At 43.0% G+C, this 135,424-nt stretch overlaps 15 protein-coding genes and 2 non-coding genes across 20 annotated transcripts; 8 read left to right on the top strand and 9 right to left on the bottom strand.

The window, feature by feature from the left end:
* Positions 1–16,773: 16,773 nt before the first annotated feature.
* LOC102706823 (surfeit locus protein 1) lies at positions 16,774–20,804 on the top strand. The gene is made up of 6 exons (XM_006649513.3): positions 16,774–16,940; positions 17,018–17,121; positions 17,235–17,485; positions 18,721–18,904; positions 19,293–19,576; positions 20,368–20,804. Exons 1-6 carry the CDS (start codon positions 16,802–16,804, stop codon positions 20,435–20,437), a joined length of 1,032 nt encoding a protein of 343 aa, XP_006649576.1. The 5' UTR covers positions 16,774–16,801; the 3' UTR covers positions 20,438–20,804.
* A 2,638-nt stretch (positions 20,805–23,442) lies between these two features.
* LOC102706543 (protein NPGR1) lies at positions 23,443–28,090 on the top strand. Of its 2 annotated transcripts, none has more exons than XM_015834814.1 (6): positions 23,443–23,611; positions 24,625–24,945; positions 25,031–25,307; positions 25,617–26,830; positions 26,921–27,061; positions 27,388–28,090. In XM_015834814.1, exons 2-6 carry the CDS (start codon positions 24,742–24,744, stop codon positions 27,427–27,429), a joined length of 1,878 nt encoding a protein of 625 aa, XP_015690300.1. In that variant the 5' UTR covers positions 23,443–23,611; positions 24,625–24,741; the 3' UTR covers positions 27,430–28,090. The 2 variants fall into 2 exon arrangements, with proteins under 2 accessions (XP_015690300.1, XP_015690299.1); XM_015834813.1 differs by having other exon boundaries at positions 26,921–27,068.
* A 1,537-nt stretch (positions 28,091–29,627) lies between these two features.
* On the bottom strand, positions 29,628–31,696 carry LOC102706264 (40S ribosomal protein S3a-like). Its single transcript, XM_006649511.3, has 6 exons — positions 31,528–31,696; positions 31,314–31,419; positions 30,534–30,671; positions 30,276–30,461; positions 29,985–30,185; positions 29,628–29,897 (listed from the first exon to the last, which is right to left on the bottom strand). Exons 1-6 carry the CDS (start codon positions 31,584–31,586, stop codon positions 29,805–29,807), a joined length of 783 nt encoding a protein of 260 aa, XP_006649574.1. The 5' UTR covers positions 31,587–31,696; the 3' UTR covers positions 29,628–29,804.
* A 1,438-nt stretch (positions 31,697–33,134) lies between these two features.
* On the bottom strand, positions 33,135–34,282 carry LOC102718164 (cysteine-rich and transmembrane domain-containing protein WIH2-like). The gene is made up of 3 exons (XM_015835168.2): positions 34,077–34,282; positions 33,652–33,904; positions 33,135–33,501 (listed from the first exon to the last, which is right to left on the bottom strand). Exons 1-3 carry the CDS (start codon positions 34,123–34,125, stop codon positions 33,456–33,458), a joined length of 348 nt encoding a protein of 115 aa, XP_015690654.2. The 5' UTR covers positions 34,126–34,282; the 3' UTR covers positions 33,135–33,455.
* Positions 34,283–36,018: 1,736 nt separating this feature from the next.
* On the bottom strand, positions 36,019–37,729 carry LOC102705987. Its single transcript, XM_006649510.3, has 3 exons — positions 37,357–37,729; positions 36,808–36,974; positions 36,019–36,572 (listed from the first exon to the last, which is right to left on the bottom strand). The coding sequence occupies exons 1-3, from the start codon at positions 37,622–37,624 to the stop codon at positions 36,369–36,371; spliced, it is 639 nt and encodes a 212-aa protein (XP_006649573.1). The 5' UTR covers positions 37,625–37,729; the 3' UTR covers positions 36,019–36,368.
* A 6,393-nt stretch (positions 37,730–44,122) lies between these two features.
* Positions 44,123–45,565, bottom strand: LOC102705702 (heptahelical transmembrane protein ADIPOR3-like). The gene is made up of 2 exons (XM_006649509.3): positions 45,249–45,565; positions 44,123–45,155 (listed from the first exon to the last, which is right to left on the bottom strand). Exons 1-2 carry the CDS (start codon positions 45,563–45,565, stop codon positions 44,309–44,311), a joined length of 1,164 nt encoding a protein of 387 aa, XP_006649572.2. The 3' UTR covers positions 44,123–44,308.
* An 11,063-nt stretch (positions 45,566–56,628) lies between these two features.
* Positions 56,629–58,076, top strand: LOC102705416. Its single transcript, XM_006649508.2, has 4 exons — positions 56,629–57,154; positions 57,249–57,359; positions 57,468–57,557; positions 57,644–58,076. The coding sequence occupies exons 1-4, from the start codon at positions 56,747–56,749 to the stop codon at positions 57,677–57,679; spliced, it is 645 nt and encodes a 214-aa protein (XP_006649571.1). The 5' UTR covers positions 56,629–56,746; the 3' UTR covers positions 57,680–58,076.
* A 5,882-nt stretch (positions 58,077–63,958) lies between these two features.
* Positions 63,959–68,288, bottom strand: LOC102705143 (UPF0496 protein 1). The gene is made up of 2 exons (XM_006649507.3): positions 66,344–68,288; positions 63,959–64,216 (listed from the first exon to the last, which is right to left on the bottom strand). The coding sequence occupies exon 1, from the start codon at positions 67,538–67,540 to the stop codon at positions 66,377–66,379; it is 1,164 nt and encodes a 387-aa protein (XP_006649570.1). The 5' UTR covers positions 67,541–68,288; the 3' UTR covers positions 63,959–64,216; positions 66,344–66,376.
* A 4,502-nt stretch (positions 68,289–72,790) lies between these two features.
* On the bottom strand, positions 72,791–77,207 carry LOC102717885 (protein CLT2, chloroplastic-like). Of its 2 annotated transcripts, XM_006651075.3 has the most exons (10): positions 76,793–77,207; positions 75,965–76,110; positions 75,807–75,844; positions 75,369–75,484; positions 75,039–75,138; positions 74,929–74,964; positions 74,686–74,736; positions 74,382–74,505; positions 73,697–73,822; positions 72,791–73,423 (listed from the first exon to the last, which is right to left on the bottom strand). In XM_006651075.3, exons 1-10 carry the CDS (start codon positions 77,173–77,175, stop codon positions 73,266–73,268), a joined length of 1,278 nt encoding a protein of 425 aa, XP_006651138.1. In that variant the 5' UTR covers positions 77,176–77,207; the 3' UTR covers positions 72,791–73,265. The 2 variants fall into 2 exon arrangements, with proteins under 2 accessions (XP_006651138.1, XP_015690773.1); XM_015835287.2 differs by lacking the exons at positions 72,791–73,423; positions 73,697–73,822 and having other exon boundaries at positions 74,388–74,505; positions 74,906–74,964.
* Positions 77,208–77,309: 102 nt separating this feature from the next.
* LOC102717605 lies at positions 77,310–85,066 on the top strand. Its single transcript, XM_040522832.1, is given in 15 exon segments — positions 77,310–77,679; positions 78,011–78,224; positions 78,321–78,445; positions 78,548–78,581; positions 78,704–78,779; positions 80,369–80,546; positions 80,674–80,760; positions 80,846–80,945; positions 81,088–81,247; positions 82,435–82,628; positions 82,631–82,686; positions 82,689–83,082; positions 83,657–83,798; positions 83,882–84,026; positions 84,311–85,066. Coding segments are annotated over 15 exon segments (2,559 nt in total). The 5' UTR covers positions 77,310–77,373; the 3' UTR covers positions 84,659–85,066.
* Positions 85,067–101,413: 16,347 nt separating this feature from the next.
* LOC102704873 (homeobox-leucine zipper protein HOX12) lies at positions 101,414–102,955 on the top strand. Its single transcript, XM_006649506.2, has 3 exons — positions 101,414–101,703; positions 101,823–102,166; positions 102,274–102,955. Exons 1-3 carry the CDS (start codon positions 101,625–101,627, stop codon positions 102,559–102,561), a joined length of 711 nt encoding a protein of 236 aa, XP_006649569.1. The 5' UTR covers positions 101,414–101,624; the 3' UTR covers positions 102,562–102,955.
* A 1,395-nt stretch (positions 102,956–104,350) lies between these two features.
* Positions 104,351–108,667, bottom strand: LOC102704596 (deSI-like protein At4g17486). The gene is made up of 4 exons (XM_006649505.3): positions 108,494–108,667; positions 106,962–107,179; positions 105,578–105,865; positions 104,351–104,927 (listed from the first exon to the last, which is right to left on the bottom strand). The coding sequence occupies exons 2-4, from the start codon at positions 107,173–107,175 to the stop codon at positions 104,686–104,688; spliced, it is 744 nt and encodes a 247-aa protein (XP_006649568.1). The 5' UTR covers positions 107,176–107,179; positions 108,494–108,667; the 3' UTR covers positions 104,351–104,685.
* A 4,114-nt stretch (positions 108,668–112,781) lies between these two features.
* LOC102704317 (serine--tRNA ligase) lies at positions 112,782–116,021 on the bottom strand. The gene is made up of 10 exons (XM_006649504.3): positions 115,750–116,021; positions 115,594–115,664; positions 115,350–115,511; positions 114,915–115,020; positions 114,260–114,453; positions 113,951–114,054; positions 113,694–113,877; positions 113,421–113,600; positions 113,117–113,339; positions 112,782–113,010 (listed from the first exon to the last, which is right to left on the bottom strand). The coding sequence occupies exons 1-9, from the start codon at positions 115,898–115,900 to the stop codon at positions 113,130–113,132; spliced, it is 1,362 nt and encodes a 453-aa protein (XP_006649567.1). The 5' UTR covers positions 115,901–116,021; the 3' UTR covers positions 112,782–113,010; positions 113,117–113,129.
* A 1,279-nt stretch (positions 116,022–117,300) lies between these two features.
* On the bottom strand, positions 117,301–123,395 carry LOC102704039 (J domain-containing protein required for chloroplast accumulation response 1). Of its 2 annotated transcripts, none has more exons than XM_015835427.2 (9): positions 122,922–123,395; positions 121,948–122,582; positions 120,708–121,024; positions 120,423–120,546; positions 119,618–119,709; positions 119,331–119,390; positions 119,157–119,234; positions 118,525–118,701; positions 117,301–117,838 (listed from the first exon to the last, which is right to left on the bottom strand). In XM_015835427.2, exons 1-9 carry the CDS (start codon positions 123,266–123,268, stop codon positions 117,800–117,802), a joined length of 1,869 nt encoding a protein of 622 aa, XP_015690913.1. In that variant the 5' UTR covers positions 123,269–123,395; the 3' UTR covers positions 117,301–117,799. The 2 variants fall into 2 exon arrangements, with proteins under 2 accessions (XP_015690913.1, XP_006649566.1); XM_006649503.3 differs by having other exon boundaries at positions 117,302–117,838; positions 120,423–120,537.
* A 926-nt stretch (positions 123,396–124,321) lies between these two features.
* On the top strand, positions 124,322–124,413 carry LOC121054042. Its single transcript, XR_005811509.1, has one exon. It is a non-coding gene; the product is annotated as a small nucleolar RNA R16 (small nucleolar RNA).
* Positions 124,414–124,495: 82 nt separating this feature from the next.
* On the top strand, positions 124,496–124,583 carry LOC121054039. The gene has a single exon (XR_005811506.1). It is a non-coding gene; the product is annotated as a small nucleolar RNA R16 (small nucleolar RNA).
* A 6,686-nt stretch (positions 124,584–131,269) lies between these two features.
* Positions 131,270–132,472, top strand: LOC102717051 (transcription repressor OFP7-like). Its single transcript, XM_006651073.3, has one exon. It carries the CDS (start codon positions 131,295–131,297, stop codon positions 132,114–132,116), a length of 822 nt encoding a protein of 273 aa, XP_006651136.2. The 5' UTR covers positions 131,270–131,294; the 3' UTR covers positions 132,117–132,472.
* The last annotated feature ends 2,952 nt before the right edge of the window (positions 132,473–135,424 follow it).

Genomic DNA, 135,424 nt, shown 5'->3' with positions numbered 1-135,424 from the left:
TAAATATAATTAGTATATAATTAATTATTACTTATTAAAAAAATTATAAAATAGAGTTATTTGATCTTTTAAAACAATTTTTATATGAAAAATTTTCATACGAAATACATTATTTAGCAGTTTGAAAAATATGCTAACGAAAAACAAGGATTAGTTTAGCCCGACGGCCGAAAGGAACGCAGCCTCTATTCGTTGCATACTATGAGTAGTTTGACTTTTTTTCTAGTCAAATTTTGTTAAGTTTTACCAAGTTCATAGGAAGATTTAGCCAGATTTAAAAAATTAAATTAGTTTTATTAAACTAACATTAAATATATTTTTATAATATGATTGTCTGGGTTGAAAATACTAATATATATTGCTATATATTTGGTTAAACTTGAAGAAGTTTGACTTAGAAAAAAGTCAAACAACTTATATAATATTAGTATATAATATGAAATGGATAGAGTATTATTTTATGAAACGGAGGTATTAGTTAGGAACTATACGTAGTATATGATGTGTGTAGGTAAATACATGAGTTATTCCTACAATGCAAGTCCTTGCCGTGCAATTATGAAATAAGTAGTGTAAATGGAAATTGCATGATACAAAATAAGTAAAGGAAATTTCATGCTTTTGGGGAATATCAAGCTCTCCTTTTCTTTTTGAAGGGGATTTACTATCATGTTTGGCCGAGGTAAGAGCTAAACTTGCGTGTCTTTCTCCCTCTTTTCTGTTTGCCAGTGATGTAAAACTTTGTTTTCAACCTTTTTAGATTCGAAGTAGTAATCGGTGACATATGAATATTCATATCACATGTAAATCGGTTACTACCTCCGTCCCATAATAACTCTATTTTTCGTTTTTCCATGCCCAACGTTTGATCATTCGTCTTATTTGAAAATTTTATATAGAAACTTAAAAAAAAATTAGTCACGCATAAAGTACTACTCATATTTTATCATCTAGTAAGAAAAAAAATATTAATCGCAAAAAAATTTCAAATAAGACGAAGAGTTAAAACATTGTATCAAAAAATTGAAAAATAATCTTATTTCGAGACGAAGGTAGTAGAAATGAGCTTCTAACAAAGGAGAAAAAAATTTAAAATTCGTTATAAAAATTTCAAACTCCAATTTAGGTGGTGTTTTGTCACGCCCAGAAATCCCTCACACGAATTTCTGAACTTAATTGTGTATTAAAATCTCTGTTCAGGACTAGCTATGGTACACAAATAGACAATGTTGATTACATAACCATCGTTCTTAGAAACAACTGAGAATAACATTTATTCTAACGAAAATGCAGCGGAAAGAAAGGTAGACTAGCTCCAGCGGGTACGGCTCTAGTCTACAGGCAAAGCTTCAACGGTAGGCCAGCTCACTCCTGAGAGTCTCCTCCATCGGACTCAACTTCTAACTCTGGAGGAGGAAATTGAGCAAGGCTGAGTACAAACCACCGTACTTAACAAGTAGCACGGAAAAGAGGGTAGTAAATGATGCATAAGGATCATCAAGGACAGACTTATAGTTAGATGCAATAAAGCAACACTTAAATAAATAACAGAGATTAAATCGAATAAAGATAATTAAATACATCAAAGGATAAGTAAATAACAGTCGTAAAATACCACAACAATGTCCAACGTTACACCACGTTGCAACAGGCCCAACCATTACTCAACGTTACACCACGTTGCAGTAGTCCCAAGCGAAAGCCAATTCACCCAGGTCATTAAACATTCAACTAATCACAGTGAAGCTGGCAGCTCGCCCTTAACCGTGGGCACGACTATTCGAATAGATTTACTCTGATCAGAGGTGTACTACTGTACCCACAAGACATAGTCCCACTACACATGAACGTGCGCCGACATACCACCATGGCATATCGGAAAGGGAACTATGATAGGACCCGTCGCATAACCCTCCCTATTCAATCACACCACACTTCAGGTTTCTCCCCCTCCTTTAAACCAAGTCGGGCAACCCCCTCTTGTGTCTAGGTGAATCCGGAAGCAGCATAGGCCATCGTTACATCACGACTCCCATCCATACTCCATCACGCTCACCCTTGCCTGGATACGTCGAATAGTTCGCAATTACACTCCAAATCCCACCGTTGCCCATTCTAGCTTGTGGTTAGCACGGAAATAATTTCCAGGGTTTCCTGTGAACCGATCCTTAATTGTCATGGGTGCTACTCTCAAAACCAAGCACCCACGACCCGCCATTAGCAATATTTTAGTTGGCATTAACCCGAACCGGGTAATGAATCAGTATTACCGATATTCAAAGCTAATCATGATTATTAAATGATCCCATGAGCTACTTGATCTAAGCACGGCTAAGCATTAACCTAGGCCTAACTCTAGTTAAGTTACCCCTGGTCTAGCATGAATAAAGTTAGGTAAACAACGACATAATAATAAGGATTACACGAAAAAAAATAAATACAGTAAATACTTTAATTAAAACAATACATATTTGAGTAAATAAAGCGGGAAATTTGCAATAATAGGTTCAATATGATCAAAGATGAGTGCCACTTGCCTTGCTCTAGCCCCTGGGGAACTTCAGCGACGATCTCGAAGTAAACCGGCTCTTCGGCGGAGTCCGAATCTAAGCGACAAAGCATAAAAATAAATAAAACAGGCACAAACTCTACTGAAACAGTAAAAGAAAGTATTTTTAATGTATTCTTGATAATTTTATGAATTTAATGAAATTTGAATGGGCCTAAACGGAGACTAGATGAATTAGATATGAATTTTAGAAGTTTTCTGGGTTTTTTTAACTAAACAGAAAAGTCCTAAATCAATTATTGCGCAATTAAATGGGCTGCTGACGTCAGCGGAGGGGTGAGGTGGCGCCGAAAGGTGGGGTCCACCCGTCTATGGGAGAGAGGGGTAAGGGGAGGATGATAGGTGGGACCTAGGGAGGAGAGAGGAGAGAGGGAGGGGGCTGCGGCTGACCCGTGGGCCCTACGGAATGGGAGAGGGGCGAGAGGGCGGCCGGTGGGCTGATTGGTGGGCCCGCCTGTCAGAGAGAGAGAGCAAGGGAAGGGGAGAGAGGGTGGCCGGCTCGGCCGGCGACGACGGCCGACGACAGCTGCGGCGCACGGCGACGACGCAAGACATGGCGGCGACGATCGGCGACTGGCAACGGCGACGGCGCACAGCCAGGACGGCAGCGAACGCGGCGCGTTGCGGGGGCATGACGGGGATGTCGGCGACAGCTGCGGCGCACGGCGACGACGCAAGACATGGCGGCGACGATCGGCGACTGGCAACGGCGACGGCGCACAGCCGGGACGGCAGCGAACGCGGCGCGTTGCGGCAGCATGACGGGGATGCCGGCGACGGCGCACGGGAACGGGAGGCGACGACGGGCGGAGGCAGTGGCGGCACGGCGACCGCGAGGCGAGGGGGACGGCGCGTCGACGAAGGCCAACGGCACACGCGCACGACGGTGGGACACCGGCCAGCGGTGGCAGCCAAAGCGGAAAAAAAAGAGAGGGAGAGGGGAAGGGAGAGGCTCACCGGCGATGGGAACGACGGCGGCGGGTCGGCGAGGCGGCGGGACAGGTGGCGACGTCCGATGGCGCGGACGGCGATGACCGGGTGATGGGATCGGGTGTGGCGGTGGTTAGACCGGGTGCAGCGGCGAACGGGTGGCGAGAGGAAGCGAGGGCGCTGGGGATGCCCGTCGGCGACGATAGGGGCGGCAGCAAGTCGGCGACGTCGGGCGGAGATGGTGACGGTGCTCCGCGGTGGCGACCGGCGGCGAGGCGCGAGATTGGACGCAGCGGCGATGGAGGTTGGGCGCGGCGGCGAGACAGGAACGAGTGCGGCGGCGCGCGGCGACTTGGCTTCATAGGGGACGCGGCGCGGCTAGGGCGGAGGTGGCGGTTGGAGACCGAGTCGGCCCCGGCAACGGATTCGGCGGTGGCGGTTGCAACGGCGGAGCGCGGAGTCCGGCTCGACCACGGCGGTGGCGCGGGCTCAGTTTGGCCGGGAGAGAGGCGGAGCGGACTTCCGCGCGGCGCGCGGGAGCAAGCGCGAGCGCGGTTGGGCCGGCGGCCCAAGCGGAGGGGGATGGGGAGGCGCGCGCGGGAGAGGGGCGGGAGCGGGCCGGCTTGGCCGGACCGGGTCGGGAGAGAGAGGAGGGGAAAAAGGAAAAAGAAGAAGAAAAAAAAGAGAGGAGAAAAATTGGACTTCGGCCCAATTTGGGAAGGAAGGGAAAAAGAAAAGAAAAAGGAGGGAAAAAGGAAAGCCCCACTTTTGTCGAATTTTAAATTAATTTTTAGGCAAAATTTTATACTTCTACAATTCGAGTTTAAATCCTGTTAATCGATTTGGAACTTTGATTTAATTAAATTAATTTCTTTAGAGAGATTTTTCCTGAGTTAATTAAGCCAATTATTATTTACGAATTCCTTTTACGAATTAAGGCTTAGGATAAAACTCCGGGTGTGACAAACCTACCGCCCTTAAACGGAATCTCGACCCCGACATTCGAAGGTGCCGGCGAAGAGGTGCGGATGGGCGGCCTTGAGCTCATCTTCTCTTTCCCATGTCGCTTCTTCTTCTGAGTGGTGACTCCACTGAACTATGCAGAATCTGATCACACGGTTCCGAGTTTTCCTTTCACTGGTTTCCAGAACCCGTGCTGGTTTCTCCACATAAGTCAGATCTTCCTGTAAATCGATGTGCTCGGTGTTGGTCTGTTCTTCAGGCACAAAGCTTCAAACGGTGCCATCTGCAAACTGGCTTGGTAACTGTTGTTGTAAGAGAATTCCACATACGGCAAATTCTTATCCCATGCTCCATCAAAGTCGAGAGTGCAAGCTTTGAGCATGTCTTCAAGAATCTGGTTTACCCTTTCCGTCTGACTATCTGTCTGCGGATGATAAGCTGTGCTGAAATTCAGTCGGGTTCCCAATTCTTCCTGCAACTTCTGCCAAAACTTTGAGGTAAACTGACTTCCTCGGCCAGAAACGATCTTTTTAGGCACTCCATGTAGACACATGATCATGGCCAAGCAAATCTCGACTAGTCTCTTCCCTGAGTAGGTAGTATGAACTGGTGTGAAATTGGTGACCTTTGTCAATCGATCCATGATTACCCATATCGAGTCATGACCGGCAGCGGTCCTTGGTAAACCGGTGATGAAATCCATCCCGATTTCTTCCCATTTACATTCTGGAATCTGAAGAGGCTGCAACAGTCCTGCTGGCCTTTAGTGTTCTACTTTGACTCGTTGACAAACATCACACAAGGCGACATACTCTGCAATTTCTCTTTTTATACTGACCCACCAAAACTTTTCTTTGAGGTCTTGATACATTTTTGTACTTCCGGGGTGGATAGAGTACTGGGTTTGATGAGCCTCTTGAAGTATCAACTCCTTTAGTTCCTTGTTATCGGGTACACACAACCTGTTTCCTATCCAAATTGTTCCATGCTCATCTTTTGAAAAATCTCGAGCTTTACCAGCTCGCATATTTTTCTTTAGTTCGGCTATGTCCGGATCATTTGCTTGGAATTGGTGAACTTGATCCACCAATGTGGGCTGCGCTTCTAGGGCTGCCACAAAACCTTCTTCGACTATACCCAAATTTAGTCGTTCAAAATCCTGCTGTAACTGCTCACAAACTTCCGTTAACACCACAGCATTGCAGTAATTCTTCTGGCTTAAAGCATCTGCAACTACATTTGCTTTGCCCGGATAATAATGGATACTTAAATCATAATCCTTGATCAATTCCAACCATCTTCGCTGGCGGAGGTTCAAATCCGGGTGTATAAAGATATACTTTAAGCTCTTATGATCCGTATACACTTCACACTTGTTACCAATTAAGTAGTATCGCCATATCTTCAGGGCATGCACTACGGCTGCTAGTTCCAAATCATGAGTCGGGTAGTTACCCTCATGCGGTCCCAACTGACGAGAGGCATAAGCAATAACCTTTCCTTCTTGCATCAGCACATATCCAAGCCCTGATCTGGATGCATCATAGTAAATCTGGAAGTCTTTCGCCTGATCTGGCAAAATCAGCACTGGAGCTGACACCAATCTCTGCTTAAGTTCCTCAAAACTCTTGGTGCACTCGGCAGACCACTTGAACTTCTCTTCCTTTTTCAACAATTATGTCATTGGCTTGGCTATCTTCGAGAAATTCTCAATGAACCGGCGGTAATAACCCACAAGTCCTAAGTAACTTCTGATCTGGGAAACCGTCTTAGGCGGGGTCCACTTTGTTACTGACTCCACGTTACTGGGGTCCACTGCTACTCCTTGAGCATTGATCACATGACTTAGGAACTTCACTTCACGAAGCCAGAAATCACACTTACTGAACTTGGCATACAACTGATGCTCTCTTAGCTTCTCTAGCACTATCCTCAAATGTTGCTCATGCTCTTCTTCTGACTTGGAGTAGATAAAGATGTCATCAATGAAGACTACCACAAACTTGTCCAAGTATTCCATGAACACCTTATTCATGAGATTCATGAAGAATGCTGGGGCATTAGTAAGTCCAAACAACATTACCGTACATTCATACAAGCCATAGCGAGTAGTGAATGCCGTCTTGGGAATATCTTCTTCCCGAATTCTCAACTGGTGATACCCTGATCTCAAATCGATCTTGGAGAAAACTTTGGCCCCCTTCAACTAGTCAAACAGATCATCAATTCTTGGCAGAGGATACTTATTCTTGATGGTGACATCGTTCAAAGCATGATAGTCCATACACATTCTCTTGGTTTTGTCCTTTTTCTCAACAAAGATAACCGGGACACCCCAGGGCGAGGTACTCGGTCGGATGTAACCTTTCTGAAGCTGTTCATCCACTTGCTTCTTCACTTCTGCCATCTCATTAGCTGCCATTCTATAGGGTCTCTTATAGATTGGTGTAGTTCCAGGGACCAAATCGATACGGAACTAGGGACCAAATCGATACGGAACTCAATCTCTCTTTCTGGCGGCATCGTCATGAGATCATCTGGAAACACCTCCGGATACTCACAAACCACTGGTATGTCTTCCAACTTCTTTGGATCTTTGACTACTTCTGTTGGATGCTCCTCTACTTCCACCTGATTCAGGCTTGTTCCGATCCTCACAGACTCTGGTGACTGATAAGTCACGACTTCACCTTCCACACTAACCAAGGTGATGGTGCGCTTGGCACAATCAATCACTCCCTGGTGCTTGGTAAGCCAGTCCATTCCCAAAATGACATCTACGTCTTTAAGATGGATAAGATTGGCTAGAAACTGTGTTGTTTCAATTTCTATGGGCACGTTTGGACAATAGCTGACCGAGGTCATGCTATTTCCTGGGGTACTAACCTGCATTGGGTTTTTAAGTTCCTCCTTTCTTAACCCGTGCAATCCCACAAATTTCTTTGAAACAAAGGAATGCGTAGCACTAGAATCAAAAATTACTGTAGCAGGTACGGAGTTGATAGAGAACGTACCCAGTATTACTTCTGGAGCGGTCTGTGCTTCTTCTGCAGTGGCGTGGTTGACTCGAGCTTACACAAACCTCTGCCCGCTGCGCTTCGACTTTGGGCACTTATCGGCGAAGTGACCTGGGTCGCCACAGTTGTAGCACACCCCAGGGTTAGAACCTGTATCCTTCTTCACTGGAGGAGGCTGAGCTGTCGGTGGAGGTGCATTCTGTTGCCGAGGAGCTGGTGCCGGAAGAGCACGCTGAGGTGTAGCACGCTAGGACGAGCCACTGTTGTTGAAGTTGTTGGGGTTGTAGGGACGGTGCTGGCAGACAATGAAGGTAGATTGCCCGTACTGCTGATTCTGAGGATGAGGGCCGGTGTGGAACCGGGGCTTCTACGGGTGCGGCTGGTTGGACCTGAACTGGGAGGCCTTCCTTTTCTTATCCATCTGGATGTGCTGGTCCTCCTGATGGATGGCCTTGTCGACCAGCCTCTCGAAGTCAGCATAGTTGCCCGAAAGCAACTGCTTTTTCAACTCGTCGTCCAAGCCTCCAAGGAATTTCTCTTGCCTTTCGGCATCAGTGCGAACATCCTCGGGGGCATATCGCGCTAGGCGATTAAACTCATGGAGGTACTCTGTCACTGTCTTGGTACCTTGTTGCAAAGCGCGGAACTCACGCTTCTTCTGTGTGACTATCCCGTCAGGGATATGAGCTTTGTAGAAGTTAAGGCAGAACTCCGTCCATGTCACTTCTGTGGTAGCGGTGCGGGTAACCAGGAAGTTATCCCACCAAGCAGAGGCGGGACCCATCAGTTGATGTGTAGCAAATGAGACTTTCTCCTGGTCAGTGCACTGCAGTAAGTTGAGCTTCTTCTCAATGGCATGGAGCCAATCATTTGCCTTCATGGGGTTGGTGGTGCTTGAGAAGGTTGGGGGACGGACGCGGAGGAACTTTGGCAACTTTGACTACACAGGGGGTGGTCCATGCTGCTGTTGGTTGTTCTGGTGCTGGTTCAAGAGCTGTTGTAGCACTTGCTGGTGCTGCTGTTGCCGTTGTTGTTTCTGCTGCATCATGAGGGTGAGCATCTGTGTCTGGCTAGCGAGGATCTGAGCAAGTGACGGGTTCTCTGTTGGAGGAGGTGGGGAGGTCCTCCGGTGCTGGACTGGTCGGTGTTGCGGTTGCCGTTGCGAGTGTTCACCATCTGCAGGGGCGGAAGGGAACAGAAAGAGAAAGAAGAAAATGAAACGGCTAAGCAAATAGGGGCTTTATTTAATTAATGAACTGTAATTGTCTTGCTTAAGAAACACGCTTAAAAACCACACAACTCCTACCGGTACAACCATAACCCCACTACTGCTATGGTTCACCACTAGCCCCAAGCGAAGCAAACCTAACACACCAAAACTAGCACGCAATGACTAAAGAACGATGCTAAATGCGACGTCTAGTGCGCGGAAGGAGAGCGACGGTCGACGGCAGGGGATAGATCTTCTTCCTCGTCTTCGGAACGGCTCCTAGAGTTGTTGGGGAGACCGTCTTCATCTTTACCAGAGGCGGACTCACTGCTACTAGAGACTGTGACGGTGCCATTGCGGTTCTTCGCAGTGTTGAAGGGGGAGACACCTTCCTCGGGCACTGGGGTTAGGGACGTCACCAAGGTAAGACTGAACTCTTGGTGGCCCGCACCGCCGGGCTCCGGGAGTCCTTTGAGTCTAGCATTCTCCTTCTTCAGGCGGTCGATCTCATCCTGCAGACGGACAATCTGAGTGAACTTGGCGTCGTTCAAGGCCTTGGACGCTTCATGGAGGTCGTGATGCATCTGGTCGAGGCCTTGCTCATGGGTGGATTGTGGTGTACTCTGGCTCATACCTGGCCCTGAGCGTGGTGATACAGGTAATCGGGGATTCCATGTAGCTTTAACCTGACACGGTGGGGAAACTCGCCTTCGAGAGGGTGGATTGTGGTGTACTCCGGCTCATAGGGGTATCCTGCCGTGAAGGACACTTTTGCCAACTCTGCCACAAATACAGTCATTCCAAGTCCACGGTGAAACAAGGGGTGGTTGGCCATCTAAAGAACAATAAGGATTTGGAATCAATGGATGCAAAATTTTATTTCAAGATAAATAAATCATAAAAGAAACAAAGTAAACAAAGTTTTACCCATAAATCAATTTACTCACACTTTTCAACCAAAGGGGGATTTGTCTTTTTAAATGACTCACGCTTTTGAAAAGCACTAACCCATTTTTAAAGCACTCTAACTTTCGCAAACAATGCACAAACATGAAAAGCAGAGGGCTCTTAGGGTGTCTATTGGGCTGATCCTACGGTCAAAGGAGGCTCTAATACCAACTTGTCACGTCCAGAAATTACTCACACGAATTTCTGAACTTAATTGTGTATTAAAATCCCTGTCCAGGACCAGCCAGGGTACACAAATAGACAATGTTGATTACATAACCATCGTTCTTAGAAACAACTGAGAATAACACTTATTCTAACGAAAATGCAGCGAAAGGAAGGTAGACTAGCTCCAGCGGGTACGGCTCTAGTCCACAGGCAAAGCTTCAACGGTAGGCCAGCTCACTCCTGAGAGTCTCCTCCATCGGACTCAACTTCTAACTCTGGAGGGGGAAATTGAGCAAGGCTGAGTAGAAACCACCATACTCAACAAGTAGCATGGAAAAGAGGGTAGTAAATGATGCATAAGGATCATCAAGGACATGCTTAGGGTTAGTTGCAATAAAGCAGCCTTTAAATAAATAACAGAGAATAAATCGAATAAAGATAATTACATACATCAAAGGATAAGTAAATAATAGTTGTAAAATACCACAACACTGTCCAATGTTACACCACGTTGCAACAGGCCTAACCACTACTCAACGTTACACCACGTTGCAGTAGTCCCAAGCGAAAGCCAGTTCACCCAGGTCATTAAAGGTTCAACTAATCACAGTGAAGCTGGCAGCTCGCCCTTAACCGTGGGCACGGCTATTCGAATAGATTTACTCTGATCAGAGGTGTACTACTGTACCCACAAGACATAGTCCCACTACACATGAACGTGCGCCGACATACCACCATGGCATACCGGAAAGGGAACTATGATAGGACCCGTCGCATAACCATCCCTATTCAATCACACCACACTTCAGGTTTCGCCCCCTCCTTTGAACCAAGTCGGGCAGCCCCTTCTTGTGCCTAGGTGAATCCGGAAGCAGCATAGGCCATCGTTACACCACGACTCCCATCCATACTCCATCACGCTCACCCTTGCCTGGGTACGTTGAATAGTTCACAATTACACTTCAAATCCCACCGTTGCCCATTCTAGCTTGTGGTTAGCACGGAAATAACTTCTAGGGTTTCCTGCGAACCGGTCCTTAATAAGTCATGGGTGCAACTCTCAAAACCAAGCACACACGACCCGCCATTAGCAATATTTTAGTTGGCATTAACCCGAACCGGGTAATGAATCAGTATTACCGCTATTCAAAGCTAATCATGATTATTAAATGATCCCATGAGATACTTTATCTAAGCACGGCTAAGCATTAACCTAGGCCTAACTCTAGTCAATTTACCCCTTGTCTAGCATAAATAAAGTTGGGTAAACAACGGTATAATAATAAGGATTACCCGAAAAAAATAAATACAGTAAATACTTTAATTAAAACAATGCATATTTTAGTAAATAAAGCGGGGAATTTGCAATGATAGGTTCAATATGATCAAAGATGAGTGTCACTTGCCTTGCTCTGGCCCCTGGGGAACTTCGGCGACAATCTCGTAGTAAACCGGCTCTTCGGCGGAGTCCGAATCTAAGCGACAAAGCACAAAAATAAATAAAACAGGAACAAACTCTACTGAAACAGTAAAAAAAAGTATTTTTAATGAATTCTTGATAATTTTATGAATTTAATGAAATTTGAATGGGCCTAAACGGAGACTAGATGAATTAAATATGAATTTTAGAATTTTTCTGGGTTTTTATCTAAACAGAAAAATCCTAAATCAATTATTGCGCAATTAAATGGGCTGCTGACGTCAGCGAAGGGATGAGGTGGCGCCGACAGGTGGGGTCCACCCGTCGGTGGGAGAGAGGGGTAAGGGGAGGATGACAGGTGGGACCCAGGGATGAGAGAGGATGACAGGTGCGACGTGGCTTCGGACACTTGTCAGCGAAGTGCCCTGGCTCATGATAGTTGTAACACACCAATATTTTTCCCAAGCCATCCCTGCGTACAGATCCTACATGAGCAGCAATAGGCGCTTGACGTTAAGCACCATTGCCTCCTTGATTTTGGGCCTTGATGATATTGAAGTTGGGACGGGGCGCACGTGGAGCAGAGAAAGATGATCCTGCTGGTGGAGAAGCCACATAACGCATCCTTTGACTAGGGCCTTGGCTTGCCCTGACTTGAGCCAAGTGATGCTTCTTGCTTTCAATCTTGTTCTGCTTATCCTCTTGGCAGATTGTCTTGTCCACCAAGGTCTGGAAATCTTGATAACGGTCCCACCATTCTGATGCTGTGCCATGAAGCTGGTGTGCAACGAAGGCAACCCTTTCTGTGTTTGTACATTGTATGACATCAAGCTTCTTGTTGATAGCGTGCAACCAGTCATTTGCTTCTGAAGGGTTAGAGGTACTAGAGAAAGTCGGTGGTCGGACACGAAGGAATTTCGACAGCCTGGTCGGTGGAGCACCGTCCTGGTTGTTATTTTGGTTTTGATTCTGCATGTTGGCTTGCATCTGCTGCATCTGTTGCATCATCGCTGCCATCATCTGATTTTGGGTGGCCAAGATCTGAGCGAGAGTGGGGTTCTCTGGCGGCGGTGGTGGTGGCTGGTTATTCTCTCAATTTCCAGTGTCACTCCTTCTAGTGTTCACCATCTGTTGCATCCGAAAAGACAAGGCAGACAAAAAGAAACCCGAGGGAGGTCAAAACTAGGGCTAGAGCTTTTAACCAACTTATTTAAATTTTATTGATCTGTTGTTGGTTCTTCAAAGTTCAAGTTGCTTAGACAAGACAAAGGTATGGCTATATCACAACGGGCCTGATATAATCCATACCAGAAAGACACACCAAACAAGAAACTCTGGCAAAAGACAACGACAAAACACAAACGTGAACGCTCTGGCACTACGCGTCTACTCCTCGGGGGTTGCCTCAACTTCCTCCATTGGCTCGGTCTCGTCGGTGCCGCTGCTGCTACTGAGGGCGCGACGACCAGAAGATGGTCCCTCCTCGAGAATCTTCTGCACCAGGAGTCTTGCTTCAGCTTGGGTCTCACGAATCATCGGAGGAAGAGTGGTGCTCTTGTGTGGAGTGATCTTCAGGTTAGGGTGGGCACGGCAACGCTTGGGAGCATTTGATGACTCGGTGTCCCCTTGAGCAATCTTCAGTTGGCATAGCTCCTCCTCGACCTGGTCCAGCTCTTGCTTTAGCTTCAGATTCTCCTGCCTTAGCTTCAGGATCTTCCCATTGTTGTGCACCAGCCCACAGCGCACAAGCTTATGGAAGTCGATGCGGGCTTCATCATAAGCTGCCACCATGCGTGCTAGGTGCATGATAGTGGTGTCGTCTTCCTGACGGGTGGTCCTGAAGTCGGCATACTCCCCTGGTCCTCCGCGGATGGGGTGGTAACGGAAGGGGGAGCTCGATAAGTAGATCAAGTAGCGATGGTGAAGCATCCCGATAACCATGAGGACAGCATTCTGTGCTCCAGACTCAAAGGTGTCTCCGCTTGCTGTTGCCGTCAGTGAGACCCTGTCAGGGGTGTCAGTGAGAAGGATGGCGGTGACCTCCCAAACAGAACAGGGAGAGCCCTCCTCGTCGACTGGAGACCTAGGCACCCCGTTGTACTCCACCTCTTGCGAGTACCCCCAGAGTCACATGCAGGTAGTGCAATTCCATGACAAATCCATCCAGACGCAGACCTCAGCGGTTGATTGGCATGTCCATCTACACAATTTTTCACATAAAGAAAGTTAGTAATCAATTTGTAAAGAATGGGCAAGGGAAGAGAGAATAAAATTTTCACAAGTAGAATTTTTTTCTTTAAAATACAACCCTAAGGCTTAACCATCTGGCTCGTCCTACGGTCAAGGTGGCCCTGATACCAACTTGTCACGCCCGGAAATGAACCATTTTCCAGAACGCTTAGTGCATTAATCCTCGTCCCAGGAAAGGCGAGGTACACAAAGACATAGTTGATTATTACAAGCCAAACTTTGCAGAAGCGTAAATAGAGTACTTAAAATGGGTGACCTTAGGCCCTTATAACCAAAGATAAACAAATAAAACAGCGGAAGACTAAACAACGGCAGCCACAGGCACTTGACGGTGGAGCGAACTAGAAACCAAAGCCTTCACCTTCTTTTGGTCCAACTTATGGGGATTTTTGGAGCAAGGGTGAGTACACACCACCGTACTCAACAAGTCAATCGAAAAAAAGATATAAATGCATAGGGGAACAAAGAAAAGGCATAGTATGGTTGACATTTTTGCACAAAGCTAAGTTTGTAATATTTTAATATTTTAAAGCCATTTATAAAACCAGACTTATGTCGGTTGCGCTAAACCACGCATTGCCAGCCTTAAACCTCAGGTTAAACCACCCGTCTCAGGTTAAACCACCTGTTCACCACACCAAGAATTCCATCCATTCATTTTATTTAGAGAGAGAAATCCAACTTGGGTACATTGCTAGGCTTGCCCATGACCGCGGGCGCAGCTATTCAAATAGTTTTTAACTCTGGTTAGAGGTGTACAACTTTACCCACAAGACACAACATTCAACACGCGTTACCACACGCCAAACACCACCATGGTGCCTAGATAGAAGTTGTGACAAGACCTTTCAAGCATATCATCCCAAAACAAAGGACCCGCAGAGGTTTCACAGCCCGCCAGTTCCCAACAATTAAACCATCGCCGGATCTCCGGATCGAGATATGCCCCCTCTTGCGCCGAGTCAGAATCAGCTGACCCTGGCCCCAGACTCATCGTACCAGTGGCCTATGTTTTGAGATGATCTACCATTCCGATCAGGCCTTACCCATTAGACATGTGGTTGTACTGATATGCTTCGCAACAGAGGCCCGAAGACCAGTCCTTATATCGGCCGAGGTGCTTCTAACACAACCATGCACCTCGTGCCCCACCCTAAAAACAATTTTTAGAATTTTGAATAGGGATCCATCAAGTTCTGGCTATACCAGCCATAATCTTATTATCTAAACCACATTTTAGTTATTACCACATTTTAAATATAAAAGAGTGATTCTATGTTGTATCTAAGCATGGATAAGCCAACCTAAAGCAACTAGTGAGTCCATCGTATAGGGAGTCAAACTAGTTATTTTACAATTTTACTAAGTTTCACAAGGTATAGATAAACAATATCAAACTGGTCATAAAGCAAAGATTATAGGAATAATAACTAAATAAAACAGTGAACATTATATAATTTTATAAACCAATGCATAAGGATTAAAACAACGTAGATTTTCACAATATTGGGATCAATATGTTCAAGGGATGATTGAGTTGCCTTGGTCGCTCCAAAATTCTTATGCTTCCACAGCTACGAAGAGAGGGTCTTCCAGAACAGCGGAATCTACATGACCAACGACAAAAGGAAGCAAAAACGGCTAAGACAACAATAAAATTAAGAACCAAATAATACAAAAATGGGTTCTTTAATTCGTTGGAGGGGATTAGTGATTTTAACATATCCTATTTGAAGTTCAAATAGCCAAGAAAAACTATTTCGGGTGAACAATTTGCGAATTCGTTATCTTAGACTTTTTATTTTGGATAATAAGTAATGGATAAAAAGAGAAAGGGACGGTTGCTGCAACAGTAACTATGATGGGTGATAAATCGTCGGCTTACCACGAAAAAGACGACGATTGGTGGCTTGACGGGTTCCTGGGGAAAGTTGTTGTTCCAGCGAACAGAGGGTTGGCCGGTGTTCTCCTCGATCACACGAACTCAACGGTGCAGGCGACGTCCTCCGAAGCCGTCCAGAGCAGCGGCAAAAGCCCGCCGAAGTTCGTCGGGGAGAGGAGGGAGGAAGATGGTGGGAGGGCAGAGGGGAGCTCGAGAGCTCGGGCCAGGGCTAGCAAATGTTGGAGGAGGACGAGGGGGTTCCATTTTATTGGGTCCCGGGAGGTGGAAAGTCACGGGAGAGGTGAAACGCCAGCAGCTTCTTCACTGCGTCCATGAAAACGCCGGCGAGATAAAGAGTGAGGAAAACTGGCGATTTAAGTCACGATTGAGTGAGGAATTAAGGGGGAAATTAAGAGGGAGAGGTGGGGATTCCGTTTTTCTATTTATTTTGGAGGGAAACCGCTAGGGAGGAGGTGAACCGGGCGGCAACACTGGTTAGGGTTCACGGGAGAGAGACGTCGACGCCGGTCTGGAGGTAGAAGACGACCAAGTGCGTGCTGCGTTTCTCCCATGGGCTAGCTGGGCCGGGCGGCACCGGGAGGAGGCGGAGTGGGCCGGGAAAAGGCCCAAGAGGGAGAGAATAAGGGGAAGGGAGAGCTGGGCCGCCAGTTAGGAGAGAGGGCCCAGAGGGAGGGGTGGGAGGACTTGGGCCAACTTTCAGCCCAAGTTGAGGGAGAAGATTTAAATTGATTTTTCTTTTTAGTATACTATTTTAATGGTTTTTGTTGCATTAAAATTAGCTAGAATGCTCTGAAAATTCCAGTAAAAATTACTTACATACTTTGAGGCATGGGGAACTTATTAAAAATACCCACAAGCCCATTTGAGTTCAGTATTGGTCATTTTTAATTGTTGGAGGCTTCCTTCATCTTTTAAAATTTCTCGAAATTCGGATTAAACAATGTTTTAAACTTAGGGTGATTTTAGGGCACTACAAACCTAAAACTCCAGGTGCGACATGTTTAGATTGGGAAAATTTTTAGGAGAAGTCTCACATCAAATGTTTGATGGGGTTTTCGAACACAAATAAAAAAACGAATTTCACGGCTAGCCTAGAAACCGCGAGACGAATCTTTTGAGCCTAATTAATCCGTCATTAGCACATGTTGGTTACTGTAGTACTTATGGTTAATCATGGACTAATTTGGTTCAAAAGATTCGTTTCAAGATTTCTTTCATAACTGTGCAATTAGTTTTTTAGTTCATCTATATTTAATGTTTTATTTAGATGTCCAAAAATTCAATGTGATGTTTTTAGAAAAAAAATTGAGAACTAAACGGGCCTTACCTAGCCCAAGCAGCATTGACTCCTGAGTCTTTTGACCTCTACCTCTCGTTCCTCTGGAGGTAGGTCCGACCAAGCCTCTGATCCCCCACCTCAAAGATGGCGGCGGCGCTGTCCAAGCTCCTCCGCCCCCGGCTGCGCGGCGGCGGGCACCGCCTGCTCCCGTCCCGGCCCTCCACTTCCCACGCCTCCCAGCCACCTCCGCCGTCTCCTTCCGCCGCCACGCCGCCACCCCCAGGTCTCTACCCTCCGCCAGTCGCCGGTGCGATCCCCCCCTCCCCCCTCGCTCTAACCAGGTTCGGTTTCCCCTCGCAGGGGCAGGAAAGGAGGCCGGCGCGTGGTCCAAGCTCTTCCTCTTCGCCCCCGGCGCCATCACCTTCGGCCTCGGCACATGGCAGCTCTTCCGGCGGCAGGAGAAGGTCAGAGCACGCAACGCACGCGGGCCTAGTTGGCCCTTGCCTCTGCTCGTTCTCTCTGCCTAGGTGAAGGGGGGCGAGGCCTCACGCTATGTTGTTTTCTCGCCCTTTCTCAGATAGAGATGCTGGACTACAGGACGCGGAGGCTGGAGATGGAGCCCATTGCGTGGAACCAGATTGCTCCGTCTGATCTCAGTGTCGGGGGCGATTCGGCCGCGCTGGAGTTCCGGAAGATCGTGTCCGAGGGTGATTTCGACGAGGAGAAGTCGGTGTTCGTCGGGCCTCGCTCCCGGAGCATCTCTGGTGTGACGGAGAATGGATATTATGTGGTCACTCCCTTGGTACCCCGGCCTACTGAGAATGGCAGGTAAACTGTTGTTGGAAACATGGTAGCGCCGTTGCTGTGAAACTTTTAGTTCCGTTGAAAATGATGTCATTAGTTTGATTTGAGTTCTTGTCAAGGCTAGGATAGGGAAATGGTGAGCTTAAATGTGAACCTGACTAAAATGGAAGTAGCGGATTATAATTTGGTCCAATAGAACTGAAATTAAGATGTTTTCTTTAGCGGTACAAAGAATGATGGACTACCAACTATGGCAATCAAAAATCATCTGATGATAGTGCAGAGCCATTACAATTAAATTAAAAGAAAGAATCTTAACTTTGTGTCCTTGTACTTGTCAATGTTTCATTGTTTGTGATACTCTTCAATTTGAAAGCTGTCTGGTGTGTATGCCCCTCCCATGTTTTCTTTTGTGGATGAAACTATCAGCATGCAGGGAGTGAACTGAGGTTGTTTTCACTCATTTAAATGTCAAACTAAAAAATGCCAAATATTAACATTTAAAACACACCAAGGCCTGTATGGTGGTAGGCAAGTGATAAGGCAACAGCTCATTAGTACATGCTATAATGGATCATACATATTTGTAGTTTGGTTTAGAAATGAACCACCTGATCACCGTCTCGCAGTTGTTGTCCTTTTAAAGAAGCTTTTCGATAGTTAGCTTCATTACTGATTTATGAGGAAATCAATGCCATTTAAAGGCCCTAATGCTTCAAACTTTCACTTAAAACTGTTTTTACCATAGAGAAGCTCTGTGCAAGCCATACTCTTACAGTGGGGAAATAGCTTTTATTGGCAGTATGCCATCTATCTATGCTTGGAGTTTTTGGGACCAGTATTGGCAAATGTGAACAAGCTGCAATCCTATCATTAGTTCTGAATTAACTTTATCTCCTGATGTTAGCCCCCCATCTTTTCACTTGAGCTTATGCTTATAAGCCAAAATTTGAATTTTAAAACTTAAATTTGGAGTTAATTTTGGGGGTTTTCGTCATAATTTATTTTCCAACATTTGTTTTTAGATCACTAAAAGCATGTATGTAAAAGTTCTATCCATAAATTAATTTTTAATCACTAATAAGCTGTTTCACTTATGCTTGTTTTAAGCAAAAAGATGATGTTCTCTCATAGAAAGCACATAAAAAGAAATAGAGTTGCACTGATGCTGTATTGCTTGTTTCAACAATAGAAACAAAACCCCATTGTCTTTCTTCCATGTTTCTTAAAAAGTTTATATTTCTGCAAAATATTGTCAGTCTGTTGCCACCTATACTTGTGAATAGAGGGTGGGTTCCTCGTGGCTGGCGTGATAAGAATGTACAGGACCACCAGGGTGTTGGTGAAGTTGCAGAAATTAAAGAAGCTGAGAACAAGACAGATGGACAAGGTCCATGGTGGAAGTTTTGGTCTAACTCTAAGGAGCCTGAACCATCCTGTGAGGTGATTTTGCATCCCTTGTTTCCGTAGTTTCCGACTTATTGTTTAAAAATGTCAGTGCTCTCTGATTTGCTCATCAGGTCAAGTTGCCAATTTACCATGTATGTTGTATGCATTGATATCCTATCAGCAACATGGTACATGAATTCATTGTATATGACAACAACGTGGCAGCCTATTATCAATATTTTTATGAATCTCTAACTAGGCCTGCTTTTAGATTATTGGTCATAGTTGTTGATGGTTTGCATAATGTTGATTATGTAATAAATCTTAGTTATTGGGTTTTATTTCATTTGGGAGTCAATATAGTATTGTGATAATCACCTAGGTTTGGAAACCACTGTGTTCATGCATAAAATTGATGAATTTGCTTTTTCGCCTTTTGCAGATCAAAAAACCTGTAAAACCTCCTGTAAGAGTTATTGGAGTTATCCGAGGAAGTGAGAAGCCCAGCATATTTGTTCCAGCAAATGAACCCAGCGTTGGCCAATGGTTTTATGTGGATGTTCCCATGATTTCTCATGCATGTGGGCTCCCTGAAAATACAATTTATGTAGAAGATATAAATGAAGATGTTTCTCCAACAAATCCTTATCCTATTCCAAAAGATGTTAATACTTTGATTCATCATTCAGTGATGCCACATGACCATCTAAAATACACCGTTACATGGTAAGAGTCTCTGAACTTCAATAACTTGCTAATTCCTCTTTGTTGATTGGGTGTGTGAAATCTATAATAGTTGTTATGTCTTTATTTGACAAGATTCTCAAGTGTAATCTAGCTGATAATGACTATTCCATTCTGTTTATTTATATTTTTAGACTGTTATTACTAGAAATGTTGAATTTCCGATAGATGCTATTGCTTGCCTTAGTAAGTTTGGGCAATTTCTTACTCTATCTGGTGTTCACAACCGCATTTAAGTTTTTTGTCTTTACAGAACTTCCAGTTGTAGTCTGTTAATACCATTATCATAGTGCTGCCTTAGAGAATTATGTGCTGTTCTCTCACTATATAATGTTCCAACGAAGTGCTAGGATATCAGTTATGTGCATAAAATGTTATTACTGTGGTGAAAATTGAGTTGCAGAAACTGGAGAATGTACACACAGCCACACAGGAATCTAACTCTGGACTGGAGTTGGAACGCATTGTGTGGGGTTCGTCTTCCAAACTCTCTGAACTAGTTAGTGCTATTCTGTTTCAGCTGAGACTGGAAGACTGTTGTGTCTCCTTCATAGAAAAATGACTGTCCCAAACTCTCCTTAAGGTCTTTCCATGTTACATCAGATTAGCTTGCAAGTGACATATGAAGTCAAAATTTTCCACTAATCATGCATTAAAACTTTGCAGTTGTCTATTAGATACATTATCGTTTCTTTGATTGCATGGTTACAATTGGTTATTCTTGGTGGAATATTGTCTGTTTATGATCACCTGCTATCTTTCGCTGATATTAGGTACACTCTTTCTGCTGCTGTGACTTTCATGGCTGCAAAGCGGATAAAGGCAAAGAAGGTTAAATTATAGCGGAACCTAAACCTGTCCCCAGCATTTTGTACTTATTTATGAAGCTCAAGTTCCTGCTGCTTCAGAAAGAGGTGCCTCAACCTGAGTACTGCATCTTCTACTCAGGCAACGATCAAAATATTATTGCCGCATTTGATATGATGTACATCGATATGGATGTCTCGCAGTTCAACTCAAACAGTACAAAAGTTTTGTTAGCAGCTTGTGACTTCCTTGATTCTTTTGTTAGAGAGCTTACGTTGAGGGAACAGCGTATTCATTGTTAACTGTTTTTGTTCTTTGTAGCCCTTCTGTAGCAATGTAGTTGCTAGCTGCCCACGAGGTTTGAGGTGCTTTCAGAAGCTACAGTACCTGATAAATTTATCTGCTAAGGTGGTGTTTAGATTTGAGAAAATTTTTGGGAGAATTGTCACGTCAAATATTTGACCGGATGTCGGAAGGGGTTTTGGACACGAATGAAAAAATAAATTTCACAGCTAGCCTGGAAACCGCGAGACAAATCTTTTGAGCCTAATTAATTCATCATTAGCATATGTCGGTTACTGTAGCACTTATGGCTAATCATGGACTAATTAGGCTTAAAAGATTCGTCTCAAGATTTCTTCCGTAACTGTATAATTAATTTTTTGATTTATCTATGTTTAATGCTTTATTTAGATGTTAAAAATTCGATGTGATATTTTTAGACAAGGCCTCAACAGTTCTATCGATTGGAATGGAGACGGGCATACTCACTGTTGGGCAGAGGCAGCACACATTTGACTTTGACGTGACACTTTCAAAAAAAATTTCAATCTAGATGCTGCTTTTCTTCTTATACTGTAGACTTTGCTGTCAAGTGTTGTCCTTTTTACCCCCACCTGATAAATGGGCCATGTGTGAAAAAGTATAGGGTTGTTTCTTGTTTGTACCCTGCATTTGTGCTCTCTGGCAAAAGCAGGTCAACAATGCATGTGATGCTACCTCGAGTGCAGTTGATGCTAGCCTGCTAACCTTGCACAGTCAGTACTCTGTACAACGTTGTGCATAAATAGCATTTGGTATCTTTATAAATAAGCTCCTATGAGGCTAATGCTGATAATTCACTCAATCAAGAAAGCATCACACTTAACACCTTTCAAGGACATGCATGTGCTTTACACTAAAAACTCGTTGACACCGAAAGGTACCCTAGGCCACACTAAATTCTCCTAACTATCTCTCAACAGCCATAATAACTCAGGATTAGGACACATGTTTTGTACTCAACAATAGCCGGACATAGGATTCTTGATCCTCTTTTAGGGCCATACATGCTCCGCGAATTGCAATGTGGCATTCTGTATCCATGACAAGTAACTCTCAATGGCGGGGAACAAAGTGTCACATGAGTTGCAGAGTTCGCATGTAGCAGTAGTACTCTACTGTCTCCACTAGTGAGCGTTATCATCAGAACATGGCAGGGTTGCGATCTGAAGCATGATAATATTACCATGATGAGGTAAAGTCCCAGATACGGTAAATGGTACTACTTGCTCCATATAAAAATATAAACATGTCTATTGATTAAATTTTAGAAGAGAATTTTAGAAGAGAAGACTATATTGTTGCTCAATAAATAATGAATAAGTAATGAATGTATACTGTGGCCGGGTACGAGGATAGGTGAAAATAAAATAAGAAGAATTTTAAATATGAAATGCTCGATGAGATATATAATAATGTCAAGACATAAGTACTATTTTTGTTTCAAAATATAATCATTTCTTAAATTTAAATTTTATATTAAAATATAAGTATTTCTAGCATATTCACATTATTACTTCATTTACTTGTCTGATCAATCAATTTCACCCCATCTTTTCACTTTGGCTCCTGCTTATAATCAAAAATTTGAATTTTTAGCCTTAAATTTAGAGTTGATTTTGAGTTTTTTTTATCGTATGTTATTTTTTGGCTTTGGTTTTAGTAGATCGCTAAGAATATGTATATAAAATTTTATTCATAAATTATTTTTTATTTGTAAATATGACATTTGACTTTTCATAAAAAAGCAAAGTGATACATCACTGTATTTCTATTTAAAATTATTCTTATTTTATTTCCATCTATCCTCCTATCCCCACTTATTAAGAAGGCATATTGTTTTCTTCTTAATCTTAATTTCTATTAAATAACTTAAAAATATTTATATTTTAAAACAACATAATATATTATAGGATAATATTTAAATCAATTGGAATATTTATATTTTGAACGCAGAAGTAAAAATCACTAGCCCAGGCAGCCGAATTGATTTGGTTCTAGTGACTGATGGGTGGCAGCAGGAAGACAGGTCTGGAAGGAGTCGAAAATGTCAAAGACTAGCCGTCCTAGTGATTCGAGCTGGAATCTTGGCAGATGACTGGCTGGTTCGGCCAGCTTCTTTCTTTCCTGCCCTTTTCTCTTCTCAACTCTCATCAATTTCTCACCTGCTCTCTCTCTCTCACCATTTTTTGCCCCCCTTTATTTTCTCTCTCTCCCCTCATTTTTACCCTTTTTCTTTAAAGAGACCTGCTTCCTCACATGGCAGTGCACAAAGGAGGCGAATAAATACGCTGGTCCTTCATTAGTAAAGCAACCAATCTTTTACACCTCACGGAAGGGTAAAAGGCCAGGCTGGCCAAAAAGCACCAACGCGTAAAATGATACAAAAAGTCAGGGTCCCTTCTGTAAAATAATCATAACCAATACGCCACGAGAGGGGGGGTAAGTGTAAAAGGTGCGATTCTCTTTCCTTCCGCTACATCATACTTTCACCGTTCCAAAATAAATCAATTTTTTACTTTTTACCTATAATTTTTGACTCTTCATTTTATTTAATTTTTTTACGATTGACATTTTTATTTTTATTAGATGATAAATTACTTTACTGTGACTAATTTTTTTAATTTACTTAAAATTTTTTAAATAAGATAGATGGTTAAATATTACACATGAAAACTAAAGAATTAGGTTTCTTTGGGATGGAGGGAATACGACACGGGGAGAGGGGAGCTCTCCCCTCGAGATGCCCGTGCGGCAGCGAACACACAGAGATCTTCTTCTCTCTTCTCGCATCCCCATCATTCTCTCGTCTCTCCATGCTCCCTTCCCCCATCATTCCTGCCTGCGTCACCTCCTCCAAATTCGCCGCCGACGCCATCCATGCTCATGGTACTGGCATCTTCGTCTTGGTTCTCATTTCAATTGCTTTTGGTGCTGTGATGGCTGTGGCTGTCGTAGTTCTTAGATTAGTTGTTGCGATGGGGGGGGGGGGGGGGGGGGGGGGGGTTTGAAACGCAAGCAAAGCGGCGACACATGGCCGAGATGACCGGAGGTGGCTGTTGCCGCCCCCCTCTACCGTGTTAGCGACTGGGACTTGGGGTTCCGTGGTTTTGGGATTCGTTTGCTGGTTTCCTGAGGTTGGAAGGGGTTGGGTTTCTGAATTCTGTTTTGCGAGGCTTTTGGATTTCTGGGAGGGGTTGATTTCAGCTTGGGTGACCAAATGCTGCTGCTGCTGCTGCTGCGGCGGCGGCGGCGGCGGCGGCTTTGTCAATGTGGTGCCGCGTACGTGGAGCTGAGACGGGAGCGGGGCGCGACACGGCGGCCGGGACGTCCGCCGCAGGCCTCTTCGCTGGCGACGGGAGCGAAGAGAAGGCGGAGCCCTAGTTTCAAAGCCACCCGCCAAATCCCGAAATCCGCCGCCACCGGTGCATCTAGTCCGAAAATTGAATGTGCCAACGTCTTCGCGACGTCTCACCGGTCATCTCCCGCTTCGCCCCCACCCAATTGGCCGCTGGCGCTCGTCGCTGCCAGTACCGCCGCCCCAAACTCTGTTTTGGCACCTCGGAGGTGCCTCACTGCCACCATAGCCCAAACCAACTAGTCGAGGCGAAAAGTTTAACAAGTATTTTTTAAGAATAAAGGCCAAATGGCCCTGCTTTTCATTGAAAGCAAACGAGGGCGCTGGGTACCAGCGTGACAGTAACAGTGCTGGCCAGGACTTAAATATGCATTAGGGGCCATTTTAGCAAGTTTAGAGATCTAATTATGCATTTTCAGAGTTTACGGACTGAAATGGCATTATTCTAACGAATTTAAGGACCACTGGTCTATTTTACTCTTTGTTTAGTTAGGATAAGATTATTTTAAATGTGCACTAAGAACCTTCCGTTTTCACTTGCCAGGCTCTATAGTACATACTTGATGACTGGTTAGTCTTATTGGTCTGGTGGGGAGATCCTAAGAGACAGATATCGCGTCACATTTTATGTACAGTAAGTAAATTATCCACACAGCAGAAAATGCCAGCAATTATGTTATGCAGTTGTAGTGGGGACCAATCCAAGTTTGAAGAAATGCCTCGATCACCGGAATCTCTTGCAACACGGGATTTCTCAGCAACTGGTTCTTCTTCAAGGATAGCAAATCGAGAATCAACTCCTGATGATAACCAAGTAAATGAAGTGGAATCAGACCTGAGAGAGACCCTTTCACTAAATTATGAGGTTTGTCTGAATCCTTCCCTCTTCAGAGAATATGGGTTATATTTCTGGTTTACTCAGTGTTAGATTTATTGTGGATATGTAACAGGAAGCCCGGGCATTGCTGGGTAGACTGGAACATCAGAGAGGAAACTTTGATGCAGCATTGCAAGTTCTTCAGGGAATTGATATAAGAAGCCTAATACCGCGAATGACTGGTGCTATTGCTGACAGCGTCAAGCCTAGAGGTCCTCCGCGCTCTTCAAGAAAGAAAACCTCACAAGTGAATGGAATGTTAATGCAAATGTCTATGCATTCTGTAAGTTTGCTTCTTGAGGCTATATTGCTTAAAGCGAAGTCTTTGGAAGGTCTTGGTAGAATGACAGGTACTGACCAATTTTTTCTATGTTTTTTCCCTTTATAAAAAACGATTTCTTTGTTTTTTTTTCATTTTAAACTTTAATTTTTGCAATGTGAAATTTGGAAGGCAGACCCAGACCCTGGGAAAACAATTGGTACTATAATGTATTTACGATTAAACAGAAATGGAAAAAAAGATGTGTTAGAAAAAAGCCAAATTGTTGTGCTACTCTTTTGCGCATTATAAGAGACTATTTCTACTGATCATTAATCATCTGGAAGAGCTTTGTCGCATCCAATAGGAACTTTACTCTTATTTTATCTTGAAATGGCAGATGCTGCAGAAGAATGCAGAACCATCATAGACATTGTTGAGTCTGCATGGCCATATGGTGTCCCTGAAGGTATTTCTGAAGAGTGTAAGTTGATAGACATTTTCCACTCAGCACTAGAATTTCTTCCTAAGCTTTGGATGAAGAGTGGTTGTTTTGAGGAAGCCATCATCGCATATAGGAGAGCTCTTGCGAAGCCATGGAATTTGGATTCTCAAAGATCTGCGAATTTACAAAAGGATTTAGCAGTGACTCTGCTGTATTGTGGTACTGAAGTGAAGTTTACTCAAGATTTCGATCAACACAAGCCAGCAACCCCAAGGAACAATATGGAGGAAGCAATTTTGTTGTTGCTGATACTTACAAAAAGGCTAGCCCTTCAAGAAATAAGATGGGACCCTGACCTTGTGAACCATTTGATGTTTGCACTGTCATTATCAGGACATTATGAAGTCTTGGCCAGCCATCTTGAAATGTTGTTACCTGGAACCTATAACCGATCAGAAAGATGGTATATTCTTGCACTATGCTACAGTGCAGCTGGTATGGATGATAGTGCCTTAAACATTATAAGGAATGGTTTTCATGTATTAGAAAGGAAAGCAAGGCACCATATTCCATCTCTTCTTTTAGGAGCCAAACTATGTTGTAAGAACCCAAAGCATGCTTTGGAAGGAATAAAATTTGCAGATAAAGCCATGAAGTCCTTCAGAAGACATGATTTCCATTTTGTCAGTGTTGTAAACCATTTTCTTGGTGTTTGCTATGGACCATTTGCTAGGTCGTCCACTTCTCATGCAGAAAAATTGAGATTGCAAGATCAAGCACTGAGGTTGCTGCAGGATGCAGCTGCAATGGCAAAGTATAGCCCGGAAATAATGTATAGCCTTGCTTGGGAAAATGCAATGCAGCGTAAACTGAATGCAGCTGTTGAAAGTGCAACAGAATGTGTCGAGATGGTGATGGGAAGTTCAGTTAGTGCCTGGAAGTTATTGATTCTTGTGTTATCTGCACAGCAGAATTTAAAAGAAGCCGAAGCAGTAGCAAATATTGCAATAGACGAGGCTGAGAAAGAGGATCAGATGGGAATTTTGAGGCTAAAAGCACATATTCAGGCCACACGTGGACAGTTCAAGTCTGCAGTAGAATCTTTTCGGAGTTTGCTTGCCATCATTCAAGCAAAGAAGGAAATCTGGAAGTTGACCCCTTATGACAAGGTATGATCACATAGTCCGCTTTAACTCCTTTTGGAACTGAAAATGAAATATGTTGTATTTTCTTTTTTCTTATGCACTTGGCTTCTGCAGGTTAAATCCCTACAGAATTTAGAGATGGAAGCATGGTTAGATTTGGCATCAATATACACAAAGCTTGAAGCATGGCATGATTCAAATGTCTGTCTTGGCAAAGCCAAATCTATCAACTTTTTCTCTCCCAAGTGCTGGCATGTGAGAGGTTATTCTCAACCACTTAAAAATATATTCATGTGCAGCATAAATAACCCCAGTGTTAGATTGGGTTCATTTGCAAGCCTATACAGTATAAGTTTCTAGTAGGCCTTCTCCCTGAGATAGGATAGCATCATGCTACTAATTCAAATGTTCAACTATACTTGTGTTGTGGCTGACAAACTTTTATTCCATGTGTCAAGCAAAAAAAATGCTTGGGGAATGCTCCTTTTGAGTTAGTGTTATGGACTTATGGTCGGCTAGCACAGTTGTAGTTCATCCACGACTTATGATTTTGGAAAATGCTAACATAGTCTCCTTTGCAGGCCTTATTTTGGAGGCTAAATCCTTACACGAGGAAGCCCTGACTGCATTCTCGTTCGCCCTCTCCATCGACCCAGACTATGTCCCAAGCATGATTTGCATGGCGGGAATTCTAACCATTCTTGGTGGGAAATCATTGTCGATCGCAAGAACTTTCCTCCGTAATGCCCTCCGTTTGGAACCCACAAGCCATCGAGCCTGGCTGAGCCTTGGACTTGCCTTGAAATCTGAAGGATCACTGCTTGAAGCGGCTGACTGCTTCCAAGCAGCCTACGAACTACAGGAGTTATCACCGATTCAGGACTTCTCAGAGCACCTACCCATCATGCTGCAATAGGAGCGCATAGCTGGCTTTCTTGTGGATATTACCTCTCAGTTCAACAACCGGTACCGCATCTAAGTGCAAATCAGAATTATGTGGATAGTTGGAAATCAGCAATTATGTGGATGTAGATAGATCCCTTTGTCTATGTGGCAGCAGCGACGGTCGATATCTTTACCAATTTTGTTCTTCCCTAAATTTTAAATGTAGGAAAAATAGAATCGAATGAAGAATGGTGTCTTTATCAAAGAAAAAGCTGCTATAGATCCCTTTGTCTATGTTGCAACAGCGACGGTCGATATCCTTACCAATTTTGTTCTTCCCTAAATTTTGAATGAAGGAAAATAGAATCGAATGAAGAATGGTGCCTTTATCAAAGAAAAAGCTGGTATAGAGAACCTCTCATTGCAGAAATGTCTGCTTTTTGTAGATCAAGGCTTCCAAAGTCCAAACTATATATGAAGGGAATGATCTAAATATAACTATTTAAAACCCTTAGAAGACATACCCTCATGTCTTGCATTTCAACTATACTGGCACATTGTCCGTGCGTTGCAACGGAATTCAATTTTTAAAAAATATCATAACATGTTATTAATCCACTATCAATTTTTATAGATAAAAAAAACAAAGAGTTGATGGGGACTACCAATAAACAGTAGTATAGATATTTATAAAATAAAAAAGTAAAAAAAATGAAGATTAATGTGTAACATATTACTTCCTCCATATTTTTTTAATATGACGCCGTTGATTTTTATATTTGCAAAACTATAATTTATAGTTTTTTTACTATAAATTATAGTTTCCATTTAAAAATTTTATCCAAATATGCAAAACTATAATTTATACTTAAAGTTTTCATAATAATAAACCAAATTATAACAAAATAATTAATAATTATATTTTTTAATAAGACGAATAGCTAAAAGTAAACATAAAAGGTAACAACCCCATATAAAAAAAAGAGGGGGTACTATATAAACATGTAAGATAAAATTTAATTTAAACTCTGAATATGTGCATGCTAATTAAAGTTAAATTTGTTTTTTTTTTGCAAATCCACAGAGGTTGTGTTTATGAGGCTATGTATCACATACTAACCTATCTTGTTAATTTATATTAACTTCTTATAATTGTTTTGTACATCATGCAAAAAGGGAATACGAGAGGATTCCCCATGCAGCCAAGGGGTTCATTGTTTGGCATATCCAGAGAAAAGAAAAACCGGTATATTTATAAATAAAAAATAATTTATAAATAAAACTTTTATATATAGTTCTGTAACGACCTAAAAGTCATGAATAAAAATAAACTATAATAAAAAAAACTCCAAAATCCAATTTAAGATTGAAAATTTAAATTTTAGCTTATAAGCATAATCAGGAGGCGATCAGACGGGGAGTGTAGCGATTTTTTTTTTTTTGACGTTTTTGCCTTCCATGGATATCTTGCTTCATGAAACTATCATGCAGCGGCTTTTCTATGACATTTTTACCTTACATGGATACTTGCACTATGACAATTGAGAACTAAAAGAAATCAAATTCCTGTGCGCTTAACACAACTTGTGTGATTTTGACCAGGCATGGCTCAAAGGCCAATACACTGTACGAACAATATTAAAACAAGCATAAAAAACTTGACAGCTAACATGAAGCAAACTCCTGTCCAAACCCCAGAAAAGGTAAGAGCATTTTACCTCAATTTTTTGTTTTTCGTGTCCAACGTTTGACCATTCGTCTTATTTAAAAAATTTATAAAAAAACTTAAAAAAAGTCACATATAAAGTACTATTCATATTTTATCTAGTAACAATAAAAATATTAATCGCAAAAAAAATTCAAATAAAACGAATGGTAAAACGTTGGATACGAAAAAACGAAAAATAAGGTTATTATGGGACAGAGATAGTATTAATTTGGTAACATACTTCGTTTTTCTGATGAAAAATAACTAGCAAGTAGTGTCAACAAAATATTCAGAAAGCTGCCATCAAAACTGAAACTGACTATGATGTTCATGATCCAGAACTAGGTAGGTGATACATGATGTATGTCTAAATTACGCTAGCAGCAACATTAATGATAAGTCTCTCTACTCAGCAGCAACCTCCTGTCCTACCATGGCCTCATCTTCTGCAGGCCTTTCCACCTTTGTACCGATGTCATCCTTGTAGTCACCATGGACCTGTCACAAGCCACAACCCATGTTAGAATGTTGATTCATAACATACAGGCTCAAAATGAAAACAGTACAATGGATGGCAACAGTCACCTCCATCAGCTTTCCCAGGTCGAATTTTGGGGCCTTCAAAATCTTCACCTTGCGGACAAACACATTCTGGAGTGGGAAAATGCTGGATGTCGCCTTCTCGATATCCTTGCCAATGACTTCTGGAATAAACTTTGAAACTAGCTCCTTTAGGTCACAGGTTGAAGCTTGATTGGCCATAATTTCAACCATTTTACGGCGAATCTACACATTACAATCAAAGATTAAATATAGCAGCTCCACAATAGCATGATCAATATACCTAAATCAACTAGACATTGGCAATGAAATTACCTGTCTGATCTGGCTCGCCTGAGCATAGCATGTGCGCTTCACTTGGTTTGGACGCCTTTTGGTGAATCCAATGCAGAACAGGCGGAGCATGTAGTTGTCAGTAGTCTTAACATCCACATGGGCCTCAATCAGCGTCTGCCACTTCTTGACCAACGACCTCAGCTTATCGGTCGTGAAGTCCATGCCCTGCAATAGAACTGGTTAGGAAAAAAAAGATATAATCTAATAGAAAATTTTGCCCTAAGAAGGAACAATTACCCAGAAGTTCGTGAGCACGTTCTTCCCTTGCACATCCTCTGCACGGAGTCTTATCTTCCTGTATGCCTGATCCTCATCATTCTGGAGATCAGCTAAGGATACCTCAAAAACTCTATGCTTCAACCCTTCAGAAGCAATCTGCAACAAAGGAAATATTGAAAATCAGCAAACGATATCATCACTTGACACAACTAGGCTGATAGACTCACAAAATTAAGGATACCCACAATTTAAGCACTATAACATTGAAAGATAGGACCACAATTACTCATGTATCTTACATATTGCAACCCCCAAACTCTAGTAAAGAATATAACCATTGCAATACAGACGTGTTTACATAGCACATTCACCGCTAACACTAGTTTTTTTAATTATTAGTTGCAAAAACCTAATAGTGCATAAGCAGAAAAAAAAATGTGGGCAAACACATAAATTAGTTAAACTAGAAGACTAATTCAATAACACAGAATGTTATGCTTTCTATGGTTGGAACCATAGTTTGATGTTTGACAGAATAATCAATTGGGATGTACAGCATATAGATCCCCATGCTCTCTTAGATTGAACAGCATATAGATCAACCTTACCATATGCAGTGCACACACGCAACACTAACATACAATCATACAAAGTTGCCAAATACATGCATTTCATTGTCGACAAGGTCATGGTCGTCTACATCCTATGAACACAGGAAAGACTAGGCAACAAATACTTCGCTCAAACACAAGATCGCAGTATCAAATACCCAACAAAAAAATCAAGCATGGCTCGTACCTTTGTACCCTGAGTCCTGGACACAAGCGTCTTGCCGATGTTCCGCACATTGAACACCGACGGGGCCTTGATGTCGTACCAATCCTTCTTCGAGAAGGGATCAACGCTGCAAGAAGCCGCGAAGCCGCATCAGCACCACACATAGCGAGCAAAACGAAGAGGCATGGATCTCAAAGCGGGAGAGGAGAGAACGGTGGGCTGGCGGGGCACTCACGTCTTCTTCTTGGACCCCTTCTTCCCCTTGGAGATGCGCTTGTTCTTACCTACCGCCATGGCTGACGCTGCTCCGGGCACTCAGTGGAGGCGGCGGCGGCGGCGCTGCCTTGCTCGCGTGTTGAAGTGGACGCGGCGCGTAGGTCCGAGGGTTCCCTCGTCCAATCGTAAGGTTGGATGGGGCGCTCGAACCGATGGACGGCTGCGATGAGGAGAGGCCCATCCAGGTCTCCTTTTAGTGAGCGGCCGCTTTGTCAGCTAGGGTTCGCCAGCCTCGGCCTTGTGCACCTCGCTGCGGTACAGTGGGCCTTGGGCCTTGGGCCTCAGGCCTTGCAGTTGGGCTGAGACGAGGGTTGCATGATTTGGGCCTTTCAGCTTCTAAGCCAGGGCCAGAACTTCAAGGCTTAATTTTAGGGTTGTTTTAGCCTTTTTTTCTCTCTCTCCATCCTTGTTTAGTTTTCATCATTGGTTTAACATATATATATATATATATATATATATATATATATATATATATATATATATATATATATATATATATATATATATAATCGTATCTAAAAATTAATTTTTGGTTACTTGCATGTTGTTTTAAGGCGTATCAGTAATAGGTAAAAAGGTGTTTGGCTGCTATAAGTTCGGCCTGTACTGTGTTTTGAGTTTCGAGGAAAGAAAGTAATATTTCTGTTCCAGAATATAAATATCTTTAGTTTGTTTATCGAGGAACAAAAAAGTGTTAAAAGATTTTTTTAGTCACTTTATTGGGTAATTTTAAATTTTGCATTGATTAGATGCCCTTTCTATGCATCTCATTTGTTCTAGAATTATTCGAATGATTAAAATCATATGTATAAGTGCATAAATGTTTATATTATAATATAAAATTTGAACATGAAAATACTAATGTTGGGATGGACAAAGTAAAAACAACATACTTCAAATAGATCGAACACGAACAGCAAGTTTTCACGGGAGCAGTATTTGAGCATGACTCGAATACTCGATCCTAGTCAAATGGCGTGTGCATGAGTGCATCAGCACATCCGGACAAAATCAACATGAGCCGGTTTTGACATTTTATGTAGCCTACGGTCCGATTGGTCAGGTTTCAGCTTCTAAATTTAATTTTAGAAACTGACTAACTGAGTCCACAGTGGAACTATGGTGTTACTCGAACTTAATTTGTTTCTATCTCTATAGTTTATTTTCCTAATCACTCCAATATGCTCAACTCTAGTTTTGTATGGAGTTGAAATCTTTTATTTGGTCTCTAGACAGAGACAATATTAAACTCAGATGATAGTCGAGAGAGGTAAAATAGTTGAGAGAGTATCTTATATGCGGATGCCAATTTTTAGGTTTTAAACTTATAGTTGGTTTATTATTTTATCATTTTTATTTTTAAAAACATTAAATAACACATGTTTAGATAGCGTATAGATAAACTATTTTCTGGCTACTTTTATATGTTGTTTGATCGCTTATCAGCAGGAATTTTATTATCTTTTGCACCATTTTACATTAAAATTTTAAAACTTAACCCTGTCAAGACTTGTAATAATAAAAGGTCCAGGTTTGAAAAGATGTTTTAAGAGGATTCCGTTAAAAAAATCGAAAGGTTCAAAAAATAATAAAAGTTTTCAGGTGCAGGTTAAACGGTTAGGCTGCTATAAGTTTGGCCTATACGGTGTGCTCGGTTTCGAGGAAAAGAAATAAACCGCATTTCAAACGGGTCGAATACGGACAAGAAGTTTTCACCGTAGGAGCAGAATTTTTTTTAGGAAAGATTCGACTACCCGAGCAGCAAATCGTGTGCATCGTCGGTACATCAACTCACGCACAAGTTAGATGGCGACACGTCGCACCTCGGCATCTACAGTGAATTATCATCTACGCACGATCGCGTCTGGAAAATCCCTCTCGGCGTCGTCAGAGGCATGCGTCCATGAGACAGCAGCAACAAAGCGCCGCGAGGCTGCGCAATCAAACCAAGATACGAGAGACAGAAAAAAAACATGATCATGTATACAGTATACTATGATTCTTGATCACGGTGTTGGAGCTTTGACCATCCTAACACCGGAATTTGATGTTAATCCATTGAGGTGAGGAGAAAAGCGCGTACCATCCCTGGCAAAACGTCGGGCGGCGATCGTTCCGGTACGGTGGAGGAGGCGGCGGCTGCGCGTACGGCGGCGGGTACATCTGCGGCGGCGGCTGCGCGTATCCATATGGCTGCGGCGGCGGCGGGGCGTACGGGTGTGCCCCCGGGTACCCCATCGGCTGCGGCGGGTACTGATGGTGTTGGTGTTGGTGTTGGTGGTGGTGCTCGTCGACGCCGCCGCCCTTGCCGTACCCGTCCATCGGCGGCGGGTATCCTGCACGTCGGAGCAAACCCCATATCTGTAAGTCCGACGAGATTTCATCTCCACGGAAAAGTATTCATCGATCGGAGACGCAGTGCATGCCATCCACGAGACAGAGAAGAGAAGATGGATCAATTGAGCAGCAATCCGATGCGATATATCGAATGCAGATTCTGCGTCTGACCTTGTGGCGGGGGGACGCCGACATGGGCGTGAGGATTGTAGTAGCTCATCGATCGATCGCCTCCTGAGTCCTGACCTGACGCCTGTTGATGCAGTGCAGCAAACAAATGGAACTGATCAAGATTTGTGGCTGGAACTGGGAGAATGTGGTGGTCTCAGTCTGTGCCGATCTGATGCAGAGGTCAAGAAACGAGGAGGCTAGAGCGGTCGAGACCGGATCGACAAACGAGTTTATGCTAATTTTGTCACGGACTCACACGGTCATTGCAATGGCAAGGGAGCCATGGCTATTCTTGGCAACAACACTGCAACAGAATCCAAACGATCCGCCACTCCTTGGAATCCGCAAGCGAAGAGCACGCAGACACGGACGCACGGTTGTTCTGTCTACGCATCTTTCAACTCGCTGCATTCAAAAATTTTCTGCATCAAAATATCATAACTTTGCCTTTCGAGACTAGACTGGCAGCTAGTGTACCATACAGAGAGTACCGTACAATGCATGCATGCACGCACGCCACACGAATCGTATTTTTCGTTTTTTCGTGTCCAACGTTTGTCCATTCATCTTATTTAAAAAATGTGTATAAAACTTTAAAAAATTAGTCACGTATAAAGTATTATTCATATTTTATCATCTAGTAACAATTAAAAATATTAATCGTAAAAAAATTTCAAATAAAATAAATGGTCAAACGTTGGACATGGAAAAACAAAAATAAGTTTATTACGATACTAGCCCATAAAGGAAGAATTTGCTTCGTCCGGGGATGCTATATGCTGCAGGCAAGTTTCAAGTCACACATGCATCACCGGTCATACACTCCTCCTCCATGCAGTCATGTCACTTGCCAGTCCAAACCCATCTCCCACACGCTTCCATCCATTCCACCTTCCGAACGACACTGACGAAACCCTGAGCAACCCAGTGCCCTCTCTGTGACCATGGCTCATGTGTTCTCTGCGATCATGGCTCGTGTGTATGTTGCGCCGCTTGGACCGGACCCAACTCGACGAGCAGCTGCAGTCAAGTGACCGGGAGGATGCTCAGCTGGTTGTATAGGCTTTGCTTCCTGAATTGTCAAGATCACGGGCATCTTGCATGCACAAGCTCTAGCAGCCTGATGGCGGACGGGCCAACCGACGGTGACTGCCGGGCTCGCTCATGGACAAAAGCTAATCTCCGAGACGGAAATTTGGATTGGCCGTATGCAGAAACAACGAAACATCGTGCATCTCTGTCACATTCTAATCGCTGCAGGCAAGTATCTCTAATTTGGAGTAATAGCATTGTATATTTGGCACCTGAGATTGATCACGACTACACGTCGCCCGCCTGCCTGCCTACATCGTGTCATTTTCGAGAAATGCTATGCTCACCTTGGAAAGTATTTCCATTTCTACCGTTTGCAACTATCCGGTGGATTTTACTACTAGTAAAAAAATATTTTGTACTTTGTTGATTACTTAATTAGTAATATTTTATAATTATGTTTTTTAATAAAGACCATAATAAAAGGACGATATTACCCCTTCAAATTTTTAGTACACATAATAATGTTGATAGTATAATTTAATTATAGTCGTCCGATAAAAATATCAACGGTATGGATTGAATTATACTACTAGTAAAATACACCGGAGTCAGCCCCTTGTACGTCATATGCTTACTATTTTCAGCAATTTTACAGACTTGAGAGGTACCGAGAGTGCGCCTTCTACGTCAAATGTTGCCTTCTTCGTCAAATGCTTACTCTTTTCAATAATTTTACAGACTTGAGAGGTACCGAGAGTACCTAAAATTTTCAAGAACTATAAAATTACTCTTTCTCTTTACTTACATGTCATCGGTGACTATTTTTTAGAAAAATAATAGGATAAAATAACAAGATATATAACATTCCAAAAACATGCAAGTTTATAGCTAATTTCTACAACTTAAATTGTATAGTAGTATGAAAATAACAGATTTAATTTTTATTATCAAAGTTACTCCTCTTCCAAAATAAGCATATAAGCATTTCAGGAAGTAGTTTTTAGACACATGCAAGGTTTTAGCTAGGCGCACGCTATATATATGTACCCCATCATTCCATTAGTACGTACCAGCCATCAGCTGGATTAATTTCTGGAAGGATATATCCACAAGGCACTAGCTTATTGTACAAGGCAACACTACTGCTGCACTGCATCACAGGTTCACTTAACTACTGCACTGGAGTACTAACACTGAGTGCTCGGAACGACGAAGGCTCGCGCGCCGTCGGCCAACATAGTTGGGCCGCCCTCGCCCTCACCCTTCCGGGATGCTCTGCAGCGCTGGCCTCCATTGCCGGCAGACTCGCCGGCCTAACACCACCCCATGCGGCGGCAGCAGGGCTTCCAGGTCGCAGTCCGCCTCGTCCGGCTCCCCGGCGTGGTTACCGATATCGTTCTCCGGCCTTGGCGCTGCGGTCGGGCTCGCCGCGGACTCCGGCTCGTCAGATTGGCGCATGACCTGGACCGTGGAGACACGAGAATATGAGTGGATTCACAAGCACGGTTGTTGCCACGGCCATTGACAGGTTAAAGCTAGTTTGGAAATAGTAATGGTGATTTGCGGTTCGTAATGCCATCCAACGGATGGAGACTGGTCTGTTCATGGGAATTTTGGCGTGCACACGCGAGCAAATGAAATTCCGTAGTCCGTAAACACAGATAACGACATTGGGTCTGGAGAAGCTGCACGCTACCTTTGCGAGTGACCGGCTAGAGTACTCCTCCTCAGGCGCGATGCCGCCGCTACTGCCTCGCCGGCGGCGAGGTTTGTGGGTCTTCGACTCACCCATTTCCTCCTTGGCCTTGATCGTGACGCGGCTAAGCTTGACATGGCGCTTCGATGCGAACTCTCTCAGCACCTCTGGTCACACACACACGAACACAATCATTCAGTTCAGCTGGCAAACTAAAAGCGACAGGACCAAAATAAAGGGAAAAAAGGTGAAGGCTAATCAGAGACGGCTCCAACTTTCTATGGGAAGTCCAGGGGAGCAAGAGGGGTGATCACATACGCCTCAAGAAAGGTGATGGTTATCCTGCCGTTTTAGTCAAAAAACCGGCATTTTAGCGAGCACGACGCGCACGAATCTCATCTTTATCATCAGCGATGTGCTGCCGATTGCATGCTTGCGAGCACATCTGAATCTGATCAACTTTTAGGTGCAAGTGTGCGTGGGCGGCAACTAGACAACAAGAACAGAGCAGCTGCAGCATGCCGCCGCGCGGCGTGGCGCGGTGCGTACCTTCGAAGCTGACGAGGCGGTAGACGCGGCCGAGCAGTAGCGTGTCGTCGGGGCGGAGCAACTTGAGGTGCTTGACGGGCGCGACGGCGGCGGCGGCCGTGGAGGCGCCGGCGGCGGGAGGCGAGGTGATCACGGCGGCGACGTAGTGACCCGGGTTGGCCGCCATGACGGCCCCCGCCGACAGCGCCCAGTACGCGCGCTCCGTGCGGCCGCCGCCCGGGTGCTGGATGAGCACAGTCGCCACCTCCGCTGCCTGGCAGTTGCCCATATGCGCCGACGACGGTGTCGCGCGACGCCCGTTTTCTTGGTCGAGTTTCCCCTTCTGTTTCTGTCGGTAGAGCTGCGAGAGGCTCGGCGAGTGACCGCCACAGGTGGAAGTGGCGAGCGTTTTATACTACAGCTGCCTAGTAGTTGTACTTGTAGTCTTGTACCATGGCTGGTCTGGTCACACTCATAAGTTCATAACGAGACACAGGTGATACGTGGCGGACAGGAGGTATTTTCCATTTGAAACGTCCTACTCGCTCCTCTGTTCTAAATTCATCAAACCAGTGACATATTAGGGCCCATATTAGGCCCTTTATTCAAAGAAATTTCATACTAATTCGAGGATTTCATTTTTATAGGAGTTTTTCCTACCAATTCTTTTGAATCAAAAGAATGAAACTTATGAAATCCTATAAAATTTATATGAAATACATCTTCCTATACAAGTTTTAGAGTAAATTTAACATGAGGTTGAACCTCATGGAAAAAAATCCTTTGAGTCTATATCTCTCCTCAAATTTCTGTGTTTTTCCTGTGGTCCAATCAAACGGTTATTCCTACATTTTTCATGTGTCTTGCAATCTCTATTTTACACTTGTATTCCTGTCAGAATCCTATGTTTTTTATATTTCTCTGTTTTTTCATTCCTGTGATTCAAATGGACCCTTATATCCGTAGTACCATAGCATGTCATATCCTTTATTAGTTTGCTATATTTTCGAAATGTGAAGCAGTAAAAACCGATCAAGAACCACCGGAGATGATTTTTTGGTTTTTTTAAAGAACAAAGTCAAATTGTATATTTGTAAATAAAAATATTTTATGAATAAAAATTATATATATATATATATATTTAACAATTTAAAAGTTAAAACTGAAAAATAAATTTTGATAAAAAAACCAAAACCAACTCTAAAGATGAAAATCTAAATTTTGGTTGATAAGTATAAGCAATAGGGAAAGAGTATTTTTTTTCATCCTTAAAAAGGTACCATAAGGTATCAATCTAACATATCAAGAGATATCAAATTTTACATAGAAAACAATGGTATATTTTCTTAAGGAAGTAAAATTGCTCAAAGCAAAAAGACATATAGTAACCATCCTTTCAGTTCTCAACTTCTCGATTTTTTTTCCTTTTACGAGGGTGTTTGAATGGAGTTTGATTAGCTTCTGAAAACAACAAAACAATCTTTGCTGATTTCATTATTTCCCTCGATCACCCATTCCAAACCCACCTACCCGCGCACACTGCGTAGGCTATAAGCAAAAAAAAATGTTTTTTAATTTAAATTTACAGTTGATTTTAAGATATTTTTAAGATATTTTATTTGTAGTCTTATCTTTTATGTACTAAGAACACATATATTAAAATTTTATTTATAAATTAGTTTATGTTTACAAATATATTATTTGTTTTTTAAAAAAACGAAAAGATTGACCCTGGCCTTTGCAGCACTGTCCGCAATCCATTCTTTAGCAAAAGTTTCAGGCCACTGCCCTGAGCACGTGAGGTCGTGAGCAAGCATATGCACTACCAGAGACAATACAAGTCTACAAGAGCCTGCAATAAGCAAGACCCTCCTCGCTCCGGCGGACGCCACCGGTGGTGGTTACCTCATTGCTTTCACCCCACGGAGCCGGTTTGGTCGGGTCTCCATATAAAATTCACTACTACCACACCTGCAGCTTTGCACGCCCTGTGAAGCGTTAACACGCATCGCGACCGTCTGACGGGAGTCTGGAGAAGCCCCTGAACACGCATCCATACCGGCCAAGAAATCCGTAGGTAGGTTGAGACGGGCGCGTCACCGTGGATGTAGCGCTTGTCGCATTGCACACGAGAATAAGCGCACACGACACAAACCACCCAGCGGTTATCAAGCTGCGCATGCATTGGATTGGTGTTCAAGCAACGGTGCCCATCCCCTGCAGCCTGATCTAGCAAGCGGCCATGGAAATGGCGCGGATGCGACGGGAGCATGTGTCCGGCTCTACACTTTCTTCTCGCTGAAGGGTATAGTAACGGCGCGCGGACGCAGCAACAGGCGGAGGGACGAGGAGGCAAAGGCTGCGACGACGACGACGACGCACTTGCGGAGATAAGAAGCTGCGAGCCTAAGCAAAGCAGAGAGAGCTCTGCGCTGCTCCACTGCTTCGTTGTTGTCGCAACAACTCCCCACTGGCTGGACGCGATAGCGTGTGGTGTGCATGGTCCCGCACGGCGGGTGAGCAACGAACGACGCGATCCTGTGCGTTATGGCGGAGGTATCCGGTTGTTTTGTTGCCACGGTTAGCGTCGCTGATGGATTAATGATCAAGTTAAAACCTTCGCCTTTTCTGTTGGGGGATCGGCCACGTGCCCCTCGTGTCGCTTGCTGCTCGCTTCATTTGCTTCAACCTGGGGAGTCGACTGACAAGCGCCGATGAACTGAAAAATACATCGCCCGGGCCTCAAATCGACGAGTCGAGAACAGAGCCCGCCTTACGTACTTGACTTCTGCGGGAGAAAGCGGGTGTTATGACGACACCGTTTGGTATTGGTGGGCCTTAGCGGCGGAGGACGGATTAAAAACGAGGTATAGCTAAGCGCTTTCTCCACCATGCGTCCTCCCGCTGTCCGCCACCATTAAGGCCAATTTAGAGTAAAATGGAGATATGCACCGTATACACGTACGAATGTATGTTTAAATCAATTTATATAATAGTTTCTGTAGTTCTTAGTGCTATAAAAATAAAGTATGTTAAAAATGTTTACAGAAATGAATATAACAATTGATATTTGTTAGTATAGTGAAGATCTAATTAATAGTGAGACTGATTGTTAGTTTTTTTTGTTTGACGTGCAATGATTGTTAGTCTACATTAAGGTTCCTAATTGCTAAAGAGGGAGACTACGCCACGGTATGCCGGCGGACGGCCGGGATAATTAAAATAAAACATGGTATCATCCGCCGAGCCCGAGTGCGCCCGCATCCGCGTCCGCTGACGCTCGTGTCGTGTCTGCCCGCATCCGCGTCCGCCCGCGTCCGTGTCTGCTGACACGCGCCGTCCGTCCACGTCCGCTCGCCATCGTCCACCCGTCCACCGTCACCGCATGTCGCCGCCTCCGCCATTGTCTCCGGCCTCCACCGATGTTGCGTTCTTACCGCAGTGTGTCGCACGTCTCCACCGCCTTCGTACTTATATACGTCTCACATACCAGTGCGTGCTGTTACTAGATGATACCTTTGGTATCCTCTGGTATCATAGCGTCACGTGACAAGAAAAACTTAAAAAGATGCAGGTATCACATGGTACCAGATAGTACCAAGCGGTACCAAATGGTTCTAAGTGGTATCATATGATGTCAGCATATATCGATAAGTATCAAATAAGTGTTGATATGTATCGCTTGATTTCTATATAGAAACCTGGATGATACCGATTAATATCAACTTATGTCAGATGATACCAAAAGATCCTAAAAGATATCAAAAGGTATCAATCCACTATGTTCTAAGTAGTATCACATGGTATCAGAATGTATCAAATATGTCATATGATATCAAAAGGTATCAACATATATCAGATTTAGCAGTTTCGTCGTAGGTCTCCTCGCCCCACACACACACACAAAAAAAAAAACCACTGCTACAGCGGCCACTGCTATGGCCAAAAAAGAAGTGGTATCACTTCTTTCTTGCTTCTTTTCCATCTACATGCGCCACTGCTATGGCGGCCGCGTGGACTACTCAGCCACGCCGTTGCCTCAGACCGGCGTAGGGTGATCGCAGCGGCAGCGTGGGCTCGACCAGGATGTGATCGCGATGTTTCCGACCATGATGTACACCGACGTGAAGGGCGCGCTTGAGTGCATCGTATCAGCGAGTTCGACGATGACGAGATGCTGCACCTGTTGATATATGTTACGTGGAGGATACGCACAACATGCATGACTGTCCCGTTCGTACGACATACCGTACGCTAGACTTTCTGATAGGTAAAATATGAATAAAAACCAGCTAGTAGCATGGAGGAAGAAACAAGTTGCATAGCATGAATTACACTGTATATCACATGTGAGTGAAAAGAGTCTACTAAGAATGAAAAATTAAATATTTTATATTAGATAACTCATTTGTATGGATCAAAAGCTATATGATATTTATTACTATCTCTATTTCATAATGTAAGATTTTCTAGCGTATTCTAAATTCATATAGATATCAGTGAATCTAAGCATGTATAAACAATATACCTTGGTTAATAGATAAATTTAAGCATAGCTAAAACTTCTTATATTATAAAGCGGAGGAAGTAGTAATTAATTGTATGGAAGAGGGTAAGCAGTGTTCGATGGCCTCGGCAAGGTTTGGCTAGTGCCAGTCCTTGCCACCATTGTCCTCTGCCGCTGGTGGGCCCGTGAGAGGAACATTCAAGGGGTTGGGTGCATGTGTGGTTTACGTCCTTCAGCTAAACTCGTGATTTTCCTCAAAACATGTTACAATATATTCCTCACATCTAATGATACGATCTTAAGACAATATTGAGAGCAATTTTTGCTGACGTGATATATATGTGATTGGTCTGACTTGATCCTCATATCCCATGGCATTGTCGTGACACTAAAGAGAAAAATAAAAAGTTTTACTTACATAAAAAATATTTACAATTATTTTTTATTTGCACATATATTGTTTTACTTTTCTCTCAAAAGTTTAAACAATAACCACCTAATTTTTATCTTTTTTTACTAATGTATAGGCCCAGTATAATTTATTTTAACTATGCTTCTAGTGTCACTTCATGGCTACATGGGACGAGGACCAAATCAAACTAGCTAAGTATGTACTACGTCAGTAAAAATCAGTCTCAATACTACTTATGACATCATTTGCACCGGTTTTGAGACGAGCGGTACGTTATACCCAGTTTTATGTTGAGGGACGTAATATACACATTTTTCATATCTGTCCGAGTAATATCTAACATGGGCCACTAGGCTTCTGCTTCTCTAAGTTTCTTTGTTCGAATGGCCCGAGATAGAGTAACGGGCCAGATGGGCCTACGGCCTACCTGATGACTCTAATACACCCCTAATTTTAATTTAGCCGCCAGTTTGGACGGATTTTCCACCTCAAAGAGTGTCGTCACGAATCTTACGCGAACTACGAGTTGATTTGCACACGCTTCATCCACGTTTCCCACCGGGATCTATGCGCTACTTCGCTGAAGGCCAGCGCTACTATTTTCTGCATCCGCTATTAACCAGCGTACACACAGAAACATCACGGATCGAGCAGGCTACCATCTTTAAATTCCTGCACGATTTGAAAGGTTCCCGATTCATGTGGATCTCGCAGTTTTGTCCGATGCCTCGGAATTGACTCGACCACAAGGCCAGAACGACAATTCTGACGGCGCCACTACTGCCGTAGTCGAGCCAGTTCGTCGTGGTCGCCGGCCGGCGCAACCCGCGCCACACAGCTCGGTGCGCACCGCTTTGACTTGATCCCCTTAAGTCTGCGCGCGCTACTGACGCCATAGATTCGTCCGCACACCGTAGAGCCCAGGAAAATCTTGCCAGTGTCCCGTGCACACCCAATTTATGAAGTCTGCATGTGTCCCATGCACACCATAGAGTTGCATGTTCGATGGCGTATCGGTAGGTTCCATAACAGTTATGATATTTAACTTTTTTTTCTTACAATGTTTAATTATTTGTCTTATATAAAAAATTATGAAAATACTATTTATTTTGCTTGTGGCTTACTTTATTATCAAAAGAACTTTAAGTTAGACTTACCATTTTTTATATTTATACTAAATTTTTGAATAAGACGAATGGTCAAACGTTATCCCCAAAAAAGTTAAACATATTACCGCATAACAGTGACTAATGCTACTTTTTTTAAGATTATTTATCGTTTTTACACGCATATTTTCCGACTTACTAAATAATACATATTTTATAAAAAGTTGACAAATAGAATTGATCATCTTATATTTCTAAAGTAAAATTTTAATTTTATAGCAATTAATTACATCCTCTGTACCATAAAATAGTTATAAAAAAATCAGATAATCTTTTATCTTCGTCTAATAAAAGACGGAGCACCTCTATGCAGATGGAAACTTACGAGAATTGCTTATTGGCGAAGAGGTTATCAACTTATGTCAGACAAGATTTGTCTAAGCTCAACGCCCGGGATTTCTCTATATCTATACTACTTTAAAATAAAGCAATGGTGGTGGTATTGAGTCTGTCACTCCACCACCTATCTTATTTTTTATACCAACTACTCTATGTCTTTTAACATTAAAAAAATAGTCTTTCTACTTATTATTAGTTTCTTATTTTATCTTTAGAATATAAGTTTATCCCTCTCAAATGAATGTATGAAACCCTTGATGTACCATTGCAAAGCATATGTACTTTGCTATATGAATGAATTCAATCAGAGTAATCACCCAACAAAATGAACTAGAATAATGGTCGACCATCCTTCTTCTGTGTTAACCGGTTTTCAAATTACATTTTACGAGTCCACGATTGCTACATATATATGTTCACTTTGGAAGAGTACACCAGTAACAAAGGAAAAAAAAAAGAACCGTAGAATACAAAAATCGGTGCCGAGTCAACAAATGGTACACGTTGTCAAATTTTTTGTACGATACCGGCGCGGTACCCTCGAACGCCTCAGCACGCTTCCACGTCCCTCCAGCTCAGGTAGACCAGTCCGGCGAGGTAGTGCGCGTAGGCGCCGGCCATGACGAGCACGTGGAACAGCTGGTGGCTGTGTCCGGCGAGGTCGAACTTCCCTGGCATCCACCGCTCCGGCACCCTGGTTGCGTACACCACCACGCCGGCCAGGTAGAAGGCCCCCATGGCCATCTCGTAGCCCGTGGTGAGCACCGCCTCCGGGCGCGCCCCGAACACGAGCATCTTGTGCACGATGGGCACGAGGCCGGACGTGCCAATGCACGTGAACAGCGCGGCGCGCGCCCACCGCAGCTCGGGCGCCTCGAACACCGGCATCAGCGAGACGGCCACCGCCGCGGCGCCGAACAGCGTGATGAAGCCGAGGTAGAGCGTGCGGAAGAAGGGGTCGCAGAGGAAGGTGTAGTAGACGAGCGGGTAGAAGGAGGTGACGATGAGGCCGGTGATGCCGGCGTAGTCGAGGCGGAGCAGCACGTAGCTGGCGTGCTCCGAGTGGCAGGCCAGCAGGTGGCACGCGCTGCTCATCAGCAGGCAGAACATGGCGCCGCAGAGGTACGCGTAGAACGGCCAACGCGCGACCTGGCTGCCCGCCGACAACGACGCCACCGCGATCAGCTCCGATTCGACAGACACATTGCGCAGAGCCCGCACTGCCACGGCTGCTCCGTTGCTGCCGTAGCCCATCGTCATCACTACCATTCTGCTGCCGGTGTTGTTGGCCTGGGTCTTGGATGTCGCCATGCTAGCAGACACGCCGGATTCCATGGGAACCATCGTGGCTGCGCACACGGTGAACGCGAGGAACATGAAGAAACCGATCAAATGCCTGTCATCAAGACACGGAAAACACACTAGTAAATCGAAGCACACAATCTGCGGCTAGCTATATGATACAAGCTCTGATCGATGGCTAGCTTACGTCCAGACGTTGATGGTCTCGTTGTGGACGGCGAAGGCGCTGAGGAGCGCCTGCTTGATTGGCCACTCGCTTCGGTAGTAGTCGAGGATGAACTCGTTGTGCTTGAGGAAGGCCGGGAGCGCGTCGTAGCCGACGAGCTCGTACTGGCGCTCGCAGCACCGCTTCACACCGCCCCGGGCGCCATCGTCGCACTTCTTTTCCTCCAGGAGAGGAGACTTCAACGTGGCCGCTGTCTCGACGGCTGCATCGGCGGCGACAGCGCCGTCGCCGCTACAAATTGTGGTCGTCTTCTCCAATGTCACCGTGGATGAAGCCATATCCGGGCGATTAATTCCTTAGGACAAAACCAGCACGCTCTCCCGTATGTGGTGTGGTGTGGTGTGGTAGCTGGCTCGGTCAACTAATACCTTGAACTGGATTTGGGAGAGAAATGCACGTTCGAGTTTGGTTGCATGGCTTGCTTGAAACTTGCGTATATATAGACGTACGCGGTCTAGTTAGTAGCTGGTGTGTCAAGTGTTGACATGTGCGTGCACGACTGCACTAACGTGCATAGGTGTGGGAAATTCGGCCACCTTACAGAAACGGTCCGATTAGTGGAACGGCGGGCGCCAGGTTGCGAGAAAAAAAAAATACCGAGCCCTCTGCCTCATCAGTCAGCGTTTAGCGCTGGATTTAACAGACCACTAATAATTATGTATGTATGTCCCGTGTCCGGCCCGTCCCAGCTGACAGCTCCCATCAACTGCAGATTGCAATATGTGAGTATGAAACTCCAGACTTTCCTTTTTATTTCTGTACCAAACTCATCAAGTCATGCAATTTGCTGGTAGGAGACAGGATCAGTTGGGGGCATTGGGGAATAGCTTGTGCAAAACGGCAAAAACTGCTGCTAGAGGTCGTTCACTTTAGGTGGATTCTACTACTCTCTCGTAAAAGTATCAACAGGATAAACGCAAACCGATTATCACCAACAAATTGGACACCAAAGCAATGGGCTGGAAAATTGCACTCGAATTTGCGAACGACAAAGAAACGCCGTTGCCATTAAAGATCACAGTGGACTATAGCAGCCGCCAACTCGGCGTATGTCTTCTGTTTATCATCATTTTCTGAACGCACAGTTAGCAGGTTTCAAGTCAAGAATTCTAATCACATATCTAATGCTTGACATTTGAAAGCGGCCACGGCCAAAGTCTCCAACGAGGTGCTGCATGTCTGAATTTTGGTTGCCCTGGTCAATTTAGTGAAACGCTAAATACATATATGAAGAAAAAAATTAATATAACCATGGGGGTAATCTTGTGTGGTTTTTTTTAGGACTATCGATACCAACCATGGTGGAGCCTCGCGACTGTCAACGTCCATGTCCTTAGCAGGCCGACGAACCGACGATGCATCTCATGCATGTCTCCTGCGATAACCCGATTTATTTGTGGACTTGCGAAGGTGGCAAAACCAAGCGTGGTAGGCTATGCGCGACTTGTTGCCTATGGTAGTCCTATGCAGTTCTCTTGGATCTTTCCTTAAACAAAGCATGTGTATGCCGTAGGATACAATGATCCCCTTGTGTAGGAGGAGTTGAAGCAGGTGGTAAACCTCCAAGAATAGTATTGCCGATTGAATTTTTTGGATCTACGCCGAAACGTGTTGTACACCCCTCTCTCGTTCTTTGCGATACACCAACACGCCACGTCGCTATCCCTACGGCCTGCGTGCCGCATGGGGCCGAGCTTGGGCTATGTGGCCCTTGAGACGCTGCTCAGTTTTTCGTGGTTTTTGCAGGCCTGGTCCGTCGCCTGTTTGGTTCCGGCTCGCTACCTATGGTGGGCTATACTAGGCCACGGCCTGCGTACCTGACCGGGATTCTGCGTGTCGAGCGATATTCTCGTGGTTTTCGTGTTCGAAACGGTTCCGTTCACAACTTCACCTGCGCTGGCCGGTGGCAGCACGCCAGGGCCGCCAGCCTGCCACCCAGCAAGCCGGCAGATCGATACGCACCACCTCGAGAAGGCCAGCGCCAGGCCCATGCCATGCCGCCGTAGCATACACACGTACGATCTGTACTCCGTAGTACACGTCGCCAGCTAGCGTGTATCGGAGTATTCCCAGCTGTATTCGTGCTCCCCCCACCACCGTGTTGTTGGCGAGCGAGGGCGCTTGCTGCTCAGAATTAATCCACCCGTCCGTGGTCCGTCCGTTCCGTTCGACCAGGCGGTCCAGCATGCCTAAGCTAGCTAGCTAGCGACTAGCGAGTACCTAACTAAATAGTAGTCCGATCCATCGCGCGTCGTCTCGTTCTCGCATACGACGGGCCGACCAGTCCCGGCGCAAGGCGACACGCCGGAGCCCCGCCACCAATGGGCAACAGCGTGCTGGGCGAGGCAAGTACACTGTTTCAGCTGGGAGATAACACATGCGGGGCGGCCGGCGACCAGACCAGACCAGACTGGCCGGCCCGGCCTGCACGCATGCATGCAACGCAAATGCAATGGCATCTCCCGATCGATCGCATCACGAAATAAATCTCGGCACATGGAAGCCGTTATAGTGTCCATCGCACGGCACGGGAGGCCGAGCGATCGAGCGACCCCCATCATCCGTCGAAGAGGGCTGTCACGCATTGCGTGCATGTGTACACACACACATGTGTACGTGGATCGATCTATGGTCCCCGGGATCCGTTACGGCCAGGCCAGCTATACCCGCACGCAAAAGGGGCTTTGCGTTGCGTATCGCTCGCGACCCGTATGTTACGTAACGCTGCGCTTTTACGCGCGCTCGTGACTGCTCGCTTTGTGCGTGTATTAATTTGTACGTACTACTACCAGCTGTGGCCTAAATATAATATTCGAAAAGAACAAACAGGCCAATTGAAGCTGGACGGGAGAAAAATGCGTGAAAACGATGGTGTGGTGGTGGTCCGTTTGATCGATCGACTGGATTATGGATAACATTAATTGATTAATCGATATATTTCAACGGAACATTACACATGCAAGTCAGATCGACATGCATGAGCTTCGCTATTTGGTTCGATGTTGATATCAGTGCGTCACTAATTATCGATAGATCTACTACACCCAGTGTTGACCATGGGCACTAGACGTCCACCTTTTTTTTTTCTCTTTTGATTGTGCTTATAAATCAATATTTAAATATTTAACCTTAAATTTAAAATTAATTTTAGAGTTTTTTTCACCAAAGTTTGTTTAGCTTAGATTTTAAATCATTAAGAATATATATATATATAAAATAAAATTTTTATTTATAAATTATTTTTTATTTACAAATATGCCGTTTGGTTTTTTCCACGACAAAGCTAAACAATCACCCTCGTCTTTTCCAACATTCTGTCCAAGCCGTTCTCTTTTAGTGTAAACCTAAATTCTTATATAAATTGTAGATCACTAATTAGTTTATTTTTTAAACATTGACTTTTAAATTGCTAAAAATATATATAAAAGTTTTATGTGGTGATGACAACAGTGGAGGAAAACAACATGGTTGTTGTGCTTACGAATTTTAAATAGCCTAAATGGTTTTTGTTGTCACATGTTGTATAGATAATTTCTTAAAAAATGCATTTTGAATTGGTAATCAATTTATAATTTCAGCGATGTATATGGATAAATAATAGGGTATGGAGGATCATATAGATGGCATGTTGGTCTGGAGGCGGATTACGGGATTGGGAAGTGTGGTATCGACCGGCAGGAATAGGGGAATAATCATCTGGTGGGTGGTGCGTATCCGATGGTGCACGACAGCTTGCAACCCCACGAGATTGGAAACTTATCAGTGTAACCGTAAGACACCATACGTACGTACATATCTCGATATCTTCATGACACCATCAGGTGTTCGATGACATGTAATTCACCGGCCGGACACCCATCAGTTTCCTTGCATTCTACAGTAGTACAGTACAGCTGCTCGATCCCCTGATTTATCCCAATCCATTTAACCCATAAGGCTATCTTCAATAAATATCTATAAGCTATCTTATCTATAAGACGTACTATATAATTTTTTAATAAAAGAGAAATAAAAGTTACCTCTTAATCAAAAGATAGTCTCTTACACATATTTTAATGTCAAGTTAGAATGACTTATATGGTCATTTGTATTATAAGCAAGAGCTAGACCATTGAAGAAATTATTTTATAGAATGCTTAGAGATAGCACGCTATTTTTATTATTAGAGGTGGCATAAGATGCACACCGGCGGGCGGCACATGCGCCATGTGTGATGGATCATATTTGCCGTTTACGGACCATGATTAGGCAATGATTTTGGACCACTGCCTCGTATCCTACATGCATCAGCAGCCCGACAGCCGTCGTCTTCCCTTTCTGCTGCTTGCTCTCGCCGCTGTACATTTTCTCCAGCGAGTGCACATGCAGCGTTTGCATACGTTATTATCCAGCTTATTCTGATTCTGAGATGACCTAGTCAATCGATCATTACGTACGTACTCTCGCCAATCGCCGGAGATCGTTCGATCGATCAATCAAAATTTCCCTTTCCTTCGGCCCACAGTGCTCGTTGTTACGAGGGGCAAAAAAAAAAAAGAAAAAGAAAAAAAGATGCTAACTAATGACTAATCTGTGCATGAGGTTTCTCCAAGAATCGCCATCGCTACGGACCTCCTGCTTCTAAGGCATAGTACTTAGCTTGCATGACGGCTACATGGCCACCTGACTACGATGAGATTCGTAATCAAACGATCGGCAAACCAGCGGTTTCAATTCGGCCGGGACTGCAATTTGCATGGGTATGCGCAGGGGGACCTCCCGGACGTCTCGCTCGTGTAGCATGCTACAGCCCAACAAATATCTTGGAACGCATGGCTCATGCCATGGCTGGACTGAAAGATCACCGGTCAGAAATTCATAGGTAGGACCTATTTTTTCTCAATTTTGCTATTTATCAAGTATTTGATTTTTTGTTTTTTTTTCAAACACGCTTGGGGCTGGGAAGAGGAGGAAGGACGTGTATGAGATTTTTAACTTGCGTGTATACCTTCAGATTATCCTCTAATGACAGTGATTAGATTTAATTGATGGAATTAAAATTTTCGAACGTTTGATCATTAGGCGGATGCGATTTTTCTTCTTCACGGAATTACCTAGATATCGGATACAGTTTTGTAGTGTGAGTTACGGTTTACAAGACATAGTACACGTTTTGAATATATTTTTTAGAGGTTTTTCGCTGCTTGTGTCACTCGATCTTTACTTCGTGTATGTCACTACAATGTAACCAAAAAAATGTGTAAAGGTTATAGAAAAAGGAGCCACCACGTTCGTTCTCACGGGCTATAAAATCTCATGTTAATCGAGAGAAAATAAGAAAAAAGAGAAAAAAAACAATCGGACAAAAAACAGAAAAAAAAATCAATCGGACAAAAAAATTTTAAACGGACAAAAGAAAGAACATATTGCTTCTTAGTCTCCTGGGCCCAGTAGGATCCGCTATGGACGCACAGCATGGATCGAAAAAGAGTATTTTTAGGAGAAAAAACTGTCTTTTTGATAAAAAAGAACATGATTTTTTGGATTTTTTGGAATCGAATTTTTATCAAGCCGTCGAAGGAAAATAAGAGATAAAAAGTAGTTTTTTAGGAGGAAAAAAGAACGTGATTTTTTGGATAAAAAGTGATCTTTTGGAATTGAAAAAAGAAAAGATAATGATTTTTGATCGGACAAGGAAAACAAAGAAAAAATAATGATTTTTGGATCGGACGAAAAAGAAAAAAATCAGATTTTTTTTATTGAGCATAAGAGATAAAAAATAATATTTTTTGGAATCGGACCAGAGAAGGGAAAATCATGTTTCTTGTTTGAATAGACGCCGCTGCCGTCAAGGAAAGGAAAAAAAGTCAGTTTTTTAATCGAGCAATCGAAGGAAAATAATAGATAAAAAAAGAAAAGATAATATTTTTTGGAAATCGGACGAGGAAAGGAAAAAATCAGAGTGTTTTAATCGGCGCTGCTGCCATCTGATCCCTACGAGGATATCGTGCAAGATTAAACAAAAAAAATCCTCATATGCCTAAAAATATGTCTGAAACAGGTTATGGACAATCATAAATAAGTAATATATACGAAAGATACGTAATTAAAGAAGACGAACAAAATAAGAGATATTATGCCATAAATTTGTACAACTTTGATTTATTGTAACATTATTCTTAGATATATTATGTTATTAAGATAATATAAAAGAAGTCATTGTTTTAATTTGCGGTGCATCAAATGTAAAAGTTTGATCTAAGTTAGGTCCAAGTTTAAAACTATATTACCACTTTAATATTATATATTTTACAATATAATATAAAACTATATTTAATATTATATAAGAAATTTTATAACGAAGCTAGCCGCGCAATCTGCGCGGGCTATGATGCTAGTTTTTCACTATATCACTAACATGTCTTCAAGTAAATGCATATCTATGTGAAATTTAAGAGGAAAAAAACTCTGTACTCTATGTAAACGTCAATGTCCACTTTAAATACAAAAAGGAAGCATAAATTGCGTACTGACATATGAAATGCATGAGAATGACCGGATCGCTAGGAATTTACCCAATAAAGAGTGACAAAGACGCTGTACAGATGATGAATATACACTCTCGTTTCCAAATAATTATTACCCTCAATGAATATTACTCTGCTCTAGAATATTCTTTTTCTAGTATTTAAAATTGTACATATATAAGCATTCCGAAAGTACTACCTATCTCCGCCCAACATTTAAATTTCTCCATATGTTACCCTAAACACCCTCCCACACATGTCCTCTCCTTTAACGAGAGAAAGCAGTGTTTTCCTATAAGGCCCCTTTTGATTTGCAAGAGAAGCATAACATGAAATTTAGGAGGATTTTAATTCTAAAAGCGAATCCTAGAGGAACTGTTGTAACAAAGGGTTGAATCCTACCTTCAGATTGAAATTCCTTTAGAACATAGGATTTTGGAGAAAAATAACCAAGGGATCACAACTCATGCCTTCAATCATCTTATCTCTTGTAATTTTTTTTAATGTTCCAATCAAAAATCTCTTTTGAAGTATTGATGTGTTTTTATCTTATATATGTATTGTGACGAAAATATAGTAAAAATACCGGTGGCAAAGACCAAGGGGCCACACAACCTTCACATGCCACCCTTGTTTGATCCCTTGTAAAATTATTCTTAGTCTTGTATCGAGAAGCTTGGCATTTAAGGCAAGAATCCAAGTTGACGTACTTCTTATAGTACAATATGTAATCATTCGGACGTGCGTGAATTCTTCTGACCTACGAACCTAACAGAGACAACACCTTATTTGCATCATACTTCATCCTTGGCAAAGTGTTTAGCTTAGGGAGCATATCTTAGAGCAAATCAAGGAACTACGGGAATCTCTTGTCTGGCTAGGTATTACTTGCCTTAAGATTCTTAAGTTCAAGTACTATTGACAACATTGACCTCAAACCTAGGGAAAATAGTAGTCTCAGAATCCGTTACCAAGCTTGTGAACTTCTCATAGTTTGTTTTGTTATATGTTGAATGGATTTTTTTACCATCCTTAAAAAGTACATTAAGGTACCAAAAATTTTATTATAAAATTATGGTATCTCAAGGTATCAAGATTTTATACTGAAAAATATGATGCCTTGAGGTATCTTTTTAAGGATGTTAAAAAAGCTCTACGCTGAAACCTGGACATCCTGTAACAACTAATCAAGAGCATCGTTATTGACACCAAACATTTCCCTACCCAACGTAGAAGAAATGAACATGTTACCCTCATCTTGCAGCTCGTCCAACCCTTTCAATGATGTAGCCGTCACATGTTCTTGTAGTGTTTGGTCCAACAAGAGTAATATTTCATTAATCCTACATGTATTAAGTGAGATAGATTGTGGCTACTCTTTCAGCAAACATCTTCTCTCTTTTTTTTGTAGTTTATGCATAAACATACCATCAATTCCTTGTCTCTTATAGATTTGTCCTCCTTCGCGGTATTCAATATCTAAACAACTTCGGTTCTATACTCTTGGCACAAGCAATTATTATTGTACATATTTTTTCTATCCATCTGCAATATTAAAAATAAACATTGATTAGAATAATACAATTTGCTAAAAATACAACTTACTCTCCCCGTTCCAAAATGTAAGCATTTGTGAAATTTAAATCTTATATACCAAAATATAAGCATTTCTAGCACTATTCGTAGTACTACTTCTTCCATCAATCAATTCCCATTTAAAATTCTTCCCATTTTCTCCCCCACATACCTTATTTATTAAGGAGCACTATGGTATTTTCTTCTTAACCTTAATCTCTACTAAACAATCTACAAATACTTATATTTGTGGATGGATGTAGTATATCCTAGATAGGATCCCCACCCCCTCTTTACCCATGAAGCTACATAAAAATTCACCCCTAACTCTCCGATAGGAAATAGAAAACAATGTGCTTATGGGATAGCCCACATGGTGAGTGAGCTCGGTATACTTATGGTTTTGCATAGCTGTGACAGGTGAATTAAAACAACTGATCATCATAGCTAGGTGTTTATCGGCGACATGCCCAATACTCCGAACCAACACCGATAATCAGTGACAATTTGTAACACACGGACCATCATAGATGAGCTAAATGTGTGATGGGCATGCCTTTTTATCCCAACCTCTTATGGGCCAAATTGCTAACCCATTATAGGTGACGAGCTTCATAACGGATTCCCAGGTCCCATCAGATATGGACTATCAATGTTGGCATGATTTGTAGTAGTGCTCCTTAAAGACTAAGTTAGACCTCACTTCCCGTAACCCTAATATTTTTGCTACCATCAACCCGGTCTTTGATGCCTCCTCAGGAGCATACTCGTTACATGTTGTCACATTTAACTTGTGTCTATGTTGATTTGATTTTAGTGTGATATAATATTTGATAAGTCATATGCGAAACAAACTATATATATCAGTATACTAATTTTTGTGCAATGTTCACTTCCTTTTAAGTTCCATAGGCACGTGGTACCTTTTATCTTTTAAAAGGCAAACATGGGGCAAGAGTTCACATGAAATCGATCTTGACGACTGATCTGACGAATGATCGATCGAAAAGCACATGAGGCAGCTGGTGTGGCATTTAATTGATGTACGAGAGAACATATTTGTTGGCTCTAGTAAATATACAAGCCAGCTGGACTCACCCTGACCTATTTAGTTACACGGTTAAATGGTAATTTAGCTTGTATTTTCAAACAAAGCTGCACATGGAGTACAAACAATGTCTGGATTGATGAAAATGTAATTACGTTCAAGTGATTTTACGGCAAATTACCCTGGTTTATAATACAAAATATAGTACCTTAGTAAAGATAGATGTGTTAAAACTCAAAAGTAAAAAAAGTTTGGCGCCTTTCATTATCTCTCAAAGACTAGAATTTCTCTTCTACTCTTTCATAGATGTATATGGAATGGGGCTGACAGCTGGATCCAGGGTATTTTATTGGTAGTAGAATTTAATTCACACGGTTGATCTTGGAAGACTGTGAATAAATTATACTACCAACAATATTAGATGTAGTAAAAATTTGAAAGAGTAATATTGTCCTTTTTATTATGATCTTTATAGCAAAAAATACAAAATTCTAAAATATTGTTAATCAAGTATTAAAAAGTATAAAAATACCTTTTTATCAGTATAATACTACCAATAAAATGCACTAGAGAGCTGCCCATATGGAATACATATTAGTGTAAATATAGTTATATATTTAGTACAGTTTTAGTGTCGTTGTATGTACTCCTCCGGTCTTATTTTCTTGTACATGTTGACAAACATGTTTTATCTTTTGTCATTATTATATTTAAAAAAAATATTTATGATCAATGAAAGTTGTATAGTTGTATTTCCGATAAAAACGCTGTTCATATCTTGTGTGTAATTTTTATTTCGTGTTTAAAATTAAAAGGTGAACGTTATAAATGAGACAGGTATTTTAAATCGCAGTAAGTACCGATTGACTATGCTCCAAAATCACGTGCAACATAAAAGTAAGTCAGTCACTTGTGTGAACTAATGTAAAGTTAGGTCGATTTATTATGTAAAGCGGCGAAGTCAGTCACTTGTGTTAGTCGAGCTGTGCAGTTTGTCTCCAAGGCCCGTCGTAATCCTAAGCACTGCAGCGAAGAGGTCCATCAATTGCATTTTTTTTGTTTATTTCTCAAACTGTTCAAAAGTTTTTGCCTTCTTGGAACGTACGTGTGTTCTCCAACAGCGACTCAAATTGGCATCCTTCAGGCCAAAATACAATCAGCAATACATAGCCCATTGTACCTTTTTGCACGGTGAAACCCCGGCATGGAACTATTGAACTGTAGGATCACACCACTGATTCACTGGAACATGTACAGTATATGGTGACGGTGCGTGGCATCAAGCGGCCGGATCCGTCGATCGAGCGCGATCGCCTGATTGCTCTTGACGTCTTGTAATGATGGCGCACTAGCAGATGATCCGTCACCACGTACGCCAAAGTAGCGAACAGATTTATGGTCTCGACTTTTTCATTTAAATAAGGATGTACAAAACAACTTATTAGCGAATAAAAATTAATTATAAATAACATTTATATACTTAACTTATGATGAATAAAACTTAAAGTTAATTTTAAATGTAAGTCTTAATTTAGTTTATAAAAATAAATATAAACGAATAGATGAGACCTGCCCTGTGCGCACGAGGCGCATGCCCAGATGGTCAGAACACGAGTTGGCACAACACGGGCGGACGGACGCGCGTCCAAGCAGGACAAAACATCCGTCACCAACCACCGTGCGCCCCTTGCCTCCGGCCCGAGACGGCCTCCGGACCCCGACCTCGCCGCTCGCTGCCTGCATCGGCTGCCTGCTGGCAGCTGGCCAGCTGCTGCTGCTGCTTCGTCCGCATGCGGCCGTACCGTACGTGCCGGGCCTGGAGCGAGAGAAACCGGAGGAGGACGAGACAGACGAGGCGGCGAGGCCGGCCGGCACCACACGGAAGGGCCTCGCGCGTGTTTGGTTCGCTGCTTCCCGAACGCAACGGGATTCACCAGGATCGTGTCAGCGACCACGTAACAGCTAACGGGTACGGGTCCGTCCACGTACAGGTTACAACCCCCTTGCCTCGCTGTAGCACACGTGATTTCTCACCGCTCGTCCTCTCCCACTTCCCTGACCCCGGGCCCCGCGGAGCGTGGCCCCACCTGCCAGTGATAGAGTCCGTGTCCTCGATCCCGTCACGGCCCGCGCCGGGTGGGGCCTCCCCGTCTCCGCATCCACCTCCTCGGCCTCCGACTACTTAGCTGGGGCAGTACTGCACTGCTGGTAATCGTCTCGTCTACTGCCGCCGCCGCTTGCTCGCCACCAATTCATCGGCGGTGATATTGGTAGCACATTAGAGGGTGTGCTGCTGCTGAGAGGAGGGGGCAGACCCGGCCGGGAGATCGATGTTGGTGGGAATGGAGGGGGAGGCGATGGCGGCGGCGAGCTCGGGATGCAGCAGCGGCTGCCAGTCCGGCTGGACCACCTACCTGGACGATCACTCGTCCTACTCCTACGGGACCGCCCGGTTCCACGGCAAGGCGCAGCAGCCGTACTACCACTGCGACTACTCGGAGGACGCGGAGGAGGACGACCTGTCCATGATCTCCGACGCCTCCTCCGGCCCACGCCAGCAGTACTCCACCGGCAACGACGAGTCCGTCGCCGCCACCGCCGCCGCCGCACATGCCAATGCGGCCGGGAGGAGAGGCAGGCGGATGGAGCCCACCGCCAGGCGGCAGAGCAAGACGGCTGCCGGCGCATCTCTTCTCGAGGACACGGCCAGCTCGCCGGCGTTCTTCAAGTACACCAATGTAATGTGGCGTCTTCAGAGAACATCCATCCGCTCACTTGTTTTATTCCTTCTCCTTTCTTGGTTACTGATGCGCGCGCGTTTACCATCTGCAGGCCTCCGCTGAGGGCAATGGCTATGGCTATGGCGGAGCAGCCTCACCAGTGATGGAGATGGGCAATGCGGCCGACTTCTCCTGCGCCTTGTCCGCCACGACGGGCTTCGAGGTGAGTTGCCGTTCGTGCGTACCAACATAAAACCTGCATTTGGTAAACGTCCCATGTTGTTCTTTCATGTGATAAATGGCAGCTAATCGCTTCTGCAATTTTTTTTAGAGTCCGTTGAACGGGATTCCCCTGAGCGGTTACATGCAAATGCAGTACTCCTACTCCACTACACCTGTCAATGCGATCCCCGCAAGACAGGTGGGCATTCTCTAGCCTCCATACTTGAGCGAAGTGCAAAACCGTATCCTCGTAATCTTACCAAGAAACGTGTGGCGTTTCTGCAGGCGCGCAGAGGTGGGGCTGAGAAGAAGAGGCGGTGACTCGAGAGGAGCTGTTGCTGTTGATGATCTCGTATCGTATGGTGGTGTTCCTGGCCTGTGCAGTGTGTGCGCGCACTGCTCTGCTCTTCTCTGTTCCGTTCCGTTCCTGGGAGAAAGAGGCCGATATGGGCAGCTAGGTAGAATGAGTTTGCAAATCTTGAGATCCCCGAGAGATGATTACTGCATTGATCCACCATCTGTCTGTCTCCCTCTCTCCTCTGTTCTGTCTGTCACTCTCTCTTCGCTCTGTTTCACTATGACTGTCCGTCTGTCCCTGTTACTCCCCCAGCTGCAGTTAGTATTCTACTTTTTAGCTGTCAATGCAGTGGGAAACAACCACCTGAGGCAAAACAAGGCAACGTGAAATCCAATCCTTTTTGCACCGGATTTGCTGTTTTTGTCATTGTGATCCCCTGCATTCTGTGTGTGTTTGCAAACGTTGACGTCAACCGCTCTATCCTACACTACCCCAAGACCACGGTCGTGAGCCGATAGAACCATCCACTGATCGCTTCTAGATATTTGCAGCAGAAGATTCAGAAGAAAAAAAAAAGCAGCTATCATAGTTAATGCCTACCAACCAACCGGCGAGAGTATCATCATCTCCTACACAAAACTAAAAAAAGCACCTAATAATCTTAGGACCAGCCTGGCTCGCACGTAACGACGTTTGTACGTACTAGTACCAGTCAATCAGAGTAACCAACAAAGATCTCACGTTACATTCGTGCAAAATCTTCTTTTTCCTCTAGTATAATCATTCCAGATTTATTTATTTATTTGTTTTCGCTAATTCTCTGAGCAACTGGGCTGGCCATGTCTTTGTCGCGATTGATCCTATCAAAAGGAAGTGGCACGATACGCGTTGTATTCAAGTGCGGGCTAGGACCCACATGCCATTGGGAGGAACAGAGGGATCGATAGGGAGGAAAAAAATCAACGCATGTTCTAGTGGAGAGTAGCTAGCTGAGTCAGTCAGGGCGCGTACTGCTCCCGGCCCCCTTGAGCACAAGATCTCTCTGATGAATTCTTTAAGGCGGCAAAAAAAAGGGCATGTGCGCGGCGAGTACTTGTGTCTGCGCCCGGTCCCTCGGGTTAGTGCACGGTTCCAGCAAGAGAACAAAATGGCGCAAGGGACGCGTAGCTAGGGCTAAACGCCCGATCGCGCTCGCGCGGCGCCCATTGGCCGCCCACTGCGGCTGCGTGGGGGTGGCGCACTGGCGCTACGTACTACCGGCCATCGCGGTCAAGCTCAACCCGCCGCGTTGCCACTTGCCGCGCCCCCACCCCCCACGGCGCCGAGACAAACCTTACTGCTCCTGATCGATCGATCGCTGCATGGATGCATCGACGGACGGAGCAACACAGCGACCTAACAGCTGCTCGTAACTATCGGCAGCCATCATAGCGAGATCAGCGGCTATCGTGCGCGTCACTCGTTTCTACAGCAAGTGGCGCCCAAGGACTCCCTTTTGTTTGCTACTGGCTGTGGCTAGCCACAGGCGCATCGCTGCTACTGTTACTGTTACACCTGCCGGTGTAGATATATATATATATATATATATATATATATATATATATATATATATATATATATATATCGATCCTGCATGCAGCTGGTATCAGCTAGTGGTAATAGTGTAATTATCTTACCAGGGAATATGTTACAGGCTTACAGCATATGCGTGTGCATACCGGGATGTGATGACGTGAAAGCGCAGAGGGAAGTGCAGACACAAGACGGGAGAGGGACTATCAAAGGAGGAAATAAAGGACTCTCCTCCATGACGGTCATTTTCGGATCCAGGGTGGCACAATGCAGGGAGATGAGGTGAGATGCGGGCGCCGGCGGGGGCCGCGTCGCGTGTGTGTGCAGTGCGGTGTATGAGCGGCGTCACGGGGCAAAGGGAACTAATTAACCGGAGGCGAGGGGAGGGGAGGGATCCATCGATCACCGGTGGCGCCGTGGCTGTTTTCCAGAATTGGGGGTGCCAACACCGGCGGGTCCGAAAGGATGGGGCGGCATGGTTCGCATCGCCCGTATGATGATACACCCAACAGCTAAGCCGGCTGTACTACCGCTGCTGTTCACGCTGGCGATGATGATGTGCCAGCAGTCATGCCCTGCCGCGCCAGCCACCGGGATCTGTGCCTCTCAGATTCTTCTCCATCGTGCCTAGCTAAAAGCTACCTACCTGCCTCTACTTGTTACTGGTACCGCTAGTATTACTACACTACAGTATCTAGACTAAGGTACACGTTTGAAATTACCGTCGTTTGAAACCATTTCGCTCGATCGGAGGAAGTAAACAATGCATGTCACTAGCTAATGTATGGTTGGTTTGAACCCGTTTGATCCAAATGTTCTCGATGGTTAACTGCCACAAATTAAGCGAGCCGTGCAGTTCATTTGCATCGAGATAAGTATATGATGTTGCTTGCGTGGTGCGTACCACAAGTACAGCTAGCCAGACGGTGACTGGCTACATGCATGTATGCGGTCTTATCTCGCACAGTTCAGATGGCGCCGGAGGCAGCGCTGTCTGTGAATCCGGGGACACGGTTACTGGTGGCTCCATTTACGCCGGCGACTCGGGGTGCTAGCTTGGCTCGATCTTAGCTTAGCTGGTGCCCGCGCTGGAGAGGCAAGCGTAAAATCGAGCGACCTCCATAACTGCATGGCATGCTTTGCGTTGCGTACGTACGTTCGCTTGTACTGGTACGGCGAGCTCTTATTTACGTCTACCAGTACAGTGCTAGCTACTCGTACTAGCTAGCTAGCTCGTCCATGAGCCACATATATGCCACGTACTGCATGCACATATGGTGGCAGGAGTGGAGTATTTACTGTATGCTACATATCGAGCATACTGTTGGGCGTTGAATTGCCTCATTTATATGCGAGGCAGGGGGGCGGCGTACGTATACTGAAGCGACGCCGTGCCTTGGCACATGCTGCAGTTGATATGATGCCGCTGATCCCAGCAGGAACCAATATAGACTCATAGTTATGGAAGGTTAATGCTAGCTTTCAGCTAGCGGCGCGTTGTTGGTTAGCCGGAGAGTTACACGTACCCTCCGAAGAAGGGCGCTTGTGCATGGCCTGATTGATGCATGTGCGGACAAAAGTTGTTGCGGTTCCTAGTCCGACCTGTAGCTTTCATTCAGGCACTCGTGCAAAAGTTCATTTTTTTCCCTGGAAAACTCAGATTAGTTAGTTATAGTAGGCTGAACTGAAGGTGAGGGCTGATTTTACAGTTCAGTGTCTATGATTAACTGAACAGAAGCTGCCAGACTCAGAAGTCAGATATAAAGAAGCTGCACTGCATCCGCGGAAATGGAAATTATACGTTGATCCTTTGCATAATTTGGTGCATGGGGATGATGGATGGATCAAGACATCCCGTGCACAGTACACTAAGAATCCAGCTACATTCCCGCCAATGCTTCCAGTTTACAATGCATCATCGTTGTACATCCAACGGTGTCCCCCTTGGATCCATCCTAGGACAACATTGCATTCATAGCAGGGCACTAAAATATGACGCCCAAAGTCAATCCCTGTCCCCTAGAACAGCAAAATATGAACTGCAAACGATTTCTCTCACAGATATGGACACGCTCACAAACACTCTTTCCATCGATAATTGGGCAGCTGATCCTTCAGTTATATCACCAGAGCTCTGATGTACTATTACCAATTATCAACCATGGCCCATGGAAAATGCTCTGCCTGACTGATCAGTGATAAGAGAACAGTATAACAAGAGTAAATTTACTGTCCTTGAGAAGGTACCATAAGCTACTAAAATTTCAGTGTAAAATTTTGATACCTCTTGGTACTGTGAGGTACCAAAATTTACTTTAAAAACTTAATACCTCATAGTACCTCTCAAAGACCATAAAATTGCTCACGTAACAAACACTTCTTAAGTTCTGGGGGTGAGGCTCGGACGGACAATATGGTTCACAACATCTTGCGGGTTGCTACTACCTTTTGTGTAGTGTCAAATCGCGAGGCTATCCGAATCATGGACAGGATCCTGTCACGCGCACTCAAGGAGCCAGGGCACACACATGGGAGTGTGGAGATGACTACTACTGACTACTGAGCATCGAGAGAGTATGGGGGCGGATGCAATACCTGCCTAACTGCCTGCCCTTACTCTTCCAGCCCATCATGCCGGCCGGGTGGCAACTTTATCTGATCTGATCGAGGTGTGGATGGGGGGAATAAAAACCTCTCCTCCCCTGCTTCCAATCCCATTATCCGATTCTGAATTCTGATGCCCGCATGTGCGTATCACAGCAAGATCACTCACTATATTTGTTCAGAGCCATCAGCACTGTGCAATGCTGCCCTTTAATACCTGAAAAGGTTGGTCGGCTGGATTGGTTTTTTATCCACTGATGATTTGATGTTATCTTTTATAAAGGAAGTGTTTTTTTTAATGCACTGCGTTTTTTTTAACCTGTTTTCTGCAGACCACGTTGGTTTTGTAGCTCCCTTCGATGCTTCTGAAACGGCACGGCAGTATGGTAGTAAGTTCAGTGGATGCGCAGATAGAACGATCAATTCTTGATGGCAGCAGCAGCACTGTTCACCGTTCTCGTTTGAGCTCAGCCGATGATATATAACTACTCTTTTGATAGCTTTGGACTCCAAGAGTAAAGGTGCGGCAGTGTGTAATAATTCTCGATCTGACCATCATCACTCTTGCACGCAGCTAGCTTCCACAGTGCATCACCGATGCAATGCGTATTTTCTTACCCTCGTGCATATAGTATACTGAATGCACACGATAGTAACGATACTACGGAGTTATTGGTATGTATCAGGACGCGCCATGGCAGCGTTCGTTGGATCGCGATGCAGGTGCAGCGAATGGCTGCAGTGCTAATTCAATCCGGCATTCAGTATACTGAGACCCATTCATTCATTCATTCATGCATCCATGGGGTTCAGACTTCAGAGATGGTTACGCTTCATTAATTTTCCGTTCCTGTGCGAGGAATTAAAAGTGTCTAGGATTGGGACAAAGTTGACCTCAGTCTCTGCCGCGCCCGGGTCGCTGATGCTGATATGGCAAAATTTAACAGAGACACGGGATGTTGCGTGGACACAACACAAGCCCATTTGGCCACATGGCCGTATATCTCGCGAGGCAAGTGGATCGCCGCCTGTCGCGAATTCCCGCACCCACCCACATGCCGCACGGCACGCGGAGATAGCGCATGCTACTGTACCTTGGAACGGGCGACGCCCGCCGCGCGCTCCTGTGTTTGTGCTCTGTGCCTCGGAGGCCGTGGGGATCGCCGGACTCCGCGCACGCACGAACGCACGCAGCGGCCAGTTGTCCGAGCAAACACAAAGGGGGGGCTTGCATGAGCTGGTCTCTGACACAGGCCTCGTGCGTGCGATCCGGCTAGGGGGCTCGAGCCGCGTCACGTTGGGTTTTTGGGGGTAGGGTAGGATCGGAACGTGCTGCTTACTACCACATCACGCGCAAACTGCACGTACGTACACCACCACCTTTGCAATAGGGGGTACTACCGGTACAGCTCCAGCTGCGGCTGGAGAGGCCGGAGCTGTGGTGCTTTCAAGAGCAACGCGACGGAGAGGTACGGCTTGGCAGGGCGTACGCACGCCAGCGACTCGTAACGGCCCCCCACCCCACCCCACGCCACGCGCACGAGCGCACGGCCGCGTCAACAGCCATCCGGTCCGGCGCCGCTTGTCCCGCACATGAAACGATCGGGCCGAATACGTCCAGTTCTCGCAGTCTCCGCTCCCGGCCGTGGGAGATGTGGAATCCGCAAGCCCACACTTTTGCGGGGCCAACGCTGGGTGGGCCGTAGGGTGGGATTCGCTTTCTGGGCGTTCTGATCTGCGGTGGAGTTTGTAGCCGGGCCGGAATAACCTCCCACCAACAAATTCATGGGCCTTGCCACGACGAACTCTACGACACTGTATTTGCAGTCCATCAGAGAATCGTCCGATACCACATTCCCAAGTTCCCATCTTCAGAAAACAGATATACGATGAAGTATCTTCAGAAACGTATATGGGAGAGACACAGGTAACTCCTCCAAATTTCCAGTGTACTCAGCACAGAAATAACCAAGACAGTTACAGAATAGCTGAAGGAACTAATCACTAACAAATGCTGTTTTTGGAAGAATGTTGCACGCACCAACCTTTTTCGGGAGCGTACACTTGTGACGGTATCTCTCAGAGCTGTATACGGGCACAGAGCATTTCTAAATTGGATTATTGGTTGAAATTTTTGAAGATATGGCCCGGAGGAGATTAAAGTGAGGTAATAAATAAGATCAAACGAAGACAAGAACGCCAGCCACACTGATAATCTACAGAGATCAGGACATGTGATAAATAAAGAAAGTAATGGTGACGGCTCACAGAAATCTGATAGCATTATTTGTTGCTTTAGGCCACTGATCACATCGTTGCTTGCTTGTCTGGGTTACAGTCTTACAGACCCTTTCATGTGTATCACTATCGCCATCACCGAATTCCTGCAAATCAGTGGGAAACACGTAGAGAGTTCAGTGCTTTCTTTATCAAACTACACTTCGTCGCAAGCTAACTTTATGCTGTAGGATAAAGTGCCATAACTCCGTGGGGATTTTAAAAACAAAGAGGGTTTCCATGGGATTTATAAAACTTGTGCAGCTTCGGATCATCAATTTGGAATGTCGAGATCAAGGAGGGTATGAAAAAAAACTAAACAACATATTGCAAACGAAAAATAATTTATAAATAAGATTTTTATATACGTATACTTAGCGATCTAAAAGCCAAGGCTAGAAAATAAACTTTGGCGTAAAAAACTTAAAATTAACTCTAAATGTAAGGTTGAAAATTCAAATTTCGGCATATAAGTATAAGCAGAAACGAAAAGATGTGGTGCAAACTATAACCGATTCCCTGCTGTCACATGATGACAAGAGGTATTTAATACTCTGTTTGAGTATACAATATCAGTTTAAAACGTGCTTTCTGAACGATCTGATAAAACAGTTCTTCAAACAATTGTTCCAATTATAACTTGGCAGAAGCTCAACACCTAAACACCAGTCAAGAAATAATTAACATCTTAAAACCATGTTAACACACTAAATTGCTTACTCCATATTTCATTGCGATGTAGTATTCAAAATGGAAGAACGTGAAATGAAGATATTCTATATTTGAGGAAAACCTACATATAACCTTGGTCTCTGAGACTAAACAATATCTCTTGTTTTATGAAAAGAGTGATAACATGACGTTAGAAAAATAGACGCACAACAGAGACACAAATTTAACATAGAAACCCTTATGGAAAAAAAAAAACTACGGCCGTCAACTGGTAATAACCATTGTGAGGAGATGACTATGAATTCAACGGGCCGATGCACCCTTCCTGTGCAGACGTGCAGTTTACAAGAGATATATAAATGAAAAATCTAAAAGTCTTAATAGGGAAACTATAAGTCTTATTTGGAAACTCAAGAGTCTTAATAGAAAATGACTAGAAGCCATATTAGTAAACTAATACCATAATACTAATAAATTGCATATTAAAATTCAGATTATATATATAATTATATATCTAACACATAAGTACTATAAAAACAAGTGAACTCATAATTGTGCACAGGATGTAACTTCGGCACTAAATCATCCTAAAGATAAATTTAGCACTGATCAGAAAGAATACTATTTGGTAGAGAGTACCTATTGATATATTGCTGGCACTAACAAACAGGCTGACCTGAGCATTTTCATGGCTATATTTATCATTCCAATTTTTTACCAAACATGTGACTTACATAGGTTTTTAATATGATGATTTGAATGAAAAAACAAAATACATATATACAAATTATAGACCAAATGAAAATGATATAACATAAGTACTTAAGAATAAAGGAATTTATATTCGTGCACGAGCTGTAACTCAGCACTAAATCATCCAAAAGATAATTTTAGGCTGATCAGAAAGACAGAATATTATTTGGTTGTGAGTACCTATTTTTATAATTTTTAGTATTCTACCTATTGTTTTGCACAGAAGCAAAACTTGGTACATCATTGGGAGATGATATCTTACAGATCAGAGCTTCTAAATTATTTTTTTCTTCACTTAGAAGTTAGAATTATAGATGGCTCCTGGGAACAAGTTTAGAATTATATATGACTTCTGGAAACAAGCCAATACTTACACGTCTAGAATGCGATAAAAACCACGAAGACTAGACAATGACTTTGTATTTTTTATTTACTCTAGGAAGTAGGAATAAACTCCAACCTTTGAGCACTTGTAAGTGCTAACTAAGTATGGTCTGACTAAGGACTAAGTGTGACATGGTGATGATTATGACCATGACTGACAGATTGCGACTGGCACTAGCAAATATACTAGTTTGGGATCTATTTAGACACAGCTAGAATCGATCAAAGCAAAACATATAGGAAATTTTCAATAACACAACCAAGAATCTTGGACAAAATTAGCACAAACATGAATGAATAATACGAAGCAAATAATAATTCATATCAAATGACTCATTCACACTTTTCTACATGGGTTGTTGTTTATGTACATTGCATTACAATATCGGAACATGATTATAGCTAATACTGCAAGGCATCCATACCTTCCATCCTTCCTCTCTCCTTTCTTCTTTCAGCTAGGATGCTGGTTGCCTGATAATTCTCTGTAGCACGACGGTCCTTGCCCGACGAATATCTCGGCTACACCGGTCTGCCTGTTCTCCTAGATCCTCCACACTCTTCATGAAGACCTCCAATTTCTTCTTGATCTCCTCAACCCCAAACTTGACTGCCTCCTCATCTCGCTCAGCAAACTCAACACAATCGATCATTGAGCTGATCTCCAACTCCACCCGGTTGATGAGCACCCTGATACTGTCCAAATCTTTGATTGCAATGAACGTCCCGACCTGCATTGCGCTCACCACCTCCTTCTGTCCACGGAGAGCGTCCTGATACCCTTTCAGTAGCGAATCGATCCACTTCCCCATAGATCCCACCGGAATGGAAGCAGCAGCAGCCAATGCCGCTGCGACTGGTGGAGCGGCGATGGCCGCGGCAACCACCGAGCAGATGAGCACGGCCGCGAAGGTGGTCGCAAAGATGATGCTTGACACCCGGCGCCACGCCTTGATAGCTCTGACCTTCTTGTCGAGCCGGTGCTTGCGCTGCTGCAGCTTCTCCAGCATGGTCAGTTGCTGCCGGTACACGGCCTGGAAGGCGCTAAAGAACTCTTCGGTGAAGGGGTCCCCGGCCGCCTTGAACTGGCGCAGCTCGTGGAGCGTGCGCGCGTACCGGGCTGAAGGGGCGGCGTCGTCCTCCTGGCCGCCGGCGTCGTTGTCCTCCTCGTCGTCGAACCGCTGGAGCGCGACATGTAGGAGAAGCTGGGAGTCGCGGGCGCGCTTGAGGCACTTGTCGAGGGCGGTGCAGAAGTCGAGGGTGTGGAGGCTGCTCTCGAAGTAGTCCTCGACGAGGTCGAACAGCTCGGGGCTCTTCCAGATGTCCTTCTTGCAGTCGAGGATGACGCGCACCACCTCCTGGTTCATGTCGAGGAGGCAGCCGGTGACCTCGCGGAGGGATTCGAGGGACAGCGAGCGCACCTCCACGCCCACCGCCAGCGTCGAGATGGCGCGGCTCGTCCGCCGCTGCAGCGTCGTGTCGAACGTGCGCAGCTCAGGGTCGGATCGGCACGCCGCCTCGTACGAGCTCAGCTCCTCCGCCGCCGCCGCAGGCGGCAGAGCCGACTCCGAGCTCGGCGGCCGGGGAGGCCTGGTGCTGCCGCTGCTGCTGTTGTTCCCCATTGCCGGAACTGGAGTAGGCAGGCGGCGCTCACAAACCAGACGAACTCAAAAAAGAAAAACAATATTGGGATTTTTTTGGGGAAGTACACAACAGATCAGGAAACGAAGTGTCCTAAGACGAAATCCCGAAACGCCTCAGCAACTAGGATGGATCAAAACGAGCGAGCATTGATTGGCCCGAGACACTCACAATCTCTACCGGCTTTCCAAGAACCAAGAACAGAACCGGAAGAGAGAATGAAGAACTGGATTGCGCGGAAAGCCCCGAGCTTTATCCAAGGAAACGGAGGCCGCCACCACCCCCGTTGCGTCGCGGGCGAAGCGGCCAAGAAAGCGCGAGGTTACGGAGAAGCAAGGGGAAGACGAAGAATGCAGGAGACGGGGGTGGCGCGTGCTACGGGATGGAGGATTTGGTGGTGGTTTTGTGGAGCGTTGCTGCGCGCTGCGGCTGCTGCTGTTGTCAGGCGAGAGGCGAGGGTGATGATGTGGGGATGGCTTGTACGCATGACGAAAGGATGGCATGGGAGGGCGGCGCGCGGAGGGAGGCGGCAATGGCCGTCGCCGGAAGCAACCTGATGCGTCTCACTCCATCGATCGCTATGCGACGCGCGTGTATGTGGATGCGGTGCATGCGCTGCAGCGGCGCAAAAACCAGCGCGTCGCGAGGACGAGGCGCAGGGTTAGCACAGCGATCTGCGCGTGTTTTTGCCCGGATCGACGAGTTTGTCTGGGTGAAGCAAGCAACTCCAAAGCCTAGAGACTCTGGAGAAAAAAGAGGCAACTTCAAAGCCTAGAGACTCTGGAGAAAAAAGAGAGGGAGACTAGTGGGAAGGGTTTGCCACTTTGGCGTGGCGCGTGGTCGGGTCTCCACATCAAAAGGCAAGAAAAGGCGAAAAAATTGCAGGTGCAAAAGGCGATAATTTGCGAGCGAATTTCTGTTGCGAAATCGCTTGCTTTCTGCCGAGATGTTCGTTGGGCTCCGTGCATCACCTGACGGATCGAGTTTGTTGTTTCGGATTGAAATCTTTTATATATGTGTTACATTACATCTGACGTATGGTGTTCTTTGAACTCTGGAGTTTTTGTGAGACTGTTCATACTCGCCGCTTCCACGCTGCCTACGAGAAAATATCAGACAAATAGAGTACTACCAGTAGCAACCGCGCATCACTGCGTTTTGTCCACATACTGAGGAAATCCAAGAACCAAAGTTATCTAAGCATTAATCCCATCTAAATGGATACTCCTGCAGATTACAGAATCCCATGTTTTATGGGCGCATCGGCCAAATTTCGTCCTTTTTTATTTCTTTTCTTTGTGTGAGAGCCAAGCTTCAATACTACTAACTTTTATCCATTACTGTCTTTCCTGAATTTGTGCACCCCTTTATAAGCACGATGACGACGTCATCGAAGCAACAGAAAGGTGCGCCTGTAATGCACTGTAATCAAGCTCACGACGCCCTCCAGTTAATTAAGGAGAAAATGGCACACCAGTGTAAACAGGACAAAAGTGTTGAAGTGTGAACAGCTGATGGCGGAGCCAGCAGAGCAGCAGTAGTAGAAAGCCGGCACCGGCCGCCGGCCGGCCTGACCAAATTGGTCTTTCCAGGAATCTCCAGTGAAAAGAAAAGGACGTTTCCTGGAGACCGACTTGTGGGCCCGTCTCCCTCGTGGTCTTGCGTGCCAGTTGACCTCGGCTAAAAAAGTCGAGGACAATCCGGTCATGTGAGCTCTGACTACTCCCAGATCGATCTGCTGGTAAATTGCTCTGCCTCGCACACGTCGTGAGTACGTCGCGGCGCCGGCGAAGCAACCGGCGCGGCGAGGCGAGGCGTACGCGTGTCGGGCGGTGACACCGACGGCGCGCGGCGGCCGATCGATCATCTACCAATCGACGGCGATCGTGAGGTTGATTCCGGTGTGCTCGACGGCAAACACGCTCGCTTAACGGTTTCCCGTTGCTTGCCTTGCCACTCCTTCGCTATCGCGTCCTCCCTTGGATCATGGGGGAGGAGGTTGCTTTGCCTTGCATCCCGGTGCACTGCACTGGTCGATCCATAAGGCACACACATTTTCTAGCTTGTGGCACAAACGAGGATGATTTAATTGCGTGATCGGTTTCATGTCAAATCGCATGCCCTCCTCCTTAAATTAATACTACCTCCGTTTTATAATATAAGATATTTAACTTTTCTACTTACAATGTTTAACAATTTATCTTATTCAAACTTTTTTTGAAAATATCATTTATTTTTCTTGCGACTTACTTTATTAGCAAAACAACTTTAAGCACGAGTTATCATTTTTTATATTTATACTAAATTTTTAAATATGACGAATGGTCAAACGTTGCAACTAAAAAGGTCAAACATCTTATATTAAGAAACGGAGGTAGCAGCAATCATATGCATGTGTTTGTGCGTGTGGGGGTGCAAGGACATTTTTTGCTTTTGCGGAAACTTTAAAACGTGCGTGCATGTTTTGCTTCGTGTGTGTGATGAACCGATGATGGCCTGGTCTGTGGAGTACCAATCATGAGCCTAGTGGATTGTTTGTTGATTTGGTGTATACATCATCATCATCTTTTACAACAACGTCGTCAACTCTTCAAGCTTCCCCGGGTGGGTTGGTTGCAGTCTTGCAGAGACTTGGCAACGTGCTGTTCATGAGCTCAAGCCTCATCTCCCTCTTTTTATTTTTTTTTCCTTTTGGAATATACAACAATGCTGTATTATGGCTATAGATAATCACACGTCAGTTTACGTTTGCGATAGAGCTGCAGATAGACTTCAACCACTGAGCTGGTGGTGATCAGTGGCGTTCGCTGACAAGCAATTAACCAGATCGATATAACACATCATGTATCGGCATGGCACGTCTTTTGTCAGAAAAGCAAATGATGCAATGCGAGAAGTGTTCTATGCTCCGCATGGTGCTCACGACGGAGTATTTGGCAGCAATCAACATGGATGGTGCATTTTCCTCGTGGCAGAACTGTCCAGTGCAGTCCAAGACAATCAAGATATAATAAAAAAAAAGAGTGAAGTGTACCAGTGATCTCTAAACTTATGTGCATGTGTCATCTAGGTCCCTGAACTCTCAAAATGCATTTTTGGGTCCCCGAACTTGTCCAGGGGTGTCATATAGGTCCAAACGGACTTTGACCCGCTGATGTGACATGCCACGGCGGTGCCTACGTGTTTGTAGGGTCATATGAATCCCACATGTCAGTATCTCTCCTCCTTATTCTTTTCTCTCCCTTCTGGTATGCGCCACCGTGGCATGCCACATCAGCGGATGGAGCGGGTTAGAGCCCGTTTGGATTTATATAACACCCCTGGACACGTTCGGAGACCCAAAAATATATTTTAAGAGTTCAAAAACCTAGATGACATATGCACACAAGTTTAGAAACCGCTGTTGCACTTCGCCCTTAAAAAAAATATCCAATCAGCGGATCAGCGATACGAACAGTTCTGTTGTCGTGAAGAGGTTTCTTGCTGGAACTCTTGGGCTTTCCTGCCAAGGAAAAACCATGCGTTGTGTGCGCCTTCTGTGCGCCTGGTAATTTGGCATGTTGCAGTGTTTCTGCGTAGCTACTGTTCCTTTCAACGTAACTGCGACGGCTGCAGCTCCTCGCTGGATTGATTCGTTCGTCGCCTCGCTTGAAAATGTTCAGGTGATGATGGGGAGAGAACCAGAGTACGACACACTTGGGCGATGGGCGAAGCAACTAGCTCTCCGTCTTTTCAACGTTCTCTGAACTTGATTCAGGAAGTTGGCTTGGCTTTCGATTTTTGGTGCAAAAATATAAGCCAGAACTTTCCGTTTGCGTTTGCTGATGATGTGCTCGGAGAATCATTGGCGGCTAACTAGCTTGGCAATTGACGTGCAAAAGTAGAAGCAATCCAGTGAGGAAATATATAATAACCTGTGGCTTTCATGTTTGAAAACTTCATAATATGTGGCCTAGAATTGATCATAGCGTCGCTGATAAAGACAATTACTGGGAAATCAGCACAGACATCTTGTTAGATTAGGATAAAAGTTGATAACAGAAGCAGTTCCCAAACTACTAGTTTTATTAAAAAAAATAACTTTGTCTGTTCTAGAAAAAAACTCAAAAAGTATAAACAGGGTAAGAGCTAGTATATGTCATACCCAATATAATAGTTTCGCTAAATCCTATCCTAGCTAGAAAAAAAATACTCCATCTCTAAATGTTTGATACCGTTGACTTTTTTATGCACATTTGACTATTCGTCTTATTCATTTTTTTAAAAAAATATGTAAAGCTATATATGCATAAAGGTATATTTAACAATAAAGAAAATGATATAAAAATAATTAATAATTATGTAAAATTTTTAAATAAAAAATAGTCAAACGTGTATAAAAAATCAACAGCTCTAAACATTTAAGGAGAGAGGGAGTAATTGGTGACTTACTTGAAAGTATATGCGAACAAGAGCAAAATCTATGAAAGGCTGAACGTTTATTTGAGATCAAAGGTCATGCGACCCTGTTTTTCATTGAAAGCAAAACGAGATACTGCTGGGATTTCCATCTCAAAATATCAGATTTTCTGGACAAACTCGTCCATTTAACACAAGTTTTAACAAATCAGCCAAAGGATGCGGTCTCATTGTTTTGCGGAAATTAAGCATAAGCGAAACGGGTTATTAGCAATTAAAAAAATAATTTATAGATAAAACTTTTATATGTGTGCTCTTAGCGATCTAAAAGTAAAAGCAAAGGCTGAAAAATAAACTACAATAAAAAACCACAAAATTAACTCTAAATTTAAGTTTTTCAATTCAAATTTTGGCTTATAGCATAAGTATAAGAGCAAGTTCAATAGTATAGCAAACTACTAGCTCTAATTCATCTATAGTCAATTCATATAATAATTACCTACCAAACATCAATACATGGTCTCATATATCATACACATATTTTGTCTCGGCCCGTGTGCAGCTGGCTACAAACTAGTAGCCCACCTCTCTTCTCTCTCCCCTCTTATCTCTTTAAAATATGCTTACAGTTGGCTTAGAGCAAGTTCAATAGTATAGCCAACTGCTAACTCTAATTTTACTATAGCCAATTAAATAGCCAACTCATACAATAGTTACCTATAAAACATCAATACATAGTCTCACATGTCATACACACATTTTGTCTTGGAGTCCGTGTGCAGCTAACTACAAATTAGTAGCTCACCTCTCTTCTCTCTCCCCTCTTATCTTTTTAAAATATGCTTATAACTAGCTTATAGCCTGCTATTGTACCTGCTCTTATAGCCTGCTATTGTACCTGCCCCAAGCGAGAAGTCAGGGCACTCGTTAGATTAGGACTATGAAACTTCCCCTGGCTTGACCCAGTCATAGAAATAGCACAGACCTATCAGACACACTGTACAACTCCTGCCAAAGACAAAACAAGAAGCAACTACAAAAAACAGGGTACTCCGTATACACACTGTACCATGAAAGGTCAAACGTAGTTGTGTCACAAAACAAAAGACAAAAACGAAGGCAGAGTTCCTTAGTTCGTGAAACTAGGCCCTATCTGATTGAAAGTATCACAGGATAGCCTGCAGAATCGCAGTAGCGCGGCACTCTTTGAGAAGTTCTGCACAAAATTTTGCTGTTGGTAAATGAAACGGAATTACAGTATTTATATTCAGGAACATCAAATCCTGTCATCCTTATACTTGGTATAGATTAGTCTGTCTTCATTCGATCAGCTGATTTTTGAGGAAGATTGTATATAAGTAACCCAACCACTAAGATGGAGGCACCAGCCAAAAACGATGTGCTTAAATTTGTCCCACCAGGAATATATGGCAGAGGTAGGGACAAGACATATATGGAAAGAGGTACTGCAGGCAAGTAGAAATTTAAAAGTTAGAAATGAACAAGACCGATCAAACCGAATCGTATCTACTCGTAGGAAGCTCCCTAGTTGTGTGTTTGCACGCATGTGAATCATATCTGCATTAGCGCAACTGCAAAAACCTACAGAATGATTTGCACGGACCATAGATGTTTCAATTTTCCAAACACACCTAGTTGAAGCCAATAATACCCTAGACTTAAGCTGTTGATTTTAACCCAGCATTCTTTCCCTAAAAAAATGCAGACTGTTACTATACCTGCTAAAGTTGCTGTGAGCGAAGCAACCAGTGCAGTAGACATCTTCACCAGATTTAGAACAGAAATGTTGAAGGCCATGTTCACAGCTATGAAGAGCAGTGGCAGCAAAGGAGCTCCATGGCAATCTGAAAACTCAAACTATCAGTACATGATTGCAACATTTTTACAGAATAGGGGCTACAGCAAATGTGTCTCATCACGGATCCTGTTATTCTGCCTGTCCATAAGTATTAACTGTTTTCGACTTCTTACCATATCTAATAAAATATTTTAGATGGTCATTTACATTAATGTAATAGCAAAATGATAAAAACGATATATTGTGAAAGTAACTTTGCAAGACAAATCCAACAACGTTATTTTTATGCAGTTAACTATCTTTTCACATGCAGCAAAAGGTTTCCAAGGTGGCCAGTCTTTAAAGATGGACAGGGCACTAATCAACAGTCAAAGTGACAGATATTGGGACCATAAACAATTCCGAAATTTCAATAACTAGAAAGTGCTTTGCATAGCCTGGGACCAATGCATAACTGACTGGTTTCGCCAAGCAAAAAAAAAAAAAAGTGAACAGCACTTACAATGGAAGATTTCGGGAAAATACTTCTTCACAACATTACATATTTGAGGTGATAAAGCTCAACTTATCTACAATCTGAAGGTACTGCATGCAGAAACACTCACCCTTCAGATTACCTCCAATATTCAGAAAGCACGCTGCACCACGGTTTATGTATGCAGGAAGCTCAGTCAACGGGATGCCTTTTAAGTTAGACAGAAACGGAAGGAGTAGGAAAACAAACAGAGCCTGTGTAGTCCAAGATATCATATTTGAAGTAAACAAACGGGAGAAAATAAATTATGGATTGATAAGTGAAGAATAATACAATACAAAGCTTCATAGAATTGTAAGGTGAGTATTGCTCCTGGTCTCATTACTGATCATTAAACTCACAATGAGCAAAAAAAAGATAAGTATTTATCTTACCTGAAAACCTGACCCAAAGGAGTTGACCACAAATATGTCAGGTCGCTGTCCCTGTGTAAAAACCAAAGAACCAACAGCTTGAAGTAAGACAAACAAACTAGGATTTTATAATAAAATGTTATTTTCACGTGCATTTCCCCGCCCTTATTTTTATCACTTGGTATTGCTCCCTACATTTCATTAAAAAAAAAATCAAAGCAGCAACTACTGTGCTGACTACCTGCTAATAGAATTATTACGAACCTCAAGACGTTTTGCACCATCGATAAAAACAAATTCCTGCCATAGAATAAAATAAAAGAGTTAAGATAACTGAAAGTTTCTTTGCTAGTACACAGGTTAGTACATTCCACCTTGATTATAGATGCACCAGCATGGCATGCAGACGAAGCCATCAACACTGCTGGCCAGAGCAACTTGACATCAGATAGAAGTGGACCACTGTTTGCTCCACTGTTTTCATAAACAAAAAAACACAGCCAAGAAATACTCAAAAGACAATCAACATGCCAATACAAATGCCATGAGATCAACATACTCTCAATATATTACATTTTCATGTTACAAGAAAAATTTACCCCTTTCAATGTTTTTCCATTAATTGTTCAGCTATGAAGCTATGGAGTACAGATAATGAGATAGTTATAGAAAAAAACTGGCCTGATAACTGTTCCAGTACACACCTTGTCACTGCTAGAATTACCCCTATTGTGACAAGCAAGCACCCAAATATTTGATTTGCTCTGTATTTCCTTCCCAAAATGAGGACAGATAAGATAAGCTGCCAAACTAGAAAAGACTGCAAAAGGATGACAAGGATTTTAAAGTATTTGCAAAAAGATCACATAGGAAGTAGCAATGGACGTGGATATATCCATAGAGCTTATACAATATAACTGCAAGCTAAAAACAACCAATGCCAATCAAATCACCAAATATGAAGTTCTAAATGGCATGCGCATCGGCTAAATCCATGAATGCAGCTAGCATGATTATTTGAATGTTGTTTTAGGGAAAATCTAAAATCTGACACTAACAAAAGTACAGACTTAAGGGAAATGGTAGGGGTGCATGATAGCTTCGTAATTTTAGAACTGTAAAGCAATACCAAAACCTAGTACCTGAGACAACACTGGGATAGAAGGCCCTGGCAACATAGCTGTGAGAACAGGCAAAATAGACTGATATAAAACTCTGTTTAGTTATGATATGAGGAAACCATACTTCAAATATTGTGGCAGTTAAATAATCAACTTTAAATATAGCATTGCAAAATCACCTGCAGCAGCCATGCCTGAAGCAACGCCTAATGCTTCTAGTAAGCCAATTAACATGAAGCGTGATTTTGGAAGTGCTAGCATTTCTTTACTGACAATACCAGCATGATATCTTATAAAAAGAATAGAGAAATATACTATAACATACCTGAAAAAAATAAACAAGTACATGAGTACTTCATTTCTAGTAGAAATTGACCCACACAATTACTGTGAAGAAATCATATACCACTATAAGATCTTTATAGTATTATTATTATTATTATTATAACATAATATTACCTCTGTTCCATATTATAAGATTTTTTTTGGCTAATGAATTTGGACACATATATAAAACATATTCATTGATTGATGGATGAATCTATATAAGATTAAAACATCTTATCATATGAAATGGAGGCAGTAGTTAAGAAATAAGCATTCATGTTCTCTTAATGGTTCTGAAGTATAACGTTAGTCAAGGGGAAAATTTCTTACACCGGTAATCAAGGTGGTCTCTGACTGTAATGATCTACTACTAGATGTGATCAAATATATACTAGTGCGATAGTGCCATTAATAGAACTTACAATGACACAATTATGCCTTTTGAAATAAGAGTTGTAAAATAAACACAATTATATTTCCATATAAAAACATGATAAACATCCTGTAGTTGGACGAAAAGCAAAGAAATGGTGTACATAATCAAATTTCGATTTAGCTCAAAGAGCGTGGAAGACTATACCGTAGTACTAAAATAGTCCACCTCACAGACCACATAAGCGATCACAATCCTAAGAGCGAGCTGCGGTATAATGTGATTATGTGAAGCTTCAGAATTTTACCCAAAGGTGGTGACTTGGGCGAGGAAGAACGGGTAATTCCTCATGGGCACGAGCGCCAGCTTGTACAGCACCCGGTTCATCACCGCGAGCGCCACCGTAACCGCCGCCGCCGCGGCGATCCCCGTCCCATCCCCACCCTCACCATCGCCTCCTCCCCCCGAAATTCCAGCCCTGGCAGCCGCCCGCGCGCGCGTCGTGGCCTGCGGCGCCTCGACGCGCCACCACCTCCTGCCACCATCCCAACGGGCGGCGGCGAGGCTCACGCGGAGGGGAGACGGGGGAGAGGTTTGGAGCTGGAGGGACGCCGCGCTCCGTCGGGTGCCACGGCCGAGGAGGAGAGGCGGCGGCAGCGGCGGCGAGGAGAGGAGCAGCGAGATGGACATGGCGTTGGTGGGTTTGAAGATTTCGCGGGGGTCCGTTGGTTTCTGCTGCTTCGCTTCTGTGGACGGCGACGGCCAAGTCCACTAGTCTCTGACCGGTGGGGCCCACCGGATTACCCAACCCACCTGACCTTCGTGTAGCCCACAGCCCAAAAGCTCCGACTCCCAAACCCTCCGCCGCCCCCGCCGCCGCCGCGGGTGATGGGCATCTCCGAGTCCGACGAGCTCCGGTCATTCGAGGACAGCGGAATCTACCGCCTCGCCGGCTCCGGCGCTGCTTTCCTCGACCCTGTCCGCATCCTCAACGAGTCCTACCGGCGCTTCCGCCTCGTCCCTTCAGCGTACTACTCCCGATGCTTCGGCCCGTCGCATCAGGGAGGCGAAGCGGAAACTGAGCGAACGGAGGAGACATCTCCGAAACGGAAGAAGCGCAAGCGCAAGCGGGAGCGGGAGCCGAAGCCCAGGGAACTCAACGAGGTGGAGCGGATCGCAGAAGCTCGGCACCAGGTGAGGCAAATGCAATACACCGTTTGTCAACGAAAGGGGATTGCGATACACTGTTTGGATTAGTTTGTGTTTGGAGTAGTTTGGCGTTGAAGACCAGAAAATGATTTTTTTTTTAATTTGTGACAGGAAAGTGGTAAGAGCTTTATTGACAAAGAACCATAATATTTAAATTGAAGTCTATGTGGTCGGAGAAAGTTAATTTTGCCACCAGTAAGCTATAAATCAGTAGGAAGTCCGTTGCGTCTAAATGTAGTGAACAAATTTTGAAAGAAAACTGAACAGCGCTTTGCAGATATTAATGCTTGGATTTCATGTTTACTCCATTTGCTAGGAAGCAAGGCCTTTGCTATTGAGCGCACACAGATCACTTCTTAAGGCTGAATATCTATTGGAGTTCCTTCCAAGGATGACAAAGGAAGATGTGCGTGTGCTTGATGTGGAATGTAATTTGAAGAATTTTGTTGAACTTGGGAGCTCGTGGCGAGCGCCTTTCTGTGAGATGACTCTTTGCTTTCATAAGTCCTCTGATGAGGATAGTGAGGAAGGTACAGAAAGCATACTAAAGATGTCATTTCTTATGGTTGTATTTTTATCTTCATAATGTATAATGAATGCAGCACTACTCCTTCTCTTTGTTTAAGGTATCTGCCACAGGACATCCACTCCACTGTTTAATAGTATAATCAGTGTCGAAGAAAATGATGATGCAGAAGGAGAATTCCAGGATAGATGTTACATTTTACCAAGACAAAGTTGTTTCCTGATGGTTAGCAAATATTATTTTCTGCAGTACAGTTATTTTTTCACAGAAACATAATATTTGTCCTTACTCTCAAAATATTTTTGCATGGTCTTGATGATATGTTAGTCCGACCTCAAACATGTCGGTGGCCTAATTCATGGTATGCAGTAACATGGCACAAACAACAACTTAGTATGTGTTTACATATTCCTGTGCTTGTGGTCATTTTATCAGCCGATGCACTTGGCTCCTTAATCTTACGATGTTGCTCATTTTCTCCAGATAATTATGATCAAGGTTACAATCTTATAGTTGTTGACCCACCTTGGGAGAATGGATGTGTTCGTCAGAAAGTAGTGTAAGTTCACAACTACCTTTTGGGTTTGATTTGTTTGTGTAGTGAGGCATTTTCTCATAAATTTTCTCTTTTCTCCTCAAAGCAAGCAAAACATGTTTTTAGATGGGCCTTATCACTTAAGCTTTGGCTCACGTTATGATGGATGACATTACAATATTTACATGGTAGTCTCAGATACCACTTTCTTTAACCTTTGACATACTTGAAATTAAAAATATGTCTGGTTTATTCTTGTTATTGTGTTCACCCACTAAAACTGTAGGTGCACTTGTTCCCTTTAGTTGATCTTCAGCCATGCACAAATATTAGCATATGTGATATCTAGGACGTGTGGTCCTTTTTAGTACTGTTCCCAAAAGTTTAATTTGCAGACCCTAGGGTATATTATGCCTAAGTTCTTGAAGATTTTTCATAGGAATGCAATGCACATTATGATGTCTTACGGACTACATGGATAATTATAAATCTATGATTCACTGGCTGCAAGACATTATGCTCATTAGTCGCCAACCGGTACGTTGCATGGGTGATTATGATTGATACAATAAATATTGAAATTTCAATCTGTGCTAATTATAATGGCTTAGAGTAGAGAAGAACCCACTTTCTTGATTTTTTTGCTAACCATTAATTCTGATTTTGATAATTAAGTTACTAAGATAAATTAAGAGTCCAATATGGATACAGCTTCATCATCATTAATTCGAGATCTTACACTCCCATTCTATATTTTATTTAACTTGAATTCTCAATACAATCTATTGTTGTGACAATCTGATCCACTTAGTTAATGGCTAGATCAATTTTTACTGATATTATTATTATTATTATTAAATAATATTATTATTTTATTAAGTTCCGTTGGTTTGAAATTTCTTTTACACATTTTTTGTTTAGTTTAGTTTGAAAGAAAAAAAAATCAAAATTGGTGATTACAAAATTGTATCTACAATCCAATACCAATTGTATGTAGAATCACCGGCGGTGGCAAGGCGAGCTGGACACAGGTGGAGCGCTGAGTCCAGCTGTCTATTGTAGAGAAATCAGTACTTTGGGGAGAAAATGTAGATACTCTGTAACATTCTAGTCCATGCTAGAAAGTTAGCTGCCAAGTTAATGTAGATGGATCAACATCCTGCAGTCAATTAATGTCGATGGAATTAAAACCACTACCGATTGAGAATGTCTGCAGCGACCAAAGTGTACGCACTGGCGAAAAAACAACAAAAAAAAAATACGGTGAGAAACAGATTGAATGGGCTTTAAAATAGGCCCACAACATGAAAATTAGATTAGATTGTATAATGTACGGTTAATATAATATCATCTATGTAATCGATGATCAGATCTTTATGGTTAACGTGGCAGCTTCTAGGAAGTGCCGAATTAATATAGACATAGATATAGATATTACCCCGGCAGTAAACTCTGAATTGAGTATATATTTCTGTGAGTAATCCCATGGAAATTAAATATTTGTAGATTAAAAATTACTCTTTTGTGCGTTATTATTTTCCTCCCTTCAGTTTGAAGCCACTTTAAATATTTGTCACCTAGGCATTTCATTAACTCAACAATTTATTCACTAGGTACCCTACACTTCCCAACAGACATTTCTTGTACCTTCCAGTGCAAGAACTTGCCCATTCAGCTGGAGCTCTTGTAGTTTTGTGGATTACAAATCGAGAGAAGCTGTGGAAGTTTGTCGAGGAGGAACTATTTCCTTCTTGGGGAGTGAAAGAGCACACCGTGTTCTATTGGCTGAAGGTTTGCACCTAATACTCACCTGCCATATTCTACCATTGGACAGTACTTTTTACTGATGCACTTGGTAGATTTTAATGGCATCCTTAGTTTTGTTCGATGTGGTTCTGAAAGTCTCAGTAAACCATAGGTGAAACAGGATGGATCACTGATTGGTGATCTAGACTTGCTCCATCATAGGCCTTATGAGTGCCTCCTTGTTGGCTACATAAATCTTGTGAGTTTTTCTTCTAGATTATAGCCTTCAATCCACAAGCTGAGTTCTGAAACTGATAAATTGTTCTCTTGGTTCCTTCTTGCAGAACAAAGAAGATGCACGAGGTTCAAAATTCAAATTTTTGGAAGAAAGAAGAGTAATTATGAGTGTACCGGGTGCTCACTCAAGGAAACCTCCCCTCCAGAGTATCCTTGGCTCTAGTTTGTCTGTACCCAGGCTTTTTATAATTTACTACTTTTGCAATGAAGATTCTATTCTGTTACTACGCAATATGGCTTTCTTTATGTTTGGAAATATCATATATGATCATCCCTTAACCTGTAAAAGAATTACTTTCACAGTATATACCAGGTCCTAAACCTGCAAGGTGCATTGAGCTTTTTGCCAGAGAGTTGGTTTCTGGATGGACCTCTTGGGGAAATGAGCCACTCCGTTTTCAGGATGCAGTATACTTCTCTGAAAGGAAAGAACATAGTGTGCACAGCTGAGTAATTGCTGCAGGCCTACTAGGAGACGACTACAATCTATGCTTTGAATATCTGGAAGGCATGCTCTTTTTTGGAAGTACTTTTAGTGTATCCACCTTTTTTTTTTCTCGGAGTATTTTCCAGAATCACACCCAATACTCACATTGCTGGTTCTGAATTGTCTGGCATTAACTGATATCATCATGGCTTTTCTTTTCAGGTGATTTTTTTCCTCGAAGTTCACCCATGGTAGAGGCGGAGAGGGTGAATAGTTGAAGGGGTGAAGAGCGCTAAAATCATCTACCTTTTGCATGAAGGGGGCACACTTCGAGAGAGATACCACATGCGGGCCTCAATACATGACGGTGGAATCAGCGTTCTTCAGGTTATGATGAACAGTTGAACACCTCCAGCTATACTCGTGGAATACCATTGCTGCCTGCACTTTGACCTCCCAGATTTCTACCACTGGCAGTCAGAGTCTCAACTACTGTGTACCATACATGGATTGGTAATGGCCAAAATACCATCCACCATTGCGTTTCAGCTCAAGGTCTCACCACCAGTTCTTCCAAACTACCCGTATTAACTTGATTCCAATTCTGAACTTGGATCCATCCCCATACAGAACAGTCCTGTGTCAATTGGCGATCCTCTTGATAGAACATAATGATGTCGTGGAGTTTCTTCTGAAAAACCTCGATACTGGTGTACTGTTAACGCAGTGCCTACTTCCAAGGAAATGGCAGAAGTGAGATACTGTACATCCTCTTCAAAATATTAGCGGATGTTTAACATGGATTAAGGTTAAGGGAAAAAAAACTACGATACCCATTCATAATTCATAAATAAGGAATTAATGAGGGTGAAATGATATGTCATATGTGATAATAAAATAGAAAGAATTTTGAAATAAAGAGTGATGGATGGGACTATTACTATGAATAGTGTTAATAATGTTATAAATATTTATATTATGGTATAATATTTAAATCAATAGAAATGGTTACATTTACATCCTCTTGCACTTGCAGACTTGCTGTGTATATGGCCAGTGGTGGAACTAGGCCTAGGGCAGATATGGCTGGAGCGCCTAGTTCCATAATTCCTTTAACATCATATAAAATTACCATATATAATTTAAAAATAGTTAATACTACGTTAACTTAGCTTTACTTTAAACTTTTCTGGTTCCGCCCGGCCAAAGGTCTCTCTTCTTGGTGTTCAGCCTTGTCATTCGCCCTGCCGAAGTGCATGTGTGGCAATCGCTTGTGCGTAACGGCACGAGGCGTTGGAGCCAAGGCACCGAATAAATCCCTAATCCCGCCCCCTCGTCGTGCCGAGGCCGTTGCACCCGCCGCCGACCGCGACGTCCAGCCCGACGCGGCCGACGCCATCGCCGGAGCACCAAAATGACGCCTCTGCTCCTGCCAGAGCCTTCGGGACGTCAGAGCTCTCAGGTTCTTGCGGCTAGGGGCATTCCGTCCTTCCACAACCGTTTCAAAAGCCTTATTACTGGCCGCTCTCGAGTAGACGATCGCTGCGGTTGCAAAGCTCAAGCGCTTGCCTTCGAGAATGCCAGGCCTAAGGCCCGACTCCCCGGCGAGCCCATCGCCGGAGGTCCGCCGTGCCCGGACGTCCTTCTCCGGCGCTTCTTCCAAGGTAGCCACGACCTCCATGGGTAAGGTGGTACGAACCAAAGCGCCGGCCGAGCCGAAGGCGAGGCTTAAAGAGGTAGAGAAGCAGGGCAGGTGTGATCGGACCGTCTCGTCATTGAGGCGTTTGAGTCCACCGCCGTCTCTTGCCAGCCCGGAGCTGGGGCAGACGAGGTGTTCGTGGATCACTGCCAACTCCGGTGAGTTTTTTTTTTTCTTTTTGCTTACTCTGCACTCTCGTTTCTCTCTTCTGGTACGATTCAACGTTGTGTAAAAGTATTTTTCATGCTATATTCTATGGGCAAGAAAATGTGTTGGGACTTGGGAGTTTATGTCTTCTTCATTTTGATCGAATAAATGTACAGAGTTACTAGCTTCAAAAAAAAATGTACAGAGTTGCTGATAACTGAATTTCAGGCGATTTTGATTTATCCGTGGTCGATTTCACAACGAAACACTGGTATTGGAAACCTTTTTGAACTGAATCTGTGAAATACTACCAGATATCTTGTGATCTAGCTCTAGAGCTGTTATCCATGAACCACACAAATTCGATGCTTACACATCTCAAGATATTTAGATTTGAGTAATTTTACGGTCCTTGAGAAGGTACCATGAGGTAACAAAATTTCAGTGGTACCTAGATACTGTGAGGTACCAAATTTTACACTAAAAATTTGGTACCTTCTCAAGGACTGTAAAATTACTCTTTAGATTTTCATGCTAATATATATCTGCAATACTAATGCTCTTCGTGGTACTTCATTTCTTCAGAACCCCGCTACGTTGCTTTCCATGATGAAGAATGGGGGGTTCCAGTTTATGATGACCAGAAACTGTTCGAGCTGCTGACCTTATCACAAGCCTTAGCTGAACTCACCTGGCCTACTATTTTGAACAAGAGGGAGGAATTCAGGTTTGCCTTTCAGAACCGATGGCATGTCTAAAAGGGAGTGCTGAAATGTGAAATCTGTACTGAACTTCTGCGTTTTTCTTCAGGGAGATGTTTGATGGTTTCAACTATGCATCTGTGTCTGAATTCACGGACAAGAAGATAAACTTGCTGTCGAAATCAAATGGAAACATGCTGCTTTCAGAGCAAAAGATACGTGCTGTCGTAACAAATGCCAAGCATATGCATAAGGTAAGAGGATCGTACCTGCTATATTCAGCTGTTTGCATGCAATAAATCAAATACTCGTATAAAATAATGAACATCTCCAGCTTACTGTTCCCATTAATTCTGTTTCTCCAATTATTCATACTTGATAATGAATGAGTGATATTCTCAGTTGCTACTCATCAAGCAGCACAATTACAGCACCGAGACTATCTGGAGCACGTTATGTTTCCTTGTAACAAAACTGTCGTAAACTGATGCATAATTTAGCATATATGTAGCCTGATAGTAATATGTCATATCTGTAGGTGATCCAGGATTTCGGAACGTTCAGCAACTACTGTTGGAGCTTTGTGAACCACAGGCCCGTTAAAAGCAGCTTCCACTATGCTCGCCAAGTACCTATCAAGACGCCCAAATCTGAGGCCGTAAGCAAGGCTATGATGCGACGAGGGTTCCAGTGCGTTGGCCCTACGACAATCTACTCCTTCATGCAGGTTGCTGGTATCGTTAACGACCATCTATCCTGCTGCTTCAGGTCTCAGGATTGCAGGGATAGCAAAAGGAAAGTGGAAGCCGGGCCAGTACTGATCGAAAGAATTAGGCTGAGCTCACCGCCTTCCTCAGAGGACTCTGAAACCAGCAGGGAGGTGTGACTCGCTCTCTTTACTGAACTTATTAACCTGAATTGTACCGTAATTCAGGAAGCATGTGATTCTTTGCCCTCCATGTGTGATCATTTTGTGTTGCGTATTATAGTCATGACAGTTTGAACCATGCATTTTGTGGTGTCACTCCATGATGAATGTATAGTATTGTATAGGTTGTACAGATCATCTGACGAAACAGTGCGTTTCAGTTTGTTTCTGGACTTGTATCATATTCATACGGTCATACCTGTATATTGTACAAAACTAGCATTGTTTGGTTTTGAGCATTTGTTGTACCACTGAGTGGCTTTTATATGTATCATACTTGTGTGGTTTTCAGTTGTACCACTGAGTGGCTTTTATATGTATCATACTTGTGTGGTTTTCAAGAGTGTACAGTGTTGCGTCTTTGTTCAGGTGATGCTATGCAGTGCGCTGGCAGTTTTCCATTACAATGTACAAGGTTGTGTAATTTAGCTGTCCGACAAAAGAGATCCACATTCGTAACTGTATGCTATAGGCTGACACACTCAGGGTTCCTCTTACCACGCAAGCCGCTAAAACCGTGGTACCGCGCTTCCGCGGATCCCGCACAATAACCGTAAAAACCGTGATGAATTTGAATCCAAAAAATTTGAATTTAAACTCGTGCGGTTTTCGCAGCTTACCGCGCGGTTTGCCGCGGTTACCGCACGGTAAGCCGCGAAAACCGCGGTAACTACTTACTGCAACAACACATGAGAACAGCGGTTATCGCGGCTTACCGCGCGGCTTTTTAAGCCAAAACCGCGGTTACCGCGAGGAAACCGCGGATGGGATATCAAATGCAAAAAAAACTTTAAAATATCTAAAAAAATACATGAAAAATAGGAAAATATTTTGTGACTATATATATGACAATAGGACATGTTATAGGGAAAACAAGAAAATTTCACATGACATTTTCTAAATTCTTGATATTACAACATATAAACATACACCAGCATATCACCCTTCACCAAATAATTCACTCCAATAACAAGTAACGACAACTTCATTTTGATTGCTGCGTCACAACTATACCTACTACTCATTATTACAAATAAAACTATTATGTATGTACTAAGATGCACGTATAATTTTTCTCTATATATTTTTTCATATATCCATCGTTGTATATTCGTATTTCATCATTATGTAACCAAGTGTCTAGTGTAAATTAATAATGACACAACACAATATATTCTTGACCATCTTCCTATAAAATATTACTTGCAATAGGGTATATTTTTAATTTTCTTTCCCGAAATACTCGTTTATGATTTTTAATTACGCCGGGAATATATTTTTTCATTAATTTCTTTGACAAAACTGCACTATATATCAACATATACAACATATTTTTTTTATTAAATTTACTCAAATTTTTTAAATTCTTCTTAAATTTAAACTCGGTTACCGTGGCTTACCGAAGCCGTGCCTCGACGGAGGGCGCGGCGGTAACCACGGTAACGCGAACCCTGGACACACTCACTAACATCTGCATCTAATTTTTCCCATGGTCACAGAAGATAGGCCTGAGTTTATCTGCATTATATGATGGGGGTGGCATATCTGCAAACAAAAAATGGTTTGCGAATAAAACTCTATTCGCTGAAAAATAAATTTCTGTAAAAATTGCAGTACACACATAGGCCCTAATCCCATCCTAGCCCATAAATACAACCCCCGACCCCGTTCCGAACAGATTATACGGGCCTAACACTCGCCAAATCTTTCGGCCCAATTTTACATGGGTCGCATTTTGCTCGCTTTCCGGCCCACAGCACGCTCGTTTCCTCAGTCCGTCGCCTTCTTCCTCTTTCTCTTCCTCTTCCTCTTCCTCATCACGCCTGCGGCATCTGGGCGTCGCCTTCGTCCTCCGCCGCGCCGTTCGGTGCGCGTCCAAGGTAATTGCTGAAGCGTAATTTCTTTAGACATGTATGATGTATGCCGTATATCCGCATTGCTGGAGGGTGAGATTGATTGGGCTTGGTATCACATCTGTTTGGATGTGCATGAATTTTAGGCCAATATAGGCAAGTTTTGAACTCTGAAGTTTTTTTTTCTCCTTTGTTTGGCAATCAGACTATCTTTTCACTATATTGCCTGTCAGAACTCAGAACCTCCTTTATATCGAGAATAATTCTCAGACGTCAATTAAAGCCGCAATACCTGATATGATGTTGGTATGTAATACCCTTACACCCACCGAATATGTTACTAACCATCACGAGTACTTAAATTACTAGTATTAATTTCCTTTTGTAGAAATCTGACATGCTCAGCTGAAACATTCGCATCTTCTCGATTTCTAAATTTAATCTTGGATGCTAGCTAACCCCCGGTGCTTCACTGAATATATCTGCACAAGTATTAAAATTCCCCCAGAAAAGTGTAGCGTATTAGTTTAGCTCTCGTCTGTAGATTCATAGACAAATGAAAGTGTTTTGGAAGAACAAAAATGTGCAAGTGTTGCGTTGACATGGTTGTGGTGCGTCAGCCCATAGGTCACGCACTTGCCTTGTATAGCAAATCACAAGATAATGCTTTCTCCTCGAGAGGCGAGCCCCCCTAAAAACAAGCTAATCACAGGAAAGTTCTACCACCTTTCAGACTTTCAGCATTGTTAATGGGCAGCTAAATTAAAATGCCCCCATCATAAACTAATCTTATCACACGGCCACGTTTCGCCATGGACGTGATCTCTCCTTAAAGCCTTAAAACACTTCGCACACCCAAAACCCCCTAGTTTAATTAGCCCTCACCCAATAGGTCATATTTAAACTTGGAATCCCATCATTTCCCCACTAATAGACAATCGATCACCGTCGACGAGGGTGCCTCGACATCCGTGCACCGACCCCCCTTCGCTACGCCGACACCGCCGCGCGAACCCGACACGCACGTGTCGCGTTCCCGGAGCAGCCAGGTCAGCAAATGTGTGTCCAGGTCATGCTTGGGGAGCACCTGTGTGACTGTGTGAGCATCGTGGTGTGGACGAAGCTGATGGCTGCAAAGCTAAAGAAAGGTTAAGGAGTTGTTTAGTGCTGATTAACGTTAGCCCTTCGCCTTTGTCTGAATGTTCCAAGGTCCCCTACGTATCTCGGCCCCTAGCTTGGCTAGCTAGCTATAGCCAGCCTATTAAGGCCATCATATATATCCTTTGCTTAATTGAATTCTGTGGTTGGTGCTTAAGCTTTTTCTCATGCAACTGGGGGATTTGTTTAAAGTGATGCCGATCGATGTGTGGTGAAGGTGTTAACATGATGGACAAGAAAAAAATATCAGTGTATTAACAAACCATGCAGCAAGCATCATGGTCTGAAACATGCCAAGTGTGCTGCCTTGGAGTTGAAGCGTGCTGTGTGGCTAATTGCCATCCAGCCCCTTCACCTCGAAAGGTGGCACGAAACTTGGCGCCTTTTAGGGGAAAGCAAGGCCATGATTCCCAGTTTAAACCTGGCATCAGTGCCGCTGCTGCAGTTAAAAACAAAGCTCGGAGTTTACACCTGTTGCCACGACGGTGTACTCTCACGGCAGGATGATTGCACGCGTGTCGCCCTGCAACTGGAGGAACTCGTGTTAAAGAAATCTGCTCCTCTCTATGATCAGCTGCCATGTCTGAAGAACTGGATATGATCATGCAGGGTCACCCCTGTTGCGACAGGTTTTGGATTCAACCAACGTGGTTGTTTTATATATAACAAAGTTGGTTACAGAACATGCCCTCGATTGATCATGGACTGCTCTGCTTAATTAACCAACATGTTGCAAATATCAAACGGATCATGTATGTCAGTAATTTTAACAGCCTCGAAGAACTTGCCGGTACGGTCGTGCCTGACGACAAACTGAAGAAGAAGAAAATGCCTTGACTCGTCGATCAAGTCAGTCATGGCAGGCGCAAAATTAGCTTACGGGCGCAAGTAACGACGACGTAGTATCACTATAGCTTAGCTAGCTAGCTACGTCGTAGTACCATCTTATAAAAGTTAAGCTGCGATTAGTAGCCCGATCACGCAAAGGCGATGTAGGAGAAATCGACCAAATCTGCATATATACTATTCTAGGAGTTTGAAAATTTTGTTAAGCTGTGTGGTTAGTCGCTTAATTTGTTCATGTTTAGCGTGTGCTCGAAGAGTATGGTCCTATCTCCTGGTTAGCGCATGCACACGACAAGGGATATCAGCTTTGATCTCTCTCGCACAATACGCAAAATGGATTCGAATTTTCAAAGTAGAGGCCTAGCTGGTTTGGCTAGGGGGTAGAGCTTTACAACAACTTAATCAAAAGCACAGTAAGCTAGCTAGCCCGTGTCCCAAGGAGATTAGGTTTGGTGGCCACTATAGTTGATTAGTACTAGTGTCACTCGTAATCTATTTGATTAACTAATCTCATTGGGATTCCACAAGTTGGAGATGGGGAAACAGGAGAAGGAGGTGTCTGTGATAAGGATGGCAAATGCCATGCCACTCCCTAGTTTAAGGACAAAGCAAAAGCCGGCTACTTGCTATTATATATACTAAGAATGGATTTATTAACTGGCAAGTGATGTGCCTTTGTGTGGCGTATGTGATGCCAAGGGGGAGCATACAGGAGGGGTTTACTAGCTAGGCATGTGACAGGGAATCACCAAGGGTGGTAATCTGCCATAATTACATTGCATGGTGAGCATCTCATTCCATTCGCCAAAAATCTTCTGTTTATATATAACCCCTTACAATATTCAATTTTCACATTGGGCAACGATTTGGTTCGAGAGATATGTATTAACACATATAAAGCTGAATATATTACGGCGTGATATATAATGCAATGCAGATATATGTTTTCACATGTTAAGAAGAAACTGCATCTCCATTTACTACGCTAACTCTAATCTTTTACCTTAGAGCAAGTATAATAGCAGGCTATAAGCTAGCTATATGTTTATCTGGAGGAGAGAGTAGATGAGAGAGAGTGTAAGCAGGCTGTTAGCTTGTAGCTAGTTTGGGCATAGGAACCAAGAAACTCTGGGAGAGTGACATGTGGGTCCTGCATTAATGATGAAGAGCTAACTAGTATATGCGTGGGCTAAAAGAAAACTATAAAAAACCTTATAGCCAGCTTGTTAGCTATATTATTTAGCCTTGCTCTTAAAAACTTATGCAAATATAGTAGCGTTTTTATGTTTTTTTAATTCTCAACGTAATGAGTCATAAGGGCCAAAGGGATGACTAGCTACCGAAGCCAAGAGTCAAAAAGCTGGATGCATGCTTCCTCGAGTGGAAGTATAAAAAACTCTTTGAAGCATGGGAAAGTTAGCTGCTGAGGAACTAACCCATGAAATTTACCGTGCCCTCAACAAATATGCTAGTAATAAGTGTTGACCGATCCTTATCTGGTCTCTGAAGCATTGGTGGTTCCATTGGCCGGTTGATTGAGGGGAGTAGATTGGTTGGCATTTAGTAAGAACAGGGGTTGGTTTAAGCAAGGGGCACGTGAAAAGTCGGACGAGCCGTACCATGGTCAGGCCAGGCCGGCGCGCAGGCCAGATAGGTCCAAGGCTAGCCAGTACCACGTTGTAATTTGGTTTTCTCAAAAGGCAGAGGACCAAAGTGCACATGCATGTGCATGCCATGCCCTGGTGATTAATCTAATCTAATCTAATCGGATTTGAAAGTAACCGCACTCTAGATTTGGACTATGGCAATGCATCTCCCTCTATCTCTCTCGTGATCGAGTATATGATGATCTGATATATTGTAAAGTTCAATCTAGCTGGTCTGGTGATGTTTTACATATTAGATATTAGGAGTATTTTTTTTTCTCTACATGCCTCCTTTTGGTGATATTGCAAGCACTAACTGTTTTATTGAAAGCTAACTATACCACACCACGTTGAATATTATAAAGAGAAAGCGGCATGTAGGTTTACTTAGCTAGGTTATTTATTGTTCATGATACGTGAAGATCTCGACGGTCATCAAGGCCAGTGTTAATAGGGGTTTTATGAAAATGTCATGCAATTTAATTAGGTAACACATCAGTACAAAAGAAAATATAATTACATAAAACTATGAGGAGAGAGAAAAAATTAGTTTTATGGCAAATGAAACGTTTGAGCACTGTTACCAAGGTAGAACTCGCATTGAGGTGTTTGAGGCGTTTCATGCAATCAAACACTGTCTTCTGCATGTAATTAAACTTTTAGCAGTAATTAAATGTTTTATTTAGCTTTAGAAACGGTACATGAAACATTGCATTGTGAGTATTGTCTAATGTATCATTTTATCGAGTTAGCTGTTTTAAAAATTGTGCAGTGAAAATAAGTATCGAGACTGGCCTGATGGTAATTAATCACCTGTGCAGTCTCACTACAGTCGAGCTAGGTAGCAGCTACCAACTGCTCAATAGTACTACGTACGTACGCGCGTATGCATAAGCCGGTAGATCGATCGAAGCCGTTGTGCCTGACATGCATGTAATATACCTTACATATTATGCCCCACAACTGCAGCACGCATGAATTTCTCACCTGCACGCTACGTACGTATAATAGTGTACATACTCCTACAGGCCAGCAGTTTGAGCCACTCCTTGTTCTAATTGGACACGTACACTAGGTGGAGTTCACTAGCTGCAGTGCAGCTTCTTTTTTTGCCGCACAGAAAGTGAAGTCACATGTGACTTGCTAGCTGGAGTTTGTCCTAGTAGCACATGATCAAGAGTCAGTATTGGACACTTGGAAACTCGTAGTACGTGTACCTGTTTCTGCAGGCGATAAGCTGCTGTGCTTGTGCAACTCCGAACCACAGACCGCTGTACTCACGCACGTTTATAGCTTATCCTTTGACCAGACCGATCAAGCTGGAACAACGAGGAGTTCCAGTCGTGTACGTGCTTTCCATAATAAGCACCGAATTATCGACAGGACATGCATGGGAGAGTGATATAAACCGACCAGAAAAGAAATAACACCTGTTGAATAATGTGGGCGCAGTATACTAGCTCTACCACTGCAATGGTCTTTGCATGCATGCCTCAAAAGTCAAGGCAATCAAACTGCTCCTTTAGTACGACGACCATGAGCTGACGAGAGACAAGTCATCTAGTGCGCACGTATGATCAAGATATCGATCATACGATACGCGGCCGCCGATCAACCGGTCGGCGCCCCCGGCCTAACCTACGCGCGAACCACTCACGCGTGGCACCCGGTCCCTGGCTATAGCGGCGTGTGCAAAGCGCCCAGCTACACGGCGGCGGCGGCTTCGATGATCCCCTGGCTTGCCCGTTTGTTCTTTCCGAGAAATAGAAAGCCCGGGCAGCCACGGCAACGGCAAATTTGCATATGCGATCGAGGCTTGTGGCTTCCCATTGCAAGTGCGCGTACGTGGGACTAGCTAGTATACGTACGCGCGCGCGTGCCGTGCTTTACTCCTGTGTCCTGCTTCGGCCGGCCGGCCTTTTGGCCTGGTCTTTTGGATGGAGAGAGAACGACGACGAGCCGGTGGCGGCAGCAAGCAGAAGGAAGGCACAGGAGCAGGAGGCCGGCCCCGATCGAGATCGCGAGACGGGGTGGATCTCGCGGGCGGCGGGGGCCGGGGGCCCCCCGGTCTAGCTAGGGAGGCAGCTAGGACACGGCCATTTGGTACGAGCACTAGCTCGAGAGTTACTACTGTGGAGAGGAGGCTCGAATCCCATTGGGACGTACGCTGGGGCATCATATCGTCGTTGTCCTGGTAGCGTCGTTGCACCCCGCGCTTGGGTTGTGAGATGTGGCATGTAGCATGGCAGGTGCAGTGTATTGTGCGCGCGCGGCCCCCATCGGGTGCGTGGGTTTTGGCAGCTATCTGCTGCGCTGCATCATCGAGTGCCAGGCCCGGCTTGGCCTTGGCTAACCGTGCGCTCGCCACCGCCAGGCAGGTCGCTTTCGCTGTAAAGCAAGCTGCGCTGCTGCCTGCTGCTTAATTGGGTCTGCGCGCTAGCTGCTAGCTCTAGCTTCTTGGTGGGCGCGCGCACAGGCACTCACGCAGCCAGCCTTTCCGTCTACAGCCGTTTTTACTAGTAGTACGAGACATGCAGTGCAGGGCAGCAGATCAGATCTCTCGTCTCTACTTGCATACTGTATGAATAACATGCATGCAATCAGACTATTAGAGTGGGAATGTGGGATCTATACCGTATAATTAACCAGTTATAGAAGAAGCCTGATTGACTGATATATGGTGTGTAGCAGTGTAGGGTATATATATACAAGTTGATTGACACTGACAGTACACTCTCCTAACTCTCTCTCACCTCTCACATCCTTTTTTTTTTCCCTTTGGAGCTGGGACATACTGTGCTGTACGTGTACTCCACCATCCGTCCTCCACGAATCGGCCAGCCTTGAGATGAGGAGAGGAATTGCCGGATAGGCTCAGCTGGGACTGGGAGCACCGAGAGCACGATGCCTTTTTCCCCCACGCGCCAGCGCCCAACGCGTGGCGGCACGGCGAGCGCCAGGCCCCGGGCTCCGGGTCTCCGCGCCGTCGTGACACGTGTGCTCCGTACCGTGTGGGCTCCGTCCTCCGCCCATGTGCGCGCCCGCGAGCGACGAGAGAGAGAGGGAGAGAAACCGCTGCCCATAGGCCGTTTTCTGGTCGAGGCAAGGAGGGCGCCAAGACCAACCCCACTCCCTGGCTGCGCTCCCCTGCCATCTCTCCTGGCCTCTCTTGCTCCTACGGTCCTACCCCTCTCACTCTCTCTCTGCCCCCCACGCCACCACGACCTGGCGAGAAATTAGAGCATCAATGGTTCATCGGTAACAGTACGTGCGCTGTGTTGCTCGTGTGTGCGTGCGTGCGTATGACCGCCGCTACGCCATGCATTCCCTGGCCGGCTGTCTATCTGGTCACACAACACGCACGAACCAGTACTCCGGTAGGGCAATTCCCGTCTGCTTGGCCACAATGATTTTCGTGTCTTGATGGCGAGACCTTTCAAGACGTCAAATCTCGCTGTCGATGCAATGCTGATATGAATTCGTGTGGCTGCTTGACTTGTTCAGTTTATAATTTTTTTTAAAAAAAAACATGATACTAGAGTCTAATTATAAAATAAGTTTTAAAAAACGATGAGAAGAATTTTTGAGTCTAATTAGTTCATCATTAGCATATGTAGGTTACTGTAGTACTTATAACTAATCATGTACTAATTAGGCTCAAAAACATCTCACGATTTCTCCATAATGGTGTAATTAGTTTTATTGTTCATATATATATTTAATACTTTATTTAGATGTCAAAAATTCGATATGATATTTTTAAAAAAACTTTTTTTAAACTAAACATGCCTTAACACCATCAGTATACTACTACATCGTGGATCATATTCCGGTCTTATTTTAGTCGATGGCCAAGTTGCGACATGCATAATATTCCTTGATAGAACCCCTATCTTGTCCATACACCGGTGCACTACTCCTACTGTGCTAGTAGAGTGTGTTGATGAGTAACAAACCCACCATGTCGCCGCTACGGCTTTGAGAGGAGGAAAAAAACACACAGTACTCCTGTTCTATAGAGAACCGTGGCCATATCACACTTCTTTCAGCTGGTCGTCGTGTCGTTGTCGCCGGCCACTCACCCACCATCGATCCTTGCTCACGACGCGGATGCATGTCTCCGGCAGGCCAAGTCCAAATTAACCCATCGCTCGGCCAAAAGGTGGAGCTATACACCAGGCTCTGTTAAGTAAAAGTTGGCTCAGCTGAGCACTCAGAATTTATAAAGGGAACTTCAAATCACCTGTGCGGCGATAAGCTACTTTACCTTCATAGTTACTGCCTCTATCGCATAATAACCTCATTTTTCGATTTCTGTATTTAAAGTTTGAATATTCGTTTTATTTAAAAAACTTATATAAAAAATTTAAAAAATTAGTCACACATAAAGTACTATTTATGTTTTATCATCTAGTAACAATAAAAATAATAATCACAAAAAATTCAAATAAGACGAAAAATCAAAACATCATATCGAAAAATAAAAAATAAACTTATTTCAGGACAGAGGTATATGAAAGGGGTGTAAATTCAGCATTATTTCTTGGCGGATCTAGCAAACTATATACTAAAGGTTCTTAACAAACTATTAAAGTTCGAGTGCCTCCCTTCATTGATCGTTGACATAAAAATTTCAACGGTGACTTAGTAGGGGTTCCCATGTTTCTAATAGGAGCAGAGGAGGCTCGAGCCACCGTCCCCATGTTAGATTCACCTGCATGCATCGTAAATATAAAACCCGTGCATCTGCTATGGTCCATTTGACAAGGTGTATACATATGTACCCTCTCCACTCCAAATTACTTGTTGTTCTAGCCTTGTCCAATTTAGACATTTTTATCTTTGACCATTGATTTCTAGAAATTCCTATAGCTTAACAACATGTTGATTATATATTATGAGAGAATTTGATCTCATAATATATAATGGATGGTGGGAGAAATAAAAAAAATGAAAAAGTGATTAGTGGTACATGTAGTACTATGGATAATACCATAAATATTTATATTATATATATAAGATTCAAATCTCATAAATATTTATATTAGAATGAATGTAATAATAAGGGAGGGAACGGGTATTGAATTCAATGAACTTTCTGGGACGGAGAAAATATTTAAGGAAGGTAATGATGAAAAAATGTTGGACATTGCGTTAATGTGAAAAATGTCAAGTGAAAAGAAAAGAATAAAGCCAATATTATTTAAAGTAAATATAGATAACACAAAATCTAGAAGGAAAATGAATATTGTATTCTAAAACTCAAATTGATACTGAACTTTAATCAAAATGGATAATTTTTTTGTATTTCATATTACCACTCTTAAACATCAAATTTGAATAAACGTTAATGTATTCAATATCACACCATCCTATTCCAAATTGAAATCATTTTTTAATTCATAGGCGTATTTTCAACTATTTCCCCGCATTTCATGTATTACACAAATGATATCGTGTTTAAACTATCCATTCCTTAATTGTTTTGCAATTATAAATGTATTACATTTCATCTCAAAAGAATTAATGTTTTTTCACTTCTAAAGCAAATTACGTTACATTAGGACACGTACAAAGGACTCTAATTACTGTTTCTATCCCTGCATGTTCACTGACGTGAAACAAAGAGAGGATAGGAGAGAGAAAAGTGGTTGTTTTGCATAGAGTTAGCAAAACATCGGCCCTTGGCACATAAAACGATGAGACAACCAGAACATCTGCTTTGTACGTGTGCTAACTCTAATCAGAGATGCTAACCAGATGGAATACGAACGGGAAATTAACTAGTCTATAATTATAAAGAGTCAGCTTGAGAGATTGTCTTTTGTATGTGAAATTTTTTCTGTTGACGTGGCTTAAGATATAGCCATAATGGACTCTACCATTGAATATGTCCTTATAGACCAAACTGAATCAGTGGAAAATGTACCCAACAAAATAACCTTTTATGTACTCTCCTTCGAAACAATGATGTATTATAATAAATTATGCAAGAAAATATCATTCCTCGTTGTGGTTTTGGCATAAGCATGCGTGGCATAGTGCGCAACTTTAAACATGTGAATGGATGCAAATCCTCTGCATTATTGCACAAATGTACCATAGAAACAACATTCTAAGTCTACTAACTAACTAATGGGTGATACTATTGTATAGTACTTTTACTGTATCAACAACAGTTACATGTACTAAGGCCCGGGGTTGCTTCATTCTATACAATTTTTTACTGTAGATAGCATTCGATCTGATCCTCTAGTTTTTTATCAGATGGCTACAAGGCACACATAATTAGTGCAGTTTACTGTTCATCCATCTGTTTTAGAACTTAGGTCATGTTTAGTCAAAAACATCACATCGAATCTTTGGACACCTAAATAAAGCATTAAATATATACATTAAAACTAATTACACAGTTATGGAGAAAATCGTGAGACGAATCTTTTGAGTCTAATTAGTACATGATTATCCATAAGTGCTATAGTAACCAACATTTGCTAATGACGGATTAATTAGACACAAAAAATTCGTCTCACGGTTTCCAAGCGAAATCTGAATTTTGTTTTGTAATTAGACTACGTTTAATAATTCAAATATATAACCGTACGTGTCGATGTGACATGTCTCCCAAAATTTTTTGCCAACTAAGGGGCTGTTTAGAGCATCCCCAACAGCTCATCTATCCCATCCTTTATCCTGAAAATAGAGGATGAAAACTACAAATTGAGCTCCAACAGAACGGCTATCCTATCATCTATTTTTAGATGTCATCCATATTAGGAGAGAGAACCTTCATATTTAGATGATCTCTCTCCATCCTCCAAAGAGATATAGAGGATGTCATATATGGATGATCTAGTGGAGTACAAAGAGATATGAAGGATGAAACTAGTTTAGATGATCATCCAAATGAAGATATGGATGACCAAATTTAGATGATCTGTTGGGGATGCTCTTAGTTCCAAAAATTTTCACCCAAAAACATCACATCGAATCTTTGAACACCTAAATAGAGTATTAAACATAGATAAAACGAAAAATTAATTGCACAGTTACGTGAAACGAATCTTTTAAGCCTAATTTGTATGTGATTAGCCATATGTGCTACAGTAACCAACATATGCTAATGATAGATTAATTAGGCTCAAAAGATTCATGTCGCGGTTTACATGCCAACCGTAAAATTCATTTTCTCATTTGTGTCAAAAACCCTTTTTCGATGTCCGATTAAACGTCTGATGTGATATGCAAAAATTTTCATTTCACCAATTAAACACCGCCTAAACGCAGCCTTAGAACGATAGAACGTCCGCTGCAGAGGAATACGCCTCATCAGACACCGGCCGGTTTTGTTGTAGACTTGTAGGGTGTTGATAGCGTTTGTGTGATTGTTTGTAGATGTGTCCTGGTAGGTGTAGTACTCAGTTACTCACGGTGTTCAAATTAACCTTGATTTAGAAAGGAATCGCTGTTACTAAAACACATGGTGTGATCTTTCAGTCTTTCTCACCCCTGGCACGCGACTCCTCACCGATGATATAAAATGCAAGGAGTAATTAATCGATTAATGCCACTCTTTGCTTGCAAGAGATGAAATCAAAATATCAAATGATTAGCCGTAGCCAACCGCTAGGTGATGCACGTACATACATGCCTAACATGGTGGCCATTAATTTTGGAGAAAACGTACCATTTCTGAGAGCTCTTTATTAAGAAATGCTAGTCAATGCTGACGACTGAACAAGGAGACTTAGGCCGCATTCATTTTTGTTGTAGTTTCGGGGTAAGGCCGGCGCGGAAAAGGTATTATTAGTAAATGATTCATTATTTATTAAATATAAAAATTTTAAAAATAGATTAATATGATATTTTAAAGTAACTTTTCTATAGAATTTTTTCATAAAAAATACACCTTTAATAATTTGGAAAGCATGCACATGAAAAAAGAGTGTAATCCTCTTGAACGCGGTGTTAGAACATAATATTTTTTCTTATCATTATTAGATTATTAAAACATATTATTTCTCCATATTATTTTAAAAATATATTTTCTCATAACACTTTCGTGTATACATGACTTATACTTCTAAGTTAATTACATACATTTGTTTCATATTATAAATCATTTTAGATTTGTTCTTAAGTCAAAACTCTTTAAATTTGATCAATTCTATAGAAAAATATAACAATATTTTCAACCCAAAGTAGACATAATATGAAATTATATTCAACAATTGATATAATGAAACCAATGTGTTGTACATTTTTCTATAAACTCAAATAAACTTGAAAATATTTGACTGTGAGGACAAAACCAAAAGCAGTTTATAATAGAAAACGGAGGAAACATTTATTAAGTTTAATTTCTAAAATATTTATTTTGCATTTTAAATCAAATCATTACTTTAAAATAATAGTTCAATTAATTCAAACGATGGGTTAATCAACTCTGAACTCTCCTCTTTAGGCTCTATTCGGTACGGAGGGGTTGGAAGTCCCCTTACACGCAAAATAGAGCGAAGGGTTAGCGTATGGTTCATTAAGTACTATGGCTGCGTTCGGCAGCATACATAAGATATCTAACTCTCCTTATTTTTCGCGCGCACGCTTCCCAAACTGCTAAACGGTGTATATTTTACAAAAATTTTCTATAGAAAAGTTGTTTAAAAAATCATATTAATATATAATATATTTTTTAATAATTAATAATTATTTAATTATGTATTAATCTATTACTATGTTTTTCGCGCTAGATAACTAACCCACCCCTCCTCCCAGCTGAACGTGGCCCGTGTCTATTTTAAAATATAGGTATTTAAGGTTGTTTAGTATGGACTAAGGTTGAAAAGAAAATATCAAGGAGCCCCTTAAAAATGAAGAATAGATGGGTGTGTGTGAGATTAGGATTCATATCCTCTACCATACCATGATAGCAGTGCTGGTACCGATACTGACATGTGACCCCGTAAAACGATGTGACATATATGTCAGTGGCTGTAATGACATCAACATAATGGTAGTAGATCTAGGCCTATGAGAAAATGTAAAAATAAAATGAGAATAATTTAGAATGAGTATTGATTTATGGGACAAGTGTGGTAATACTCTAGATTAGTGTAAACTTAGGGTGTTATAAGTAGTACGGTAAATAGTACCAGAAATGCTTATAATAGGACATAATTTAAATACTAAAATTGTTCATATTTTGGAACGAGCAGGGTATTAGCTAGTAAACAGTTTTGAATGGGTTAATATGATTTTTAAAAACGCATTTCTTATGGGTTTTTTTTCAAAAAAACACCATCTAACACTTTAAAAATTAAAGGTATACAGAAAAAAAACAATGTATAGAAGTTAGAAAAAAGAGGATCCGAACATAACCTTAGCAGAGTTGTCGTGAAGTTCGCATGATATTATTTCTTTCTTGAAATAACGTATCTAACATACTAGCTCATGACCTAAAACAATTACGCGACTAATCCACAGAATGACAGAAGTACGCGATGAACTTCAATGCGCATTTATATGACCAAGTTTGCGTGTGGATAAGGAATTATATATAGCGCACGTTTTCAAATTAATGCTTACTATATAACACGAGGATTTGCCGTTCTTGGAAGAGCATGCAGAATATATATACTCCTGCGTAACAAAGCAACGATCGCCACGACACTATTCACCTACGTATTCAATATGGACTGTTCTGAGAACATGTATACGCAGGCACGTATTTCTAGGGCGAAAAAACCGGCCAGGAATAGCCGTGTGGTGTCGTCGCAGAAAAAAAATGGTGCACACTGTTCACACAAACTTTACGATGTTGCATGTAGGCTAACTAGCTGCTGCCTGCAGGAAGCAACAAGCTACAGTAGTTGAACGTGACAAAGAGAGAAGAGATTGTAAGTAACCTCCTCACTCGCGGCGCCGGTCGTCCGGTCAAAATAATCGGACACTTCACATGCATGGTCGCTTAGCTAGTACTAGAGGCTTATCTCCTCAACATCCAGACGACGTACAAGTACGCATACTCCACTAGTAAGATACTAGTAGTAGCTCTTTTGCAGTACTAATAAGCTGATTAGTACTGCATTTGCGTCACATCTGCCTCGCTAAAAAAGAAGTACACTTGGGAAAGGTACAGCTCGAGCATGCGCTGACGTGAAACCTCGCTCTTGGAGTTGTTAGGCGTGCTCGTTGTCTCCCCGGGCCCCGGAACCCCGCGCCCTGTTTATCCGAACCTTCAGGTTAATATCTCCACCACGTCGTGGTCGGTCTCTGCGGACTGGCGGGCGGGCGCATGCGATAAATCCTCGTCACTCTATCGTGCAAAACCACGTGGTTTGCAAAAATTATCTGCCACTGTGCCACCAGGGCCAAATAGTAAGATCGTACGTGTACTGGCGCGGCTATCCGCGTCCGCAGAAAGAGCGATGCGTGCAGGAATTTTTCACACTACCGGCTAGTGCGATCGACCGCGCGGGGCTCGCGGGTGGGTACGTCGCTATCGGCAAAAAGAACGGCTTGCGTCCGTCCCGCGGTGTACCTTAATTGCGCCGCGCCAGTACGTAGTTGCGCTTGGCGATCGAGTGACTGAGATAGACGTACGTACGTCGCCGGGCGGCCGGCGGCGCGCGGCGGCCGGCAGACGCGCACCAAATGCCGGTTTCCCTTATAGGGGCGATTGTTTAGCATTTTTAATGAAAAACTTCAAATAATATATTTATAAATAAAAAATAATTTATAAATAAAATTTTTTATACACATTCACAGTGATCTAAAAGATCAAAGTTAAAAGTAAAATTTAGTAAAAATTAAAATTAACTTTAAATTTAAAGTTAAATTTAAAATATTGAGTTATAAGCACGGGTAGAAGTAAAAACAGGGGGATACAAACGATCGATCCATCTCGAGTTCTCGACCAGCTGCCGTGCTAATGCTGAGCAAGCGTGACGGTGTGAGGGTGGCACACGGTCAGTCACACAGGCGTCGTACGTACCCGCCGTGAGATCGCTTTCTTGGTGCAGCTAGCTAACTGCGCAGTGTGCACCCAAAAAAATTATCAACTGCCAACTCCTAGTAGTACTACTGTATGTACAGTAGTTATACCACTACTTGGGCCAGTACAGTACTAACAGCACAGGACTGGCTCACCCTCTCCCACTATATAAATCCCCCGGCTGCTCTCCGAGCTCACAGACTAGGACACCGGTCACTTGATCTGCCATTGGCACACAGCACACACCCCTCTCTCTGAAAACTCTCTCTCTCTCTCTCTCTCTCAAGAAAGCTCAAAGGTAGCAAGTAGTAGCATCGATCGAAGCTCAGCAGATTTCAAGAATTTGATATAGCTAGCATAATTAGTCTTTAGTGCATACACACAGCTGCTCTTTGTTTTTGCTCGATCTTTCGGCTTTCACTCGGAAGATGACCCGCGAGGGGGAGGAGAAGCTGCTGTTCCCTTCGTTCGCCTTCCCGGAGTGCTTCCCGGAGGCCGTCACCTCCGGTACGCGCTTGGTTCCTTACCTCGGCCAAGTGCTTGCTAGTTCGCAAGCTAGAGGTAGATCAGCTGATGACAATGTGTTTTTTTTTCTCTCTTTTTTGTTGTTGGCTATCGTGTTGCAGGTGGAGAGCAGAAGAAGGCTCGGCAGCGGCGGAGGCGGAAGGTGAAGCCGGAGGCGTTTGCGGCGGCGACGGGCGAGAGCGGCGTGGATGAGCAAGCGAAGAAGCGGCGACTGAGCGACGAGCAGGCGCGATTCCTGGAGATGAGCTTCAAGAAGGAGCGGAAGCTGGAGACGCCACGCAAGGTGCAGCTCGCCGCGGAGCTGGGCCTCGACGCCAAGCAGGTCGCCGTGTGGTTCCAGAACCGCCGCGCCCGCCACAAGAGCAAGCTCATGGAGGAGGAGTTCGCCAAGCTCCGCTCCGCCCACGACGCCGTCGTCCTGCAGAACTGCCACCTCGAGACCGAGGTATTACATATATACATAATCGATCGAACAACAGGTATCACGGGCGTGCGTGCGTTCGTCGTCGTTGCTGATGAGCTGCGGCTTAATTTTGCACGTGACACGCGCAGTTGCTGAAGCTGAAGGAGAGGCTGGCGGATGTAGAGGAGGAGAAGGCGAAGCTAGCCGCTGCCGCCGCGGCGACAGGCGGTGGTAGCGCCGGCGGCGGCGGCGGCAGCAGCCCGAGCTCGTCGTCGTTCTCCACAGTGACGTACCACCCGGCGCTGGTGGGGCAGTTCGGAGTGGAGGCAGCCGCCGAGGAGGCCGACCTCTACATGAGTGAGTACGCGTACAACAACTACATGCTGGAGCTGGCAGCGGCAGGCTACGGCGGCGGTGTCTACGACCAATTCAGCTGAGCGCCGCCGGCGCCGACGGAGGAGGATTAACCAGCTAGCTAGCTGCTCTCGGACGTGTTAATTAATGGACTGATCAATTGCAGGGTAGTAACGTAGTAAATTCAGTAGTGGTGTTTATTAGCATCGATCGATATATCATCAGCCGTTGCCCTAACGAAAAATCTTTAGCGGTGACTTTGCTAAGTCATGTAGATTATTAATTGGAGGTCTCTGTAAGTATATGTTTAGAATATCATGCAAGTGGTTGCCATGGACTGATTAATTATGCCGTGATGTAATATTGGGGGTACTAGACTACTCACGATCAGAACACAAGAAGATGCATGCACAAGTTTTGGCGTCTTTTGTCTTTTATGCCAGCTCACTTTGTTCAATTGTTCTTGATGTGGATGGAATTGGCCTTGGGCCAGCTGATTGGGCTTCCTCTAAGTTCTGGGCTTCAAAGTTCAAACACCACATACGAAAAGAAAAATGCAGTACTACACTGAAAGAAAGACATGTGCTTAGTGCATAGGAGTAGTACTGACTACTACTGGAGTAAAGTTGCTTAGTGCTAGTAGCATTGATGTTGCAGACAGGAATAACTGTTTGAGCACAACTTCTCAGCGAGAGAGGTTGAAAATAGTTAATGGCAGGTTGCCTAGCTACACTTTGGGACGGCGATGTGTACCGCCCCGTGAAAAACCACGAGCGATTTATCCGGATCAAATGATTGCATGCAGCAGCAGACGGATGAAGCCATCACTCACTCGCAAAGTTAGCCTCTCTATCCCCTCTCCACCTTTCTTTTTCTGCCTGCATGCCTTCTTCCCATGGAGATAAGCCTCTGCAAAGACGACCTGATCAAAAGCGAGCTCCACCTGGATGTCCTTTGCCCTCCGCACCGCGGCCGCCACACAACCGAAGCAAACACAAACAAACAACCAACCAACCAACCTGATCAACCCACCACCCCCCGCGCGCCCGCGACAGGGACGTTCGTCGCAGGAACGAACGAAGGACTGACGTAATCACCGTGGCGGTGATGGTGATGGTGTGGTGTGCGTGTGCGTGTTTTCTCGCGTACGCGCGCACGTTCTCGCTGTCGTCGCGCGCGCGAGGGACACCCACCCATCCGCGACCACGAGCCGTCGCGATCGGGGGCGCTTTATTATGGTACTACAACGCCGGCGGGCGGCAGCGCGCTGGTGCAGTGGCTCACCGAGTGAGCAATCAGCACAGGTAGCGTGTGTGGTTGTGGTGCAGTGGAAGAGCAAAGGGAGGGAGGGAGACCTAGATGAGCTGCTGCCTTTGCTTCCTCCTGGAGGCATATGGCATATGGGATATGGGCGTTCTTATCCAGTATTCCTCCCCCCGTGGAAGGATGGATGGATGGATCGTGGGGGAGGGTTGTACGACGATGCGGACCGACCCGATGAGGATGGAACAGGGAAGAGAATTTTCAGCGCCACTGTCCACTCTCCACGACGGTGGGCCCCGGTCGGTCCAAGCGAGAAGGAATGATCATCTTGCGGATGATTGAGGCTGAGGATCACATCCAGATCAGAGCGCCATTAGTTTTGGCTGCCTGGTGAACTGAACTCATATACTCCTATGTACTTGCGTCTGATCCGATGCGAGTACTCCTTTTTCACTACTCCAGTAGTCCAGTACCCCACCAGTAGAAATCGTATGCAACAGTAGCTGATCGGTGTACAGGTAATTTAGGATGGTTTAAATAAATTAATTAAGTCTATTATCAGTATGGAGCCATGGAAAGAAATATGGCAGCTAGGAGGGGGAAAATATCAGGTCAGGCAGCTAAAACAGCTGAAAGAATAGTGGATTAATATTATACAAATACATCCCGGTTCGTGCCTCATGAGTGCAGGGGGTGGGTAGAATTGAGAGGCATTCACTCTCACCCAAATGAGACAACTCTCCAGGTGGATTGATCATTCACTCGCATTGTTCACTTACAAGATACAGCAACTCCAAGCATTTGACTGATACCGAGCAAAAAGAATTAGCTGACAGCTACGGCAGCATGCAGGATAGTGCCCTCCGTCCTGAGCCCTCCAGATGTGCCACGGCCCAAATTAGCCTATTAACTTGGTATCAAAAGTTAACACGAGGGAGGCCAGGCTACCTATTCCTCAGCGATGGAGCGTTGGATTTCCTTGATGAACTGTATGCAAGAGGCTCTTTCACAGGTGATGTAGGGAACGGTGAAGACGGGGGCAGCTGCCTCTGACTCGAGATCGAAGAGAAACAGCTCAACGGGTTCCTCAGCCGCCTTTTCTCGCAATCTTCAGGGCGACTGTTTGGATCATGGCCGACTGGGGAGATCTTGAGTGATTCTGGCAGAAGACAGTTGCAAATGGCACCTGCAGAAAGAGGATACACGAGTTTCCGCTTGAAAAACAAGGATCTCAAGAAACAAGGAGAACTCCAAAACATTATGACACAAATCCAATGTCTAATGAAGAATTTTATCTCTTATAGGACATTATGCATTGCACAAAGTAATGGATGAAGCTGCTGGATTGGGCCAGATACTTAGCACAACGCTGGCTTTATGCATGTCGAAAATTTTGCAGTGCTTGTAAATATAAGTAGGGACTTCCTGAATCTTTTAGAAGATAATCCACCTGTCATCACACAACATGGTGCCAGGTGAATCTATACAAGTCAACATGTTTCTTTTTTTATTGAAAAAAGTTCTTCCCACAAAGAATCCAAAGTCAAATTACTGTAAAGAGTTGCACTAGCATATGATGTGATTGCTAAAGTACTTTTGCTTTACACAATGACCAATGAAGATAATCAGAAACTCCAGGAACATATTTCTGAAAGTCAAGTGGAGATGATAATTTGTGGGCAAAATATGATGGCGGTAACTGTCAGACTGCTCAATGCATTCTGACAAAGCACATTAAGATGCAGTCATTGGCTGATTGGCATCATAATTTCGTTCAGTTTGTTAGGAGACTATGAACAGCTAATATAAGCATTAGTGGTTCTAAAGGTATGGTACCTATTCTGGCAAGGCGATTTACCCATTTTGGAATTTTGTTACCAGTCAACTTGTAACACATGTCCTTGCAAAAGTGGTTGCAGTTCTTCGTGATGAGATGATAAGTATCTCCATTGTAGTTCACTGACTGTAGCTCCATGAACTGCCGAACTTGGAGGGGATCTAAGCATGTTGTACCGAGAAATATCGATTTCCTGAATCTAAAACCAGGACATTGCCGAGGCTCTACTTCAAATACTCCACTTGAGGGGTAGTCGTGTGCTCCAAATGCATATTCAACACCATGTACTGCAGATGAAAGGCAAATCAGGATAACAATTGTTATTCCATAGAATCATAGCTGAAATACTCTTTCAAAACAAAACCTATCACCAAGATTTGCATATTGATGTGAACAGAAATATTAAACTGCATTTTCTTCTGTTCTTTGTAACCAGCTCCTAGCCTTAATTGTTGTCTTGCATTTTTTTGCAAGCAGCATAGCATATCAGTAACAGTAATAGTCTCTGCAACACAATTTAAACCAATTGCTACATTTTTTTTCCTTTAGAAAGCACCTGAATTTGCACGTTCAGTTATCCTATATTCATTTTCTCCATACACAAAATGTGGCAATGGCATACATCAGGGTAACAGTGATGTACCACCAGATAAAAAAGATGACCTAGTGGCTAGTGGCGGGGGAGTCCTCAAAACTTGTGACCATGGACTAGCAACATTAAACAAGACTGTTCATTCTACTAGGGGTCAAGGGATGGTTATTGATGGCCCTTGCAATATCTTAAACTCCCATTCACAACCGTGTGCGCCCTAATCTGACTGGCACTATCAAAGCTACAACATGTAGCCGGAACTATCAAAGTGCTCATCCTCCTCCCATTCCTAAACAAAGCTAGCACAACCAGTATTTTCACAATTCACAAAATTGGTGCTCCTTGCTCTCACATCTTTCCTAGTTCACATTTCCTATGAAATGCACTAGCACTGAGTTTGAGAATTGTTCTGTTACCCTTGGTGACGTGAGAGATCCTACAGTTAAGTTATTGCTCGAAGAAATCGTTATGGAAGGAAAATAATTTATCGCTTAGAAGCAAGCACTATAAGAACATGGATCATTCGTAGAGAGACTTGCTTTCTCAATGCATGTTTTTGCAACAACTTGATAGAAGAGTAATGTTGGTGATATGAAATTGAATTGCATTTTCTAGACACCTTAGTTCAGGCAAAATAGGCAGTAAACCATAGTATTAGATAGCATCAGTGTGGCGTTACTAGCTCTATTCTTTCTAAAACATCAAGCAGAAGTGAAGAATGCAGAGAAAGATAAGCCATCACACAAATTGCACATCAGCTAGAAAAAGGCAGATATGGCAGAGAGAAGAACCTTCGATTCCGGAGTGAAATATACCGAGGCCTGCCCAATATACATAACCATTCATGGGTGTCAAATCATACACATTAAGATAAACTGGTGTGTCATCTGGAGATTGACCAGCCGCCTGAACCTTGGGAAACAAAAAGAAACGCAATGCAGATTTCCTGCTCAACTTCAGAGGCATAAGTGACTTCCATCCAGGTCGTTTTGTCCTTAACTTCATATTCCTGCAAATAATCAAGTGGGATGTCAAGATATGTAGGATCAGTTTCAACAAGTGCTAGCAAGATAGAATTTCTTTCTTGTTCTGGGTAGATTAAATGCTTTCAGTATGCTTGATAACAGTGGGAATAACAAAACTTAGATAAGATAAGATAAGAAAATGGAAGATTATGTTGAATGCTGAGAAGGTTAGCTCAAAGGTTTCATAGAAGAAATGTAAAACGTCACGGAAATGTTCCCCGTCTATATTCCATGTTTCCACTAACATTCTTAACTCAGCCAATTCCAAAAAAGAAAAAGAAAGGCACAGTAGTTCATCATTCTCTCTCCTAGTTTTAGTTAGCTTGCAAAGCATACATTCAGTGTTAGCTACATGGTATAAAAATAAAAGCTCTGGACGTCTAGGAAATGCCGAGAATTCTTCCAGTAACTCTTGCAGCGAAGACTTTTCAGTTTTCAGTAATTCAGTCATTGACCCCTTGTGAATTTACCTTTTGTAAGTTTGACATCGGAGAGAACAGTAGTCAGCAAACTAATATGAAAGATAGTCATTTCCAATGTCAAACGCTAGAATTTGGTCTCACTAAGTTTCCATTATCTAAAAAAGGAATTTAGTATCACTGCAGTTTCCAAGAAGAGCTAGGAGAATTGCAAGTGTTGCTTTGGGCTGGACTTCCTCTTCTACTTCTACTGGAAGTAATTTAATTCGAGGCACGCCTACATTTACAGCTCTCATTTGAAGCTGCAGTCCTTCAGACATTATGCGAGAGGCAATAGATCGGATCTGTTCTTCATTTTCCCACCTTAGTCTCTACCAATAGCTAAAAAATATGCAAAGATTGTTCCTTTTACACGGTGCTGTAATTAATGCAGCATGATCTTCAGCCAGCACCCAAAATAGCACCCCCAAGAAGGCCCTCCTTTTCAACAATGCAACAAACAATGTTCGTACCAGCTTGTTTTTACATTACTAGAAAACCAGTCATTAAGAGAGCAGTGTCACAGACACAACCTTAAATTCAACTACATGTTTCGGTAAAAGTAAACAACCTGCACTATTGCTACGAAAGCAACGTCTGGTACTGCTACCAAACTGAACTGAACCTCCCGAAATAACTTCACTCTCTACAAACGGGGAAAGCAAAAACGAAAAAAAAAACGATTTTGACATGAACGACCACCCGTAATTCTCCCGGTCCCTCCTCTAACCGAATCAAGAACCAGGCAAACGAAGAACCCAAGAGAGCTCGGAGCGGCAGATCTAGACCAAGATCTTGCCGCACCTGGGAGGGAACCAGCCAAGAAAGCAAACGGCTTACCGTGGAGCAGAGACGAGAGGAGGCCAATGGCGAGGCCGAGACCGTGCCGGAGAGGGAGCCCGTCGCCGGAGAGGGGGAAGGAATCCGAGGAATTCTTGGAGGCGCACCAGCTGGGTGGGGTGGTGGGGTGGTGTTTGGTTGGTTTTGGGGAGGTCTCGTGATGGCTGGGGAAAAGCACCGCGGACGCGGAACAGGGACCCCCCATGGGAGGGTTGTTTTTGTAATTTTTCGCCTCGTCTTTTTTTTCGTTTTTATATTTATCCCTTTCGACCTTTTCTTTTTCGAAAGCTCTGCCTTTTATTTATATATATTCGTACAGTGCATTAATTGGATCTTATAGTGATGACTAGTGAGAGAAACGACAGACAGACAGCCCCCATGGAGAGCTGTGCTAAGGGCGGGTTTCAGGGGAGGAAAGTGCCAGAAATCTCTTTTGATTTTGATTCATGTTATGCTTTTGGTTTCAAACGAAGATCTACTCACTTTTTAAAACCAAAGATTTGGAACTTGTGGGGCGATGGACATGGCCATTCTGTCTAAGACGAGAAATTTAGGAAAGGAGTAAAATGTAGCCGATGTTTTTAGTCTTAGAACGACCTGGTTTAGTGTCATACCTACGCACCTATTCACATTTCAAATTATTCACTTTTAAATAAAATTTTTAACAGAACAGCAAAATTTCTGAGCTCTAAAGTATGATCTGGTGCAAACTTATAATGGGGTGCAAACTTATAATGGGGTGACTGTTTTTACAAGAAAAAATCAAACGATATATAGAAAAAAAATTTATAAAAAAATTGTATACAAATATTCTTAACGGTAAGTCACGGTAAAAATAAACTGAAAAAAAACCTAAATCAAATATAAATTTAAAATTAAAAATTTAAATGACTTGTAAGCGCAGAAGCGAAAAGACGATAACGTAAAATAAATCGATTTCATTCAGAAATGGGCGAAGCGACGAAGGCTGGGAGATCTCGATAATGCGCTGGCAAGTTGTCACTTGTTTATTTTGTTCTTTATCTCATCGCTAATGATGTAGGGGTATATTTTTGTTGCCATTTGGGACTTTTGTAGCGGACCCAATTTCTTCTTTACAGACATATGCAAACTGTCTGGAATCTTTGGCTGATTAGTGGCATGTTAAACTCAATAATACGCACTGTGCTCGAATCTCGGGGCTGATACAACTTTTAAGCTGGATTAAAACTGATTCTGTTAAATAAAAACAGCATTTTGTTTTGCTCTGTAAGAATATTACTACCTGTACTCTTCGTGGTTGATCTGACCGTAGAATTCGTTCTACTGGTCGTTAGTTCGAATATTATATCACACGATTGTACTGACAAATGCTGGTCAGTACTCTTTCAAATGGGTGACTTGACAATCAAGGGTACTAGCTATAATTTCCGATGGAAGTGCAATTGTGAGGTGCTTATGGTACAGGAACACAATCATTAACGTGGGGGTTGATTGTTAACGTACTGGGTTTCCCCTATCATTCACACAGCAATTAGTCAGTTCTCATGTTATTATTACGTATAAACACATGTTCTGTAAAATTTGGAAGCATATTCTTCCCATAGAAAATAAAATATAGTTGACAGATGAAAGTTTATCATGGTTGAATTAGTGAACGTGGCCAGCACACCTGTCTCAAATCTCTGACAAAAATTTGTTTGGATACTTTTCATTTTCTGTCTGACAATTACCGGTTTTTATTTTTCAAAGAAGATACTAATGCACAACAAAATGGTCGGGCATTGTTCCTTGGCATGATTGCCAGATTACGTTTTTGTGTCATTTGGCGCTCCAACCTCCCCGTAATTATAGAGCAACCTGTACTGGTAATGTACTAAATAGGTGCCAAGCACATTATCTCTATGCATGGTTATTGAGAAGGTCCTACACATTAAATAGGTAACTCATCATTAAAATTGTTGACTTAGCAGACTCGACAGACTCATTAAATGATAAAATTTTATGAGATGAGAGATGAGTTTTATTTCCATAAAACTCATCTAGCTCGGTTAGCTAGTTTACAGTTTTTATAACTATAACATGAAACTATGCATTGAGACTGGTCTAAAAAAAAGCTCACCAAATTGCACCGTATTTGTAATTGTTGTAGTACAACTAGTTAACCTTTTGGAGGCAGTAAGTATACTACCATTTACTGTGCTGTCTAACGGTCCCCTGGCCCAAATCACAATCGGCTAAATCACAATTTTTGCTTATCTCTTACCCTGGCATACAGGGAGGCTGGCTGATGGTCCCGCCATCCCTCATTGTTAACCTTACATGTAGGGAATGTGTCTCGTGACTGATCTTACCTTTATGGCTTCTACTTGTACTTTATTAGTTCCAAAAGAATTTTAATTTTTAAGTTAAATTTAACCAGAAGGTTAGGTAATTTTATGAGAGAGGAGGTTGGACTAACAGACAGTAAAAATACCACGAGAGCTGACAAACCGTTATTAATTACCAATCAGCGAATTTTTTTATTTTTTAAACTTTTTTAAAAAATAATTTTACTACTAAACCTTTAGGGAAAATATTTCTATGCATGAATCTTTTAGTCACGCCAGCGTGACCAAACGGCTTGCCACGCCATTGTCAGTGGCGTGGCACGCCACGCGACGCCAAAAAGGCTGCGTGGCAGGTTGTCTTACCACGTTAATATTGGTGTCGTGGCTAAAAGGTTCAGATTTGAAAATATTTTCCCTGGTGTTAAAATTATTTCTTAAAAAGTTTAAAAAATAAAAAAAATACCAATCAGCTGATCTCATCATAACTTGGCCCATGGTGTTTGTTTGCAGAGAGAAGCACCAGTCTTATCTTTCACTTTTATTTATGTTTATAAGTTAAAATTTATTTTTTTAACCTTAAACTTAAAATAGAATTTGGGTATTTTTATTGTAATTTATTTTTTAGCTTTAGTTTTTATATCGCTACGAACATGTATATAGAAAATTATGCACAAATTATTTTTTATTTATAAATATATCATTTAATTTTTTCTATTAAAAAACTAAACAATCACACCCATGCCCTAGAGACATTATAATTCTAGTAGTACATGTTGGCAATTAACCGAGCAGTCACACCTAAAAAACCAGAAAAGACTTGCAGGCTTCATTTTGCCATGATGAGTAGCATCAATCGGCTACGTTCTTTTTTGTTAGATAAAGACGAAAAATAAAAGATTATCTGATTTATATATATATTTTATAGTATAAATAATGAAATTAACTACTGCAAAATTTAAAAATTTAAGACGGTGATCTTCTATACATAAACCTTTTGCAAAAAAAAAACACCGTTTAACGGTTTGGGAAATAATAAAATAATCTATGCAAAAAGAACGCAACCGAAGTTGTGTCGTGAACTGTTGATCCAAAAACAACTAAAGTTATGAGAAGAGAATATCTACACCATGTTTTACTAGAACCATGTAAATAAACAGTTTCTAGTTCTATTCCTCTGTGTATAGAAAAGTTTGGAACTTATCCCTTTGAATTAAAGGCTGTACGAATTTTGTAGGATTCAAATGCTATCGGAATTTTTCTACACAGCTCTTTGAAACAAATGATTGAAATTTCTCAAATCTTATAAAATTCCTAAGAAATGGCATAATACATGCATATTTTAAAGGAGAGTTAGCAAGAGCCCCAACCTCTTGGAAATTCAGTGAATGCCTGAAGTTTTAGAGAAACAGGACTCAAAACAGTCGGCACTCAAACAGGCAAACCTATCAATCATCCAAGCGTTTTTCATGCTTTCTCGTGCTCCTAAATTCTTCTGGGAATTCAGCATTGACAGTTTTGATTCACGCCCCAGTTCATGCATACAAGGATATGCGTTTCCTTGCTCGCTTCACAGATATTTCAACCCTCGTCCATCCATCCCATTTACAACACATTTCTCTGCAACCAACAGCACCAAAACAAGATGCTAAATCACAGAGCCACTGCAAGAAAGCAACCAATCCTCCAGGAGCAGGCGGTGAAATTACAGTACCCACCATGAATTTGCTCGGCTAGCCGCTGGCATTGATTGACAGCACAGGCACCTCTCCGATGGAGGTGGTGACTGGTGACACAACAACAACAACAACAAAAAACACAGCTTGGTGACAACGCAACAGAAAGCTACGGCGAGGGGTAGACAGTGTAAACAGGTGACACTTGATTAGCCAGAACAAGCCGGAGAACAAAGATCCAGACTAGCAGTAATATCAATAATATCGGTACTGTATGCAACAAATTAGTATAAGCATCAAAGGCCATGAATTGAAAATAACATCTTATGGTAAATTAAGCGGAGATTCCAGGATTGCCAGACATCCTATGGAATGTCAGTGTGCAAGTACATAATCAGACAATGTGCCAAACTGTAACGTTATCATCATTGCTACAAATTTTGAACTACACACTTTTTTGAAGGATGGATCATATCTAGTAGTGTCTGCAAGCAAGATTTTTTTTGATCCCTCGTCTAGCTCGGACTGCATTTCCCTGTCAAGAGAAGACCCAATTCTTTTATTTTTTCTAAAAAAAAACAGATTATGGTTTTACACGTGTGCTGAATGGGTATTGAGACTTGGGGGAGGTAGAGACAGACCTCTGACTTTAGACTATTTGATTTGGAGTCGAGCAACTTGTTTGCTATCTAGAGGCTGCTTGAAAGGAAGGAACTCGATTCCACCCATGTAGGGCTGCAATGCCTTTGGAACTTCGACACCATTCTCCTTCTGGAAATTCTCCAGAATACAACAAAGGGTCCTCTCAGTGGCAGTCAATGTTGAGTTCAGCATATGAACAAATTGCTTGGATTGCTCGTCATTCTGCATATTGAACATTAATCAGTGGCGATAACCAACATCTTGTTAGATAATGTGATTACCAGCATCCAAGGGAAATGATACCTTTTTCTGGCCATAGCCTATTCCAAGTCTCCTTGCTTGATAATCTGTGCAGTTTGAGCAGGACACTAATTCCCTGAAGGTTTTTGATGCTGGGAACCATGCTTCTAAATCATACTTTTTAGCCGCAGCATCATTAAGAGCACCAGACACAATAGAGACAATTTGATACGGTAGTCCAATCTGCATGATGGACAATAGAGAAATGGTTTGGCATCAAAATATTGTTTAGGGTGCAACAAGGCGCTTAAGATGTTGTGTAAAGCTTCTGTCTACCTCCTTGTAGAAATCTTCTGAATTTTTAATCATCTCTTCATGCATCACCCAGGATTCATTGTCATTCGGACTTGTAACACAGAATTGCTCGATCTTTTCAAATTGGTGGACTCTGAAGATGCCAGCCGTGTCCCTTCCATGTGAACCAGCTTCTTTACGGAAGCAGGTGGAGTATCCAGCATATCTAAACAAGCAAAGTTATCATCAAACTGCACATATCAACCAAACGGAACTAACTCAACGTAGACATTACCCACCTAATTGGCAATTCAGCAGGATATATCCGATCACCTAGATGATACGCGCATAGTGGTTGCTCAGATGTAGCTATGAGATACTTTTCCTCTCCATCACCTGTTAGCTGTCGAATGCAACTACTTGTTATGAACATGTTAAATTAAAGGGGAAAAAGGGACCCCATACCACTAAAATTACACTTGATCAGAATAAATGTATTATTTCTATGCTGATTATTGCAGATTTATGAACACAGAAGAGCAAAAGCCACAACTACAATTCTCATTAAGAGCATAATATGTATAAAGCTAGAGTTTTATTTGCCTTGCCTTGTAAAGCTCTTCATCAAATTGGGCCAATTGGGCACATTTTCCCATAGTCTCTTTTCTCATGAAAAAAGGTGTTTGCATTGGCTTGAAACCTCGCTTTCTCAGAAAAGCAAGACCAAAATTTATCAATGCCAAGTTCAGCAGGACACCTTCATCCTTTAGATAGTAACCCCTTCCACCGGCTACATCAGCACCTGCAAAAATTGGATAGCAGTAACCTATAAATTTGAGAGAACGGATGACAACAGTGGTGTTATGTGAATAGATCAGAGAGCCTTTAAATTTTAATCAAAGAGAAATTATACATATGGTTAAACAACAATCATGCTAAGGTGTTAGCTTTTTATACTCAAAGAGTCTATTCATTCCTAGATAGTCCAATGGGTCACACGTCCAAAATGGAAGTCTACCCAAAGAGAAAAGCACGGACAAGCAATTGACCATATCTTCACATATAACTCTATACTATATTGGCTGCAGATTATAACAAAAGAAGAACAAAACCACAGGCAACTGTAATGGAACCTCAGGCAGAAACAAGTTATTCTGACAACTATCAGTGAGAAAAAGGGCTTGAACTTTGAATAAACCAAAAAAACCATTCAACCATTTTAGAATTGAAGTAATTCAAACAAGATATTATTTTAGCACATACCTTTCTCCAAAGCTACAATGTCCAGCATCTTACAAAGATCCACATGATTCTTCAAGTTCCCCTCCAACCTCCTCTCTCCCCATGTCCGTACGATTAAATTGTTTGCCTGAAAAATGGTTCGATCTCTTCATATACGTACATAAGTTTAGAGGAATTCAGGGCAACTGTCACATTTCTACAATTGGAACAACCATGATCGGATGAACCCAAACTATCTCAAATCAATGCAAGGTTGCAACACGTATTACTAAGTCATCATTAGATGCAATAGCAAAAAAAAATCCTAATCCACAAAGTAAAGAGTTTGCGGCTTTCTTTTCTATTATCTCTGCATTACCATTGACAAGTGCTGGGAAAACCTCTGCATTCCTAACTTAACAAACCAAAACCGTGCTTATTATCTGTACAGACACGAAATCTAAGCTTTTCACTCACCTCGTCGTCGCTGACAGGGACGGATTCATGCACAACGTTTCCAATCGTCACGAGCTTGGCATCGAGTGTGCCCTTGGCCTCCTGCACCTCAGTCTCTTTGGCAGCCAACCTCTTTTTAATTTCTTCCGTGCTCTGAATCAGAGCCGTTGCATCCTGCTTTTTCTGCACAGCAGATTGCCCACCATCACATGCAATGATGCAAATCAAAGACCCACAAAAAACTAACAAATCGAGAAGAACTTACAGCCTTGAGCTTGCCGATTTCCTTGCTGGTTTTGTTGAGCTCCTGCCGGATTTTATCGAGCTCGAACTGCCCTGCGGGGCGAACAAGGACACACCTATGGTCAGGAACCGCGGATCTGGAAGAGCTCGAGCGGTCCAAGAGAGAAGAAGCCCTTACTCTGGCGCCACTGGTCGTCGAGTGCGATGACCTCGTCGACGAGCGCGACGTTGGCGGCGGCGGACTCGGGGGTGGAGCGGCTGAGCTGCGACTTGCGGATCAGCTCCGGGTCGCCGCCCTTCTCCGTGCGGAAGAGGTTGATGTCCAGCATCTTCGCGCGCCGGCGAGGGGAGAAGGCGTCCGACCGGTGGAGATGCTGCGGCGGCGGCGGCGAGGAGCAGAGAGCCAGAGAGGAAAGGGTAGACGAGACTGAGTGAGGAGGGTTTTTGCAACTTGCGTGGCCTCCAGTATTTTGCCCATGGGTTTGACTTTTATGGACTCTCCAAACAGAAACAGGCCCAACCCAAAGCCCCAAACCGCTAGGATGGGCCCAAGTTGGGCTAGCAACCATACTTTAAATTGAAAAAAGTGTTTTTTTTTGCATGAACCAAGTGGATCAAATTGAATAGGGAAAATGGTAAGGATGTCATTATAATTTTGTAAAATCTTAGATATGTCATCCTGGTCTACATGTCATTGACTTATGTATTCTATATGTTATTGAGATACTAGTGATATATCTCTAACTTTGTAAAATCATAATGTCACGGTTGCAAATTTCTCAATTGAATAAGGAACCGAAAATGCAATACACTTGTTCATCCTTGCCCCAGTTGCCGCTTGGTGATAACCTTAGGACCAGTGGATGATGTATGACTTCCTGTCAACAATCTGTGTTTTACTCTGGATTCTGCACCTAGAATATAATAAAGCCGCAAAAAACTTGATTATAGAGGCGGTTTTTCATAACCAAAACAGCTGGTATGCAGCTGCTTTTTGTGGATTGTGAGCGATGATGTTCTAAACCTATATGTAGAAAATACTTTCGTGTCAAAAGCCAAATCCACAATCGCTTTTAAGAATTAGTTTCTGAAAACCACAAAATAAAAGTGAGCTTGTCAAATCAAAACAAAAACATACAAACCAATAGCTCATTCAACTTTAGTTATCTATATCTTTATTTGAATAGCTTAAAATAAAAAAATACCTCTCCTTCACATACTCCGGCAGATTATACATCATCCATATCCCACATAACTATATTTTATTAATATATTAACTACTACTTCTATTTTATAATATAAAATATAAGATGTTTGACTTTTTTACTTGCAATGTTTGACTATTTGTCTTACTTTAAAAATTATAGAAATATTATTTATTTTACTCGTGACTTACTTTATTATTAAAAGAGCTTTAAGCACGACTTGTCATTTTTTATATTTATACTAAATTTTTGAATAAATTGATCAAACAAAAAAACCAAACATCTTACATTACGAAACGAAGGTAGTACTCATTTCTCATTAAACATATACTCCGTACTATTTAAAAAATATTCCTATGTCCCTATTTAGAGTTTCTCTTTTATCATATGGATTATGGTTAAAAATGAAGAATGTGTTGGAGAAACTACTATACCATATTTTTTTATCCTATCCCACATTTTTTTACCTATTATCCTCTATTTTATACATGAAGTATGAAATAAATGAGTTGTCGGGCACGCTCATAACATGCAATATACGAGGGCTTCTGACCTCTCAGCCTCACGAGTAACCTGTCAACGCACTTGGAAAAATTATTACATGACCCTAGTGGTCAGGCAAGAACCAAGTCTCACGTACCATTTATACAATTTCAATCCTCTGGATACACCAGTTTATTTGCCACAAACCCACAACCGAAGAATTTGTACAGTGGGCATACTTATCTGAACTGTTGCTTTCTAATTATTTACATTTATAAGAAAAAAGGGCAAATTCACACAGTGCAATTCACCAGACTGCTAGCTAGAGGCCTGCGATACCTCAAAAGAATTTCTTTGCACTATTGAATACCGAAGGACATGGCCTTCCATGTCTACTACCTGGCTAAATTCACCACCATGTATAACCCTATCCAACGGGATCTTGGCATTACCATAGGCTGTTTCTTTACACTGAAGCCGACAATAGCAAGCACCATATCTGAATGATAGAGCCGAAGCAACGATCAAAGCAATGGGATACTATCCGAAAGTGACCGTATTGAATTCTTTCCATGCCTCCTGCAAGAAAACAGGGAGAAGATGTGTCAATTATTTAACAAAAATCCCCACATTTTTTTCTTAACTATCACTGAAACTCGCAGCAATCACAGAATTACATGGTAGGAAATCGACTCGAAAAGGAAAAGGACAAGTAACACCTGTAACCCGTCTAATATCAAATAGGTACCCCATGTTCCATATTGCAAGACTTGTCACCCCTAGATTGATCCATTGACCGTTGTACATGATTTATATATGTTTCTAGATTCATTAGCATAAATATAAATCTGGATAATATTAGAAAGTCTTACAATATGAAACAAAGAGGAAAAAAAGCTTAAAACTAGGCCACCAGTAGCTTTCAATGGATAACATTTGAGATAATTCTGAGGACCACTCATAATCCCATAAGGAAAAACGCACAAAACACAACCTCAGTAAAACAGCATGATATCAGATCTGCTATATAATTATAGCATATGAGTTTTTTAATCATCCTTTAAAAATATCTTGAAATACCATAATTTTGATAATTTTGATGCAAAATTATGGTACCTCAGCGTATCAAAAATTTACACTAAAAAATGTAGTACCTTCAGGTACTTTTTCAAGAATGTTAAAAAAACTCGTAGCATAAACTTAACCAATTACTCGCTGTGAACTCATTCAGCCAGAAAAATGTATTTGGGATAAATCCAGATTACCTGTAGAATGTCAAAAACCTTTTCTGCTATATACTTCTGATGCATAGCAACTCCTCGTTGTTGCAACTTATCTGGATGAAGGCATAACAATGCCTTCTGATAGGCTTTCTTAACAGCTGCTCCCTCAATTATATCAACAAGAGGGACTGGTTTCCATCCACTCTCAGGCCATAGTACCTAAAGAAGCACAAGAAGTTAACAAAAAATAAAAACACAGGTGTCATGATATCCTACCCCAAAGTGATTAACAAAATAGGAGCAAGAGAAAAAATTTAACAAAGGTAGGGAAAAAAAAGAGTTAATGAATCCAGACGAGATGTGGGCTTGAAAGTTGAAACATTGCTATCAGAAACTGTTAGCATATACTGTGAAATCATAGAGGGGGGTGGGGTGGTTGTTTGGCTTTTTCATGAAAAAAGTCAAACGACATATTTGTAAATAAAAACTAATTTAAGAATACAATTTTTATATATGTGTTATTAGCGATCTAAAAGCAAAGACTGATAAATAAACTACGATGAAAAAACCATAATATATACTCCAAATTTAAGGTTGAAAATTTAATTTTTGACTTATAAGCATAAACAAAAGCGAAAAGATGGGGCTAAAACAAAAGATGTTCTTGCACTCACATATTGCAGTGTAGAAAGCAATGACCTAATGTTTCCTTCTTTTCCCTTTGACCATTCCCGGATTTTGTATTCAGATATCTACATTGAAATGAGCAAGAAAGTTTAGAATTGGAAAAGAAAGGTAATGGGAAAGGAGTGACACATTGCCACTTCAATTCAGGTTATGTGAACTACCTTTATTTGCTCTTTTTCCTCGTTATTACGAAGAATAAGATCTTCACATACATCCTCAACCTAATTTATATTAAAAAAACACATGATGATATATACAATTATAAGGTTAGGCAAATAATATATAGTGACAAACAAAGTTGCGATGTAATAAGAAATACAGGCCAAATATCAATAAATGGATGCAGCTTTGGTCGACAAGTTAACTGTGTTACACTTTGTTTAGTAGGTAGACCAATTTTCACATTTGTTTAGACCTAGCATATAAAGACTTTGCACGTACGACGTACCACACATTCTTCAATATCTTCAACTGGACCTTCTGAGCGTTCTGTTGTTTCACCCTCACCCACCATATATTTTGTTTGGGCATCAACTAACTCTAGCAAACAGAAGAAGAAGAAGAAATAGTGTATCTGTTACTATTGAATATTGCACAAGCAACACTAGTTTCAGAAAACAAATGATGACACCAATAATAGAAAAACATGATCTTAAAAACGAATTTTCAGAGAAAGAAACCAACAGAATAAACATGAAAAAAAACTATTCTACCATAATCCTGTTACTATAATGTGACTGCTGCAAATATAATCAGCAGTAAGCATGTGTTTGGTTCATCTGATAGGGTGTGATGGGAGGGGAGTACGGGACGAGACCACTTTTTAGGGTGTTTGGTTCAGGGACAGGTGGAACCGGATCATCCATAAAGGGGGAATATCCCCTGGGATCTGGGGCAGGCTTATCCTTAAAAACTGGTGGACCAATCCAACCCACTCCCGCGATCTCTCGCTGACATGCATCTCATCACTCAAAATACATGACTATCACATGACTCATGCAAATTAGATAGTTGGGACCATCCCATTCTAAAAACAGGATAGAGCTAACCCGCTCCACCTTGTCTCCAAACCAAACACACGCTAAGTCACCAAATAATTAACACAAGCATGAAGAGGTTAAGAATGACTTGAATGAGGTTTTAAGACTAACATTCTAACAGAACATGGCAATGGTTTTGTACTTCTGTTGTTACAGTTCTTTCAAGAAATGAACGAAACTATCTTAATTCATTCACAGGTATGCTTAGCTTACCATCCGAAGAGGGAGGTGTAACTTCTTTTGTTCCAAAACAATTTTCTGCCCTTCTTTGCTTTTCATTATCCACTGTAAAAACCGGTATCACCGCCCTGTCTTGGACTTCGCTGATCTGGACCCACTGAAAGATTAGTCCAATAGGTGTATATTTATTTCTAATATACCACCTATCTATTGAAGAAAGTACTCACAAAATAAACCACAGAATTATAATTCAGAAATTGACCAGTATTCACAGAATTATACAGGTCTTAGATCATCCTGACTTCTGAGTCAACTTACTGGAGAAGGTGCAGGAGGGAACACGTTCCGATTGCTCATATTAGCTGTTCTAACATCCTCATCAACCGCCGAATTGGACAAGCTAAATTTATCATCAACTCCACTTTTGCTTCCATTTTTGTATGTCCGATCTAGAGATTGACGTGTTCCTTTGAGCTTCGGTGAACTCTCAGGACTAAATATTTTCATGAAGCCCTTTACTTTTCCTTTCACTCTGCTGCCACGACTTTTCTCTCCTGAAGGTGATCGAGAACTTTTAGAGCTGGGGCTAGATCCTAATACACTGTTCTTTGTATTATCAGTGCTGTGTTTTGTTCCTGCAAACAAATCACAATAGCATTAATGTGGCTAACTCCGGTGTATTTTACTGGCAGTAAAATTTAATCCACACCATTGATCTATTTTTATCGGACGACTGCGATTAAATTATACCACCAATAATACTTGATGTAGTAGAAATTTGAATGAGTAATATCGTACTTTTTATTATGATTTTTATTACCAAAAAACAAAATTACAAAATACTGCTAATCAATTAATTAATAAAGTACAAAAATATTCTTTTTAATCGATGGCCAAGATTAGTTCTACTGGTAGTATAATACTATCAGTAAAATGCACCGGAAAGTTGTCTCAGCATTAATACATTCATTTACAGATTCACATTAAAAACATGCAAATAATAATTCATAATTGTATGCAAAAGGCACACTCTTTTTCGATATGAAAGTTAATGATTTGAATGAAAAACAAATAGAGACCATCTACTTCTCTTTTGATACTACTACAAATCAACTAATGTCCAAAAAGATATGTTTCTTTTTTAAAACCGAACCAGCAATACCTGGTGTTTTAAGCTAGGGTTTATTTATTATCCTTGAAAAGTACCTTCAGATATTAAGAATTTTAATACAAATTTTTGGTACCTCAAGGTACCACACTTTTTACACTAAAAAGGTGGTACCTGAGGTACCTTTTTAAGGATGATAAAGAAACTCTTTAAGTTAAGAAGAGCAGCTACGTACAAGCTTCACTTTACAATGAGAAAAGTGTAAGAACATTTTGACAAAAAGGAAAGTAAAGAGCTCCCTTGGTGTTGCACGTCTTAGCAAAGAAAAACTTTGATAGAACGTAAAAAATAAAAAAGTATGTTTAGGACAGATATATTTGATGTTATAGCTGCGAACAATATGCTTCGATAATAGAATGTGCATGCACAGCACTCTAAATAAAAGGGTACCTGTTTCTTCAGCTTTATTGGCTTGAAAGTATTCATCAAAAACTAAAGGAAGGGCTCCATCCTTCGCTTTTAAGTGTGCACTTAACAAGCCATATTCTTTCCCAGACTTGTACTCTTCATAATCAGTCTGACTCTTTGATGCTCCAGTGGCAGTTGACGTGTTGTCTTCTTCTTCATCAATTAGGTCGATACCCTGCACAATCACTTGAGGGAAACTCCTCGCACCAACAATATCGCCAGCACTTTCTTGTGCATTAGTTGGCAGTACCAAAATGGCACCTTTCCCTCCCCACTTATAGAATGAAAAATGGAACTTGTTATTGTCAATGCTATTTTCCAAGCTAACATGAGTCCCTTCACGCTCACTATCCATGGAGCTGACATAATTGGAGGTGTCCTTATCTCCACTGTTAGAGCGAAACCGGGATAAGAAGGCATAGCGATGCCATGAAGAAGGATTCTTTGTGGAATCTTGTTGGTGTGCTCCTTGAGCTAGAAAGCTGTTCATGGATGAATTGGGTGAAGTTGGAACGCTGTAAGCATAGGATACCCCATCGTCGTTTCTGTTGGGTGTATGCCGAGAAGGAGAAGTAGGGACTGAACTGTCGATGCCTCCGTTGAACTTCATGGAGAAGCTGAAATAAGTAAATAAAAACGCAAAACATTATGTAATCAACAGGTGTGTGCATGTCTATGTGAAGATAAAATTTAGAACATCTGATCAGATAATAGCAAGTAAGTATATCTTTCCTATGTATATAAGTTTTTGATCGACAAGTAACAAGCATCATCCATGAGTTTAGATCTATCAAAGAAGAGGATAGGCACACATTGCATCATTCATGAGTTTCGAACTATCAAAACAGAGGGTAGGCACAAATTTGTTAAACTAAATTTACCCTGGTTAGAGAGAGGATCCCATAACAACTCGCTACAATTGCTCACATCACTTCACTGAAAAACTGGTCAAGTACCTCGAACGCACGCGGCTGGTGGAACCGGGTGACACCTGCGCGCCAAACACATCCAGATCCCCGGCCGCGCCGCCCCGCCTCGGTGACATCGACTCGTTCCCGGCGAATATGTCCTTGTAGAATTCCGCCCCGAGCTGCCTCCTCCGGTCGGAGCTCGTACGCTCCCCGAACACGGGCCTCTCCTCTGGCCCGCTCCGCGTCCGCGTCGCCGAGCCGAACGACGAGTCCATCGACGAGCGCCTCAGGCTGTCGTGCCCCGACGAGCGGCGGGGCGGTCCGCCGAAGACGTCGGCGAAGTCGACGTCGGGCCTTGGCGGGCGCTCCGCCGCCGGCGGAGCGCCGGCCATGCTGCCCTAGCGCTCTCCCGAAGCACCGCGGTGGCGATTGCTTCGAGCCGGTGGTGGCCGACGGCGAGGAGGAGGAGGCGCGGACTTGTGGCGGGGAGCGGCGCTTGGAATTTCGAGTGGCTGCGGTTTTTGCGGCGGCGCCAGCGCCCCCGCCCCCACCCCATCGGCGGCCGGGATTTGCTTGTCCCGTTGCGGCGGCGCTCTCCTCCTCACACAAGTCATTTTCGCGCCATGCGGTAGGGTGCTATCTCCTCGGAGAAAGCCCAACTTCGTAATAGGCCCAATTCAACCGCCGGCCTACTCCGCCTCTCCTATTTGGGCTTTTAGCCCATCTCGAGAAGAAACCCTAATTCCCCCCTCGTCTATATACCCCACCCCCCTCAACAGCACCGCCGCCGCATACTTCCATCTTCTTCTTCCTCGTCGTCGACGGCGGCTTGTGCTCCTCCTCCCTGGTCTAGATTGAATTCTATCTGTTGATGTGTTTTCCAAGTGGTATTATCTCTGGTTTGTTTCTAAGCTCGGGTGGTTTGAATCTTTCCCGATGAAGAGAATACAAGCAGACGGGCGGTCTGAACTGATGCCGTGTTGATATGTCTGCAATTTCCATGCCTTCCCTCTGGGTTGGCATCTGAGAGGAAAGAAACACCTCCTGTTCGATCAACTTCATTGTCTCTTCCTTCGTATCCCATCTATCTTGAGGATTGGTGCTGTGATGATGATGCTTAATTATTTCTATGTCTGGACATCTGAGATCATTGTCTGTGATTGTTTTATGCATCATTCTGAGCTCTGAACAACTCTTCTCTTTTTTTCTGCTATTATTGTTTGATTATATTGGCATTTGGCTTACCTTCTTTCTTTAGATTGGCATAAATCAATCTGGGGAGAGCAAGCCGGTGCGAATATCGACACGGTTAACTTACCAACCCTTTGCAGCAGTTTGCATTGCTCTGGCGTCAAATGGTTTAATCGAAATTTCCTCTTCACAAATCAGTTTTAAATTTTGCTTTTTGTTATGATTATGAATAGATCGATCATGTTTTACATCCTGCAGGCAAGTGATGTGAAAATATATATGCTAGACACTCATTGGATTTTTCCATGTGTGGACCAATAATCTCCGCTTATTATCTGATGCCTCTCATCACGAAGTGTCGTTTTTCTTCTTTAGAAATGCTTAGCCCCGTCTTTGCAAATTTTTATGAATTTTAGTATATGTCAAATGGTGGCAAATGATGTGAATACAATCTTATCCTACACACCGAATCTTTGATGTGTGGACCAACATCTCCGCTTATTATCTGATGCCATGACACCCATCGTGCGTTCTCTTTCGTCATCAGCTTCGAACTGTGCGTTGCAGCATGGTTGGGATCGTCTTGATCCGGTTTTGATTTCTCCAAGCATACCAAATTATCAATGAACTCTGTTTAGCTAGAGTGTCAACCTCAATTCAAAGAGTATTGGATGTGTACAATTGTAAGTTGACAATGGCACTGAATTTGGAAAGTTTGCATTGGTATTTAAGCAAGTACACCCTCTGTGTGCCAAAATGAATCTATCTAGGACAGGATTTGATAATCGTGTAAAGGATGAGTTGGTCCTAAATCTACTATTCTTAAGTACAAATCTGACTAAAATTTTTTGGCCGATACTATTCTGTAAACAGAAAGCCTGCTACCTCCGACTCCGAAGCAACACTAAGATTTCTGTTGGAGATTTTATCTGTCTCCTGATAACTTTGGTTTCAACATTCTCGTGGTTTCCTGCAATTTTTTTTACGTTGTTTTGTGGCATTAGCACTTATTCATGGGTTCTTAGAAACTCCACTTGTACACTATAACAGCTATGACATAAAGTAGCACTATTTCAGTTCCATTTTTAGGTATAGTGACGTCCAAAATCACAAGCATAATGTTTAGAGCATTTTCAACCCCTAAAAAGGGTAGGGATCACATCGAATCGAACCGTGTGTATAGCATTTTCCTTATGTAAATTCACAATCTACTACTCTACTAGAGTCTACTGGAGTCATCCCAAATTCACAATCTACTAGAGTCTCCAACCTGGTACAGAATGACAAGCCAGAATCTAACAACCAAGCTTGTCCCGAAACATATGATATTTTGGCCTCTAGATTTTTATAAATGCTAATAAAACTTTTTTCTTGTTTCAGGTTTTAATACTGATTTCATTCTTTTTTATTTGGTTTTTGTTTTTGCATTTACTTTTTTAATTGAACGAACCAGTTTCCCCTTCTTTGGATGGAATGACTAACGGTGTTTAAATGACATGTTAAAGGATTATTTTGCTTATACACGAGAATATTATTTTGATCTTTTTTTAAGTCATTTGTGTTGTTACCCTCTATTAAATATAAAAAATAATATATTATTAATTCAAATGGCATGTTTAAAAACTTGTAATTTTTTAAAAATATTTCAGTTTTAAAACCATGTCAATTTTTTTTAAAAAAAATTATAAGTTTCATAGAAATATACAAAAGCAATATATTATTAATTCAAATGACATGTTTAAAAACTTTAATTTTTTAAATAGGGGTAATTTCGTCATTAATTATTTTAGGAATTAAGTCTTTTATTTTTTAAACTAAATATATAGGTAAACTAATGGTTAACATAACTTTCATCAAAAATAAGGGCAAACGATTCATTCGGTAAGAAAAAGGCAACAACAAAAAACCTAAAAAAGAATGGGTAAAATCAATATTAGTCCTAAAAATCAGGGTATGAAACTTATATGCCCTAGAATTTTGACATTTTGGTCCTTTTAAAAAACTTATTTTATAAATAGACCGCTAAAGAACTTATTATACAAATGAATTTTTTTATCATGCCATCGTCGTTGTATAGGATGGTGCCAAATAGATTAGCGCTGTACTTTTGTCATATGAACATAACATTATTAATGTTATTACTTAGATGATGGCGCTGATGTCATTAGCGTCGTCGTGAGTGGGGGCAGCAAGAGAAGCAGATCGCCTGCATTTTCTTGGGCCAGTTATCACACTGATCAAGCGTCAATTTGTTGGCCCAGTTATTACACTAGCCACTCTGGCCGAAGTTGGCCCACCCTAGGGCCTTCCTTCATCCCAAGTGGGCTGAAACTTTTTCGGAGGGTACAAGATGTGAAGGTTTATCAGGTGCTGATACAATTATTGGGAGAACACCCTACCGATGTGAAGATGAATCCTGTTGGTTGCGCTTGCATGGAAGATACTTCGAACTGATCCGCACAGGACCGATCCTATCTGATACGACAGCTAACCTCGAAACTCCAACATTGACAGACACTACAACAAAGATTGAGAAAATTTTTAAAACAAGTATCAAGTTAAATGTTTGATTCGGATATCGAAAGGGGTTTTCGGACACGAATGACAAAACAAATTTCACGGCTAGCCTAGAAACCGTGAGACAATATTGAGCTTAATTAATCCGTCGTTAGGATATGTTGGTTACTGTAGCACTTATGGCTAATCATGGATTAATTAGGCTCAAAAGATACATCTTAAGATTTCTTCCGTAACTGTGCAATTAGTTTTTTGGTTTATCTATATTTAATGTTATTTACGTGTTCAAAAATTTAGTTACAGTAACTTACATGCGCTAATAACAGATTAATTAGACTTAAAAGATTTGTCTCGCGGTTTATGGGCCAGCCGTAAAATTTATTTTTTCATTCTCTGGAAACCTTTTTCGATATTCGATCAAATGTTTGATATAACATGCAAAAATTTTTATTTCACCAATTAAACATCCCCTAAATCTAAAAAATAGAATAGTAATTGCTGGAAATCGGGTAAAAGCGTGCTAGCCCACCGTGGTTCTCATGCCGCAGCCTGGAATCCGGTATTGACCCCGTCTCTCGTCGTACAATCAGATCAGATCGAACCAGTGGCAGAGAGCCAGAGACCCCGAAGGAAGGAAGACCTCGAGTAGCATCCAGCTGACCTGCTCTATCCACTTGGAGAACCGCCCCGGCGCGACTACACGAACGCGACAAGCGCGCACGAACAAACACAGGCGCGCCAAGACAGGTCAGGGGCCGCATCCGCACGCAGCCACGCACACGCGGTACCCCCCCCCCCCCCCACCTGCTCCGATCAAATCCACCGTGTTTTTGTGTGTGTACTAGGTCGCAGCGTGTCTGCGTGTGTTTGCAGGTTGCGGTCCGGCCCCCGCCCCGGGCCGCGTCTGAGTTCTGACCAGAGCGAGGTGGGTGCGGCCACGCGCGGCGCGCTGCGCGGGTATACGAGCTGAGCGAGCTCTGCCGTCTGCGAGCGCAGGTGTCGTCCATGCGATGCGTCCCCTTCTTCGTCCGCGCTCCGCGCCGCAGCTGCGTTGGGCGACATGTTGAGAAGAAGATTTATGACGAGATCTTAGGAGTTAGGACATGCGTAACGGAAGCCTTAAATTTCGAAATCTCCCGCACAACTGAGATGATTTGCTGCCGCCTCACTGAGGAGCCGGCGACACGCGGAGCGGTCCGTGCGCCCGTCAGTTTCGCGTCTGTCCGGACAAGCTGGAGTGAAAGCCGTGGATGCTGGATGGTGAGGCACACGGCACACCTGATGACAAAAGGATTCGTGTTTCAATTTTAGAGAAAAAATTTGTGAAATGGGTTAAGGAGAGTATTATTCGTCGCAAATACTGTGCGGGCCTAAAGAACTGAAAATCGCACGAGTTGCAGTGTTGCACGATGCTACGCTCACTGACACAAAAACAGTGGAGGAGCAGGCAGAGGACGTTGAATATCAGACACACGCTTCTTGTGCGCCAGAGCGATCGGAGACTGCAGTGCAGTAGGAAAAACAATCTTCCCAATACTGTTAAATATTGTTAAGTACTTCCTCTATCCCAAAATAAACTATTTTTTTATTTTTACCTATAATATTTGACTCTTTGTTTTATTTAAATTTTTTTGTGATTAACATTTTTGTTTTTATTAGATGATAAATCATAAATAGTACTCTACATGTGATTATTTTTTAATTTCTTAAAAAAATTAAATAATACGGATGTTCAAACTCTAGGCATAGAAACCAAAGGTCAAAAGTTTTGTTTAGGCCATGTTTAGTTCCAAAAATATCACATCGAGTCTTTAGACATCTAAATGAAACACTAAATATACATGAACATTAAAACTAATTACACAGGTATTGAGGAAATCGTGAGACGAATCTTTTGAGCCTAATAAGAACATGATTAGCCATAAGTGTTACAGTAACCAACATGTGCTAATGACGGATTAATTAGACTCAAAAGATCAACCTCGCGGTTTCTAGGTGAAATCTAAATTTTATTTTTTATTCGTGTCTAAAAATACTTTTCAACATCGGATTAAACATTTGACGTGATGCTTTTTCAAAAATTTTTGGCAACTGCCCGAGGCCTAGTGTATACTCTGGCCTCTGGCCCAATTTTTTGTGTGTCGTGCACGAATCCAGCTACAAGCTGCACGGGAGTATGGAAGCATCAATTGCTTAGGATACATTGCTTTCACAATTCTTTGGTCTGGCACTACACCCTTGTGCGTAAAATAATTCAAGATACTGGGTATATTAATGTTTGAAAAAGTTGAATTCAACCCTGAAGATTTAAGATTGATGCATTTATAATCCAATAAAGCATGAAAACATACGGCAGCCCATTTTTTAACCTTAATTCTAAGTTAATTTTTAATTTTTTTTATCATGGTTTATTATCAATATTTGCTTTTATATCGCTAAAAAACAAAAAAAAATAAAGTTTCATTCATAAATTGTTTTCATTTATAAAAAATATCGTCTAGTTTTTTCTTAAAAAACCAAACAATCACGCCATATTTTAATCCAGTAAAGAATAGAAATATGTTCAGCTAACTTCATTTTTTGAGGTAAATGTACAGCTATAAGGTCCTGTTTAGTTAAAAAAAATTTACTAAAAAGATCATATCGAATCTTTAGACATCTAAATAAAACATTAAATATATATGAACATTAAAACTAATTACACGGTTATGGAGGAAATCGTGAGACGAATCTTTTGAGTCTAATTAGTACATAATTAGCCATAAGTGCTACAGTAAACAACATATGCTAATGACTGATTACTTAGACTCAAAAGATTCGTCTCATGGTTTTCAAACGAAATCTGAAATTTGTTTTATAATTAAACCACGTTTAATATTTTAAACGTGTGACCGTAAGCGTTGATGTGCTATCTCTCCCCAATCTTTTTCGAACAGAGCGCAGCCTAACTTGTCGCAGAGGTTTTGATCGGTGTTTTAATTGTGTATATGGTGACATGGCGGTAGTTTTAGTCATATTGGATTAATCACTAAGTGATAAATTCTGATGTCTATTTTTTTCTCACAGGTGGAATGGCTTCAGATTTGAGAATGATGAAAATTGCCGCTGATGTGTAACTTTTAGGCTTGCCAACTAGTGAACGATAGGAACGGTTGAGTCAACTTAGGTTTAATATACTAACATGTGCCAAACTAGATGCTTCGGATTATGATGTAGGTTGTTCTCCTTTTAAAGTTTCAGTGCAAATTTAACTTCCAACACATCCGTAAAATGGTATTACCAAGAGTATACTTGAGCGATGGGCAAAGACCTAGTTATCCGGGACATACAGAAGCAATACCATTTTATGCATGGTTCTCTCGGTAATGACGGATACGGAGATGGTCCTATCAATACTTGTCGGTATAGTGTCGGTATAGGACGATAGTCTGGATATAATTGATATGTTAAAATATCCTAATTCTAATAACAAATAAACATTGAAAAGATCCATTCCAGGTAATAGATTGAGTAGTCACCTTTTATCTTTTTAGGAAAAAACAAATGACATAATTACAAACAAAAAATAATTTAGGACTTAAGAATCTATTATATATAAATTAATAGGAAAGTAGCATCCATGTTGTCTATTACGGACTAAAAATTCTGAGACTAATTGATAAAATAAGAGGAAAAAAAAATGAAAGGGAGGAAGATCAATCTACCTGATACCCCAAAAGAACAACCCACGGTGTGTTCTACTGTTTCTCTATATAACTAACAAAGAGATAAAAGAGAGATAATTCATACAAATAAAAGATAAGAACTAATGGCCGCACAATATGTACGGGCCATCATACTAGTGTGTATATATACATTAACCATCTAACTACAAAGACTAAAAAGGTAAATATGACAAAAAGAAATTCCCAAATTAACTGAAATAAAATTTAAATACTGCAGAGTTGTTTCGTAGAAAATTAATTCGAAACTTCAAAGATGGTGTCACTATCACCGATCACTTCCCGTTTCCCACCCAAAGACTCGAGGAGGCCAAGCCCAAGACCTAGTTCTACACCAAAAAGAAGGACGCTCGGACAATTTTCTTAGAAATATTATTATTTTAATGAATAATCGTAAAATTAAATGTCGTCCACAAAAATCGTAAATTTAGCTCTCAGTCGGTACGATAGACCCCTATCGAACGGCCAGCAATCGGCTGAGGAGGAGGATCAGATGGCTACGAGTTCGACAAGCCCTAGACAGTTACCTGTCGAACTGCTGATTGATCCAGCAGGAGCGATGGGAGGGCCCAATCGGCCTTAGCAGTTCGACAAGGGAGATGAGAGGGTACTATCGGCCGACAGCAGTTTAACAGGCCGGCGCTAGGTGGTGGGCCTAGCCGAACGACCTATCGAAAGTTGGTTATTTCATATGGGCCCTGTCGAACAGCAGCAATTTGACTTCGTGATAAATTTATGATTTTTCACAAACGAACTCTAATTTTATGATTTTTCATTAAATTAATAATATTTCTCAAAATAAATCTCGCCCGGACCCCATTGCCACGGTTCCTGACTTCCCGTCCACCCAACCTTCGTCGTCGACCTCACACGTTTCCCAATATATACACGGCCACCCGGCGAGCCAGTGTCAGCCAACGCCCCGCCCTCATTTACAACCTTACCCACCACGCCACCGTCCCGGACTCCCGGCGTGTGCCCCTCTTCCATGGCCAAGCGACTCTTCCACTCCTGCCGCTCCCCCTCCGCGGCGGATGCGGTGGTCACCTCCACCTGCCTCCTCGCCAGCGACCACCAGTCTGTCGTCACCGGCAGTGCTGGCCAGTGCCGTATCCCGCGCCGGCGGCCCCAACCCCCGGGTGGCTGCGGCGCCGCTGATTACGCTACCGGCGATATCCCACCGCCGCGCGGACCACCTGCCTACCGCTGGCTCAAGAGCTCGCAGTGGCACGTTATCGAGGTCGCTGGGGTCACCGACGACGACCACACGCCCCGCCTCAAGATCGACGCGCGCCGCCGGCTGCGGCGCTCCCGCCGACGCCACCACCACCGCCTGCACCGTCGGGCGGACCCGGCGAGCGGGTCGTCGGGAGACAGTGGGTGGTTCACCAGCGACGAGGACTCGTACGCGAACAGCTGCGGTGTCGGCGGCGAGGCCGAGACGCTGGTGGCGTCGACCACGACGGAGTCTTCGTCCGGCGCGAGCGGGAACTGCGGCGGCGGCGAGGCGGACGGGGTGGTAGTGGACGGGAGCTTCGCGGTGATTAAGCGCTCCGACGACCCCCGCGCCGACTTCCGCCAATCCATGGCCGAGATGGTGGTGGGGCGCGCAATCTACGACGCCGACGGGCTCGAGCGCCTCCTGCGGTGCTTCCTGGCGCTCAACCACCAGCGCCACCGCCGCGACATCGTCGCTGCCTTCGGCGATGTGTGGGAAGCCGTCTTCTCTTGCCCGACGTCGCGGCGTGGCGTTGTCACGTCCGACCCTGCGATCCGCAAGGCGGCCGCAACCGTGTCAAATCGTCCGTAGAAATATGCACGTGACACGTACGCAGTGCTAATACTACACTGATTATTGGAGGTATTTGGCTACTAGACGTACCTAAGCTGTGATTATATGTAATCTATATGTAGACGAATGTAAATTAGCAGTGGTAGCGAGTTCTTTTTTTTTTGTTTGGATCTTCTGTGCCTCGGTTTCTTGCACTGCTTGACACCTCTTTGCGGTAGGGCAATGAGAAACGTGACTCTTGATGTGATGCAACGTGAAGTGGAGTGCATTGGCACTGTTTCTCGAAATGGTGCATGCGTACCCCTCGAAAATCTAGGCTTTGTTCTATGAAGTGGCACTGTTAAGCAATCTCAAGTTTTATGGAAATAAACTAAGTACCATATAGATATTTTTAAGGATACGACAAAGTAGTAACGAATAGAAGGTGAAAATAAGTTTCATGTAGATAAAATCTTCTATGCATGGTTACATAGATAAATTGTATCTTGCATTTAACTTAGGAAATAACAATAGATGAAACCATACAGCGAGAGAGGTGTTTTATTTTAGTTTCAAACTTTTTAGATAGCATATCACCTTATGTAATCATATCCATAAAACTTATATTGAGGATGACCTAAGGCCATTCAAAGGCATACACAATGCAAAGACCTTCACCCCGTGCTCTTAGATAAAAAAAAGTCATGCCATGTAGATTAAAGCCACACATAGGATGCCTGTCCCCCATTGCACAATGCTTCGGGTGGATCCTACCAAAACATTTCTCTCTCTTTTCTTTTTCCCAGTGTCCTTGCTCTCCTCTATCTTTGATTCACACGTCTCTCCACTCTCTCCCGATCTCTCCTCCCTCCGTAGTTCTGCTCGTCGGTGGAGCGACCTCGACGGCCGACGCATCCCGGGGGCAGCGATCCCCTCAACGGCCGGCGCGTCGACGCGGTGGCGAGTCCCATCGGCGGTCGTCCCACGTTAGATCTAGGGGCGACCGGCGCGTCTCGATGGCGGGCGACGTCCGTCGCGTCCCCGCGGCGATGGCAGGCCTCGTAGGGTCTTTCTATGGTGTTCGGTGTTCTCCCCTCGGTGACGACGACGAGCTCCCGCCGGTGGTTGCGAGTTCTCGGTGGCGGCGCTCTCTCCTCGGCGACGCTCTCACCTCGGCGGATGTGGCGTCCTGTCCGCGGCTCTCCCTCCACGACGGTGGCGAGTTCCCGGCGGTGGCGGGCCTCGGCGTGCAACCTCGACGGCGGCGATGGCAGACCTCATCTGACAACATTCTCCCCTCATCTGACGGTTCTGTTCTTTCTATTTAACAAAAGTTGTTGTGATTCTTAACAAGGCATGTGTGCCCTGTAGAAGGGACGAGGAGCTATGTAAGGACACGAGTTGAGCTGAGTTAGAGCGAATCTTAAACTTTTTCTGACGAATCCACACGCCACCTCACTGCATTGTGTATGCCCTCACCGCGAAGGGTCCTCATGATCCAACTAGTATGAGATCCCTCATGTAGAAAAATTGATCCTCTATAATGCAAATGACTTAATCCGACAAAAAGTTCATGTTAGTCTGTACGTTTTCTATTTGAGCCCACATATTTTTTCTATTTACTGAATGGTATAAATCTTTACAGTAAAAACCCTTGTATTAAAAAATTCCTAACAAATATATCCAAACCCACCCCCACCCAATCGCACCCCATCCCCACCCTCCCAGGCGCACACGACACACCACTCCTCCACTTCCCCTACCGCCGCGCTGCTCCTCCCGTCCTCCGGCCCTAGCGCTGGCGTTGCTCCTCCCCTTCCCTTATCGTCGCGCCGCTCCTCCAGTCCCCAACCGTCGGCGCCCCTACCTCTCGTCCCCCTCCTCCAGCAGTGGCCACGGATCCAACGTGACAGTGGCCGCCGGAGCTCGGGGACGTCAGTCTTTGGCTCAGGCCATTCGCCGGGGAGTCGACGTCGCGTGCCCCAGGCGACGTCCTCACCACGGTTGAGACGGGGCTGCGCGTAGCCCGTTTGAAATCTGTTAGCAATGTGTGTAGCCTAAAAGTGAAAGTGTAGTAGTGGTTTAGTACCACCTTGGAAGTGTAATGGTGGAAGTTTTTAGGCGAACCGTGAAATTTATTTTTTGATTCGTATCCAAAATCTCTTCCAACAACCAACCAAACGTTTAACGTGTTACGTAAAAAATTTCGATTGTCCGGCTAAGGCGCGCCATTCTGGCTAACCCGCGCCATTCTATTAATCCATCCCAAAAGAATGATTAAAAAATCAACCCAGAAAGACCTGTGTTCTGTGTAGAAGGAGAGGGAAGCAGTTGATGTGATATGATTTGAGGCGACATACATTAGTCAGTTGAGATGCAGCACTCTTGGGCGTTTGCAAGCGTGAGAAAGATCCCAAAGCGTCTTTGGTGGTTTTTAGATTCAGAAAAAATTTTTAAGAAAAATTTTTTAAAAAAGTGTCACATCAATGTTTGAATGTCGGAAGGATTTTCGGATATCAATAAAAAAACGAATTTTACGGCTAACCTAGAAACCGCGAGATGAATCTTTTAAGCCTAACTAATCTATCATTAGCACATGTTGGTTACTGTAGCACTTATGGCTAATCATGAACTAATTAGGCTCAAAAGATTTATCTCAAGATTTCTTCCGTAACTGTGTAATTAGTTTTTTGATTAATGCTTTATCTAGATGTACAAAGATTCGATGTGATGTTTTTTGAAAAAAAACTCGGAACTAACAAAGGCCTTTATTCACGCGCGCCCTTGACCTTGTTAGAGTGCGGATTCTCTGTGTGTCGCTCAATTTTTTCCCGGTACCGCTTGTTCTTGCTTGTCGGGGCACGCATCAGCATACATGCATCCAAAAGAGAACACTGCATACACATCGTAGCACGAGCGCGTCGACCAGGTGCTCGGTAGATGTTTTGTCCCCCCGTCGCCGCCCTTCGCGGTGGTGAGGTTTCAGAATTTCAGGATGCATTTGGCAAACGGGCGACGGAGTGATTTCGCTGGTAGGACGGGGAATTAGGGATCGCAGATCGGCCGTGTTCGCTGTTCAAACGAAATGCGCCACCGTACAGCAATATTCGGAGTACGTAAACTTTTTACGATCAAAATCTGGAGGTATGTACAGTACATCGTATGGCGGGGATTTTTGTCCGTTTTAAAACCGTTGCCAGCTGATGCCTACCATCATACTACTCGTCGTTGTACTGAAGTGCTAGTTAAGTACTTATTTAATAGTTTGTATGAACCGAATATACGTACCTGTACTGATCTACTGATGGCGTGTCGCTATTCAGCGTCCAGTGATGAAATAACCTCTA

Source organism: Oryza brachyantha, chromosome 3 (assembly GCF_000231095.2).
Source record: "Oryza brachyantha chromosome 3, ObraRS2, whole genome shotgun sequence".
Taxonomy (NCBI): Eukaryota; Viridiplantae; Streptophyta; class Magnoliopsida; order Poales; family Poaceae; genus Oryza; species Oryza brachyantha.
Note: the sequence above shows the minus strand (reverse complement) of the source record. Positions and strands in the feature narration are given on the sequence as shown.

Excerpts from the sequence above, each read along its gene's own strand:
- LOC102706823 (XM_006649513.3), top strand. The coding sequence starts at position 16,802 with ATGGCGGCGGCGCTGTCCAAGCTCCTCCGCCCCCGGCTGCGCGGCGGC. Across the intron at positions 18,905-19,292 it reads AGCCTGAACCATCCTGTGAG|ATCAAAAAACCTGTAAAACC; the intron begins GTGATTTTGCAT and ends CGCCTTTTGCAG. Across the intron at positions 19,577-20,367 it reads CTAAAATACACCGTTACATG|GTACACTCTTTCTGCTGCTG; the intron begins GTAAGAGTCTCT and ends CGCTGATATTAG.
- LOC102706543 (XM_015834813.1), top strand. The coding sequence starts at position 24,742 with ATGCCAGCAATTATGTTATGCAGTTGTAGTGGGGACCAATCCAAGTTT. Across the intron at positions 24,946-25,030 it reads CCCTTTCACTAAATTATGAG|GAAGCCCGGGCATTGCTGGG; the intron begins GTTTGTCTGAAT and ends GATATGTAACAG. Across the intron at positions 27,069-27,387 it reads CAAGTGCTGGCATGTGAGAG|GCCTTATTTTGGAGGCTAAA; the intron begins GTTATTCTCAAC and ends TCTCCTTTGCAG.
- LOC102706264 (XM_006649511.3), bottom strand. The coding sequence starts at position 31,586 with ATGGCGGTAGGTAAGAACAAGCGCATCTCCAAGGGGAAGAAGGGGTCC. Across the intron at positions 30,672-31,313 it reads CCAGGACTCAGGGTACAAAG|ATTGCTTCTGAAGGGTTGAA; the intron begins GTACGAGCCATG and ends CCTTTGTTGCAG. Across the intron at positions 30,462-30,533 it reads ACGTGCTCACGAACTTCTGG|GGCATGGACTTCACGACCGA; the intron begins GTAATTGTTCCT and ends GTTCTATTGCAG.
- LOC102718164 (XM_015835168.2), bottom strand. The coding sequence starts at position 34,125 with ATGAGCTACTACAATCCTCACGCCCATGTCGGCGTCCCCCCGCCACAA. Across the intron at positions 33,905-34,076 it reads CGGCGTCCCCCCGCCACAAG|GATACCCGCCGCCGATGGAC; the intron begins GTCAGACGCAGA and ends TCCGACGTGCAG. Across the intron at positions 33,502-33,651 it reads CCGACGTTTTGCCAGGGATG|CCTCGCGGCGCTTTGTTGCT; the intron begins GTACGCGCTTTT and ends TTGATTGCGCAG.
- LOC102705987 (XM_006649510.3), bottom strand. The coding sequence starts at position 37,624 with ATGGGCAACTGCCAGGCAGCGGAGGTGGCGACTGTGCTCATCCAGCAC. Across the intron at positions 36,975-37,356 it reads CCGCCTCGTCAGCTTCGAAG|AGGTGCTGAGAGAGTTCGCA; the intron begins GTACGCACCGCG and ends GTGTGTGACCAG. Across the intron at positions 36,573-36,807 it reads CTAGCCGGTCACTCGCAAAG|GTCATGCGCCAATCTGACGA; the intron begins GTAGCGTGCAGC and ends TCCACGGTCCAG.
- LOC102705702 (XM_006649509.3), bottom strand. The coding sequence starts at position 45,565 with ATGGCTTCATCCACGGTGACATTGGAGAAGACGACCACAATTTGTAGC. Across the intron at positions 45,156-45,248 it reads GAGACCATCAACGTCTGGAC|GCATTTGATCGGTTTCTTCA; the intron begins GTAAGCTAGCCA and ends TCTTGATGACAG.
- LOC102705416 (XM_006649508.2), top strand. The coding sequence starts at position 56,747 with ATGTTGGTGGGAATGGAGGGGGAGGCGATGGCGGCGGCGAGCTCGGGA. Across the intron at positions 57,155-57,248 it reads CGTTCTTCAAGTACACCAAT|GCCTCCGCTGAGGGCAATGG; the intron begins GTAATGTGGCGT and ends TACCATCTGCAG. Across the intron at positions 57,558-57,643 it reads ATGCGATCCCCGCAAGACAG|GCGCGCAGAGGTGGGGCTGA; the intron begins GTGGGCATTCTC and ends GCGTTTCTGCAG.
- LOC102705143 (XM_006649507.3), bottom strand. The coding sequence starts at position 67,540 with ATGGGGAACAACAGCAGCAGCGGCAGCACCAGGCCTCCCCGGCCGCCG.
- LOC102717885 (XM_006651075.3), bottom strand. The coding sequence starts at position 77,175 with ATGTCCATCTCGCTGCTCCTCTCCTCGCCGCCGCTGCCGCCGCCTCTC. Across the intron at positions 76,111-76,792 it reads GCCCAAGTCACCACCTTTGG|GTATGTTATAGTATATTTCT; the intron begins GTAAAATTCTGA and ends TATTTTTTTCAG. Across the intron at positions 75,485-75,806 it reads CTATCCCAGTGTTGTCTCAG|TCTTTTCTAGTTTGGCAGCT; the intron begins GTACTAGGTTTT and ends ATCCTTTTGCAG.
- LOC102704873 (XM_006649506.2), top strand. The coding sequence starts at position 101,625 with ATGACCCGCGAGGGGGAGGAGAAGCTGCTGTTCCCTTCGTTCGCCTTC. Across the intron at positions 101,704-101,822 it reads CCCGGAGGCCGTCACCTCCG|GTGGAGAGCAGAAGAAGGCT; the intron begins GTACGCGCTTGG and ends ATCGTGTTGCAG. Across the intron at positions 102,167-102,273 it reads ACTGCCACCTCGAGACCGAG|TTGCTGAAGCTGAAGGAGAG; the intron begins GTATTACATATA and ends TGACACGCGCAG.
- LOC102704596 (XM_006649505.3), bottom strand. The coding sequence starts at position 107,175 with ATGAAGTTAAGGACAAAACGACCTGGATGGAAGTCACTTATGCCTCTG. Across the intron at positions 105,866-106,961 it reads ATTTCACTCCGGAATCGAAG|TACATGGTGTTGAATATGCA; the intron begins GTTCTTCTCTCT and ends TTTCATCTGCAG. Across the intron at positions 104,928-105,577 it reads AAATCGCCTTGCCAGAATAG|GTGCCATTTGCAACTGTCTT; the intron begins GTACCATACCTT and ends CTCTTTCTGCAG.
- LOC102704317 (XM_006649504.3), bottom strand. The coding sequence starts at position 115,900 with ATGCTGGACATCAACCTCTTCCGCACGGAGAAGGGCGGCGACCCGGAG. Across the intron at positions 115,665-115,749 it reads CGACGACCAGTGGCGCCAGA|GGCAGTTCGAGCTCGATAAA; the intron begins GTAAGGGCTTCT and ends TTCGCCCCGCAG. Across the intron at positions 114,454-114,914 it reads CATTGTAGCTTTGGAGAAAG|GTGCTGATGTAGCCGGTGGA; the intron begins GTATGTGCTAAA and ends CAATTTTTGCAG.
- LOC102704039 (XM_015835427.2), bottom strand. The coding sequence starts at position 123,268 with ATGGCCGGCGCTCCGCCGGCGGCGGAGCGCCCGCCAAGGCCCGACGTC. Across the intron at positions 121,025-121,947 it reads CAATAAAGCTGAAGAAACAG|GAACAAAACACAGCACTGAT; the intron begins GTACCCTTTTAT and ends ATTTGTTTGCAG. Across the intron at positions 120,547-120,707 it reads TCCCTCCTGCACCTTCTCCA|TGGGTCCAGATCAGCGAAGT; the intron begins GTAAGTTGACTC and ends CTAATCTTTCAG.
- LOC102717051 (XM_006651073.3), top strand. The coding sequence starts at position 131,295 with ATGGCCAAGCGACTCTTCCACTCCTGCCGCTCCCCCTCCGCGGCGGAT.